The following is a 144,179-nucleotide window of genomic DNA, read 5'->3' as shown; positions in this document are numbered from 1 at the left end:
GAGACATCATCGGGGGCGGGGGGGGGGATTTTAATCCAACTCGCCGGGCAGGAAACCCCCAGGGTTGGGTGGAATGTCGGTTTTACACCTCGCCCAATATTAGTCTCTGTTGTGTATTTTGATCTCGCGATCTCTGTGGTGAGAAGTTTGTCTTTCTCGCCGCGCAAGTCAGATCAGTGGGGAATAGTGGGGAATCCCTAGCACAAGCTGCTGTGACATCAACAAGCTGTCGAAGCAGCCAATCACACTGCAGAATTCTCACAGACAGGGAGCCAGGAAGTGAAGTCGTTGCTTTTATCTCGACTTTTAAAAAATGTTACAGAGAGCAAAACAAAGATCGGGGCTCTCGCATGGGGGAAAAGGTAAACCGCGGATAAATATGAACAAACTTTTAATAAATCTCTCTTGCAAAATGGCTGCTAACTGAACTCTGTCTCCTGCGTACTCTTTTAATTGTTATACAAGAAAGGTTATTAAACTCTTGAGACAGAACAGTCTCCACTGACTTCAATGGGGAGTAAAATCAGGCTGAGTGTAAAAGCCGTGTTGCACCCGATCCCGCCAGTTTCCCAACAGGCAGATTAGGTTGAAACTGCTCCTGTTACCAACCAATGCATCAAACGACAAGTCTGTATGATTTTAACTTTGAAGCACTTCTCTGCCACTGGTCGTGGTTAAGGAAACCGAATGATCAGTATTTGTGCTTCGCTCTGTAACTGCTGACATTGATGCGCTCCAAATGTTTCAGTGCACTTGTTCCCAGCAGTACAAAGTCGTTTCTGGCCCGTCAGATACCAATGTTTAAATTGTGCTGTGACGATGGGTCTAGTGTAATGGGAGGTTACCAGTTGATGCTGAGAAACATGACCGGAAATGATTTGATATTAAAGTTCTCAGCAGTTGTCCTTCATCGGAAACTTTGAAGATGCTTTAATGATTGGCTTGACTTTGTGATCCAGGAAATTTTGGGGATTGGGGCGGTGCACGTTCGTAGTGTAGGTGCACTTGTGCCAATAGACGGGGGGCAGGCGCTACTGAATTTTGCAATGTAAAGTCCACCACTTTATTTGCCTATGGAATGTGTGCAGGGAGTCAGACCTGCAAAGTAACTGGCTGCCAGTCACAAGATCTGGCCTTGGCCTGCAAGTAGTATATGGCGAAGAACATGAGAGGAACTCTTAAGAGCATCTCAAACAGTACCTGTCTGACCATAACACCTCCCTCCCAAGGCCAACATTTTGTAAAGGAGAAAGCTTGCTCTTTATGGTGGGCTGGAGTTGAATTGAAGCAGAACTTGCAGATACTAAGTGGAAGGCGCTGCATTTCCCTACTGGGAATGCGTCCTGTGCCTTGTATTGCATACAAATGTGCTGTGGAAAGGGAAGGATGTACACTTCATCCTGTATCTCTTAGGGGGCAGAACATACCTTCCACGGAGAAAGAGGCAGCAAGTGTGGTGACATGAATCAGTCATTCATGAAAGAAAGACTTATGAAGTAATACTGAGCGGCCTGTGGGTGGCGCTGTCCAGGGAGAGTATAAATACTCGGGCACGGGCCTAGCTTGCGCAGGACATTCTTAACAGGAACTAGTGAAGGACACAACTAGACCTCCATGTTGTAAAACAGTTGATTAAAGCGTTGTTTAACGCTTAGACCAAGTGCCTAGTAGTTTTCTTACGTCATATGGCAAAGGAGATTCTGCTTACTTTGGCACTTCTGCCGATGCCTTGAAACTTCTTCCACATCTGTTCCCAGCTCCAGTGGACCTACGTCGACCTGCTTCACCACCTGCTTCCAAATGGCAGAGGACCACGTCAGCAGGGGCCCTGCAATCCTGAAGCAACTCACTCCACGCGTTGAGATAACTCTTGCTCTGTTTCCAAAGGAATAGTTGAATGCATTTGCAAGGCTAATCTGGAGCTGTGGTCCCTGACTTCATCCTCCCTTTGGAGCTACTCTTTCTAAGCAGCTGTATCATGGTGCGGACAAGTCTTTCACTTGCCCATCGAATCTGCTGTCAGCTTGGAGGGTGTGTCTGGCGGTGCCCCCAGATGGAGGGTGCCTGCCTGCCCATGCTGCTGGAAACCTTGGTGACTGGTAGCTAATGGATGGGGTGGAGGGTGCCCAGACACTCTCTGGAGATGCCACACAGTCCCCTCCCTCAGTCCCCTTACACATGGGGGGCCAATCCAAATTTTGAAAATCCAGGGGGAAAAATTCAGTTGTTTGTGCCTCCCGTTAGCGCCTTTAGAGGGCGCTAATGAGGCGCAAAGCAACTAGCGCCCGGGCACGGCGATGTTTGCGCCACTCGTGAAATTAACTAGACATTTTGTGGCAGCGCTGAACACTACCGCCACGATCTCCTGCGCCGGCAGATTGTTATGTCAGTCGAGTGCGCAACGCCCCGTTAGCGCCCCGGACCGGATATTGAGTGGCGCCCCCTGCCTTACCGCCTGCCGCTAGCAACGACAGGTTGAGGGGAGCGTTATGCTGTCAGAAAGGGACTGGGGGAGCGCTATTTAAAGGCGACCGCTTCCTGCCTTTTTTTGTCGGTGACATTTTTGCACCACGCAGTCTGAGAGAGAGAGAGAGAGAGAGAGAGGCTTCTGGAGAGATTCAACGCTGTGTAAAGTGGTTTTGGGTACTGAGCAGCACTTTGCAGGTTCATTTTGATTTGCCCTTCCTTGCTTCGCCAGCGCTCTGAGGTAGCGCCTCGCTCCTCGGCATTTGCACCTTAAGACAGGTGTGAAGCGCCTGATTTAGCGCTCCAATCACCTCCAGGGGTGATAAAAGCCAAGTTTGCCGTCAGAGGCGATAATTAGCGCCGGGCGCTAAACTTTGCGCACGACCGATAATGGCGCCCCAAATGGGGCGATACTGAATTTCTCCCCCCCAATCTTTACAGGTCCAGGTTACTTCCCTGGCCTGAATCTCTTGGTGAGGCCCAATTCTGGATGTCAGTATGTCGCATCTCACTGGCTGTAATGGCTTCCAAAGTTGTGCCAGCCCCTTTTATGGGTCAGTAAAGCAGGAACTCCGAGTGCAGGGTGTCCACATCCAAGCCCTGTGCCCTCCTCAGCACTGACAATGTAAGGGGTGGGCAGAGTGGAAAATCCCAATTTAGATCAGAAGCTGGCGTTTCCAGGTCCGAGCCATTTTTGGAGCCGTTCCTCCTGACGTCCACCGTATTTAAGATGGGAGTCTGGTGGGAATGGCTGAGGAAATTCAACCCCATTATTTTTAGATGTAGCCTAAAAACCAGAAAACTGCCTTTAACATAGAAACATAGAAGATAGGAGCAGGAGTAGGCCATTCGGCCCCTCGAGCCCGCTCCACCATTCAATGTGATCATGGCTGATCATCCAAATTCAGTACCCTGTCCCTGCTTTCTCCCCATATCCCTTGATCCCTTTAGCCTTAAGAAATATATCTAACTCCTTAAGGTTACTCCTTTAAGAAGCAGAACTCAGCAGGCCTTGCCTGCTCAGCACTCGTGCACCCAGCTCTGTATATGGACGAGACCAATGTTGAGGGCGGAACTTAACCTGAACTCATGAAATGTGACATGGGACCAAATTTGAATATGTTACTCTTTTTTCTAAACGAAGGCCACACATGCCAGGTACAGGAAACTTTCGATTAACCGGCACCTAAATAACCGGAAATGTAGGTTAACCGGCAAAATTCAGGAGTAGGTTCAGGTAACTTGTATTACTTGCCTTCTTCCATCTGTGCTGTGCAAGGGTGTGGCTGCAGCTGTTGCTAAGCTACAGAGACACTTGCAACTTGTGGCCATTGTTCTGAAGCACAGGGTTTGTTGCTTTATACGGAGCTCTCAGCTCCGTATCTTTTACTATAGCGTTCGGTTATCCGGAATTTTTGATGAACCGGCACCACGTTGGTCCCATTCGTGCCGGATAAAAAAAAGTTTCCTGTAAATGGCCTCTTTTCAAACCGCGACTCCAAAATCGCACATCAGAAAAACTGGACATGGCAAAAATCTCGGGTACAAGGTTGTACACCTAATTTTGCGATGCTTGCCCACTGCTGGTGATGCAGGGCTCACGGAACAGGCCCTGATATGTATGTCTCATATTAACTATAAGAGCAGAAAGTAGGTTCTGAACCAACCTCTTCTTTTCCTTATGACTGTATAATAAAAACAAGAAAGAGGGCAGCACGGTGGCATAGTGGTTAGCACTGTTGCCTCACAGCGCCAGGGACCTGGGTTCGAATCCGGCCTCGGGTGACTGTCTGTGTGGAGTTTGCACATTCTCCCCGTGTTTGCGTGGGTTTCCTCCGGGTGCTCCGGTTTTATCCCACAGTCCAAAGATGTGCGAGTTAGGTTGATTAGCTATGATAAATTGACCCTTAGTGTTAGGGGGATTAAATACGTGGGGTTACAGGGATAACGTGGGATATGTGTTGGTGTAGGGGTTACGGGGATCGGGTGGGATATGTGTCGGTGCAGGCTCGATGGGCCGAAATGGCCTCTATCTGCACTGTGGGGTTTCTGTGATTCTGTGTGAAATGTTTAGATGAAATGCAGCTGATGATCAATTTTTCTCTTGGAAAGCATATATCTGAAAAAGCTGTCCACTGTAGCGACTAAAGCCTTTGGGGGAATAATTCAGTATCGCCCCGTTTGGGGCGTCATTATCGGCCGTGCGCAAAGTTTAGCGCCTGGCGCTAATTATCGCCTCCGACAGCAAACTTGGCTTTTATCACCCCTGGAGGTGCTTGGAGCGCTAAATCAGGCGCGTCACACCTGTCTTAAGGCGCAAAGGCCGAGGAACGAGGTGCTACCTCAGAGCGCGGGCAAAGCAAGGAAGAGCAAATCAAAATTAACCTGCAAAGTGCTGCTCAGTACTCAAAACTCCTTCACACAGCGTTGAATCTCTCCAGAAGTCTCTCTCTCTCTCTCTGACTGCGTGGTGCAAAAATGTCACCAACAAAAAAAGGCAGGAAGCGGTCGCCTTTAAATAACGCTCCCCTAGTCCCATTCTGACTACAAAACGCTCCCCTCAACCTGTCATTGCTAGCGGCAGGCGGTAAGGCAGGGGGCGCCACTCAATATCCGGTCCAGGGCGCTACCAGGGTGTTGCACACACGACTGACGTCACGATCTTCCGGCGCAGGAGATCATGGCGGTAGTGTTTAGCGCCGCCGCAAAATGTCTAGTTAATTTCGCGAGCAGCGCAAACATCGCTGCGCCCGGGCGCTAGTTGCTTTGCGCCCCATTAGCGCCCTCTTAAGGCGCTAACGGGAGGCGCAAGCAACTGAATTTTTCCCCCCTTGCGTTTAATAACTTTTGTCCTGATTATACTTTACCACAGAATACACACAGTTCTGGATCTTGCTGTGTTGCTGTGGTAAGTACCTTGTTATCTATTCATCAAAAAGCATCACAGTAATATGCAAATGATTTGGTAGTCCTTTGAGAAATGTGGCAAGGTTGTTATGCTATGTACAAAAATAAAACAAAGTAGGAAATTGCCAAAGTTTACAATGAATATATATTTTCAATTTTAATGTAAATTGCATTTATGCTGGGTTTGCAACTACATCTTATTTTTCACTTCACTTTAATTGAATTGTCCTTATAAGCGCATTCATGGGAAGTCAGTAATGATGTTAGGTGTATTCTACCGGTGATCTTCCCCTCCAAACACTCGGTCACATTGGGCAGAAGCCTGGGCTTGCTGTATAAAATCTAATCGGCTCAAAATACTGAAGAATGGCTGAGGGCTGCTATTGTGTGCTTCTGAGCGGAGAACAAGGACATTAAGGAGATATCCTTTGCTGTAAGCTTATTGTCCCCAATTTCTCAGTTGTGTGTGGAATAATTCGATAAGATATTTCACGCTAAATGAGCTTACGTGGAACTGGCAGCAGACACCAATCTGTTATGTATACTTTCATTACTCGGGTAACGGCAGCCCTGGACAATCAGGACTTCCTGTGATATGTAGCAAGCAGATTGAATCTGCTTTTCACCAGCACTGATTTTCAAAAGGTTCCGAGGGTAATTGACAGAATACATTAGCAGTTTTTAGGTAAATTAACTCACTTCCTGCAGTGAGAGAGGTTCCAATCAATGAACATGTGGGTATATTTGTGATGCTACTACATTAGCACATGTATTGGGCTGATACTTGCCATGTCTCATATTCTATTTCAATCTTCCCCGTACAGGAGTTTTGAGATGATCTAGTTTTCAAATGGTTGAAAATGGGTATGGTCTAAAGCCTTGGCTGATTAACCCACTTTTAAATCCATTAATGCCTCTTAACATAATTGGAAAAACCGTCAAGCATTTTGAAGAAAGGGTCTCTAGATAGTACCCGGGTTCGAATCCGGCCTGGGGCGACTGTCTGTGTGGAGTTTGCACATTCTCCCCGTGTTTGCGTGGGTTTTCTCCGGGTGCTCCGGTTTCCTCCCACAGTCCAAAGATGTGCGGGTTAGGTTGATTGGCTATGATAAATTGACCCTTAGTGTTAGGGGGATTAAATACGTGGGGTTACAGGGATAGGGTGGGATATGTGTTGGTGTAGGGGTTACGGGGATCGGGTGGGATATGTGTCGGGCAGGCTCGATGGGCCGAAATGGCCTCTATCTGCACTGTGGGGTTTCTGTGATTTCTGTGAATACAGGAAACTCGATTTACTGGCACCTAAATAACCAGAAATCTCTGTTAACCGGCAAAATTCAGGAGTAGGTTCAGGTAAGTTTTATTTCACATTAGTGGCCGTTCCTGGATCTGTGGCCGTGTAACCGGGGTTCCTGCATCTGTTGCTATGCAACAGGGACGCCTGGATCTGTGGCCGGGTTCCTGCACCTGTTGCCATGCAACAGGGAAGCCTGGATCTGTTGCTGTGTACGGGGCTCTCGTACCTTTCACTATACCTCACTGTAATCCGGACTTTTTGATAATCCGGCACCATGCCGGTCCCGTCGGTGCCGGATAAAAAAAAGAGTTTCCTGTAGCAAAATACTGCGGATGCTGGAAATCTGAAATAACAACAGAAAATGCTGGAAACACTCAGCAGGCCAGGCAACATCTGCGGAGAGAGAAATAGAGTTAACGTTTCAGGTCAGGTTTCTGACTAAGGGTCACCGACCTGAAACATTGACTCTGTTTCTCTCTCCACGGATGCTGCCTGGCCTGCTGAGTGTTTCTAGCATTTTCTGTTGTTATCTCTAGATAGTAGGATTGATTTACTAATATGCTGTGGCGTAATGTAATTTTTGGATACTGCATAATCCACAATCTTGTTCTGCATTGTCGGATTCTGGTGAGTATTCCAGGCTGCATATTTGAGGTGTTTTCCCCAAAACATCATGGGGTAGAGTTTTTGCTTTGAGTGCAATTGGCAATCTGGACATAAATTGCACTCAAAACTGCACTGGTTTTCTGAATTGATTTAATGTTTCAAGTTTCCACTCCTACTCATTTGCATAATCACAAACATAAAGGGGGAAAAATGCAGTTGCTTTGCGCCTCCCGTTAGCGCCTTAAGAGGGCGCTAATGGGTCGCAAAGCAACTAGCGCCCGGGCGCGGCGATGTTTGTGGCGTTCGCAAAATTAACCAGACATTTTGCGGCGGCGCTAAACACTACCGCCACGATCGCCTACGCCGGCAGATCGTGACGTCAGTCGAGTGCGCAACGCCCCGGTTGCGCCCCGGACCGGATATTGAATGGCGCCCCCTGCCTTACCGCCTGCCGCTAGCAACGACAGGTTGAGGGGAGCGTTTTGCAGTCGGGAAGGGACTAGGGGAGCGCTATTTAAAGGCGACCGCTTCCTGCCTTTTTTTTTCAGCGACATTTTTGCAGCACGCATTCTGAGAGAGAGAGAGAGAGAGAGAGAGAGAGAGAGAGAGAGAGAGAGAGAGAGAGAGTGAGACTTCTGGAGAGATTCAACACCGTGTGAAGGAGTTTTGGGTACTGAGCAGCACTTTGCAGGTTGATTTTGATTTACCCTTCCTTGTATCAATTTAGAAGAGACTGTGGGGGCTGCACTCTGAGCTCTTTCCCTGGGCCTCTCCATTGTTCTTTCCAACAGATTTGATGTACAGGTCTCTCCAGGCCGAGATTCAAGGCTGCAATGAGCAGGATGTGGATGGAGAGCAAGATCGACCCTCCCCTTTAAGAACTGGCTGGCGCCAGTGTGCCTGTGTTCCATTGCTGACTGACATCACTTGAGCTTCGCCAGTGCTCCGAGGTAGCGCCTCGCTCCTTGGCATTAGCGCCTTAAGAGAGGTGTGTAGCGCCTGATTTAGCGCTCCAATCACCTCCAGGGGTGATAGAAGCCAAGTTTGCAGTCGGAGGCGATAATTAGCGCCAGGCGCTAAACTTTGCACCCGGCCGATAATTGCGCCCCAAACGGGGCGATACCGAATTTCTCCCCCAAAATCTTCCATGAACCAGCGGAATCAGGCCGCATTTTACAACGTAATTGATTTTTCCCCTTGCATTAAACATATTCCTTGATATATTTCAGAGTGGTAACCTGGTGCAGGTTTATTAATACAGCTGAAAATGGACATATCACAAAAACTAAGCATGAGTGTCTAGTCCACCGCCTGTCAGTAACCTGATTTTAAATCACTGAAAATGACTTTAGAAAAAACTATACAGAACCATTTACTACTTTCATTGATGCACTCTAGTCAGTTTCATATTAAAGTAGATATTTTCTAATATTTAAAAGCTTTTAAAAAGTTCCTGTTAGTGCCCTTGTGCCTACAAAAACCAGCGTAATTTTCCAGCTTAAATCCGCATGCCCAATACAAGGCTCACAAAACAAGCGCTCTACTCGGAGCTCCGACATGGCAAGAGAGCCCCAAGTGGGCAGAGGAAATGCTTCAAGGACACCCTCAAAGCCTCCTTGAAAAAGTGCAACATCCCCACCGACACCTGAGAATCCCTGGCCCAAGACCGCACAAAGTGAAGGAGAGGCATCCGGGAAGGCGCCGAACACCTCGAGTCTCTTCGCCGGGAGCAAGCGGAAGCCAAGTGCAGGCAGCGCACGTCAACCCAAGCACCCCACCCACCCGCCCCTTCAACCTCCGTCTGCCCCACCTGTGACAGAGACTGTAGGTCCCGCATTGGACTCATCAGTCACCTGAGAACTCATTTTTAATGTGGAAGCAAGTCACTCTCGGTTCTGAGGGACTGCCTAAGAAGAAAGAAGAATTTTAAGAGCCTCCTCGAAGGGCCACAAACGGACGCAAATAGCGGAAACTCGCCGTGCTGATTAATTCGATCGGGGGGGCAGGGCCAGTTTTGTGGGCAGGGCCGGTTTCCAGCACGCTGCTTTTCAAACCAGCGCAATAGATCGCAGAAAACTCCATCTGCGCTGGACAAAACTGGCGCTTGAAATTCCTCGGTCTATTTTGCGTTGATTTGGCCGATTTCAGGCTAGCAGAACCTCTACCCCCCATGTTGCTGCTGCTGAGTAAATGACAACAGATAGGAAGGAGCGAGTGTTTGTGCGCACTGATGTTGTTTAATCTGAAACATAATTGTCAGGGTATCTGCTATGTCGCCAAGTTGAGCATTGTAAGGGAGTACATTCAGAGAGATCTAGTCAAAGAAAGTAGGTAAGTAGAGATTGTGGGTGAATGTGAAGTGATTTAGACAGGAAACATTATGCATATTAAGATGAGAGGCTGCTAGTGAGACTGCTGCAGAACTGCCAACATTGGAAAGTATTAAGTATGAGATTTGTGATAGTGAAACAGATTGCAAACCTAATTAAACATATGGAATTGTCATTTTTAAATCAAAGTGATTAAGTCTCACTCCAAAAGAGTGATATCTTGACAAGTCTGCTGTTGTCAATAAGACTGATCGAATATACGCAGCAATGGGGGAAATTTTCCAAACACACCCCAATGATAAGCAATCTCGTCCACTGCCCGAATATATTGGAACATCATGGGCATTTGCCACCAGCATGTGCTAGGAATGTTCAGACTTAAAACGTTTTAACAGGTTAATTTAACCTTGGGAAAATCATTCATAAAGTTACACATTTGCAATAGTGTGAGCAGTTCCATGCATGTAACTTCAATAGGACATTGATGCATTGCCAAAGTGCCAAGAACAACTGGGATGATCCCAAGACTTAAAGCACTAATGTCCCATTTACAACTAATTCTGGATCTGGAATGAATCCAGGTATACCCACAGCAAGTTGTCTAATTACTATGGATGTATATCAATCTTGTTAGAATAGTATGAGTGTGGAGTTTAGTTTCAGCAGCAGTGATTGGGACCTAAGCACATGTATTTCCATGTATTTATTTTACTGAATTTTGAGCTTAATTTATTTAATTTTAGCTATTGTATTGTAGGAGCTCTTTAAACTTCTTTAATGGGTGTCTTAAATGTTGGCTACTTTGAGCTGTTAGTAGGTAATTAAATGAAAGACTTGCATTTAAATAGCACCATTCATCACCTCAATGTGCTTTACAACCAATGAAGTACTTTTGAATTGTAGTCATTGTAATGCAGGAAGTGTGGCAGCCAATTTCTGCAGAGAAAGGTCCCACAAACAGCAATGAAATAAATGACCAGATAATCTGTTTTAGTGATGTCGGGTGAGGGGTAAATGTTGGCCAGGACACCGGGGAGAACTTTCCCGCTCATCTTCGAGTAGTGCCATGCGATCTTTTACATCTACCCAAGATGGCAATCAGGGCCTCGGTTGATCTGGACGAGGGAATTGGATGTACAATCTCCAAATTTGCAGATGACACAAAGCTGGGTGGGAGGGTAAGCTGTGAGGAGGATGTCGTGAAACTCCAGTACGATTTGGACAGGTTGGGTGATAGTGCATTTGCCATGTTTCTGCCCAATGATGTGGATAAATGTGAGGTTATCCACTTTGGTGGCAAAAACAGGAAGGCTGATTATTATTTGAAAGGCAATAGATTGGGAGAAGGGGAAGTGCAAAGAGACCTGGGTGTTCTTGTGCACCAGTCGCTGAAGGTAAGCATGCAGGTGCAGCAGGCGGTTAAGAAGGCAAATGGTATGTTGGCCTTCGTAGCAAGAGGGTTCGAGTACAGGAACAAGGATGTCTTGCTACAGTTGTACAGGGCCTTGGTGAGACCGCACCTTGAGTATTGTGTGCAGTTTTGGTCACCTTACCTGAGGAAGGACGTTCTTGCCATGGAGGGAGTGCAGCGAAGATTCACCAGGCTGATACCTGGGATGGCAGGAATGACGTATGAGGAGAGATTGTGTCGATTGGGCTTATACTCACTGGAGTTTAGAAGATTGAGAGGGGATCTCATCGAAACCTATAAAATTCTGTCAGGTCTGGACAGACTAGATGCAGGAAGGATGTTTCTGATGGCCGGGGAGTCCAGAACCAGGGGTCATAGTCTAAGGATAAGGGGTAAGCCATTTAGGACTGAAATGAGGAGGAATTTCTTCACCCAGAGAGTGGTGAACCTGTGGAATTCTCTGCCACAGAGGGCGGTGGAGGCCAGTTCATTAAATATATTCAAGAAAGAGTTGGATATATTTCTTGAGGCTAAAGGGATCAAGGGATATGGGGAGAAGGCAGGGACAGGGTACTGAAATTGGATGATCAGCCATGATCTCATTGAATGGCGGAGCAGGCTCGAAGGGCCGAATGGCCTACTCCTGCTCCTATCTTCTATGTTTCTATGTTAACATCTCATATGAAAGCTTAGACAGTGCAGCGCTCCCTCAGTCCTGCACTGAAGTGTCAGCTTAGGTTGTGTGCTGAAGTATTTGAACCCACAACCTTTTGACTCAGAAGCGAGAGTGCGACCCACTGAGCCACAACTGACACTCATTGAAACTTATAAAATTCTAACAGGACTAGACAGACCAGATGCAGGAAGGCTGTTCCCGATGGCGGGGGAGTCCAGAACCAGGGGTCACAGTCTAAGGATAAGGGGTAAGCCATTTAGGACTGAGATGAGAAGGAATTTCTTCACCTGTGGAAATCTCTACCACAGAGACAGTTGAGGCCAATTCATTAAATATATTCAAGAAGGAGTTAGATATATTTCTTAAGGCTAAAGGGATCAAAGGATATGGGGAGAAAGCAGGGACAGGGTACTAAATTTGGATGATCAGCCATGATCGCATTGAATGGCGGAGCAGGCTCGAGGGGCCGAATGGCCTACTCCTGCTCCTATCTTCTATGTTTCTATGTTTAATTGATGAAAGAGGTGGTGTGATTAGCTTTCTTCTGATTGGTTGTTTATTTGCCCTGTGGCAATTGGACTATTGCGTAAGGGAAGGCAATATAAATTGGAGCTGTGTGGCGAGAGATCATTCTCTCCAGCATACAGGTCTGCTCAGCATTGCAAGTGGAGTCCATTCGGAGGTTGCGGCCTGGGTCACACTAGAAATGCTGGCCCAGTAGTCTTTTGGCCTCTTTTATAGGGCAGTTGTAAGAAATCCTTGCTGGCTGAGGCACTAGCATCTGGCCGGTATCACGTTTCCCCCGGCAGGTGCCATAGAGGTGCAGACACCCAATACTGCCACGTAAATTAAATGATCTTCCCCCTAACCACAGAAACTCTGGTGAGATCAGGAGTGGAGGCCGGGAGTGCCCATTCTGTCAAACTTCTGCTGACAGTTGGGGGGGGCCGAGGATTTCCAGTCCCCGAGATGCAGAGGGATCGAAGTGCCCAGGAACCCTTGTGCTGTGTGTGGAGTGTGATGCACGGGCCATCATGCAGCGTCAGTGTATCCAGGGGCAACACAACTGTGCTAACCATCGGAAAATGGAGTTTTTGAAGCAGAGGATCCCTGTGCTCAAGGAGGAATTGGACACGCTCCGCAGCATCAGAGAGGATTAGGGAATTCCCGGATCATTCTCTCCAGAATATGGGCCCCCCAAGTGGCAGTGCTGTAAAACAGAGGAGGATGGTCCTGAGCAACATTATGGCACCATGTGTCAAGGTGCAAGGGACTACCTAGGGGCGTGAGAGGCAGGTAGACTAGAAAGAAAGAAAGACTTGCATTTATATAGCGCCTTTCACGACCACCGACGTCTCAAATCGCTTTACAGCCAACAAAGTACTTTTGAAGTGTAGTCACTGTTGTAATGTGGGAAACGCAGCAGCCAATTTGCACACAGCAAGGTCCCACAAACAGCAATGTGATAATGACCAGATAATCTGTTTTTGTTACAAAAAGAAAATACTGCAGTTTCTGGAAATCTAAAATAAAAAGAGAAAATGCTGGAGATACTCAGCAGGTCAGGCAGCATCTGTGAAGAGAGAAACAGAGTTAACATTTCAGGTCGATGACCTTTCGTCAGACCTATCTGTTTTTGTTATGTTGGTTGAGGGATAAATATTGGCCAGGACACCGGGGATAACTCCCCTGGCTCCTCTTCGAAAATAGTGCTTTGGGATTTTTTACGTCCACCTGAGAGGGTAGATGGGGCCTCGGCTTAACGTCTCGTCCAAAAGACGGCACCTTCGATAGTGCAGTACTCCCTTAGCACTACACTGGAGTGTCAGCCTAGCCTTATGTGCTCAAAACCTTCTGACTCAGAGGCAAGTGTGCTACCCACTGAGCCACAGCTGCCACAAGATTAGGAGAGTGGTAGTAGCGGGAGGTCTATAGTAAGGGGAATAGACAGCCTTTTTTGCAGTCATAGCCAGGAGGCCCTAATGGTTTGTTGCCTCATTGCTGTCAGGATGAAGGACATCACAGAACAGATGGAAAAACTTCTGGGAAGGGAGGGTCGAGCAGCCAAATTTGTGGTCCATGTTGGAATCAATGACATAAATAGAAGTATGTTTGAGATCTTACAAAAGAAGTTTAATTGGTTAGGCCGTAGATTGAAAAACAAGACCCCAAGGGTGACAATATCTGGATTGCAACATGTCTCATGCGCTGGACATTTTAAGAGGAGGAAGATTAGGAATGTCCATCCATGGCTGCAGGGCTTGTGCAGGAGGGAAGGATTTGCATTCTTGGGGCATTGAAGAAACTTGAAGGAACCAGGGGAAGCTATACCGAAGCTGTGGCCATCACGTGAACTGAAATGACACTAGTGCCCTTGCGGAGAGCAGCAAGAGAGAATATAAATTAATATGATGGGGGAAGTTTAGGTTTGAGATTAGAGAGGGACAGCAGGAGAAATAAAACTATTGGAATAAAAGTAGAAGGCTAAGCTGAAATAAGTAATGAGAAAATATTATAAGAGAAGAGGTTATGAGGTAATGAAAGAGACAAACACTGCTGTAGAAGAGGTAAGGGATAATCAAAAAATGAAATGAGAAAACTAGGAAAAATATAAGTGCCAATGCTTCAAATATTTGGAGTCAAGATTTGGTCGTATGTATGTGAATTCACAAAGCATTGAAACAAAATTGGGGAGTTAGAACATAGGAACAGGAGTTGGCCATTTAGCCCCTCAAGCCTGTTCCACTATTCAATTACATGGTGGCTCTGTACCTCGGCTCCAGTTACCTGCCTTTGTTCCATATCCCTTGATACCCTTACTCAACAAGAATCTATCAATCTCAATCTTGATGCAGATTTCACAGCTTTCACAGAAATCACAGAAATCACAGAAACCCCACAGTGCAGATAGAGGCCATTTCGGCCCATCGAGCCTGCACCGACACATATCCCACCCGATCCCCGTAACCCCTACACCAACACATATCCCACCCTATCCCCGTAACCCCACGTATTTAATCCCCCTAACACTAAGGGTCAATTTATCATAGCCAATCAACCTAACCTGCACATCTTTGGACTGTGGGAGGAAACCGGAGCACCCGGAGGAAACCCACGCAAACACGGGGAGAATGTGCAAACTCCACACAGACAGTCACCCGAGGCCGGATTCGAACCCGGGGGAATGAGTTCCAGATTTCCACTGCCCTTTGGTGGGAAGCGTTTACTCACTTCACTCCTAATTGACCTAAGTCTAATTATAAGATTATGTCTTCTTGTTCGGGATAATTCCACCAGAGGAAATTGTTTATCTGTATATAGCCTATCAAATCTCTTTTAATTTAAGCCTTTTAGCCCCGGTATTACTCTGGTGAATCTGCGCTGCACTCCCTCCAAGACCAATACATCCTTCCTGAGGTGCAGTGTCCAAAACTGAACACAGTGTCCAGATAGGGTCTGACCAAGGCTCTGTACAATGGAAGCGTCACTTCCTGACTTTAGAATTCCAACCCCCTTGAGATAAGGCCAACCTAAGGAAGGCTATACTTGCCATAGAGGGAGTGCAACGAAGGTTCACGAGATTGATTCCTGGGATGGCGGGACTGTCGTATGAGAAGAGATTGAGTAAACTAGGCCTGTATTCTCTTGAATTCAGAAGAATGAGAGGGGATCTCATTGAAGCATACAAAATTATTACAGGGCTTGATAGGGTGGATGCTGGGAGAATGTTTCCCTTGGCTGGGGAGTCTAGAACCAGGGACCACAGCCTCAGGATAAAGGGCAGGCCATTCAGGACTGAGATGAGAAGAAATTTCTTCACACAGAGGGTGGTGAATCTTTGGAATTCTCTACCCCAGAGGGCTGTGGAGGCTCAGTCATTGGGTATATTCAAAACAGAAGTCGATAGATTTCTGACTAGTAAGGGCATCAAGGGATATGGCGATAGGGCCGGTGAATGGAGTTGAGGCAGAAGATCAGCCATGATCTCATTGAATGGCGGAGCAGGCTCGAAGGGCCGAATGGCCGACTCCTGCTCCTATTTCTTATGTTCTTATGTTCCATTACCCCTTTTTGTACCTGGGCACTAGTTTTCAGTGATTTCTGTACATACATGAACACGTCAATCTATTTTCTCCTCCACATGCTCCTAGTCTCTAACCATTAAAAAAATATTCCGATCTGTCTTTCTCGGATCCAAAGTGGATGAGCTCACACTTCCCCACATTGAACTCGGGGCGGCAGTGGGTGGGAAGATTTTTGTGGGGCCAGGAGGAGCATTCATGTACGAATGGATTTTCAGAGGTTGTTTGATAAGATGTGTCCGAGAAGTTTGTTGGCAAAACTCAGCTGTATGTTCTTAAAGTGGTTAGAAAGCTGGTCGACGGACAGGAAACAAAGAGCTAGGGTAAATGGGTGTTTCTCGGAAGCGGTGTTCCCCAGGGAGCAGTGTTGGGTCGAATTTTGGTTCTCGGTATATTTGGATTTTGGACTTGAGCATATGGGCGATGACACAAAAGTGAGGAGGACTGAAAATTACTTCAGAAAGACAGGTTAGTGGAATGGGCAGACAGGTGCAAGTTAATGTGATAAGTGTGAGATAATACATTTTGGGAGGACAAGCAAGGAATGGGAATTCACACTGAATTGAAAAAAAGCACTGGAGGGTGTGGATGAACAAAGAGACCCAAGGGTTCCAATGCATAATTCTTTGGAAGTGTGAACACGGGTAAATAAATCCACATAAAGACCAACAGTATTTTGGGTTTTTTGAACAGTGACATAGAGTACAAGACTAAAGAAGTAATGACATTTTTGTACAAACCTTGGTTAGGCCGCATTTAGAGTGCTGTGTGCACTTTTGGGCATTCTATTATAAAAAGGACATTAAAGCCACAGGACATTAAAGCCATAGAGATTATACAGCATTATATTCACCAGGACGGTGCCAGGGATTGGAAACTCTGGCCCAGAAATTGCAGTTGGTGTCACTGCGATAGAGTACGCTGCCGACCTGTGAAAAGAATACGAACCTACCTGATGGGGGCCCTCCTTCATGAACTTGCTCTCTGATGCTGCGTACTGGAGGGCAGCGTAATGGCCCAGGGATCCCAGGAGCGCAGCCTGTGCGGAAGCGTACCTGGGATCACGTGGGCCTGGTGCTCCAATCAGTACACCGAAGGGAAGGTGCCCACCTCCAATACTGGTAACTTTCTTTATATTGCATTTCACCTGATGTATTTTCAGAATAATTATAAAGACAAGGGGCTAGAAATTCACCTCCTTTGCGCCTCCCGTTAGTGCCTCTGAGGGGCGATAACGGGGCACTAACGACTTAGCTGTTGGTTTGCGGCGGCGGTAACCCCTAACGCCACGCTCTCCTGCGCCCGGAGATCGTGACGAAATTCAGTTCCGCCCCCTGCAGCATCGCTGGCCGATAACACCGACAGCTGCAGGAGGTATTGTTCGGGAGGCCGGGCGCTTCAGGAGCGCGAATTAAAGGCGAGGCCGCTGGTCTTCAGCAGAAATGTGTTTCCTTCCTTTAGGTTGCATTTTGAAAAATGTTAAATGCCGCGATTGATCAGCCCTGCGCTCTGTTAGAATGCTTGGGGTTGATCGTCGAGGATCCCGGCTGCTGTCGGCGACGATGGAGATCATTCCAATGCAGAGCCTGCAGCGACGGCCTTTCCCTTTAAGGGAGGGGAGGAGCCCTGGGATCCCGGCAGCGCTGCAGTGGTCATGGTGCAGCTCTGCACCTCTCCCGCCCCCCATGCTTGGTTTAGCGCTCCACTTCCTTCCTGGAGCGCCAACACTGAATTTACCGAAAGCTGAGAATGATTAGCGCCTGGCGCTAATTTTTCCAGCTTTCAAAATTTAGTGCCCCAAACAGGGCGATACCAAATTTCTCCCCCTAGGAGTTCTAAAATAACCCACTCTCTCTCTCTCTCTCTCATACACACACACAGACCCACCTAAATAATTATTTGGGAATTAATTCATAAATCTAACTTAGAAATTAGAGTTCTGATAAATCGATGATGCGCTGTGAAATTTCATATAAAATAACATGGGCAGGTGATACAAACATAAATACAACAGAGTCCAAACAAAGATGTGAAAAATCTCTCCAATAATCATTGGAGGTGTTTTGGACAGTTTTACAATTCATTACATCACATTCCAGAGCTAATAGAATGAGTAACTGTCTCTATCTCATCCCCTTACGCTGATGCAAACAGGCCCTGTACCTGTTTGCATCAACTGTAAAAATTTCAGATGTAATTGCTGGGAAGTTGGTGGGCAATTAGCCCAACTTTGTGCCAGCAATTGGGTTTTCAAGGCAGTGCGGATCATCTTTCAAGGCGTACCTTGACAGATCGCAAGTTCAGGATTTAGCACATGTGGAAATCCCAAACTTACAGTCAACATCAAAGGCGATATGACGACGTACTCCGAGTACGCCATCATACCCACCACAAAATTTGCCCCTCTATTTTTGAGGAGAGACTTGAGATACTAGGACCATTTATATTAGATCAGAGAAGGCTAAGAGGAGATTTAATAGAGATTTTTATAGCTATGAAAGCTTATGAATAGGAACAAACTATTTTCACTGGTTGAGGAGTCAGTGACAAAGTGTTATTAACTGAGTAGAAAAGCAAAATGCTGCGAATGCTGGAGATCTGAAATGAAAATGCTGGAAATAGCAGGTCAGGCGGCATCTGTGGAGAGACCTTTCGTCAGAACTAAAAAAAGTTAGAAATGTAACAGGTTTTAAGCAAGTACAGAGGCAGGGAAAAGGGGAAGGGAGGAAAGAACTATAGGGAAGGTCTGTGATAGGGTGGAAGGCAGCATAAATTAAATGACACAAATGACTGTTCCCTCCACGACACCTTGGTCCACCCCTCAATCGCCTCCAACATCCACTCCCCTTCCCACAGCACCTTCCCGTGCAAGTGCAGGAGTTGCAACACCTGCCCCTTTACCTCCTCCCTTCCCACCGTCCAGGGCCCCAAACACTCCTTCCAGGTGAAACAGCGATTTACTTGTACTTCTTTCAATCTAGTATACTGTATTCGCTGCTCACGATGCGGTCTCCTCTACATTGGGGAGACCATACACAGATTGGGTGATTGCTTTGCCGGACACCTCCGTCCAGTCTACAAGCGTGACCCCGAGCTTCCGGTCGCCTGTCACTGTAATTCTCCACCCCAGTCCCACTCTGACCTCGGCCTCCTACACTGTTCTAATGAAGCTCATCAGAAGTTCGAGGAACAGCACCTCATCTTTCGATTAGGCACCTTACAGCCCTCTGGACTCAACATCGAGTTCAACAATTTCAGATCATAACCTCTGGCCCTATTTTTTCACATGGCAGCTGTTGATCATTCTGCCATTCCCATTTACACCTCATCTAGACCCATCTTTTGTTTCTTTACTTGTCCCATTACCATCTCCTTTTGCCTCGCACCATCATCCCTTTTGTCATTTAATCTCTCCTGCCTTCCACCCTGTCACAGACCGCCCCTTTTGTTCTTTCCTCCCTCCCCCTTTTCCCTGCCTCTATACTTGCTTAAAATCTGTTACATCTCTAACTTTTTCCAGTTCTGACGAAAGGTCATCGACCAAAAACGTTAACTCTGTTTCTTGCTCCACAGACGCTGCCTGACCTGCTGAATATTTCCAGCATTTTTCTGTTTTTATTGTTATTAACTTAAAATGATCACTGAGTGTGAGGAGAGATGTTCAGAGAAATCTCTGCACAGAAAGTGCTGGAGCATGGAGTGCTTTGCCACAGACAATGGTTTGAGACAGAGACCATTGCATCTTGTATGGGAAAATTGGAGAAATATTTTAAACAGAAGGCGGCACAGGGCTACGGGAAGCGAGCAGGGCAGTGGGATTAAACATAGTAACATAGAAGATAGGAGCAGGAGCAGGCCATTCGGCCCCTCGAGCCTACTCCACCATTCAATGAGATCATGGCTGATCATCCAAATTCAGTACCCTGTCCGTGCCTTCTCCCCATACCCCTTGATCCCTTTAGCCTTAAGAAATATATCTAACTCCTTCTTGAATATATTTAATGAATTGGCCTCAACTGCCTTCTGTGGTAGAGAATTCCACAGGTTCACCACTCTCTGGGTGAAGAAATTCCTCCTCATCTCAGTCCTAAATGGCTTACCCCTTATCCTTAGACTGTGACCCCTGGTTCTGGACTCCCCCGCCATTGAGAACATCCTTCCTGCATCTAGTCTGTCCAGTCCTGTTAGTTTTAGATTAACTTGCAAAGGCACGCCACAGACAGGATGGGCTTTTTGGCTGTAAACGTCTATGATTCTACATAGAGTGGGTTTACTGGTACAAACCTGCACGACATGCGATGATTATATCAATACATCACAACTTTGACATTGTAGTATTCCAAAACAAAACTATGAGCAGTGGCAGTGCCTAATTGATTGATACTTAAACGTGAACCTCCAGCAATGTTTGGAGGGGGCGAAAGAGAGAAAACATGCTTTAATATGTAAAGAATTATGGGTCACAACCCAATGTGCAGAAAGTGACCAGCAATTTCACTGAATCCAGTTCCCCCATAACATGGGTATAGAACACTTCACGAACAAAGCCTGGAAGAACACCCATTTTGCTTTCTGTAATTTGGCAGCATATTTACTATCATTTGCAAACCAGATTGTACAGGCAATTTGGACCATTCCATCCTGCAATTTACAGCAGAAACAGGGCGTAAATTTGGAGGAGAGACGATACACAATCTGCTTTCAGTGGAGTGAAGAAAGTGAAGAAGGGACCCGAGTCAGGGTCTTAAAATGCTCATTAACAACCATATGTAACTGCACTACTTAAACTCTTAAACATGGTCTTTCATTTGCTGCCAGTTTCTCATATGTCGCATTGCAGACATCTTTAAACCTCTGGCACTCTCTTTTAGCCTATTCTTTTCTTGTTAGTAATTCACTCCTAAGCTTTTTGTTTTTCTGCTTAAAGTGGGAACATGTTGGAAATCACAGAATCACAGAAACCCCACAGTGCAGATAGAGGCCATTTCGGCCCATTGAGCCTGCACCGACACATATCCCACCCGATCCCCGTAACCCCTACACCAACACATGTCCCACTCTATCCCCGTAACCCCACGTATTTAATCCCCCTAACACTAAGGGTCAATTTATCATAGCCAATCAACCTAACCCGCACATCTTTGGACTGTGGGAGGAAACCGGAGCACCCGGAGAAAACCCACGCAAACACGGGGAGAATGTGCAAACTCCACACAGACAGTCACCCGAGGCCAGATTCGAACCCGGGTCCCTGGCGCTGTGAGGCAACAGTGCTAACCACTATGCCACCGTGCTGCCCTATGTCAGTGTTACTTCTGTTCTGCTGCACTTCATCAAGATTAACTTTAACGCTTGCCTCAGTCTCTCAGCACACCCTTCTACATTCTCCACTACTTTCCATGGGGGGCGGGGGGTGGGGGGGGGAGCAAATTACTTGGTCCCCATTTAGTTTGCAGTCTCAATAATAGCCAGCACAAAATGTATCAAACAGAATGGCCCAGATTTTGCTGAAAAAATTAACGGTGTCTCGACACACACCGTTATTAAGGTGCAGATCGGCCAGAACTTGTGGCGAGGAAGAGATACCCCGTGAATTGCGAATCACCACAAGTTGCTGGCTGATCTTCGCACTCCGCCATTCGCTTCGCGAACACGGCATCTCACACTTAACCTCCCCGCGAGTTTCATGAACTTCCTGCATTTGCACATTAATCGCCCATTAAACTCACCACAGAAAGTTAAGTCTAGTCATTATCAGCATTAGTACCCTTTTAACAACATGATAATTGTTAATGACTGCCAATCAACCTCTCTGGCCCAGAAAGTAAACAGTTATAAGTGTGGAGTCTCATGCATTCAGGTTGTGAATTGTTTTAGGAGATTTTTAAAAATGTCAAATTTTAAATTTGTTTTCCTACTTTTTCTTTCTGTCTCTTTTCTCTCTCTCTCGTAATCCAATCTTTCTTTCCCTCTCTTTATGTACCTGATTTGACATTGAATTCACCGGCTCTAATTCACCCACTTTCTCAATCCTTTCTCTGTTTATTTCTCACTCCTTAAATCCCATAAGTTAAGGAGATACACTGTTGGTCCGGTTGTTCACCAAGGTCCCAGATGCCCTGTTGCCCTCACTGTGCTGTTGCGAGCTTGTACGACCGACAACTCTGTGAGTACATTAAAAAAAAAATAAAGTCTAATTAACGAGGCACGCCGCCAGATGCCGCACTCCAGCAAACATCTGTCCCATTCTCTTCATAAAGGCATGCTCTCAGGTGAGGGCAGGTTTTATAGGCTAACTCTTGGTGTTCCAGGCTGTGGAATTACTTGGCACAAGTCATCAACACATAGGTGAACCGGACATAAATTGGATGGATTGAGGTGTATAATAATCAGGGAGTACTCGCTGGCTGTATCTGCAATGTTAAATACCAAGCCCAAATTCAACCCTCATACTCCATTTCAATCCGGTTGCTTCCTCACCTGGTCCACCAGCCTTTGTTGGACAACCTGTTAGTCACTGCTAGCGATGGAAAACACGCACTCACATTCACCCCGTTCATCTACTCCGGAAAAAGACTCAATCTTGAAAATTCGATTGTTGATGTTTGCACAAGACAGCACATGAGGACACTACAGTTTATCACATCATTAGATTATTGTTAAAATGAAAACAGCGGCGTGCAGTTAACGTTGGTTTACGAATCTGGTACAATCGGTGTTCATTCTGGGAACGGTTCCTTTAAAAAAAATTCCCCTCGCAGTTGAGGATTAAAAGTACGGTTTGGCGACTGAGAATTGCTGTAAGATTCGGTCCCCTTACCTTCTTCCAATACACGAGCACACACACACAAGTGAGCGAACAGTCACATAAGTTCTTGCTTGGGCTCTGGGCACCGTTATCTTCCGCCGTTCAGCACAACCACAGAATTCCCGAAACGCCCTGTGCCGTCACTTTAATTCAGCACCAAGGTGGCCCGAGAGCAGAAAGAGCGACCTGTGCCGGGCAGCGACCTGTGCTGGTTTAAACATGGCTCGACACTCTCTGACTGCAGCCCCTCTGTAGGATGCCGGCTGATGAAGCCTGATAGCAGTAAGCTGTGTGGGGACAGCTCTGTGTATGGGAGCACACTGCAGAGAGAGAGAGAGAGACACACTCACAAAGTAGGGAGAAATAATTACAAGTTATTATGATCTGAATCCACTGCCTGAAAGGGCTGGTGGCAGCACATTCAATGGTGACTTTCAAAAGGGAATTGGATAAGTACTTGATGGGAGAAAATTTCAGGGCCATGGTGAAAGAGCAGGAGAGCGCTGGCACAGGCACGATGGGCCGAATGGCCTCCTCCTGGTTCTATAGGGAGTTTAAAGGAGGGGTTCCTGCCATCAGGACCTCTTTTAAAAAAAAAAACAAATATTCACAAAGAATGGTGATGAACATTATAACGTATCTGCTGTGTCTATTTTTGTCAATTCTTTGATACTTTATCACTTGCGTGAGTTATATAGCAAATTATAAAGCAAATCTCTCCAAAATTCAGTTTAGACAGGAAAAAGATGAAACTTACTGAGGGGAAATGAGGCCAACTCTGGAAAGAAGAAGAAAGAAATTCCATTTCTATAGCGCCTTTCATGACCTCAGGATGTCCCACAGCGCTTTACACCTAATTATGTCACCAGCATGTACTTTCCAACAAAAGTAGTTAACACAACATTCTGCAGGTGAGTACCCAATTACTGTATACTGCACATTTCTTGATTTTTTAATTTTTCTTTGTTAAAAATAGCCTCGGTAGATAATCCTCTCCGTCATCCGGAATGTTTGATCAACCGGCAACACGCCGGTCCCGTCAGTGCCGGATACCAAAGAGTTTCCTGTAGAAACATAGGAAAATAGGAGCAGGAGTCGGCCATTCGGCCCTTCGAGCCTGCTCCGCCGTTCAATATGATCATGGCTGATCCTCTACCTCAATACCATATTCCCGCTCTCTCCCCATACCCCTTGATGCCTTTTGTGTCTAGAAATCTATCTATCTCCTTCTTAAATATATTCAGTGACTTGGCCTCCACAGCCTTCTGTGGTAGAGAATTCCACAGGTTCACCACCCTCTGAGTGAAGAAACTTCTCCTCATCTCAGTGCTAAATGTCCTACCCCGTATCCTGAGACTGTGACCCTTTGTTCTAGACCCCCAGCCAGGGGAAACATCCTCCCTGCATCTAGTCTGTCGAGCCCTGCCAGAATTTTATATGATCCCGGCTGGGCTCCCAGTGTCTCAGAGGAAGACAACACTCACAGAACCCAGTGTCACTCACTTCACCTGTTGCAAGCATCAGCACAAGTATAGAAACATAGAAGATAGGAGCAGGAGTCGGCCATTCGGCCCCTCGAGCCTGCTCCGCCATTCAATGCGATCATGGCTGATAATCCAAGTTCAGTACCCGGTCCCTGCTTTCTCCCCATACCCCTTGATCCCTTTAGACTTAAGAAATATATCCTTCTTGAATATATTTAATGAATTGGCCTCTACTGCCTTCTGTGGTAGAGAATTCCACAGGGTCACCACTCTCTGGGTGAAGAAATTCCTCCTCATTTCTGTCCTAAAAGGCCTACCCCTTATCCTTAGACTGTGACCCCTGGTTCTGGATTCCCCGACCATCGGGAACATCCTCCCCGCATCTAGTCTGTCCAGTCCTGCCAGAATTTTATAAGTTTCAATGAGATCCCCTCTCATTCTTCTAAACTCCAGCGAGTATAAGCCCAATCGACCCAATCTCTCCTCATACGTCATTCCTGCCATCCCAGGTATCAGCCTGGTGAATCTTCGCTGAACTCCTTCCATGGCAAGAACATCCTTCCTCAGATAAGGCGACCAAAACTACACACAATACTCAGGATGCGGTCTCACCAAGGCCCTGAACAACTGCAGCAAGACATCCTTGTTCCTGTACTCAAACCCTCTCGCTATGAAGGCCAACATACCATTTGCCTTCTTAACCGCCTGCTGCACCTGCATGCTTACCTTCAGCGACTGGTGCACAAGGACACCCAGGTCTCGTTGCACTTCCCCTTCTCCCAATCTATTGCCATTCAGATAATAATCTGCCTTCCTGCTTTTGACACCAAATAACCTCACATTTATCCACGTTATACTGCATCCACTCATGGGGATTTAAATAGCCAGTTTGAGGAGGGAGCAGAGAGTGAAATCGAGAGCATGAGTGAACAGCAGCATGTTGTTGTGGCAGTGGAGGAGTAGGAATCTGTTGGTTGGAGGAACAGCTCATGTCCTTCCTCAGCTGAAGAACTCTGGGATTCAGCCCTCATAGCCTACACATAAAAGATTGCTATCTGAGCGCAGATGTTATCTGCAGTCATGTGGGTGCGTCCAAAGCACCCTACAAAACTTACTGGCATCTTGTGAAACAGTCAACTACCAACATCTACATCGTTCTGCACAACAGCTTGTTAGGACTGCACAACTCCCAAGAGCGTCTGCAACAAATGTCCCCATGATCAAGGTGCGTTTCACAGCGGGATGCTTACTGTGCTGGTATGGCGGTCTTGGCCTCAAATACACAACAGGCTCTCTTGGCCGGCTTCAATACGCTCGGGGATTGGATGGAGAGAGCCATTATGTGGGGCTCCACAAATCTCATTGCTACCAGCGGTGTGCTGCTGTGCAATGGACCTGGCGAGGGAGCGTTCAGGAGCAGAGCTGAAATTGGGATGGTTTAGGCTTGAGCAAAAAGCAGATGAGGCAGCTGCCTCTTGAAACAATGCCATATCCAGCCTTCATTGTTTTTCTCTTCCTCCCCCCCCCCCCCCACCTCCAACTCCCTCCTTCCCCAAAATGACCAAAGAATTTTTAGAAAACAGTCAGGACTAACCGTCCACTTCAGCACTTGTGGTGGTACCCGTTGCAAGGTCATCTCATGACCCAGCACAAGGAAGTACACGGTTGTCTCAGTTCCAGCTGCTAGCCACCTCACCTATCTCTGCAACAGGGGCTGCACCTAGAAGGCTTCAACTGTATAAAACACTAGTTAGGCCTCAGCTAGAGTACTGCGTGCAGTTCTGGTCACCACATTACAGGAAAGATGTGCTTGCACTAGAGAGGGTACAGAGGAGATTTACAAGGATGTTGCTGGGAATAGAGAATCTTAGCCATGAGGAAAGATTGGATAGACTGGGTCTGTTTTCCTTGGAACAGAGGAGGCTGAGGGGAGACCTTATTGAGGTGTATAAAATTATGAGGGGGCCTAGATAAAGTGGATAGAAAGGACCTATTTCCCTTAGCAGAGGGGGTCAAAAACCAGGGGGCACAGATTTAAAGTAATTGGAAGGTTTAGAGGGGATTTGAGGGGAAATGTCTTCACCCAGAGGGTTGTGGGGGTCTGGAACTCACTGCCTGAAAGGGTGGTAGAGGCAGGAACCCTAACCACATTTAAAAAGTACTTGGGATGCTGTAACCTGCAGGGCTACGGACCAAGAGCTGGGAAGTGGGATTAGGCCGGATCGCTCTCTGTTGGCCGGCGCGGACATGATGGGCCGAAATGGCCTCCTTCCGTGCTGTAACTTTCTATGATTCTAAGGAGCACTAGGTTAAGTTCCGTAAGACGCACATCATACACAGAGGGAAGCACTCAGTTTGAATATACATAAGTAACTTTTACAGCATTAAACTTAATTGCACTTGATTTCAACTTTACCCCGAGGATTTTTTTCCTGATGATGCAGAATAAGGCAGAAAGAGATCAACGGACGGTAGTTATGTTTGTGCAGATAACCAATGTTGGTGAAGGAATATTGTCCCACTGCATTGCACACAACGGTTACTGCCAGTGGGTTGCCTTAAGCACTTAGCAAGTCCTGTCTATTGCAAAAAGTTTGGACGGAAGGTCATTGACCTGAAACATTAACTCTGTTTCTCTCTCCACAGCTGCTGCCTGGCCTGCTGAGTGTTTCCAGCATTTTCTGTTTTTATTTCAGATTTCCAGTACCCGCAATATTTTTGCTTTTGTTTTCCTGTCTATGATAGCCTGGCGTATGAATTGCTGTCTGCAATGACGTTTGAGATCTTGAGGGCCATTCAGTGTCCTGCTCTGGCTTGGATGGGGGTGAGCGCCATCCTCCATTTGCTGAATAGTTAAGCCTTTGGATGGAAAAGTTGCGTCGCATGCAGCAAATGATGATGATCAAATCAAATCAAATCAAATCAACTTTTATTGTCATTGTTAGTGCACAAGTGCAGTACAACGAAATGTAGGCTTGCAGCTCCCGAGAGTGTACATTTAGATTAAGACATTTAAACATTCAACATACATTTGGCTTGTAATACATTAACCTAAACATAACCATAATAAAGTGCATTGGCAGATGTGCAGGCTTTAGAGTTTATTTGTGGAGTTCAGTAGGGTGACAGCCCTGGGAAAGAAGCTGTTCCTAAATCTGGTCGTACGGGTGCGAATGCATCTGTAGCGTCTCCCAGATGGCAGGAGGGCGAACAGACTGTGGCTGGGGTGGGTAGGGTCTTTGATGATGGACCGTGACCTCCGTAAACAGCGTTTCTGGTATATGTGCTCTATGGTCGGTAGCCGGGTGAGGCCGTACTGTAATGCACCTCTTGATCTGCCCGGGGATTGGAAGCACTTCTTCATATTATAGGCATCCTGCTCAATGATGATCCTGGTCTGAACTGGCTGCACAGTATGTGTGCTCACCTGGTATTTCAGGCTATTGCAGGATGTTATGAACCAGAGCTGAAGAGGGTAGCTATTGTCTTCAGAATTCAAAAATTCCAGTCTGTCTTCAAGTAGCTCAGGCAGGCAATTACCTTAAAATGAAAAAGCCATGAGTGTTGCTTGCGAAGCAGATATTCAACAACAATAACTTGCATTTATATAGCGCCTTTAATGTAGTAAAACACTCCAAGACTTTTCAAAGGAATGTGTCATGAATCTTATCATGACTCATGAAGCAACACTGAATGGCCAGCTGGTGGCGCCGTCCAAGGGGTATAAATACTCGGGCGTGGGCCCCAGCTTGCTCAGGATGTTTCTGTAACCAGGAACGAGTGATGTAACTAGAATCTCATGGTTGTGAAACAGTTGATTAAAGCCTTGTTTTATACTCAAACCAAGCACTCGGTAGTCTTTTTACATCAGAATGATTATCAAACAAAATAAGACGGGCGATGTTCTGGAGGTGAAAGTAGGCAGTCTTGGTGATGGAGAGGATATGGGGTCAGAAGCTCGGCTCAGGGCCAGATGGGATGCCAGGGTTGTGAACAGTCTGGTTCAGCCTCAGGCAGTGGCCAGAGAGATAGATGGAGTCGGTGGCTGGGGAACGGAGTTTGTGCCGGGGACCGAAGACAATGGCTTCGGTCTTCCCAATATTTAATTGGAGGAAATTTCTGCTCATCCAATACTGGATGTCGGACAAGCAGGGTGACAAATCAGAGAGGCAGTTGAGGGGTCGAGAGAGGTAGTGGTGAGGTAGAGCTGGGTGTTGTCAGCGTACATGTGGAACCTGACAGTGTGTTTTCGGATGATGCCGCTGAGGGGCAGCGAGTAGATGAGAAATGGGAGGGGGCCAAAGATAGATCCTTGGGGGACACTAGAAGTAATGGTGTGGGAGCAGGAAGAGACGCCGTTGCAGGTGATTCTCTGGCTCAATTGGATAGATAGGAATAGAACCAGTCAAGGGCAGTCCCACACAGCTGGACCACGGAGGAGAGCATTGGAGGAAGATGATGTGGTCAACCATGTGAAAGGGTGCAGACAGGTCTAGAAAAATGAGGAGGGATAGTTTACCATGGTCACAGTCATAGAGGATGTAATTTGTAACTTTGATAAGAGCCATTTCAATGCTGTGGCTGGGGCAGAAACCTGATCGGAGGGATTCAAACACGGACTTCTGGGAAAGATGGGCACGGATTTGAGAGGCGACAACTCGTTCAAGGACTTTGGAGAGGAAAAGGGGGTTGGTGATGGGGCGGTAGTTTGCAAGGACAGAGGGGTCAAAGGTGGGTTTTTTTGATGCTGTTTTGCTAGTTACTGACCATCTGGACACGGATGGAGTGGAACCCCTTGTGGTTCACGAAGGCCATGGAATTGTATGAACGGCACAGATGGCTATATACGTGCCATCAATAATGCCCTGGACGTTGGGGAATCCGGCGATGTGGAAATATTGCAGAGCCCTTTCGTGCTGCTGCTGGCTTTTCCTGGGGAAAGTGCTCAAGGTGTTGGACCTGGTTAAAAACCATATCATTGGAATGAATTAAGCGGCAACCTCGACTGCCGTTGGCAGAACCATCCTTGAGGTGGACGATATCTGCAGATGTCAGCAGATGGCACAACTCAGTCACTGTCTCCCTTGTGAAGCAGAAACTATGAAGGCAGTTGCCTTTGCATATTTTCAGCTATGTTTACTGGCTCTGTAGACACCGCTGATTTTCATTCTTCCATCACCACAAACCCAATGGAGAGGAGAATCAATCTACTACCATTTTAAGAATTTAGGTTGCAGCAATGAAAAAACCGATTGCTTTAAGTACACAGTTCTTGAAAAACCCACAATTTACATTCCTTTCACAGCCCGTTTTGTATTGGCAGGCTGGAGCGCACATTCTCCGCGAGAGCATCGAGGAATTCTGAACATTGTAATTGCTACGCATTAAAATATTAACATGATGAAGCTTCCGCACAGAATGTGCGACAGCACTTTAGGTCAGCTGAACTGGCAGCTGGAAGATTCAGCGCTGTGTGATTCAGCTGGGAAGCCGTCAACATAAATTTGTACCTGAAATGTAACTCCAGGGAGCAGAGTGCAGTGCATGCATGTAGAAACAAGGTGCCATGAATCTTATCATGCATGAAGAAATGACTCATGAAATAACACTGGGCGGCCAGCTGGTGGCGCTGTCCAAGGAGTATAAACACTCGGCCGTGGGCCCAGCTTGCTCAGGACGTTTTTCTAACCAGGAACTAGTGATGTAACTAGAATCTCATGGTTGTGAATCAGTTGATTAAAGCCTTGTTTTATACTCACACCAAGTGCTTAGTAGTCTTTTTACATCACAAGGTTCCTCTGATTCCTTTTCTCTTTTTAGCTTCTTCCTTCTCAAACTCCTCGAACCAATCGCTGCTCCTGTGCATCACACCCTCCTTTTGCTTCACCGTTGCTGGTGGAGCCTTTGGCCTACACTGGATCTCCCTGCCTAAACCAGTCCACCCTGTTACGTCGTTCTGCTTTCAAAGCCCTCCCCAAAAACCCATCTTTTTGATCATACCTTTGATCATCTTTCCCCGAATCTGTTTATTGCTCACCATTCCATTCCTGCAGTGAAGCAGCTTGGGATGTTTTGCATCATGAAAGGTGCTAAATAAATGTTTGAACAAGTGACTGTCAGCTGTGATTGGATACTTTAGCTATTGTTGGAGATGTTTTAATTTTGAGACATTTTAACTACAGTATAAACACAGCATAAGACACAGGCGAGGTTGAAAGAAAGACTTGCATTAAGGGACTTGCATTAGGGGTCACAGTCTAAGGATAAGGGCTAAGCCATTTAGGACAGAGATGAGGAGGAATTTCTTCACCCAGAGAGTGGTGAACCTGTGGAACTCTCTACCACAGAAGGGAGTTGAGGCCAATTCATTAAATATATTCAAGAAGGAGTTAGATATATTTCTTACGGTTAAAGGGATCAAGGAATATGGGGAGAAAACAGGGACAGGGTACTGAATTTGGATGATCAGCCGTGATCTCATTAAATGGCGGAACAGGCTCGAGGGGCCGAATGGCCTACTCCTGCTCCTATGTATCTATGTATTTATATAGTGCCTTTCACCACTCAAAGCGCTTTACAGCCAAACAAAGTACTTTTGAAGTGTAGTCACTGTTGTAATGTGGGAAACGCGGCAGCCAATTTGCGCACAGCAAGGTCCCACAAACAGCAATGTGAGAATGACCAGATAATCTGTTTCTTGTTATGTTGGTTGAGGGATAAATATTGGCCAGGACACCAGGGAGAACTCCCCTGCTCTTCTTCGAAATAGTGCCGCGGGATCTTTTACGTCCACTTGAGAGAGCAGACGGGGCCTCGGTTTAACGTCTCATCCAAAAGACGGCACCTCCGACAGTGCGGCACTCCCTCAGCATGGCACTGGAGTGTCAGCCTAGCTTTATGTGCTCAAGTCCCTGGGGTGGGACTTGAACCCACAACCTTCTGACTCAGAGGCGAGGCTGCTACCCACTGAGCCACACTGAAGGGAGAAATTTAAGAATGCACCTCAACATCTCGCACTTATGTCACCGTTTCTGTGTAGTAAACATCCTAAAACACAAAATGTAGTGTAGGAATTACAGAAGGTGACGGATGTCAAGGTCGACATGGTAGGTTTGGAAGTGTCTTTTGGGCTTTTGACGGTGGCAGAGGCGTAGCTCGGCAGAAAGGTCTAGGAGAGTATCCAGAATCTTGTGACTAAGGTGTTTGGATTCAGTGTATTAGAGACACGGAGCTGGAGGCTGATGAGGACAAACATGACACAAAAGTAGGACTTGGTGCTGGTTAGGGATATTGATCGTAGAGTCTCGGACAAGTTAAGAGTTTATGTAAAAGCTTATGCACAAATAAACTGTCCTCAAAAGAAAACTCACAGGTGCTACAAAGTTGATCCACAAAAAGCTTTATATAAACACCATCGAAATAAATTAGAACCAAACAAATCATTTCCCAGAAGTCAAAACAGAAAATGCTGGAGATACTCAGCAGGTCAGGCAGCATCTGTGGAGAGGAACAGATTAACATTTCAGGTCAATGACCCTTCGTCAGAACCGGGTCATCGACCTGAAACGTTAACTCTGTTTCGATCTCCACAGATGCTGCCTGACCTGCTGAGTATTTCCAGCATTTTCTGTTTTTATTTCTGATTTCCAGCATCCGCCGTATTTTGCTTTTGTATTTGTCCCAGAAGTCAAATCCTGATGATTACATTTTGTACGTGTCGTTAATGACCAATTCTAGATTCTGTAGGTATTGTGAAGACTTCAGATATTTGTAACCATCCACGGGAAGGACTTCCTACTGCCATAGCTGCCACTTACTGATGGTTAGAGTGAATATGCAACTATCTGGTTTGTTTAAAACTGACGGAGGGTGAAATTGGATTGGGCCCGAAAACGGATGCGGGAAGTGCGAAGCGCGATCTGCCCGCACCCTGCTCATTATAATGATTGGAGCGCTGAGCTCAGCGCAAAATGCACTGCTGGTTGGCTCATTGCTCAAGAGGGGGGCCAATATCAGGTGCAGTCTATTGGCCAATAACATTTTGCCTAGGCTCTCTGCACTTCTTAAAGGTGAGGTGCTTTGTTGCAGAAGCATCTCATTGTCACTCTAGATGCAGGCATGTCGCAACAGGTAAGAGAAAGGACGAGGTGCTCCTCTGATGCAGCACTGGAGGCCTTGGTCCTTGGGGGTACACAGAAGACAAGTCCTCTACCCACAGGTGGGCAGGAGGCCTCCAGACAGGACACCAGAAGCTAGTGGGAGGAGATAGCACAAGGCGTCAGTGCCACATGTGTTGCCCCCAGGACTTGGATCCAGTTCCGCAAGAAGTTTAATGACCTCACACGAGTGGTCAAGGTGAGTGAATGCATCTTCGAATGCCATAGCCCACTGACTGCACCACTAGCCTCACACACTGCTCAATGCACCACATCCCCATCACTCACCTACCAGCAATCTCTAGCAATCATGACGCAATCATAGCTTCACCTCACCCTCACACACTTACCACTGCTGCAAGCCTCACATGCAGATCTCACACCTTGCACACAATGTCAGCTATTCAACCATGACAGGCACATCACCCAAACACATTGTACCACACTCACTGACACGCTTCCCTTTCTCTTGCAGGCCAAGGTGGCTCGCAATCACCGTGAGCAGCAGCAGACAGACAGGGGTGAAGCACGTCTTCAAAACCTTACTGCGCTGGAGGAGACAGTGCTGGAGATCATTGGAGGGGCCGTCACTGAGGCTGTGGTGAGCCGTGAGGTTAAAGCATTGATGATGAGGGTATGCTCATACCTAATCCTTCCTCTCACATCCCACATCCCCCTCATGGCACAATCTCTCCTCACTTACAAGCTGCTGATGGTGTAAGCATGCACATCTTGCTTCCCCCGTCACCTCACCACAACCCGACCCTTGTGCCTTTCTCCTTTCAAATATCCAAGAACTGTCACCAGCCCAGCCTGTCCCCGACCTAGCAGAGGAAGAGAGTGATGGAGAAGAAGAGGCACCGACACTCGATCTGACACTCCCAGGCACCAGCTCAGAAAATGGCACTGCGCGAACTTTAGAGGGTAGTATAGAGGCGGGATCTGCATGTGATGAGTCACTGGGCACGAGTGGGCTGCAGCCAGGCTAGGGGGTCAGCTCCCCAGAGGGCAAGTTTGCACATGAGTTCTGCTGCACAGGACTCAGATAATGACTTCGATGGGACAACCTTCAGAAGAAGGGTGATGGGCATGCCCACAGAAATTATGCAATGGCAGGCCTTCCAGAGAGCCTCTTGTCACTGTCAAGGAACATGGAGGAGTCTGGCTCCAACATTGCACGGGGCTTTGCGCTGAGCTTAGAGCCCATGATTTCCAGGACGGAAGTGATGGGCAACTCCATTAGCGCGTTTGTGGACCCAACCATGATGCTGGGTGTGACGGGTAATGTCGCAGCTTCCATTGCAGCACAAGCGGAAGCAACCCAACGTCTGAGTGCTGCACTGGAAGCTCAGACTCATGCAGGCTGAATTTGCTGCCACACAAGCTCAGACTGCTGCCATCATGGCTGGGTTTACGAGTGTGGAAAGGGACTTGCAGGGTGCTCCAACAGATGGCTAGGAATGCTGAGGCGCTGCCCCGTGGGAGTGGCAGGTGGCTCCGTGGAGCAAGAACCTGCTGTCCTCTCTCAGGATGACAGCATTCCTACTCCCACCACTGCCACTCCGCCAGTGCCCTTGTCGCTGCCAGTCAGCCAGCCAGCCCAGACTGCTGCCATCCATGCCAAGGTGGCGCAGTCTACAGCCGGGCCTCGTCAGCCCAGAGCTGCTCGAGGTCGTCCTGCAAGGCCATCTGAAGTCTCCCACATGGAACGTCAGCAGCCTTCAGCCAGCCATGCTACAGCCACTGGGGTAGCACAGCTTAGGAACACTAGAGTAGGTAAAGGAACACGAAAGACAGACACTAAGGGAATGGACAAGGGTGATTAGTTGACTTTGTTATGTAGTATTGGACTGATTCATTTATATAAATTATGTTTAGAACGTTTGTTTTGTGGTGGCTCTCATTTCAGCTTTGTGCCCAAGAGGACGCTGCGATGTTCCATGACAGAGGGATGGTAAGGTGGGGAAGTGGTGAGCAACAGGGATCTGGGGCTTCATTCATTGGAACCAGAGTCTGATGAAGCGTTCACGGACAGCCCGTCCAGAATGGGGATCTGCTGCCTGCCTCCTCCCATCCTCCTCCTCCTCCTCTTATCCCTCTTCCTCCTTCTGAGGTGGTCCCGGTGTGGCAAGGGCTGCACCTTCATGATGGCTGACATGAATCAACTGAGCAGCCTGCGGGTGGCGCTGTCCAGGGACAGTATAAATATTCGGGCATGGGCCCAGCTTGCGCAGGACATTCTTAACAGGAACTAGTGAAGGACACAACTAGACCTCCATGTTGTAAAACAGTTGATTAAGGCTTTGTTTAATGCTTAGACCAAGTGCCTTGTAGTTTTCTTATGTCAATGGCCAAGTTGTGGAGCATGCAGCAGACCACCACGAACTGGGACTCCCACTGCGGTGAGTACTGGAGGGCTCCTCCCGAGCGGTCAAGGCATCGGAACCATTGCTTCAGTACTCCGATGATCTGCTCGATGAGGTTCCTCCTGGCAGCATGGCTCTCAGTATATGATTGCTGGCCATGGTGGGGTTGCGGAGGGGAGTCATCAGCCAGGTGCAGAGCTGATAGCCCTTGTCTCTGAGCAGCCACCCTCGTGTTTGACGTGGTGGCTGGAAGATTGCTGGCACACCAGACTGGCGCAGGATGAAGGCATCATATTTGCTGCCAGGATAGCGGGCATTCACCATTATGATGTGCTGGGCGTGGTTGCACAACAACTGCACATTAAGTGAGTGGTAGCCTTTGCAGTTACGGAAAATCTCAGGATTGGTATGTAGCGCCCGCAAAGCCACATGCGCGCTCTGACATGAATCTTGTCATTCATGTGGAAATGACTTATGAAATAATACTGGGCGGCCTGCTGGTGGCGCTGTCCAGGGAGAGTATAAATACTCGGGCGAGGGCCCAGCTTGCTCAGAACATTCTTTAACGGGAACTAGTGAAGGACACAACTAGGCCTCCATGTTGAAAAACAGTTGATTAAAGCTTTGTTTAATACTCAGATCAAGTGCCTAGTAGTTTCTTACGTCACTGCTCTGTGCTCAGAGAAAAGAAAATGTAGCCCCTTCTCCTGGAGTACAAAGCCTCTGTGACCTCCCCGATGAAGCGATGGATGGTGAACTGGGAGATGTTAGCTACGTCTCTTGCTCCAGACTGGAAGGAACTGGTGGCGAAAAAATTGAGGGCCATGGTGACCTTGAGGGCCACTGGCAGCACCGTCGTCTGTCTGCTCTGAGGCTGCAGGTCTGGTTGCAGGAGGTGGCAGAGTTCTGTAACCACCTCCTTGGTGAAGCGGAGCCTCCAAATACACTGCTCCTGGCTTAAGTGCTGGTAGAAGTGCTTTTGGAAGATCTTAGGTGGGTAAGGCCTCCTACATAGAAACATAGAAGATAGGAGCAGGAGTAGGCCATTCGGCCCCTCGAGCCTGCTCCGCCATTCAATGAGATCATGGCTGATCATCCAAATTCAGTACCCTGTCCCTGCCTTCTCTCCATATCCCTTGATCCCTTTAGCCTTAAGAAATATATCTAACTCCTTCTTGAATATATTTAATGAATTGGCCTCAACTGCTTTTTGTGGTAGAGAATTTCATAGGTTCACCACTCTCTGGGTGAAGAAATTCCTCCTCATCTCTGTCCTAAATGGCTTACCCCTTATCCTTAGACTGTGACCCCTGGTTCTGGACTCCCCGGCCATCGGGAATATCCTTCCTGCATCTAGTCTGTCTAGTCCTGTTAGAATTTTATAAGTTTCAATGAGATCCCCTTTCATTCTTCTAAACTCCAGCGAGTACAAGCCCAATCGACCCAATCTCTCCTCATACGTCATTCCTGCCATCCCAGTTATCAGCCTGGTGAATCTTCGCTGCACTCCCTCCATGGCAAGAACATCCTTCCTCAGATAAGGCGACCAAAACTGCACACAATACTCAAGATGTGGTCTCACCAAGGCCCTGTACAACTGCTGGGAACCCTCCTCCTCCTCCCTCTGCGAGCATCTTGTCCATTTCTTCACTGCCTCTGCTCCATCTCCCTGTCATTCTGCAGCGCGAGGGGACTGCATGTAGAGCCCCATGACTGGGAGCAAGTGGTGTGAGCGGAACGCTTTAAATGAGAAGCAAGGCCTTCTCCACTTGCAGCAATATTCCCCGTCACCTCGCCAACTTTAAATAACTCTCAAACGCTCCAAATTGTTGCACAAATTTACACAGAGCCAGTAGAAATTAAAAAGCAAATCAGCTGCACATTGCTGATGATCCCTTTAAATGGCGCTGATGGGGGCTCCTTCCTGCTGCTGAACGCATGTACAGCTGTTCATGATTTGGAGAGGGCGTTAAAAGGAGCAGCGACGTCCAAAAAGGCTGAACTTGCGTCAAATCAGCGTTGCACACTCATTGACTTCACGAGCTGCCTCATTTCCATATCTGCAATGAGCACAGGCAGCGCTGCTGAACTGCCCAAAAATGGCGGCCGCCGCGGAACCCACCGGAAGCGAGGGGGGGGTGGCGAAGCGAGGCAGCCGCCATTTTTTCTTCCTTAGTGGCCGGCACAAACAGGTCCAATTTCCCGGCCAGACAGCCTTATTTGGAGAGGATCTGGTTGAAAATGGTATTATGTTGCCACCAAGTGGTCAAATAGTTCTTAAGGAACCCAGGAAAGAATAATCCAAATGTACAAAGCTTAATGCAAAGTTATAGCTGTATATTTGCATACACTTTTTTTCTAGTCACTTTATTGAACCTATCCCTTTCCACGCTATCAATCACTTATTGCTATTCCCAGGCATGTAAACATTTTTCTTTAGAGCAATGTCAGATGCTATGCAATACCATCTAAGGAGATCATTCAGAATAAAATTTATACTGGCACCATTTTTCCTATTCATGATTTTATTAAAAATATTAAAAACGTACTGAAGGTATATCTCTCACCAGCTTTTGAAGTGAGTTCGATTTTCACTTATAAATAGGAATGACCTTCATCCATAGGGTGTGTATTGGGTTATCACCCAGGTGGTGAAGTTGAAAATTCACCTCAATAATGCTTTGTGAGAGCAGGTAAACTGATCTCGCTGGAACCTACACTGATAACCTTGAGTGGTTATCCTGGAAGCAGAGTTTTGTTAATCCTTAAACAGTAAAATTACTGTTTTTTTGTTGCTGTTACTTTTAGATAGGTGAAGGGGAAATGTTCCCCATTACCTTATCTGACCATTCACAATAGTTTTACACTATTCCAATGTGCATCGTTTTAGGCCTTAGCCAGGCCCCATGATCAAATGACTCAATCGACCCAACCGACAACCCTATCACCTTGAGCGGTAGAATTGATTGATATTGTGATTGACAAATTGGTAAAGAATCTGTTTGGCCTTCTCCTTTGAAATTTGCCCTTTGGGGACCCAAACATTTATCAACGGTCTTTAGTTCCCCAGTTTGACGACCTATTTTCATATTGAAATGGTATAAGGAGTTCTGTGGATTCAAGGGCCCATGTAACATTCATCAGAGACTCAGTCAAAAGATTCTGAAAAGAACTGCTAAGATTTTGAACTCTATTATTTTTTAAATATCATGTACGTCAAATGTTATAATGCTGGTTACTCACTGTATTCTTTTGCGTCTGTATAATTCAGTAATAAGTTTAACTATTAGTTTTAAGCTGAACCCCGTGGTTTGACAGTGCAATGTTTTTCTGCCTTTCATGAATCATAGAATGATAAAGCACAGGAGGAGGCCATTCGGCCCATCGTGCCTGTGCCAACTCTTTGAAAGAGCTCTCCAATTAGTCCCACTCCCCTGCTCTTTCCCCGTAGCCCTGCAAATTTTCCCCTTCAAGTATTTCTCCAATTCCCTTTTGAAAGTTACCACTGAATCTGCTTCCACCGCCCTTTCAGGCAGCGCATTCCAGATCGCAACAACTCGCTGCGTAATTTTTTCCCCCTCATGTCGTCTCTGGTTCTTTTGCCAGTCACCTTGAATCTGTGTCCTCTGGTTACCGACCCTTCTACCACTGGAAACTTTACTCTATCAAAACCCTTCATAATTTGGAACACCTCCATTAAATCTCCCCTTAACCTTCCAGCTTCTCCAGTCTCTCCACATGACTGAAGTCCCTTATCCCCGGTACCATTCTGGTCAATCTCCTCTGCACCCTCTCCAAGGCCTTGACATCCTTCCTAAAGTCTGGTGCCCAGAATTGTCCACAATACTGCAGCTGGGGCCTAACCAATGTTTTACAAAGGTTTATCATAACTTCCTTGCTTTTGTACTCGGTGCCACTATTCATAAAGCCAAGGATCCTGTGTGCCCTTTTTAAGAGCCTCCGCAACTTCTCCTGTTACCTTCAAAGATTTGAGTAAGTACGCCGCCAGATCTCTGTTCCTGCACCCCCTGAAAGTGGGACAGAAAACCTTGTTGGCAGTCCACAAAATCCTCAATGCAAATTACTGAGGTTAAAGTGTAATTCCTAATCCTGCAGCATGCTTCTCATTCATCACACGCATATGGTTGCAAGTTTCAGTTCATAGAAGACTGCTTATGGAAACTACAGTAAAGTGCTGGGAGAAAGCTTGCATTGTAACAGGGATTCCTCCACATGTTGGCACAAGAAATTTCCACTACATCAGCAGAATGGGGTCTTAGATTCCCTAATGAGTCCTCTTATGTATGAGAGTTATGTCATCGACCTGAAATGTTAACTCTGTTTCTCTCTCCACAGATGGAGAGCCTGCTGAGTGTTTCCTGCATTTTCTGTTGAAATACTTTAGCATGGATTTATTGAAATCAAACAGGTGACGCCTTTAATCTTCACGCTGAGGACACCCCACATCGTGTTGTGTGGCACTACCACCGTGCTAAATGGGATAGATTCAGAACAGATCTAGCAGCTGAAAACTGGGTATCAATGAGGCGCTGTGGGCCATCAGCAGCAGCAGAATTGTATTCCACCGCAATCTGTAACCTCGTGGCCTGGCATATCCCTCACTCTACCATTACCATCAAGCCAGGAGACCAACCCTGGTTCAATAAGGAGTGTAGAAGAGCATGCCAGGAGCAGCACCAGGCGTACATAAAAATGAGGTGCCAACTTGGGGAAGGTGCAACACAGGACTACATGCATGCTAAAAAGCGGAAGCAGCATGCTATAGACAGGGCTAAGCGATCCCACAATCAACGGATCAGATCAAAGCTCTGTAGCCCTGCCACATCCAGTCGTGAATGGTGGTGGACCATTAAACAACTAACGGGGGGAGGTGGCTCCATGAATATCCCCATCCTCAATGATGGTAGAGCCCAGCACGTGAGTGCAAAAGACAAGGCTGAAGCATTTGCAGCCATCTTCAGCCAGAAGTGCAGAGTGGATGATCCATATCGGCCTACTCCTGAGGTCCCCACCATCACAGAAGCCAGTCTTCAGCCAATTTGATTCACTCCACGTGATATCAAGAAACGGCTGAGCACACTGGATACAGCAAAGGCTATGGGCCCCGACAACATCCCGGCTATCGTGCTGAAGACTTGTGCTCCAGAACTAGCCGCACCTCTAGCCAAGCTGTTCCAGTACAGCTACAACACTGGCATCTATCTGACAATGTGGAAAACTGCCCAGATATGTCCTGTCCACAAAAAGCAGAACAAATCCAACCCGGCCAATTACCACCCCATCTGTCTACTCTCAATCATCAGCAAAGTGATGGAAGGTGTCATCGATAGTGCTATCAAGCGGCACTTACTCACCAATAACCTGCTCACTGATGCCCAGTTAGGGTTCTGCCAAGACCACTCGGCTCCCGACCTCATTACAGCCTTGGTCCAAACATGGACAAAGGAGCTGAATTCCAGAGGTGAGGTGAGAGTGGCTGCTCTTGACAGCAAGGCAGCATTTGACCGAGTGTTGCATCAAGGAGCCCGAGTAAAACTGAAGTCAATGGGAATCGGGGAAAATGCTCCACTGGCTGGAGTCATACCGAGCACAAAGGAAGATGGTTGTGGTGGTTGAAGGTCAATCATCACAGCCCCAGGACATCGCTGCAGGAGTTCCTCAGGGCAGTGTCCTAGACCTAACCATCTTCAGCTGCTTCATCAATGACCTTCCCTCCAACATAAGATCAGAAATGGGGATGTTCGCTGATGACTGCACAGCGTTCAGTGCCATTCACAACTCCTCAGATAATGAAGCAGTCCATACCCGCATGCAACAAGACCTGGACGACGTTCAGGCTTGGGCTGATAAGTGGCAGGTAACATTGGCGCCACAGAAGTGCCAGGTAATGACTATCTCCAACAAGGGGGAGTCTAACCTCCTCCCCTTGACTTTCAACGGCATTACCATCACTGAATCCCCCACCATCAACATCCTGGGGGTCACCATTGACCAGAAACTTAACAGGACCAGCCACATAAAGACTGTGGCAACAAGAGCAGGTCAGAGGCTAGGTATTCTGCGGCGAGTGTCTCACCTCCTGACTCCCTAAAGCCTTTCCACCATCTACAAGGCACAAGTAAGGAGTGTGATGGAATATTCTCCACTTGCCTGGATGAGTGCAGCTCCAACAACACTCAAGAAGCTCGACACCATCCAGGACAAGCAGCCCGCTTGATTGGCATGCCATCCACCACCTTAAACATTCACTCCCTCCACCACCGGTGCACCGTGGCTGCAGTGTGTCCCATCTACAAGATGCACTGCAGCAACTCGCCAAGGCTTCTTCGGCAGCACCTCCCAAACCCGCGACTTCTTCCACCTAGAAGGACAAGGGCAGCAGGCGCATGGGAACACCACCACCTCCAAGTTCCCCTCCAAGTCACACACCATCCTGACTTAGAAGTATATCGCCGATCCTTCATCGTCGCTGGGTCAAAATCCTGGAACTCCCTCCCTAACAGCACTGTGGGAGCACCTTCACCACATGGACTGCAGCGGCTCAAGAAGGCAGCTCACCACCACCTTCTCAAGGGCAATTAGGGATGGGCAATAAATGCTGGCCTTGCCAGCGACGCCCACGTCCCACAAACAAATTTTAAAAAAATAATGTGGGAAAATGTGAGGTTATCCACTTTGGTAGGAAGAATAAAAAAGCAAAATATTATTTAAATGGAGAGAGACATTCAGAATGCTGCGGTACAGAGGGATCTGGGGGTCCTTGTACATGAAACACAAAAAGTTAGCATACAGGTACAGCAAGTAATTAGGAAGGCAAATGGAATATTGGCCTTTATTGCAAGGGGGTTGGAGTATAAAAGTAGGGAAGTCTTGCTACAACTGTACAGCGTATTGGTGAGACCACACCTAGAGTACTGCGTACAGTTTTGGTGTCCTTATTTAAGGAGGGATATACTTGCATTGGAGGCAGTTCAGAGAAGGTTCACGAGGTTGATTCCTGAGTTGAAGGGGTTGTCTTATGAGGAAAGGTTGCGCAGGTTGGGCCTATACTCACTGGAGTTTAGAAGAATGAGAGGTGATCTTATTGAAACATATAAGATCCTGAGGGGGCTCGACAGGGTAGATGCTGAGAGGATGTTTCCCCTCGTGGGGGAATCTAGAACTCGGGGGCATAGTTTCAGAATAAGGGGTCGCCCTTTTAAAACGGAGATGAGGAGGAACTTCTTCTCTCAGAGGGTCATGAATCTTTGGAATTCTCTTCCCCAGAGAGCCGTGGAGGCGGAGTCATTGAATATGTTCAAGGTGGAGATAGACAGATTTTTGAAAAACAGGGAAATCAAGGGTTACGGGGAGCGGGCAGGGAAGTGGAGTTGAGGCCAAGATCAGATCAGCCGTGATCTTATTGAATGGCGGAGCAGGCTCGAGGGGCCGAATGGCCGACTCCTGCTCCTATTTTTTCTGTTCTTATGTTCTTTAATAGGCCAAATCCTCCCGAGCAGCCTGAACTATCCTACCCAATGCATTCAGTCAGGTTCTCCCTATTCTTTTTAGCCAGCGGTTGTCTGAAAATGTGTTTGGTGTTTTACATACATGTTTATTGTATAATGATGGCTCTTAAAGTGCCTGTGCAACCTATTAGATTGATATGAAAACTTTATTCAAACAGGCTGCTCTGCCATTCTTTTCAAATAGCATTAAATATGCATTTTTGAAGTGATTGATTCAAATAAGGGATGAGGAATTATGCCAAGGGTTATTTATTTAAGAAACAAAAAGTAAAACAGAAGCTGAGCCTATCACATTATGCTCTACCTAGAACAGGAGTGCAGACAGTTGGCATGGATCTGGAGCTCTCAGCCGTGGGACACAATAGAATGGGAGTCACTGAAAGTCTCGGAAGAGATTCGGTTGATCAGCTGAAACACGGCATGAGAGGGGAGGAGGAGAGAGGGTGGAGGGAGAGCAGGTCCCTCTGCATCTCATAGAGAGTCATAGAGTCATAGGGCAGGAATTTAACTCAGGAGTCAGGTTGGAGGCGGGACAACAACTTTCTGTGCCGGTGAGATGAGGGACTCCCCGAACCTAAAGGAAGGAAGGCAGAAAAGGTAAGAAAATGTATGTAAAACTTATTTAATCACTTTAGACACACCAAACACACTTACCTTTGCACTCATGCACACATCACTCACCTGAACACCGACATCTCGACCCCTCCAAGTCCCACACTTCAACATCAAAAATAGGGATTAGGCTAAAAACTGCCTGTTAACTACCTGTTAACAGGCAGTTAATTGGCACTAATCCCTTCCCGCCTCGGGTAGGCGGGTCCCAGTGCGGGGCGGGTACCCGCCTCCTTTGAAACTGGCATGGAGGCGGGTTTGGGTGCGGGAAGGGGTCGGGACCCCTGATTTCGGGATTTTAACCCCCCGCACGCCTCCAATCCTGACTCCACAGCACAATGAAAATCCTGCCCATAGAGTTATACAGCACAGAAAGAGGCCCTTCGGCCCATCGTGTCCGCGCCGGCCATCAAGCCCTGTCTATTCTGATCCCATTTTCCAGCACTTGGTCCCTAGCCTTGTATGCTATGGCATTTCAAGTGCTCATCTAAATGCTTCTTGAATGTTGTGAGGGTTCCTGCCTCTACCACCCTTTCAGGCAGTGAGTTCCAGATTCCAACTACCCTCTGGGTGAAAAAGTTTTTCCTCAAATCCCCTCTAAACCTCCTGCCCCTTAGCTTGAAACTATGCCCCTGGTTATTGACCCCTCTACTAAGGGGAAAAGTTCCTTTCTATCTACCCTATCTATGCCCCTCATAATTTTGTACACCTTAATCAGGTCCCCTCTCAGCCTTCTCTGCTCTAAGGAAAACAACCCCAACCTGTCCAGTCTCTCTTCATAGCTGAAGCGCTCCAGCCCAGGTAACATCCTGGTGAATCTCCTCTGCACCCTCTCCAATGTAATCACATCCTTCCTATAGTGTGGCGACCAGAACTGCACACAGTAATCCAGCTGCGGCCTAACTAGCATTTTGAACAGCTCCATCATAACCTCCCTGCTCTTATATTCTATGCCTCGGCTAATGAAGGCAAGTATCCCATATGCCTTTTTAACCACCTTATCTACCTGTCCTGCTGCCTTCAGGGATCTATGTACATGCACACCAAGCTCCCTCTGATCCTCTGTCCTTCCTAGGGTCCTACCATTCATTGAGTATTCCCTTGCATCACCTCGCACTTTTCAGGGTTAAATTCCATTTGCCACTGTTCTGCCCATCTAACCAACCCGTCTATATCGTCCTATAGCCTGAGGCTTCCCTCCTCGCTATTTACCACTCCACCAATTTTCGTGTCATCTGCGAACTTACTGATCATACCTCCTACATTCATATCTAAATCAATAATGTAATCTGCAGAAAGACAGGGTTTGGGATGTCGAACCTATAAAGATGACACTTTAAATAAATAATCGTTTTATTTTCTTGGGCTAGGTCAGGGTTACCATCTGACCAGCTCCTCCGCCTGCTTTTAGTTTTAATTGCACAACTGAGACGAGTTTTCTTCTGCTTTGTGTTGCTATCATCAATTATTCCACATAAAGGTCACACAGACTATCATTTTTTTTGGCCGGTTATGCAGCATCTTAAGTTTAACTCTCCCAGGGCACTTCCTCCACAACGAATCAATTCATTTAATAGCATTCACTGCGTTTGTCGATGTTTATGTGCAATGTACATGATGGTCATCTGAGAAATCAGAAAAAAGAGACAATCTACTTTACGCCAGGCTACACTAGGATCAACCTGTTGTCACACCTCACTCAAAACAAATATCATTAAATAGGAAGCAGGAAGAGTGCTTAACAAGACATCAGAGCACGTCACCCAGCTTTATCGAAACCAGAAGTGGTTTTGAAATATCTCGGAAACAAATGTTGACAATATAAACAAAAAATGCCTGGAAATACTCAGCAGGCCAGGCAACATCTGTGGAGAGAGAAACAGAGTTAACGTTTCAGGTCTGTGACCTTTCGTCAGAACTGGAAAAAGTTAGAGATGTAACAGGTTTTAAGCAAGTACAGGGGCAGGGAAAGGGGGGGAGGGGAGGAAAGAACAAAAGGGCAGGTCTGTGTTAGGGCGGAAGGCAGGAGAGATTAAAAGACAAAAGGGATGATGGTGCAAGGCAAAAAGGGGTGGTGATGGGACAAGTAAAGAAACAAAAGACAGGTCTAGAGGAGGTGTAAATGGGAATAGCAGAATCATTACCAGCACCTGCTGTCTGAAAAAATGGGGGCAGAGGTTATGATCTGAAATTGTTGAACTCGATCTTGAGTCCGGAAGGCTGTAAAGTACCTAATTGTTTCCCAATGCTGAACATATTTGCTCCCTTTGGCAGTGATGCAAGTGCATGGGTTCCCCACTCCCCACCATAGACTGGTTTAATGTGTTACTGACGAGAGCCGGTGAGCTGACACCATTAACATCTTTGAAATGTGCTCTCAGTCCCTGAGACTGATTGAAATGCTTTCACGTCATGTTTTTTGATGGTCAATACAAATCGTTATGCAATAGCTGCTTTGTCCTTAATCCTATTAATGCATCAATATATGTAACAAAGCGTGTTGGACCTCAACCTAATCTAATGAGTTACAGGACTACCTTGGTGAGTGGTTCTGGTGAGTGGCAAGGTATTTAAGTTTGCTGCTGTGGCTCCCTCTTGTATAGATGTCCGCTGGAATTTTCTAACCGCTTTGAGACTTCCAACTGACTAGATTTTTGATACAGCATCCAAACAATCCTCCCATTTTGAAATTATATATGACTGTGCATTGAGATCCTGTATTAAGAGGTCTGGGAGCCCCTGGAATAACTCCTGGTGTGCTGGTTTCCAGTATGAGCTGTGTAATGTCTTTGTGGATCTGTGAATCACATTATGTGTCTTCAGCTGCCTAGGCCCTAAGTGCTGGAATTCCCTCCCTAAGCCTCTCCGCCTCTCTACCGCTCTCTCCTTCTTTAAGACGCTCTTTAAAACCTACCTTTTTGACCAAGCTTTTGGTCATCTGCCCTAATATCTCCTTATGTGGCTCGGTGTCAAATTATGTTTGATAACGCTCCTGTGAAACACCTTGGGACGTTTTACTACGTTAAAGGCGCTATGTAAATGCAAGTTGTTGTTGCTAGGACACGGGTCCCATCTCGGTTCAGGTGGAGCCTGTCCCATCGGTACAGCTCCTTCCTGTCCGAGAACTGGTGCCAGTGTCCAATGAAAAGGAACTCCTCTTTAGCCATGTGTTAATACTCCTGATTTGTCTGCTTCTATGCCAATTTGTACGTGGCTCGGGCAATAATCCAGAGATTATTACCCTCGAGGTCCTGCTTTTTAATTTAGCTCCTAACTCCTGATACTCTTTCAGCAGGACCTCCTCCCTGTTCCTATCTATGTCGTTTGTTCCAACATGGACCATGACAACTGGATTTACCCCCTCCCTTTCCAAGTTCCTCTCCAGGTAGGCAACACACCCTTCGGGATTCTCGTTCTTGGCTGCAGAGGACGCAATCTATCCCCCTAATTATAGAGTCCCCTATCACTACCACATTTCTATTCTGCTCTTCCCCCCCCCTTGGACAGCCTTGGTCTGCATTGTGGCTGTCCTCCCTGCAGTCTTTCTCCTTGTCCTCACAGGTAGCGAGTACTTCGTACCTGTTGGACAGAACCAGTGTCTGCGGGACCTCCTTCTCAACCTCTCCTAAATCCCCACTACCCACCTCCCTAGCAGTCACACCCTCCCCTTCCTGAACCTGTGCTTTCCTCTGGGGTGTGACTGCATGCTGGATAAAACTGTCCAGAAATTCCTCCCCCTCCCTTATGTGTCGAAGTATCTCCAACTCCTTCTACAGCTCAATGAATCTGAACCGGAGAGATTCGAGATGGAGACATCTCCTGCAGACATGTTCGCTCGGGACAGTCTCGCTGTCCACAAACTCCCACATACTGAACGTCCAGACCCACTGGGCTGGATTTTCATTGGACCGTGGAGTCGGAATTGGAGGTGTGTGGGGGGTTAAAATCCCGAAATCGGGGGTCCCGACCCCATCCCGCCGCCAACCCGCCTCCATGCCAGTTTCAAAGGAGGTGGGTACCCGTCCCGCACTGGGACCCGCCTCCCCGAGGCGGGAAGGGGATTAATGCCAATTAACTGCCTGTTAACAGGTAGTTAACAGGCAGTTTTTAGCCTAATCCCTAATTTTATTGTTGAAATGTGGGATTCCCGACGGCTCCAAACCACGCCAAGTTAGCGAGGCGGACCGTTGGGCTGAAGGGCTTGGAGGGGTCGAGATGTCCAGTGTTCAGGTGAGTGATGGGTGCATGAGTGCAGAGGTAAGTGTGTTTGGTGTGTGTAAAGTGTTTAAAGAAGTTTTACTTACCTTTACAGCCTTCCTTCCTTCAGGTCTCGGGAGTCCCTCACCTCACCGGCACAGAAAGCAGAATGGCCGCCAGCTGTCAAAATCTGCAGCATTCAGCTTTCGGTTCTGGAGAGATCTCTAAATCAGCCTGCGAGGAAGGAATTAACTTAGAGTACAGATTGTCAGTGTTTGACAGCTTCAAACAGCTGTCGAACGCTGATATTTCATCTGTCATAGAAACATAGAAACATAGAAGATAGGAGCAGGAGTAGGCCATTCGGCCCCTCGAGCCTGCTCCGCCATTCAATGCAATCATGGCTGATCATCCAAATTCAGTACCCGGTCCCTGCTTTCTCCCCATACCCCTTGATCCCTTTAGCCTTAAGAAATATATCCAACTCCTTCTTGAATATATTTAATGAACTGGCCTCCACCGCCTTCTGTGGTAGAGAGTTCCACAGGTTCACCACTCTCTGGGTGAAGAAATTCCTCCTCATTTCTGTCCTAAATGGCCTACCCTTTATCCTTAGACTGTGTCCCCTGGTTCTGGACTCCCCGACCATCGGGAACATCCTTCCTGCATCTAGTCTGTCTAGTCCTGTCAGAATTTTATAAGTTTCAATGAGATCACCTCTCATTCTTCTAAACTCCAGCGAGTGCAAGCCCAATCGACCCAATCTCTCCTCATACGTCATTCCGGCCATCCCAGGTATCAGCCTAGTGAATCTTCACTGAACTCCTTCCATGGCAAGAACATCCTTCCTCAGATAAGGCGACCAAAACTGCACACAGTACTCAAGATGTGGTCTCACCAAGGCCCTGTACAACTGCAGCAAGACATCCTTGTTCCTGTACTCAAACCCTCTTGCTACGAAGGCCAACATACCATTCGCCTTCTTAACTGCCTGCTGCACCTGCATGCTTACCTTCAGCGACTGGTGCACAAGGACACCCAGGTCTCATTGCACTTCCCCTTCTCCCAATCTATTGCCATTCAGATAATAATCTGCCTTCCTGTTTTTGCCACCAAAGTGGACAACCTCACATTTATCCACGTTATATTGCATCTGCCATGTTTCTGCCCAATCACCCAACATGTCCAAATCATCCTGGAGTTCTCGGCATCCTCCTCACAGCACACACGCCCACCCAGCTTTGTGTCGCCTGCAAATTTGGAGATATTACATCTAGTTCCCTTGTCTAGATCATTAATATATATTGTGAATAGCTGGGGTCCAAGGACCGATCCCTGCGGTACCCCACTAGTCACTGCCTGCCACTCGGAAAAGGACCCGTTTATCCCAACTCTTTGCTTTCTGTCTGCCAACCAGTTCTCTATCCAAGTCAATACCTTGCCCCCAATCCAATGTACCTTAACTTTACATGCTAATGTCTTATGCGGGACCTTATCGAAGGCCTTCTGAAAGTCCAGATACACCACATCCACTGGTTCTCCCTTATCTATTTTACCAGTTACATCCTCAAAAAATTCCAGTAGATTAGTCAAGCACGATTTACCTTTTGTGAATCTATGTTGACTTTGTCCGATCCTGTCACTGTTTTTCAAGTGCTCTGCTATTACATCTTTTATAATGGACTCTAGCATTTTCCCCACTACCGATGTCAGGCTTACCGTTTTCTCTCTACCACCTTTTTTGAATAGTGGGGTAACATTAGCTACCCTCCAATCCATGGGTACTGTTCCAGATTCCATCGAATGTTGGAAGATGATCAGCAATGCATCTACTATTTCTAGGGCCACTTCCTTAAGTACCCTAGGATGTAGATTATCAGGCCCTGGGGATTTATCGGCCTTCAAGCCTGTCAATTTCCCTAACACCATTTCTCTACAAATACTGATTTATTTCAGTTCCTCCCTTTCATCAGGCCCTATGTTCCCCGGCATCTCTGGGAGGTTATTTGTGTCCTCCTTTGTGAAGACAGAACCAAAATATGTATTTAGTTGGTCTGCCATTTCTTTGTTCCCCATTATAAATTCCCCTGATTCTGACTGCAATGGACCTACGCTTGACTTCACCAATCATTTTCTCTTCATATATCTATAAAAGCTTTTACAGTCAGTTTTTATGTTCCCTGCAAGCTTACTCTCATATTCTATTTTCCCTTTCTTAATTAATCCCTTTGTCCTCCTTTGTTGAATCCTAAATTGCTCCCAATCCTCAGGATTATTGCTTTTTCTGGCCAATTCATATGTTCTCTCCTTGGATCTTATGCTGTCCCTAATTTCCCTTGTTGGCCACGGTTGAGTCACCTTTTTTGTTTTATTTTTGTGCCAAACTGGGATGAACATTTTCTGTAGTTCAACCATGCAGTCTTTGAATGTTTGCCATTGCCTATCCACCGTCAACCCTTTGAGTGACATTCCCCAATCAATCCTACCCAACTCACGCCTCAGACCATCATAGTTTCCTTTATTTAAATTGAGGACCCTAGTCTCTGAGTCAACTACTTCATTCTCCATCTTAATGAAGAATTCGATCATATTATGATCGCTCCGACCCAAGGGGCCTCGTACAACAAGATTGCTAATTAATCCTTTCTCGTTACATAATACCCAGTCTAAGATGCTCTTGACAGATGAAATTTCAATCTGTGATGTCACCTGTTGCCGGGTGGCCCTTAATTCACCTGCTGAGCCTGCTGGGCGGGCTCAATAAGGTCAATCAAGTCAAAATCGCGTGGGTTGGTTAGAACTCGATGGAGGCGGGACTACAACCCCACAAGTTGTAGTCCCGTCTCCTACCCGACTCCTCAATGAAAATCCAGCCCACAGTCTGCCCTGCCATATCTTAGTCTAGCCTTATTTTATTTAGTTAATTAATTAAAGTCTTTATTCAATGATTATTTATAGTTATATTAATTTGTTTAACTAGTTAAGCTATAAATTTAAAACAGTACTCTGTAGTTTCTCGCACCTAGTTTAAACCACTGTCTTAGGTTAGAGAGAAAAGAGAGGAAAGAAAATCTTAATACACACCAACGAATCACCTACCTGCTGTCTTGTGATGTCACTCCTTGTTTATTTGGAAATTGTCGAAGGTTCGGCTGCCGCTGGTACCGCCTCCGATTAGATCCGCGCTGCCTGGTCAGACTGCTGCCACCCATGCAGAGTTCGTGCAGTCTGCAGCCGGGCCCAGCGCTGGTCAAGGGCGTCCTGCAAGGCCAACTGCAGTCTCTGGATCCGACATTCAGCAGCCTTCCGCCAGTCTTGCTGCAGCCACTGGGGTCCCATTACGGAGGAACAGTAGGGTGGGAAGGGGGGAAAGTGCGCAGGGGATGGAGATCACCCTCGAAGGGCGAAAAATAAAAAATATGTAATAAATGGGGGGAATGTTTGTGGGAAAGTTTGATGTTCATCTTAATATATTTGTTTACTGTTTTGACACTTATCTCGATGTGGTAAGTTTTGTTACTTTGTGAATTGTTGTGTTTGTTTCTAATTGTTTGTCCTGAATAAATAAGACAGAGTTTGTAATATAAATAAAAAATGTTACTGGAACTTTACAACTTTGCTGATTTGACTCATTTGAGATTTGCCCAGCAATAGGGGCTGCGGGATGCTTGCGATGATATGCTTCTTCATCCCAGAAGCCATCTTCACTATCATTCATCAGAAGCGGTGTCTTATCAGGCGTTCACAGACGGCCCTTGCAGAGGCAGCATTGAGCGCCTCCCTCCCACGTTGGTGCTGCTCATCCTCCTCTTCATCCTCCTCCTCCTCTCCCTCTTCCTCCTCCTGAGGTGGTGTACCAATCCCTGGTGGCAATGGCTGTGTCCTCATAACTGCAAGGTTGTGAAGCATGCAGCACACAATAATGAAAAGCGATACTCATTCTCGAGAGTACTGCAGGGCTCCTCCAGAGTGGTCAAGACACCGGAACCGTTGTTTCAAGACACCGATCGTCTGCTCTATGAGGTTCCTGGTGGCGCTATGGCTCTCATTGTATACGAGCTCAGCAGGAGTGTTGGGGTTATGGAGTGGTGTCATCAGCCAGGTGCAGAGTGGATAACCCTTGTCCCCGAGGAGCCAGCCACGAGGGTGATGCGGTGGTTGGAACAGATTTGGGACACCAGTCTGGCACAGGATAAAAGCATTGTGGCTGCTGCCAGGATAGCGGGCATTGACGGCGCGGATGCACTGTCTGTGGTCGCACACCAACTGGATGTTCAGAGAGTGGAAGCCCTTGCGGTTTCGGAATTCCTTTGCATTTTCATGAGGTGCCCACAATGCCACATGCGTGCAGTCAATGGCGCCCTGAACCCCGGAGAAGCCCGCTATCCTAGCGAAGCCACATGTGCGTTGATGCTGTTTGTCTCGGGTCATGGGGGAAGAGATGTACTCCCTGCAGGGGAGTTATCCCCGGTGTCCTGGCCATTGTTTATCCCTCAATCAACATAACAAAAACAGATTATCTGTTCATTATCACATTGTTGTTTGTGGGAGCTTGTTGTGCGCAAATTGGCTGCCGCGTTTCCCACATTGCAACAGTGACTACACTTCAAAAAAGTACTTCATTGGCTGTAAAGCGCTTTGAGACGTCTGGTGGTCGTGAAAGGTGCTATATAAATGCAAGTTTTTCTTTCTTTCATCTCCTTTTGTAGAAAGCATCTGTGACCTCCCGGATGCAGCAATGGACAGGAAACTGGGAGATATTCGCTATGTCCCCAGTTGAAGCCTGGAAGGAGGCCGCTGGCACAGAAATTCAGAGCCACCGTCACCTTCACTGCCACCGACAGAGACGTCCTGGTCCTCAGTTGAGGCTGCAGATCTGGTTGCAGGAGGTGGCAGAGCTCAGTGACCACCTCCTTGCTGAAGCGCAGCCTGTGCAAACACTGCTCCGCAGACAAATGAATGTAGGAGAATTGCTCCCGGAATACCCTGGGAGGGTAAGGTCTCCTGTTGGCCCTCCTCCCTCTGGCCACATTTGCCACCCTCGCTCTGCACCTCTGCTGTCTCCGATTGTGCAGCAGGAGGATGACGCCCCGAGTTAGTACAGCCTCCATTTAAAATCTTCTGAATGTGGTCAATGTGAAGCTGAGAGAAATAGGAACCTGAAAAGTGTTGCTCAGGACCAAAACTCCTTCGGACAGCGTTAAATCTCTCCAGATGTCTCTCTCCCTCTCAACCTGCGTATGCCAAAAATTTTGCCGACAAGAAAAAGCAGGAAGCGGCCGCCTTTAAATAGCACTCCCCCAATTCCTTCCCGACTTCAAAACGTCCCCCCTCTACCTGTCATTCCTAGCGGCAGGCGCTAAGGTAGGGGGCGAGAATCAATTTCCGGTCCGGGATGCTACCGGAGCGTTGCGCGCTTGACTGACGTCACGATCTGCGGGCGCAGGAGATCGTGGTGGTAGTGTTTAGCGCTACCGCAAAATGCCAGGTCAATTTTGCGAGTGGCGCTAAAGTCGCCGCGCTCGGGTGCTAAGTTGCTAGCGCCTAGTTAACGTCCCCCCCAAGGTGCTAACGGGAGGCGCTAACCAACTGAATTTCTCCCCCCTTATCTTTCTGTCCTCTGGAATCATTACGATCTTGAAAACAATATAGCGTGGAAAAGCCATTTAAGGTGAGTGAGCTGGTGAGGCAAAGAAATAAAAAACTCTAACTACTGATGGGTACTGAGTGTTGACAATGTGCATGATATTTTAAAAATATAATTTTAATATATTAAAATGTCCAAAAAGGGTTTAGTAAAATAAACATAAATTGTTAATGATACATTGGGCCAAACCGAGGGAACTACTGATCCGTGTTTTAATGGGAGATATTGGATTGGATGGTAGGGTTCCTCCAGGGCTCATGAATGAGACAGCAAGATTGATAGCAAGATTCCCGCACAGCCCAGGACCGGCTTTTGCAATGTTAAAGTTCGTGCATGAGCGAAACATTGAATGGGCCGCGCACCCAAAAAGAAATTACGGGGAACATTGCCGCCAATCTTTTGATACGCGAGATAGAATAGTGTTGTCACCTGGTGTCTCACAAGTCACAAGTGAACAAAAGCAGATGGTGGGAACAGGGACAGTGGAGAGTCCTCGCTGGAGGGAGCAGGAAATTCCCAGCTCTGCTCAACTGCATGCAGACGTTGAGTCTCGGGGGCCATCGAGAAAGAGGGTGATCTTGGAGGGGCAGCAAGAAATGCAGGAGGCTCTGGCAGGTTTTGCGAGTGCGATGTCTGCAAATGTGCAGAGAATGAAGGAGTCCATCTCCAACATGAGCACCACCATGTCGCAGACGATGGCGACTGTAGACTCCTCCATGGATAGGATGGCCACCTGCATGGAGCAACTAATGCGCCACTTACATGAGCACATGCTATCTATGAAGAACAGATGGCAGAGGCTCATAGACCTCCTCTATAGGAGGGATGTCAACGTAGACTTGGGTCCTCATGGCCCCACTGCTGTGCAGCAAGGTGCTCTCCAGCTCTTTGCTAGCAGGGAAGTGCGGGTGGCCCATGAGAGGGATGATGGTGAGAGGGGACATGGAAGTGGGGGCGCCTCTCAAAGCACTCACACTTCTCCCCCGTTGCCCCCCCCACCCCAGACAGAGCCCCAGATGCCCCCTCAGATCGCGACGGCCGAGTCTGCCCCTGCACAGTCGCAGGAGGAGCAGACTTTGGCCGGGCCCTCACAGGCTCCAAAACCCAGAGGACGTCCACCAAAAGTCTCTAACCAGTCACAGCAAAAGTGAGCAGGCTGCCTCTACCTTTGCCAAAGCCACAGGGGTTGCACCTTGTAGAAGCATGCATAAATGAAAAATGACACAGAAGTAAATGCACAAGGGTAAGCATGTGGGTGTTTAAAGAAGTGTTATTATTAAAGTTCTGTTAATGTTATGACACATATAAAACTATTTATTTTCACCACTTTCTGGTCATGCCCATTTTTGTATGCTACTTTGGAAGTGGCTTAGTGAGTTGGAGTGAATGGTGAGACCTAGCGTTACCTCCAGCAATGGGGGTCAGTGTGAAAGGAATGGCTTGGTCATTGTAAGGATGCTTTATGGTATTTTTGGGTGGGGGAACTTGACACAACATGTGGCAGCCGTATGGGTGTAATGTAGGAAGTTAAGTAAATCTGGCCATGATTAGGCCATCCCTGGCCTCCCAGGCAGCAATGTGCTCCGGTGCTGCTGGCATCTGGACCTCAGGTTACTCCTGCTCCTCCTCGTCTTCCAGCTGATGCTCTTCCTCCTCCTCCTCTGAAAAGGCTGTGCGCTCTGCGCCTTGCTCCTCATGCAGCGCTATGTTGTGCAGCGCGCAGCAGACCACGATGATTCTGGAGACGCTGGCTGGTGCATACTGAAGGGCTCCTCCAGATCTGTAAAGGCATCTGAAGCGCATCTTCAGTATGCCTATTGTTTGCTCTGTGACTTGTCTGGTAGACATGTGGCTCTCATTATAACGCTCCTCAGCCTCCGTACTTGGTCTCCTCAAGGCTGTCATGAGCCATGTCTTCAGTGGATAGCCCTTGTCTCCAAGCAGCCAGCTGGTAAGTGTTTTTGGTGTTGCAAAGAGCTGAGGGAGGGTGGACTGGCGCAGGACAAAAGAGTCATGACAGCTGCTAGGGAATTTGGCACACATGCATGATGATCTTTTTATGGTTGCAGATGAGCTGCACATTGAGGGAGTGGAAGCCCTTGTGGTTCACAAACACTCCTGGGTGATGATGGGGAGCCCTGATGGCCACATGTGTGCAATCGATGATGCCCTGCACCCGTGGGAAGCCAGCCAGAGTGGCAAAGCTGAGCACTGGCTTCATCAGTGGCAAAGTTGATATAATTGGCTGACTTTTCAAACATGGCATCGGTGACCTGTGCGATGCATCTGTGGGCGGCCGACTGCGAGATCCTGCAAATGTCTGCTGCAGATCCCTGGAAGGAGCCTGAGGCGAAGAAGTTGAGGGCACTGGTGACTTTGACAGCCACTGGTAAGGAGTGTCCACCAGGTCCGCTGCAAATGTCTGCGATGACCTGGTGCGATAGCCTGAGCCTCCTTTGGCACTATTGCTCAGTTACGTTGAAGAAGCTCATCCTCTGCCTCTATACCCTGTGTTGGGGGTATTGCCTCTGGCACGGTGCAGCCCTGCGCTGATGCCCCCTGTCCTGAGGAGCATCAGGTGGTTGAGAAGGCTGCTGTTGTTGCTGCTGGTATTGTGGCTCATCCTTCTCAGGAGAAGGTGAGACAGTATAAGCAGCACCCATGCTGATGTAATAGACGGCAGGTCAAGTAGAGATCAGAGAAGCAGTCTGTCAGATTGTAATAGTAAGTAGCAAGGAGGTGAGATTTGCTTCCGAAGTTGCAGGAAAGACTTGCAAGCTCTAGACACCCAAATCTGTGCTCAAAATCCGTGCTTCAGAAAGAATTCTGAAGGACAGGATAAATCTTTATTTAAAAAGACACGGATTAATCAAGGATAGTCAGCACGGATTTGTTAAGGGAAGGTTGTGTCTGACAAACTTGTGGTCATCCAGTGAAATCCAAAAGGTCTGCTTAAAACCACCATTAAGGGTCTCACTACAAGGATTTAATGAGCTGAATTAGGTCGCCCGCCTCTGCTGTTTGGGTCCGTGGTGCGCTGGAAAACATGCCCGAGTTAAAGGTGCGAGGAGACGGGATGACGGCGGGTTACCGACGGCTCCCATTTTCTGCAACTTTTTCTGCTGACCCACCTCCGAACCCACACGTACGGCATCTGGGAAAATTCTGGCCGGATTGCTTTGCCAACCTCCTTGCAGATGGATCCTTCACTACCTGTCGGGTTAGACACCGCCAACTTAGTATAGTGCTGTTTGAGGGACCTCAAGCATGCTTTCATGGGTTTGTTGAAGAGCACTGGACTTGTCAGTCATTGACAACCCTTTTGATCTCAATACAGGGTGAATGTCACCTCTCATCATTGGGAGGGAGGGAGGGAGGGGGAGACTACATAGGTCAGACTTTGTTGCAAGATCAGTATCCCAAACCATACTTGCATACAGAGCAGCAGTGATACCCGCCCTGCTGTATGCCTCAGAGACATGGACCATGTACAGCAGGCACCTCAAAGCACTGGAGAGGTACCACCAACGCTGCCTCCGCAAGATCCTGCAAATCCATTGGCAGGATAGGCGCACCAATGTCAGTGTTCTTGCTCAGGCCAACATCCCCAGCATCGAAGCTCTGACCGCGCTCGATTAGCTCCGATGGACGGGTCACATCGTCCACATGCCCGATACGAGACTCCCAAAACAAGCGCTCTACGCGGAGCTCCGACACGGCAAGAGAGCCCCAGGTGGGCAGAGGAAATGCTTCAAGGACACCCTCATAGCCTCCTTGAAAAAGTGTAACATCCCCACCGACACCTGGGAATCCCTGGCCCAAGATCGCACAAAGTGGAGGAGAAGCATCCGGGAAGGCGCCGAAAACCTCGAGTCTCTTCGCCGGGAGCAAGCGGAAGCCAAGCGCAGGCAGTGCAAGGAGCGCACGTCAACCCAAGCACCCCACCCACCCGCCCCTTCAACCACTGTCTGCCCCACCTGTGACAGAGACTGTAGGTCCCGCATTGGACTCATCAGTCACCTGAGAACTCATTTTTAGCGTGGAAGCAAGTCATCCTCGGTTCCGAGGGACTGCCTAAGAAGAGAAGAAACTTGCATAAAAAGCCCATGTTCATTTTGTACAATCAAGGGGTAAAATGACCCTTTATTTAAAAAAAAAATCTAATTACTGCATAAACCGGAATGGCCCCTAGGGAGCAACATTATAATTTAATTATCGTTTGAGTTTTATTCAGCAAACTGAAGTGTTAGTGTTGTAGCTGTGGTGCCCCGGTGTTAATGTTCTTTGTTTCCGTTCGGTGACACTGGGGCAACTCGGTGCCACCCCCTCGATGCAGCAAAATAAACCTCGAGTGGAGCAGTCTTGTCCTCACTGACACAGCCCAAGAAATAATGCATGTAGCGTTTTTTTTTCAGGGTTATACCTTTTATTTAGTAGTACTTGTTACAATACATCAACTTCATAATAAATCCATTACATTCATTAACCACAATAAGGCCAACCTTAACAAAAATCGGCTTTAAGATTAACAGTACAAATAGAATAATACATTTTTTCAGACAAATACAATGTGCATGTAGCGTTTTAGGGGAGGGAGTTAGACCCCCAAGTTAACCCTCCCCACCTCCCTCCCTCCAACTGAGCTCAGCAGCTCCGGCCTTAAGTGCTGGGGGGACTGCAGCAGCTCGGAGCCTGAGCCTCTCTCTCTCGGCAGCTTCGCTTCTGCTTCCGTCTGAGACCCAATTCCAGGAAACCCAGGCAGCGGCGGAGGCTCTGGGGCTGCTGGAAGTGAGCGCTTGGTTAGGTTGGATTGTCCAGCCTGGAGTCCTGCTTGGTGCTGGAGTCATTCGCTTCTGGTTCGGTTCGGCTTGGTGCTGGAGTCATTCGCTTCTGGTTCGGTTCGGCTCGGCGCTGGTCTGATACCCGGAGTAGCAGATGTAACACAGCGGCCCCAGCACCGAGAGAGAGAGGAGCCACCAGCCAGAGTGTTAGCCTGGTCCGCGGTGGGACGCTATTTGGACCTTTCTACCCCCAACCAACCAGCTCAGGTTCACCACTATTTTATTTCCCTGTGTTGTGTGTGTGAAAAAGACAATATGTTGCTGTGTTTCCCAGGAGAGTTAACACTGTATCATTTCGAGGTGGTTGTGTTTTTTTTGGGGGGGAGGGGGAGTTGAATTGATGTTTAGGTATCTCGAGTGTTTTTTTAAAAACATGTTTTAATAGTTGATGGAAGGACTGGAGAAAGTGGGCCAGCCGCATCTCTAGGCTGGGGAGAAGGTTAATTTGCTGCCGCAGACAGTGTCAGCACCCAGACGGTCGCCTGAGCAAAGCCTGGGCTTTAACCCAGCCGGTGCTTCCTTTCACCTGATGGAGGTTTGTCTGCCATTTGGTTGAGTTTGACGGATACTTGTTGCTGGGTTTAGATGGCACTCTCCGTGCTTGCTGGGACACACAGGAGGCCAGCGGATTTCAAAAACATGTCATTTGCTTTCAGTAGCAGGATTGTTGCTTTGTTAAAACGTAGGTGAGAATTTAACTTCCTGCCTGGGGGGGTGAACCGTGGCTGGCTCAAGGACGTCTTTTTCGGTGGCATTTTACTCACCCAAGCGTCAGCTGTGGCCGCCCTGGTGGTCGCACTCTCACCACCTTGAAATCCTGAAGGTTGTGGGTTGAAGTCCTGAAGGTTGTGCCCATATTCAGGCTGACACCTCAGTGCAGGATTGAGGGAGTGCTGTGCTGTTCAACGGAGGTGGGTGGGTGTAAGAGACCCCACGGCATTATTTTGAAGATCAGGGGACTCCTCCAGGAGAAGAGGAAGGAAGGGGGGTAACTTTATTTTTAGGTATATATTTGATTTCCTTTATTGTGTACAGACACCATGTACATATGGTTTGCAAATACATTGATATATTAAACTGAGTCATTTGTACAGCTGTGTACAATTATTGAGAGAGCTGTGTGTTCCAACCTAAGTTCCTCTGCTTCTCCGCCTCCTTCTCCTATTAAGTACATTTTTTGATGATTCCTCTTCTGTGCCTTGGGATGCTTTGCTACGTTCAAGGTGCTATATTAATGCAAGATTCTGTTGTAATTAGAAGGCAATTAAATGACTAACAGACACCCTGGACAGACAATGAGCAGAGGGGCTGTGGTCATGGAGTTTGTGTCGGGGAGCACTTGTGGTATTGGTACTAGTAGTTGGATAGGTATTCTCTCTTTCTCTTTCTCTTTTTCTCTTTCTCTTTCTCTTTCTCTCTGCCTCTGCTCTTGTTCCAGATTGGGTCGACTGGTTCTGGGTAAGTGCCCCTGGAGGAAATGGGCCTCAGGGAAATTTCTGGTCGTGGCCAGCAGGAAAGGAGCCGAGAGAACTTGGCACATACCTAGTTCCTGACTTGGTCTTTGTACTAATGGACAAATAGCCTAATTTTGAGTGCTTTTCTCTTACCCTAGTTTTGGCCTGGGAGCCGGCAGCTTTCGGGCACCTTGGACAAGTAAAAATGCTTTGCTTATGAACCCAAAAGATGAATGCTGGCCAACTATTTTATTTTGTGGAACATCATAACCAGGTCTTCTCCTGATGTGTCTGGATGCATGAAAACGCTGGAAATACTCAGCAGGCCAGGCAGCATCCGTGGAGAGAGAAACAGAGTTGACGTTTCAGGGCAAAGACCTTTCGTCAGAACTGGAAAAAAGGCAGAAATCCGGAAATTGCTGTCGGAGGTACCCCGCTCTGTCACAGGCTGCACCCCGACAGACCTGGCACTAAAATCAATGTAAGGGGTGTGCAGTTGCGGTAATTACCCACTAAACATGCCAGAAAAAGTTAGGGCTGATGCATTCTGGCACAGTTCCCTGTAATTTTTTTTGGGGGGGTCACGCGCCACCCCTTTAACGGGCTGCGCAGCCCATTCAAAATTCCGTGCCTGTGCGTTTTTTTTTCCCAATTTAAAAGCCGGCTCGCTGGCTGCGCGGGACCCCCGGGGCGCTGCGTGGCCGCACAGCTTAAAGGGAACATTGTTCAGGAGTACGTGAATTTTTAACGGCGTGATAAATGATAATTACTGCCAAACGACATCTCTGGCCCTGAAAATTAAATTTTACAAGTAGGGAGTCTCATTCCATCAGAACTTAATTAGTGTTGGAGATTTAAAAATAATTAAAAAAAAAAAAAAAAAACTCTCTCTCCCTCTCCCTCTCCCATCTTTCTTTCCCAATCTTTACTTAGCTTTCTGTACATGATTTAAATCTAATTTATACTTCCTGGTTTAGACTCTGCGAAGCTCTGTGACGATTCTTTAATTTGATTGGTTGAAGAGCCTCGCTGCTTTTTGACCTGCTCAGATGCCTGTTGAGGGTGCCGCACTGGATCAGACGCTTGACGAGAACAAGTCTCTGCCCAAAAGCCCGCGAAAACTCCGCAGGCAGCGTACTTAACGACGAGCGCCGTTCCTTCCCCGCCGACCGCAAAATCCAGGCCCACAGGTTTTCATCTAAAGTGCATGAGCGTATCCTAAGGGTCGCGAGGTCATGGTGAAATTCTGATTTTTTTTATCATGATGGCCTGTCATAAGGCACAGAACAGAAATGTTTGTGCTAAGGCTGGTTAATTCCATAAGGCTACTGGGGAGCAACTTCTGTGGTACGCACTACCCTAAAGTGACTGGCTCAAATTGTCTGCCTGCATCCCCCGCAACCCCCCCGCCCCCAAAGCGAGAGATTCACCAAGTGTGTGCCCCCTGAATGTTGCTGGGGAGATCAATCTCTGCTTGGGAGTGCAGTAGTAGATGTAAAATATAGTGGAGTTATTTGCACCTGGTTCCACACACACAATTACATAGACTCTGCAGCACAGAAACAGGCCATTCGGCCCAACTGGTCTATGCTGGTGTTTATGCTCCACACGAGCCTCCTCCCACCCTACTTCCTCTAACCCTATCAGCATTTCCTTCTATTCCTTTCTCCCTCATGTACTTATGCAGCTTCCCCTTAAATGCATCTATACTATTCGCCTCAACCACTTGTGGTAGTGAGTTCCACATTCTCAACACTCTGGGTAAAGGAAGTTTCATCTGAATTCCTTGGATTTATTAGTGATGTTCTTAAATTTATAACCCCCAGTTTTGGACTCTCCCACACAAGTGGAAACACTTTCTCTACGTCTACCCTATCAAACACGTTCATAATTTTAAAAGAGCTCTATTCGGTCACCCTCGGCCTTCTCTTTCTGGAGCCCGGCCTGTTCAATCTTTCCTCTCTCTAGTGCCTCTATATCCTTTTTGTAATATGGAGACCAGGACAACGCTTATCATTTGTTATCTGGAGTGAGCTGCTCCATTTAACCGGAGAGAATGTTTTAACTTGTGTAGGTACACTGATGCTCTTGAAAAATCTTGCAATTGTCCATCTTGCGCAGCTTGGTCAGGATAATCGTGTCAGGACTAGAAAAGCCAGAAATGCCTTGAACTGCGAGAGAAAAAGTAAGGACTGGAAGGAAGGGAATACCATGGTATCTAAAGATAAACTTTCAAATTGATGCCGGGCTAAATTAAGACTTCCCAGAGGACACTATTGTGGAATACACAAAGCTGCAAAAGTTTGGAAGGTGTCGTTCGATCCTCCCCTGAGCCAATTCAAAGTCTGATATAGAGCCTGCAACATTCTTCATGCAGGTTAAGTATGTTGAGCGTTAAGCCCTTGAATCATAGAATCTTACAGCACAGAAGGAGGCTATTCGGCCCGTCGTGCCTGTACTGGCTCTTTGAAACAGCTGTCCGATTTAGTCCCATACCCAGCTTTTTCACCTATAACCCTGAAAATTAATCTTCTTCAAGTACATGACTAACTTGACTTTTTTTGAGGAGGTAATAAGGAGGGTCGATGAGGGAAGCGCATTTGATGTAGTCTGCATGGATTTTAGCAAGGCTTTTGACAAGGTCCCACATGGCAGACTGATCAGAAAAGTAAAAGCCCACAGGATCCATGGGGAAGTGGCAAGTTGGATCCAAAATTGGCTCAGTGGCAGGAAGCAAAGGGTAATTGTTGACGGGTGTTTTTGTGACTGGAAGGCTGTTTCCAGTGGAGTTCCACAGGGCTCATTATGATGTCCCTTGCTTTTTGTGGTATACATCAATGATTTAGACTTCAATGTAGGAGGCATAATTAAGAAGTTTGCTGACGATACAAAAATTGGCCGTGTGGTTGATAGTGAGGAAGAAAGCTGTAGACTGCAGGAAGATATCAATGGACTAGTCAGGTGGGCAGATAAGTGGCAAATGGAATTCAATCCAGAGACGTGTGAGGCAATGCATTTGGGGAGGGCTAACAAGGCAAGGGACTACACAATAAATGGTAGGACACTGAGACGTGTAGAGGAACAGAGGGACCTTGGAGTGCATGTCCATAGATCCCTGAAGGTAGCAGGCTAGGTAGATAAGGTGGTTAAGAAGGCATAAGGGATACTTTCCTTTATTAGCCGAGGTATAGAATATAACAGCAGGGAGGTTATGCTTGAACTGTATAAAACACTAGTTAGGCCTCAGCTAGAATACTGCGTACAGTTCTGGTCACCACATTACAGGAATTATGTGATTGCACTCGAGAGGGCGCAGAGGCGATTTCCAAGGATGTTGCCAGGACTGGAAAATTTTAGCTATGAGGAAAGATTGGATAGGCTGGGGTTGTTTCCTTTGGAACGGAGGAGACTTAATTGAGGTGTATAAAATTATAAGGGACCTAGACAGAGTGGATAGGAAGGATCTATTTCCCCTTAGCAGAGAGGTCAATAACCAGGGGGCAGAGATTTAAAGTAATTGGGAGAAGGATTAGAGGGGAGTTGAGGAGAACTTTTTTCACCCAGAGGGTGGCGGGGGTCTGGACCTCCCTGCCTGGAAGGGTGGTAGAGGCAGAGACCCTCCCCACATTTAAAAAGTACTTGGATGTGCACTTGAAGTGCCGTAACCTACAGGGCTACGGACCAAGAGCTGGAAAGTGGGATTAGGCTGGATGGCTCTTTTTCACCTGGCACAGACATGATGGGCCGAATGGCCTCCTTCTGTGCCGTAAATTTCTCTGATTCTCTGATGTCTAATTGCCTTTTGAAAGTTCATATGGAATCTGATTCCACCACCCTTTCAGGTAGTCATTCTAGATCCCAACAACCCTCTGTGAAGAAATGTCTCCTCCTCTCCCCTCTAGTTCTTTTGCCAATTATTTTAATCTATGACCTCTGGTTACCGACCCACTAGCCAGAGGAAATAGTTTCTCCCTGCTTGCTCTATCAAAACCCCTCATAGTTTTGAATATCGCTATAGGGTCTCCCCTTAACCTTCCCTGCTCTAAAGAGAACATTCCCAGCTTCCCCAATCTCCCCACATGACTGAAGTCCCTCATCCTGGTGTCATCCAGGTTAACCTCCTCTGTAGCCCCTCCAGTGCCTTGACATCCTTCCTAAAGTGTGGTGCCCAGAATTGTACACAATACTCCAGCCGAGGCCTAACCAGTGATTTGTAAAGGCTTGGTATGACTTGCTTATCTTTATATTCAATGCCACTATTTACAAAACCAATCCAATACGCCTTATCAACATGCCCTGCCACCTTCAAAGATTTGTGAATTGTTCTTGCACCCTCGCAAAATAACACCATTTAGATTATACTGCCTTTGCATGTTGTTTCTCTCAAGGTGCATCACTTATCCGCATTAAATTGCCTCTGCCATGTGTCTGCTCATTTCACCAGTCTGTATGTCCTCCTGAAGTCTGCTACTGTCATGCTCGCTGTTTCTATGTTGCCAAGTTTGAGACTGACCATTCTGCTCCTCCCTTGGCATTCTAACCCTTTAGCGGCACCTGTTGCAGGCTCACTCACAGCAGCAAACCTAACTGTCTCGCCCTCCATTCCTGGTGCACCTTCCCACACGGCTCACCCCTCGGATTATTAACCCCTCAAACTTCCTCGCCATCCCTCTCGTCTCTTCCATTGTGTCTCTCTTTCTGGCCCACAACTTTGTCAGTGGATCACCATCAGTGCCCTGTTCCACCAGAATGTTTGTTCAATTATGAACAAGGCCCTTGCCATCCACAACTATCAATGAATCTATTGATATTCTGGTCCTGAGAGGGAAGCTGGCTTATGGGCGGCAACTCGTTTCTATCACTAAGGTTTGCCCGCCTATCAACACATTCCACTGCTCCCTCTGCAGCCCCAGCGCCCCCCCCCCCCCCCACCCCCCCAGAGTTATCAAATTCCACCTTGGCCCTTCCACCTACCCATTTGTCCTCTCTAACTAACACTCCATCTCTAATCTCCCTCCCTCTCTTCCGTCCTTGAAAGTGTTGTCGCCTCCCAGCCGCATGCTCCAAAATGTCCTATTCAAATCCATCAGTCTGACTTCCACCCCAACACTGCCCTGAGCTCACATCTGTTGGACTGCTTTCTTGTTCTTTTTCGTTTTGTTACTTTTAACGTCAGACTACACAAACACACTCACACTCAGTTGTAGTAATGCAGGATCAGGACTTTATTGAAACCTCATCCTATCCACAACCAGTATGAGTGCGCAAGTCCTTTCATACTACACAAAACCAGTATGAGAGCTGCTGAGACACCACACTTCACAACCAGTGTGAGCACCAGCTGCTTTTGAGACACACACTATCTGATTTCAATGTGAGCTGCAAAACAGTGTTCCTTACATTTCTTTACTAAATTTAACCTTTGATCACTACATTCCATGGAGTGGGCCTTTGGCGTAGCGGTAGCATCCCCGCCGCTGGGCCAGAAGGCGTAGGGTTTCGAACCCCGCTCCAGACAGTCCCGGCAAGTGGAGTTGGAGCTCCGGCTCTAAATTCTGGGTTGACATCCAGCGGGATACTTGCGTCCGTGGGTGTGGGTGGCACCCCCCCCTCGTATGGGCTGTGGGAGCCCGTAAAACCCTCCTGTCATAGGACTAACCACCCTAATGGCTGGTACGAAGATGGTTACGGTCACGGAAGGAGTGTTAATCGCGGCCAGAAATCCTTCCACCACTTCATACAGTTCCCCAAAGGGAACAGTGTGAAGACACGTACAACGACTACATTCCATGCATACGACCAATAAATCATGGCACCTCAAAGATATATACACGGGCCAAAAAATGACAACATAAACTAAACAACCAGGTACTCAACTCTTCAAATATTACAATGCTACAATAAAACTTTCCACTCCCTACACCGAGATATCAAGTCGACACATTCAGGTATGGCTGAATGACTCTTGCACATTCTACTATTGTCTTTTCCGTGAAGACAACCTTTCTTTAAAATCCTCTTGGCCGATTTACAACCCATGCTCAGCAGAAAGCTGCTTTAACTTTTAACCCCGCATGTGCCGGTCTCTCAGACTGCGCAGAAAGAATAGCGAGGTACTCCAGTCGGGTGAACCCCTTGTTCCCACAACATCCTCGGAGTCTGTGACCACAGTGCACTATCCCTACTTGTCCTCTTCAAACTCTCCACAACATTTGTCGTAGATTCTGTACAATACATAAAGTGCATCAAATAAGAAAGATTCCAAACTATCAGTAGCTTTTGACCGTCACTGAACTATTACAGATTCGACAGAGTCCCTCTTAGCTGCCTTCTAGTGGAATAGGCAATGTCAAGTGGGGAACAGGGAACACCTTGGCTGTTGCCCAGTTATAAATTTATCTTTGAAGTTGAAGCAGGCTAATTTGAAGATCAGTGGTCAAGCAATTAAGATATAACCAGTTTCTAACATTTTAAATAGATGTAGATCCCTAGTCATCTGGTGGCCTGCTTGCTTTTGACACCTGGCCACAATAATCAGATGGTCTGTCCATTTGAGATCAATGGAAATGAAAACCGGGTGGTTTCTATAATGGGCAGACGATTCAAAAACACTCGTTTTACGCCCGGGCAGCAAGTTGAAAATCTACTCCAATGAATTTGCCTGCTAACCCCAGCCTACAAGCTCCTGCACTAACAGCTGCCAAAGCCACTATCTGAGACGGATGCAATCAAATGCTGAATACACACAACCACATCAAGCAAAACATCTTGGATCCATTACTCCCATTAAAATGTGACTAGATCAGAGTTTTGGGTATTGGCTTACCTACCCTCTTTTAAAGACGCATCTAATCCAAAACCAATCTTTAATTCGTACTACTTTATCTAAAGTCATATTTCAAAAAGTTTCCTTTGTAACACATGATGAAGCTCTGCCTCTGTCACATGACCTCCTTGACTGCCCCCTGTCCCCTGAGAAGACTATATTACAGCAATGGCTACAGTTCAAACGTACTTAATTGACCATAAAGCGCTTTGGGATGTCCTGAGGTCGTGAAAGGTGCTATATAAATGCAAGTCTTTCTTTTGACTGTTACTCACTGGTGCTACTTGTGCAGCGCTAGTCGGTGAATGGGTGAACTATCCAGAGCCATGGCATTGATTTTTAGTACACTGTATGGGGCACATGGACCCTTCCCTCATAGATTAATTCTGCCTGTAACTATAGACTGCTCCACTTTATGCTTGTTGTGGTCTTGTACAAACCTGCCTCTTCTAGCCAGCTCTGCCTAGTGACGGTAGCTGGAAACTTTGAGAGAACTCCAGCCTTCTGTTGTCTGTGTGACAGCTGTTCAGCTAGAGAAACCTCCTCACCCAATCTGAGAGGCTAGGAGTGGAGGGGAATCTGAGTTGGTCCAGAAATAAGAAAGTAAAGTTACTAAAACTGAGCATATATAAATATCTATTGAGGAAAGGAATGTTCACAATCCTATCTACTGTACTGTGTACTTTTATTACGAATGTAATACAGTAGCCTATTGTTTGTTCCTTTTCACTGCTGTAATTGTATCCCTGAACTAGGCTGGATGTTTCCTGTGAAACAAATACAACATGACTATGTTGTGTGCAAGAGCTTCTTGTGAAGTGAATTGGCCAGTTTGTCAACAGTATATATATTATGACTCTCACAGGGGAGCACATACCCAAACTGGCCGTCCGGGGGGTCGATGCTGCTGGGGCAATGTGAAACCTCTGGTGGGGGTTAGCCGTGCCTAAATTGTGTCATTCTCGCATTGTGATGCAAGCTGCTCTGAGGTTTACGATACAACCCTCTTTAAAAATCTCTGTTCTCTTTCCTCAGACTGGCTTCATGTCAGCACTTAACTAGAAATTGTAAAAAAAAAAGAGAAAAATCAATGTAACTTAATTGTCGATTTAAGGATTGGTGACCAGCATACGGATGAAATGAGTACATAAACAAAAATGTGAACATCAATACACTTCCCTTCCTGTTAGCTAATTCTCTCAAAGCATGATCATTTCCTTTTCTTTTAAGTATCAAGTTATTTTATTTTTTTAGGGCATGTTGTTCATAAGATGTTCTGTTCTCTAAACACAGGTTATTTGGAACCTGGGGTTTTAAAATGTTAGTGACCGTGTTTACTCTTTTGATGGTAATGAAATATTTATTTGATAATTAAATGACTGCTTGACAGGCAAGGTTAAAAGGATTAAGTATTGATAAGGTGGAGAAGATAAGCAGTGGGTGCAATATCCTACCGAGCAATAGGGCACACAGTGCTGAGTTCCAATGCTCTCTTTATTAGAGTTTTCTGAGGATGTAACTAGCAGGGTAGGTAAAGGGGAACCAGTGGATGTAGTACATTTGGATTTCCAAAAGGCATTCGATAAGGTGCCACATAAAAGGTTATTACACAAGATTAGGGTTCATGGGGTTGGGGGTAATATAGTAGCATGGATAGAGGATTGGTTAATGGATAGAAAACAGAGAGTAGGGATCATTTTCAGGTTGACAGGCTGTAACTAGTGGGGTGCTGCAAGGATCAGTGTTGGGGCCTCAGCTATTCACAATCTACATTAATGACCTAGATGAAGGGATCGAGTGTAATGTATCCAAGTTTGCTGATGATACAAAGCTAGGCATGACCTACCTTTCACAAATCATTTGTGTACAAAATTATGAGGGGCATAGATAGGATGGATGCTGAGGAGCTTTTTCCCTTAGTAGAGGGGTCAATAACTAGGGGGCATAGATTCAAGGTAAAGGGCGGGAGGTTTAGAGGGGATTTGAGAAAGAACTTTTTCACCCAGAGGGTGGTTGGAGTCTGGAACTCACTGCCTGAAAGGGTTGTGGAGGCAGGAACCCTCACAACATTTAAGAAGCATTTGGATGAGCACTTGAAATGCCATAGCATACAAGGCTACGGGCCAAATGCTGGAATATGGGATTAGATTAGACAGGGCTTGATGGCTGGCGCGGACACGATGGGCCAAAGGGCCTCTATCCGTGCTGTATGACTCTAAATCCACGCTGGCTCTAGTTGGCTTAATGATTGAAGTGCTTCTGTTCTGTGATGTTGATCGGGTGGGTTGCAGAAAAGGGCTCGTTGGTGTAACTGAGGATTTGGAGTTGTCAGTCAGCCCAGCAAGCATGCGGACATCTCGTTTCTGGTGGTTGTGACTTTGTAAAGAATTTGCCCCCCAAGGGTTGTTGAGCAGCGTGTTCAAAGTAGCATTATAATTGGTTTAGGTATGCAGTGGAGCAGATTTAGCCTGTCAATATTTGTGAAGTGTTTTTTGTCGCCTGATGTGGAATCTAAAACACTTTTTTTCTCTCAAAGTATTGGGTGCAATATTGGCCCGGATTTTGCTGACCGCTACCCACAGACTTTTCGCGGGCTTCTGAGCGGAAACTTGCTATCATTGGGTGCCTGATCCAGGCGATCTGTGGCGTGTGTGAGCAGGGAAAGCAACAGCGGGTCGCTTCAACCAATCAGATTGAAGAATCTTGTGCACGGTTTAAACCTAATTTAGAGACATAGTCTAAACCAGGAAGTACAAATTAGATTTAAATCGTGTACAGAAAGCAAAAGAAAGATGGGATTAAGAGAGAGATAAAAGAGACAAAGAAAAAGTTAAAAAAAAAGATTGATTTTTAATAAATCTCTCAACACTAACTCCACACGTGTAAAATTAAATTTTCAGGGCCAGAGAGGTTATTTGGCAGCAATTATGATTATCACGCCATTAAACATTTACTTACACCTGAATACACCAGGACTAACTTTTTCTGGCGTGTTTAGTGGGTAAATACAGCAACTTCACACCCTTACTACAACAACAACAACTTATATATTTATATAGCGCCTATAACACAATCACCTGTCCGAAGGCGCATCACGGGAAAAAAATTTTTAAAATTGACGTTGAGCCGTATAAAGAGATGTTGGGGCACATGACCCAAATGCTTGGTCGAAGAGGTAGGTTCTAAGGAGAGTCTTAAAGGAGGAAAGAGAGGTGGAGAGATTTAGGGAGGGAATTCCAGAGCTTGGGACCTGGACAGCTGAAGGCACGGCCGCCAATGGTGGAGCGGTTTAAAATCTGGGATGTTTAAGAGGCATGGATTTAAATGCAGTCTGTCGGTGAGGTACTGTTATAGCACAGCCTGTGGAAGAGCAGCACAACTCTGACAGCAGCTTCCGGATGTCCGTGTTTCACTGCGCATGTGCGGGCTCTGGAAGTTGCTGTGCGATTTACTCCATTATAATGGTGAGTGCTGATAAGACTCGCTGTTATTAATGCAAAATTGGGGCCATTATTTTCGGCAAGAACCCAAAATTATTGTCCAAAACCTGCTTTAGGTCAAGAAGGGTTAAAGTTATTTTGTAGAAAATATTATCTGGGTTACTCCACAATGCAGAGAATGTGGAGAGCTACATAAATCAAGGCCCCGCTACTGTAACTTGTGCTTGACTTTTACCTGTTGCCTTTTTGCTTGCCGCAGGTGTGCTCTGTCTGCCTTCAGTAAGCTGTCAATTCCCTGTTGTTGAACCAAATGCCTTATTCCACAGCAGGGTTATATATTTTGTAGCTCTAAAATATAACTTGAAAAGCGTCTGTCAATGTTGCTCTTAATCTGTCCATTAGAAGGGGCATGAGAGTGACTTATTGCACCCTGTGTTTCCCAGTGGCGCAACTCAAAAGTGACCTGCATTTGATGGTATGAGAGAGGGTTCGGTAGTGCTGGATAAATATTGCATGTAAATCACAATTTGCAGACACCCGTCTATTTGCAGTCTGCTAATAATGGCGCCCCGCCCCACTTCCTTCAAGGTGCCGAAAGGGTACGGTCTCCTGTGACATGCAGGACAGGATAGAATTTCCAGTCCTTGAAACTGGGCATGGATGGGTAAATTCCCATTCACCAGCTCTCTTAAGCAGCACAGGCTGAATGGGCAGCGGTCTGCACACGCATGGGAATTTCTGCACATTGCTAAGGAGCACTGGCCTTACAAAGCGTATCATGGCTCTCACATGACACAAAGAGTAAGAATGTCCTGGCCAGCCTTTTCACCTGTAACTAGCAGGGCCTAAACATGAACTGGGCCTCCTTGTCGAAGCACCAAGCATCACAACAAGCTTGTAAGCAAATTACAATCGATTTGACACCAGCGCAAATGCAGTTTAGTGGGAGCACAGAACCACACCCTCTGCCTTTTTTTAAACTACAAAAGGACCGTTTCTTAGAGCTTCTAGCTGCTCCTCAAAAATGCTAATGGCACTGGGTGATGCAGTGGTGCGGGACGTACTTGAGCAACGATCAAGTGTTTAACTGAGCCTGCCATAATTTCCTGGGTCTTCGGAGCTGCTCCACCGAGACCCTCACCGAAAAGGTTGATTAGTTAATTATCATAGCTCTGCCCCCTGTTCAAATCAATGGCGAGTTTAGGGTGCTGAATTAATGGCACTGTGATCATCACAGCCACTTATAGAATGGCACTGGTGGGGTCAGAATTAAAAAAAAAAAAAAAAAAAAAAAAAAAAAAATTTTTTTTTTAATTATTTGTTTTTATGGGATGTGGGCGTTGCTGGCAAGGCCAGCATTTATTGCCCATCTCTAATTGCCCTTGAGGTGGTGGTGAGCCGCATTCTTGAACCGCTGCAGTCCGTGAGGTGAAGGTACTCCCACAGTGCTGTTAGGGAGGGAGTTCCAGGATTTTGACCCAGTGACTATGAAGGAACTGTGATATACTTCTAAGTCAGGATGGTGTGTAACCTGGGGAGGAACTTGGAGGTGGTGGTGTTCCCATGCACCTGCTGCCCTTGTCCTTCTCGGTGGAAGAGGTTGCAGGTTTGGGAGGTGCTGCCGAAGAAGCCCTGGCGAGTTGCTGCAGTGCAACTTGTAGATGGTACACACTGCAGCCACGGTACGCTGGTGGTGGAGGAGGGAGTGAATGTTTAAGGTGGTGGAGGGGGTGCCAATGAAGCGAGCTGCTTTGTCCTGGATGGTGTCGAGCTTCTTGAGTGTTGTTGGAGCTGCACTCATCCAGGCAAGTGGAAAGTATTCCATCACACTCCTTACTTGTGCCTTGTAGATGGTGGAAAGGCTTTGTGGAGTCAGGAGGTGAGACACTCGCTGCAAAATACCTAGCCTCTGACCTGCTTGTGTTGCCACAGTATTTATGTGGCTGGTCCAGTTAAGTTTCTGGTCAATGGTGACACCCAGGATGTTGATGGTGGGGGATTCAGCGATGGTAATTGTTAAGTCCGTGAATGATTGAGACACGGACCAGCAGGAGTGAAAACAAACAAGTCTTTACTGGTGGAAGTCAATAGCGAAACTAACAAACAGAGGCTCTCTAGCGCCTTTTATACAGGGGTGGTCACTGCCGGTACTGCAGTCTGAGACCAGTTATTCTCTTAAAGGTACATACACAACAATTCCTCCCCTTTTAGATAAACAGTACATAACATTCATTTAACAACTAAATGATAACTAATTACAATCACAATCACGGTTGCTAGATACATTGGTTAAGTTTAAGCAATTATAAGTTCAGTCTTTGAGGAGGCTTCCTGATTCTGTCTGGATAACGCCTCTTTGGGGTATCAGGTTCTTCTGGCAATGTTGAGTCGGGATCAATGTCGTTGTTTGGTTCATCTGCTTCCAATATTACCGGTTCTGCGGTAGCTGCAATTGGAACGTCGATTTCATTGCCAGGTGTATCAGATCGTGGTGTGGAGTTGACGTTTTCCATTGACTCTAGAATCTGGTCAGCATGGCGTCTTATAATGCTCTCTACAACGTCCACGGTATACATTAGAGGTCCTTGCCGTGTACAAATCGTTCCTGGCTGCCATTTCTCAGTGCGGTAGTCCCGGGCCAAAACTGGTTGACCTATCTTAAAACTCCTGGTCGGCCTTTCATTCATATTCTGAAACTGCCTGTTCTCCACATCTCTTCGGACGTTTGGCTTAACCAAATCCAAGCGACATCGTAGTCTTCGATTGAAGAACATCATGGCAGGGTTTTGGTTGGTAACCGCATATGTCGCATTCCGGTAGGCAAACAAGAAGCTGTCCACCTTGTGTTGTAGGGGTATATCTTCATTACACATTGCCTTGATAGCCTTCTTGAATGTTTGGACAAACCTCTCGGCCAATCCATTAGTGGCTGGATGATATGGGGCAGATGTGTAATGCTTAACACCATTGTTCTTTAAGAACCTCCGGAACTCTTCAGACACAAACTGTGGTCCATTGTCAGAGCAAATCTGTTCAGGCAGCCCATTCCTGGCGAATATGGTTCGCAAAACTGTGATAGTTTTTTCCGTGGTGGTTGAGGACATTTTTATTACCTCTGGCCACTTTGTGCATCCACCGCAATTAAAAACATCGAGTCCATGAAGGGACCAGCAAAATCAATGTGCACCTGTTGCCATGGAGATGAGGGCCACTCCCATGGATGCAAAGGAGCTTGTGGTGGGGCGTTTTGGACCTTCTGGCATCCTGCACAGCTCTTGGTCACCTCTTCGATTTCTCTATCGATTCCCGGCCACCACACAAACGCTCTGGCTAAGTTCTTCATTTTTACCCCACCCAGATGACCCTCATGAAGCTCATTGAGTACTCTATCCGTCAACTTAGGTGGAATTACTACTCTGGATCCACACATCAAGGTTCCTCTGCACACTGACAGCTGTTCTCTTCTCGGCGAGAATGCTGGCAGCAGTGGTTCGCCATGTGCTGGCCATCCCTTCACCGTTAAATCATAGACCCGTGATAGTGTCGGGTCATTCCGTGTTTCCTTTTCTATGTTTGCATTCGTCACAGGGAGACATTCGACTATGGTCGAGTGGAATAACTCCATTGGATCCACTGCAAGGTCTTCTTCCACTGTCGGCAACGGTAGGCGTGACAATCCATCAGCATTTCCATGCTGTTTAGTTCCTTTGTACTCGATGTCATATTGGTGTGCCCCTAGGAAAAGGGACCATCTCTGCAGCCGTTGTGCTGTCATTATCGGTACGCCCTTCTGAGGGTTGAAAATGGAGACAAGAGGTTGATGATCGGTTAGTAGAGTAAATTTTTGACTGTGCAGATAGTGATTGAACTTCTTCACCCCCCACACTAGGCTGAGGGCCTCTCTGTCAATCTGGGCGTAGTTACGCTCGGCAGAAGTTAACGAGCGTGACGCAAAAGCTATCGGCCTCTCTAAACCATCAAGGAATTTATGTGACAGTACCGCCCCAGTGCCGTAGGGAGAAGCATCGCACGCCAGTCTGATCGGCAGTGCTGGGTTGTAGTGAGCCAATACTTCCCTTGAAGTGATTAAGTCCTTACTCTTCTGAAAAGCACGCTTACAATCATCGCTCCATTTCCATGCTACCCCCGTTCGTAGCAGGGCGTTCAGTGGGTGCAAAATTGTCAACAAATTCGGCAAAAACTTATGATAGTAATTCACCAACCCGAGGAATGACCTCGGTTGCGACACATTTTCAGGCGCTGGGGCCTTAACAACCGCTTCAATTTTGTCAGGGGACTTATGTAACCCCTCTTCATCAATCACATGGCCACAATACGATATCTGTTCCTTAAAAAATTTGCACTTGGGGCGGTTGGCTCGCAGCCCATGTTCCCGTAGTCTAGTGAGCACCTGTTCTAGGTTGTTAAGGTGTTCACTGTCATCTTCACCTGTCACAAGGATGTCGTCCAAGTAACACTGAGTCCCCGGGATCCCTTGCAGGACTTGTTCCATCGCTCTTTGCCATATCGCCGGAGCCGATGCTACTCCAAATACCAATCGATGATACTGGTAAAGACCTTTGTGAGTGTTTATTGTGAGATACTTCCTAGAGGACTCTTCAACCTCCATCTGCAAATATGCTTGTGCTAGGTCAATTTTTGTAAAACGCTTCCCACCAGACAGTGAGGCGAAGATGTCTTCTATCCTTGGAAGAGGATATTGTACTGTGTGAAGGACAGGGTTCACCGTCACCTTGAAATCCCCACAGATGTGAATCTTCCTTGGCTCTCCGGGCTTATTGCTTAACGTTTTCTTCATGACCGGAACGATGGGTGTCGCCCACTCGCTCCAGTCGACCTTAGACAACACGCCCGCCTTCTCCAGATTCTCCAGCTCTGCCTCGACGGCTGGGCGAATTGCATATGGTACCGGTCTTGCTTTGAAAAACTTGGGAACTGCATTCTCTTCTATTTTTATCGAGGCGGTTACGCCTTTAAGCGTGCCCAGTTCTTGTTGAAATACCTCTTTGGCATTAGCTAAGATTGTTGACAATTGTCCAGGAGTGACGTCTTCATCTTTTTTACCGTCCACCGTCATTGCATGAATGGAATGCCAATCTAAGTTTATCTTCCTGATCCATTCCCGTCCCAGTAAGGGTGGTCCACCATTTGGCAGTATGTACAGATACAATTTCCGAATTTTCTTGCCATTGTATTCGACAGGCACCCTTATTTTTCCTCTGGGGTATACTTTTTGCCCCGTATACGTCGTCAAGACGATGGATGTCTCTCTCAAGGGTATGTGTGACAATAGCCGCTCGTAGTCTCGTCGATTCATGACGGTTAGCGCTGATCCTGTATCCAATTCCATTTTAACTTGGGACCCTGCTATCGTGAGGGTGACCCAAATGGTTCGGTGATCCTCTTTTGCGATTACATTGTGAAGTTTGAGACAGCTTAGTCTCCTGTTTCCGGATTCGCTATCGCTCATCTGATCTTCGGAACTACTGTCCGTCATCTTTTGTACTTTCTTGTACGGTTCCTTAGTAGCCTTTTTGTTGTCGCTGGTCTTCTTCCCAGGCCTGCAAACTCGTGCAATGTGTCCAATCTTCCCGCATTGTCTGCATATTTTGTCTTTGGACCAGCAGTCCTTCTGGTCATGGTTAGTTCTGCTGCAGCGATAACATTTTTCAAATCCCTGTGTCATTTCGTGGGTGCTGTATTCCTGTGGTTTTTGTTGAATTTCTGCAGCTCCCCTGGCTGCTGCTTCATACGATACTGCCACGCTGAAAGCCTTATCTAACGTCAGCTCTTTTTCTGAGAGTAACTTCTTCAGTGTTCCTTCACTCAGGAGTCCACAGACAAATTTGTCCCGTAGGGTATCTGCCAGTCCTGCTCCGAACTGGCAGTGCTTTGATAGCTTGCGTAGTTCCGTAAGATACTCCGCATTGCTCTCATCTTTGTGCTGAGTTCTCCTGTGGAATTTAAATCTTTCTGCTATCAACAGCGGTGCAGGGTTTAAGTGTTCCTGTAGGACAGCAACAATTTCATTAAAACTCTTCACCTTCGGTTTGGCTGGAGTAATCAGGTCCCGCAATAGGCCGTACATTCTAGCGCCCATTAAGTTTAGCAATATCGATGCCTTTTTCCCCTCCGCTATTTCGTTTGCCTCGAAATATACCTCGACTCTTTCCACATACGTGGTCCAGTCCTCTAATGTATTATCAAAAGCAGTGATACAGCCAGTCTTCGGCATCTTACAAATCTAAAATGGCGCCTCCCGCGCTTTGCCACCTTCCCCGCTGTTGTTAGCGCTGCTTTCCACGGTTTCTTGCGCGTTTAAATATTGATTCTTTTTCTTTTATTATTTTCCCGTCGTGGAGCGGACCCTCTGGGACACTTCCCTCCCTCTTCTTAGGTCCGAACACTGCCCGGCTTCGAAGCACCGGCCGCGCCCTGTGTGCTCCACCCTCTCTCTCCTTTTTTGCTTCCCGACTCACTGCCCGGCCCCGTTGAAAAGCCACCCGATCGAGCTTCAGCCCGCCGCAGCCCAGGAAGGATCAGAGCACTACCTGCCACCAGCCCGATTAGCTGGGAAACCACAGACCGAGGAACCCAGCCTGGCTCTCGACAGTCTCTCCTGCAAGTTTTCAAACCGATGATTGACGGTCGACGCCCGTTTCCCGAGTTTCTTTGGACTCTCTTTTTTCTTTCTTCTGGCTCCGACCTTCAACAACGTCGTCTGAGGTGCTGCCGAGTTGCAGGTAAGTTCGTTTCTTATTCGTTGCCAGTGTTAAGTCCGTGAATGATTGAGACACTGACCAGCAGGAGTGAAAACAAACAAGTCTTTACTGGTGGAAGTCAATAGCGAAACTAACAAACAGAGGCTCTCTGGCGCCTTTTATACAGGGGTGGTCACTGCCGGTACTGCAGTCTGAGACCAGTTATTCTCTTAAAGGTACATACACAACAGTAATGCTGTTGAATGTCAAGGGGCCGTGGTTAGACTCTCGCTTGTTGGAGATAGTCATTGCCTGGCACTTCTGTGGCGCCAATGTTACCTGCCACTTATCAGCCCAAGCCTGAACGTCGTCCAGGCCTTGTTGCATGCGGGCATGGACTGCTTCATTATCTGTGGAGTTGTGAATGGCGCTGAACACTGAAGTCATCAGCAAACATCCCCATTTCTGATCTTATGTTGGAGGGAAGGTCATTGATGAAGCAGCTGAAGATGGTTGGGCCTAGGACACTGCCTTGAGGAACTCCTGCAGTGATGTCCTGAGGCTGTGATGATTAACCTTCAACCACCACAACCATCTTCCTTTGTGCTAGGTATCTGGGCATCAGTGAGCAGGTTATTACTGAGTAAGTGCCGCTTGATAGCACTGTCGATGACACCTTCCATTACTTTGCTGATGATTGAGAGTAGACTGATGGGGTGGTAATTGGCTGGGTTGGATTTGTCCTGCTTTTTGTGGACAGGACATACCTGGGTAGTTTTCCACATTGTGACACAGATGCCAGTGTTGTATTGGAACAGCTTGGCTAGTGGCGCGGCTAGTTCTGGAGCACAAGTCTTCAGCACGATAGCCGAGATGTTGTCAGGTCCCATAGCCTTTGCTGTATCCAGTGCGCTCAGCCGTTTCTTGATATCACGTGGAGTGAATCGAATTGGCTGAAGAATGGCTTCTGTGATGGTGGGGACCTCGGGAGTAGGCCGATATGGATCATCCACTCGGCACTTCTGGCTGAAGATGGTTGCAAACCCTTCAGTCTTATCTTTTGCACTCACGTGCTGGGCTCCACCATCATTGAGGATGTGGATATTCATGGAGCCTCCTCCTCCCATTAGTTGTTTAATGTTCCATCGCCATTCACGACTGGATGTGGCAGGACTGCAGAGATTTGATCTGATCCGTTGATTGTGGGATCGCTTAGCCCTGTCTATAGCATGCTGCTTCTGTTTTTTAGCATGCATGTAGTCCTGTGTTGCAGCTTCCCCAGGTTGGCACCTCATTTTTAGGTATACGTGGTACTACTCTGGCATGTTCTTCTACACTCGTTATTAAACCAGGGTTGGTCCCCTGGCTTGATGGTAATGGTAGAGTGAAGGATATGCCAGGCCATGAGGTTACAGATTGTGGTGGAATTCAATTCTGCTGCTGCTGATGGCCCACAGCGCCTCATGGATGCCCAGTTTTGAGCTGCTAGATCTGTTCTGAATCTATCCCATTTAGCACGGTGGTAGTGCCACACAACACGACGGAGGGTGTCCTCAGTGTGAAGACGAGACTTCGTCTCCACAATGACTGTCCGGTGGTCACTGCTACCAATACTGTCATGGACAGATGCATCTGCGACAGGTAGATTGGTGAGGACAAGGTCAAGTAGGTTTTTCCTTTGTGTTGGTTCTCTCACCACCTGTCGCAGGCTCAGACTGGCAGCTATGTCCTTCAGGACTCAGTCAGTAGTGGTGCTACTGAGCCACACTTGATGGACTTTGACGTTCCCCCACCCAGAGTACATTCTGTGCCCTTGCTACCCACAGTGCTTCTTCCAAGTGGTGATCAACATGGAGGAGTACTGATTGATCAGCTGAAGGAGGGTGCTAGGTGGTAATCAGCAGGAAGTTTCCTTGCCCGTGCTTGACCTGAAGCCATGAGACTTCATGGGGTCCGGAGTCAATGTTGAGGACTCCCAGGGCCACTCCTTCCCGACTGTATACCACTGTGCCACCACCCCAGGTGGGTCTGTCCTGCCGGTGGGACAGGACATACCCAGGGATGGTGATGGAGGAGTTCGGGACATTGGCCGAGAGGTATGCTTCTATGAGTATGACTATGTTAGGCTGCTGCTTGACTAGTCTGTGGGACAGCCCTCCCAATTTTGGGATAAGTCCCCAGATGTTGGTGAGGAGAACTTTGCAGGGTCGACTGGGTTGGGTGTGCCGTTGCCATGTCTGTAGCCGGTGGTGAGGTCGATGCCGGGTGATCTGTCTCGTTTCATTCTTATTAATGTGTTTCGTAGCGGTTTGTTACAACTGAATGGCTTGCTGGGCCATTTCAGAGGGCAGTTAAGAGTCAACCATATTGCTGTGGGTCTGGAGCCACATATAGGCCAGACTGGGTAAGGACAGTAGATTTCCTTCCCTAAAGGACATTAGTGAACCAGATAGGTTTTTACGACAATCCGATAGTTTCATGGTCACTATTACTGATACTAGCTTTTTATTCCAGATTTATTTAATTAACTGAATTTAAATTCCCCAGCTGCCGTGGTGGGAATCTGCAAAGTATTCAGTCGCTCAGCAGGTTGCCTTAGAGTAACATCTTTATTGACTTATTCTAGGAACTTGAAAATCTGAAAACTCAGAGATTTGGGACGTTCTGTGGTCACGAGAGGTGCCAGTGTATAAATGCAGCTCCTTAAGTTCTTTCCTATTTCTGCCTTTCCTGTGGTAGCTTGCAGGGAGCTGATAACGGGCAGAGTGGGGTACTTCTGTGCACCGCTTAGCTGGGTCCCTGGGCCTGTTCAAAAGTCTAGGGTCAGGGTCATTTATATGATTTTGGGGCCGGCGGGGGCGGTGGTGGTGGAGTGGGGAGAGCAGGAGACGCCTACACTTTTATTTGGTGTAACTGGGATGGCCACCTTTAGAGCGGGGCTGGGGTGCGGGGGAGAGAACTGCAGCTCCTCGCTGTAGCATAAGTGGGGCCAGTGTGGCGGCAGAGCGAGGTTTTCAAAAGTCTAATTTTAAATTTGCTGTTTCCTGATCAATCATAGGGAAACCAGCCTTCAAAAGAAAAACGGGCCCTGTTTCTACTGAGATCGATAGGTCGTTACATTTACGAAAGGTTTTGATAGAATCGAAAGAGAGAGTGTGTGTTTCCACTGTGGGGAAGAGCAAAACTAGAGGTCATCAATATAAGATAATCACCAAGAAATTCAATAGGGAATTCAGGAAAACTTCTTTACCCAGAGAGTGGTGAGAATGTGGAACTTACTATCACAGGGAGTGGTTGAAGTGAAAAGCATAGATGCATTTGAGGGGAAGCTAGATGATCATATGAGGGAGAAGGGAATAGAGGGTTATGCTAATAGAGTTAGATGAGGAAGAATGAGAGGAGGCTCGAGTGGAGCATAAACTCTGGCCTGGACTAGTTGGGCTGTATCTGTACTGTGTACTCTGTAATTCTATGTATTCATGGCCTTGACAGAAACTTGGCTGACGGGTGATGACACCTACCCCCTTAATGAAGCCTCCCCGCCTGGCTATACCTTCCACCGCTCGCATCACCCCGACTGTCACGGTGATAGAAACATAGAAGGTAGGAGCAGGAGTAGGCCATTCAGCCCCTCGAGCCTGCTCCGCCATTTAATGAGATCATGGCTGATCGGCCAAATTCAGTACCCTGTCCCTGCTTTCTCCCCATATCCCTTGATCCCTTTAGCCTTAAGAAATATATCGAACTCTTTCTTGAATATATTTAATGAATTGGCCTCAACTGCCTTCTGTGGTAGAGAATTCCACAGGTTCACCACTCTCTGGGTGAAGAAATTCCTCCTCATTTCAGTCCTAAATGGCTTACCCCTTATCCTTAGACTGTGACCCCTGGTTCTGGACTCGCCCGCCATCGGGAACATCCTTCCTGCATCTAGTCTGTCTAGTCCTGTTAGAATTTTATAAGTTTCAATGAGATCCCCTCTCATTCTTCTAAACTCCAGCGAATATAAGCCCAATCGACCCAATCTCTCCTCATACGTCATTCCTGCCATCCCAGGTATCGGTCTGGTGAATCTTCGCTGCACTCCCTCCATGGCAAGAACATCCTTCCTCAGATAAGGCGACCAAAACTGCACACAGTGATGGTGTGGCCCTTATCACCAAATCACACCTGGCCTGTCCTCTTAATGCTCTGCCACCTTCTTTGAGTATATCACCTTGTTCCACCCCCTCCCACCTCCTTTTAAAATCCTCGTTCTCTACCGCCCACCCAAATACCATGCCAAGTTTCTCACCGAGGTATCTTCACTGTTGTCCTCCCTCAACCTCTGCACCAAGCGACTTCTCGTCCTTGGTGATTTCAGCCTCCATCTCAACTCCTCATGCTGTCCAGTACCCTCCTTTAACTCCCCCTCAATATAAACTCCCCAACCCATATTCACGGCCCCCCCCCCCCCCCCTCGAACTTGCCATCTCACATGGTCTCTACTTACATTGTGTCAATCACAGATAAGACCATCTCTGATCACTTCCTTGTATCCCTCTCCCCCCTTGTATTCCCCCTCCCAACCCCACTTCCTTCCGTGCCTGCCTCTGGAGAATAAACTCCCTTAAGTCACTTACAGCGGCACTTTCAAGTTCCCAACTGTCTAGCCTTTGGACCTTCATTCACCACAACATTTCTGCAGCTACCGTTCTTCTCATCAGACCCTCACATCCACCTTTGATCCCCATTAAAACCATTACTCTCTCACACCCTGGCCATTCCCCCTGGTACGGCCCTCATCTCCGCTCCCTTAAGTCCAAGGGATGCAGATTTGGAACACTAATGACAGACAACTGATTTAGCCATTCATTGCCGGATCTGGCTGGGCCACAGAAAGCACCATCGGGTCCTGCTCTCCTCGGCCCAAACTGCTCACTGTTCCAGGATCATCCTGAATTGCAAAGATAACTCCCGGCTTCTCCGCTACGAGCTATCTTCTTAAACCCCTCTCTCCTGCCTCCTCCACCCTCGCCTCCAACAACAAATGCGAGGAGCACGTGGACTTCCTTGTCTCTAAGATTGAGACCATCCGTTCAGCTGCCTCTGCTGCTTTCCTCCCTTTCCCTAGCCCACTGGGCCAAACTTTCCCTATGGTTCCTCCCTGCCCTATCTCTGAACTCGCATCTTTCTCTCGTATCTCCCCTCATGCCTGCCCTGAGCTCATCTTTTCCATGAGACCCACCTCCTGCTCCCCCAACCTTAGTCCCACCAAACTACTGACCACCCAACTTCCCTTCCTGGCCCCTATGTTGGCTGATATTAACAGTTCCCTCTCCTTGGGTATTTCCCCCTCCCCATCAAATCTGCTGTTATCATCCTCCTCCTCCTCCCTAAAACCCACCTTGATCCCTCTGCCCTTGCAAATTATCGCTCCATCTCCAACCTCCCCCCTCCCAAGTGCTTGAACGTGTTGTCGCCTCCCAAATCCGTGCCCATCTTGTCCACAACTCCATGTTTGAGCCCCTCCAATCAAGTTTCCACCCCTGCCAGGGCCCTGCAACGGCCCTTATCAAAGTCACAAATGACATCCACACAAGTGACTGTTAAACTATCCCTCCTCGTCCTTCTCGATCTGTCTCTAGCCTTTGACACGGCTGGCAATGCCAACCTCCTCCACCGCTGCTTCACTGTCATCCAGCTGGGTGGGACTCCCCTTGCTTAGTTCCATTATTATCTATTCAGTCCTAGCCAGAGAATTGCCTGCAGTGGTTTCTCTTCCTGCTCCCGCACCGTTGTCTATGGAGATCCCTGAGGATCTATCCTTGGCCCTCCTCCTATTTCTCATTGATGTGCTGCCCCTCAGTGACATCATCTGAAAACACGTCAGTTTCCACATATACACTGACGACCCCCAGCTCTACCTCCCCCGACCCCTCCACTGCCTCTGATTTGTCACGCAGCTTGCCCAACATCCAGTATTGGATGAGCAGAAATTTCTCCAACTAAATATTGGAAAGACCGAAGCCATCGTCCATTCCAACGCTTTCCTGGTTGGCCTTCCGTCTTCTGCACCCTCTGTAAACTTGAGCTCACCCAAAACTCTGTTGCCTGTATCCTAACTCGCACCAAGTCCCGTTCACCGACCACTCCTGACCTACGTTGGCTCCCGGTCCGACAATGCTTAGATTTTAAAATTCTCATCCTTGTTTTCAAATCCCTCCATGGCCTCGCCCCTCCCTAACTTTGTAACCTCCTCCAGCCCCGCAGCCCTCTTGCACATCCCTGATTTTCATTGCTTCACCATTGGTGGCCGTGCCTTCAGCTGCCTCGACCCTAAGCTCCGGAAGACCCCCGAGGGTCTATCCTTGGCCCCCCTCCTATTTCTCATAGAGTTGCTGCCCCTCAGTAACATCATCTGAAAAACATCAGTTTCCACATATACACTGACGACACCCACCTCTACCTCCCCACCACCCTTCCCGACCCCTCCACTGCCTCTGATTTGTCCCTAAATCTCTGCCTCTCTACCTCTTTTTCTCCTTTTAAGGTGCTCCTTAAAACCTACCTGTTTGACCAAGCTTTTGGCAACCTGTCCTAATATCAGCTTATGGAGCTCGGTGCCAAAATTTGTTTCCTAATGCTCCGGTGAAGCGCCTTGAGACATCTCACTACCTTAAGGGCACTATTTAATACCAGTTGGTGTTGTCGGCGGCAGTGGAGCCGAGCACTATGGAATTGCCTGCGAACAACAGCATTCCTGACCTTATGTTGGAGCGAAGGTTATTGATAAAGCAGCTGAACATGGCCGGGCTAAGGAAGCTTTCCTAAGCAACTCTGCAGCAATGATCTGGCGCTGGAATGAACTTTTTGGTTCTGGTACTGGGGAGGGAGTAGCATTGAATGTCACAAAATACAAGCTGGTGTAAGCCATGGGTCTGCTCCGATCAGAACTATGTAGTCATTATTTAGATCCTTGAGCGATGTGGAATATTCGGGCTTGTAATGTGACTAGGAGATTTATGATTTTGGGGCCTATTTTCATACAGCTTGTGGATTCAAAATTTACAAGTCTCCTGGGACAATGTCGAATTTTCTGTAGTGTATGCTCAGCTGCTGGCTAATAATAATCCATCGCTCTGTGACCCCTCCATGAAATGAGGGATGACATGTTCTGGATTAACATTGCATTTAAATAAAACAACTGGCTGTAAATCAAAATCGTAATGGGATCTAGAAGTAGGAGAGTGTGGAGTCAGAGGGTACCTGGCGGCAGCAGCAGCAACAACTTGGATTTCCCATTGCGTGCGCGTGTGTCCGTCCATCCATTTTGGTTCATACTTGTAATCTCTCATAGAAACACAGATAGGAGCAGGAGTAGGCCATTCGGCCCCTCGAGCCTGCTCTGCCATTTAATGAGATCATGGCTGATCATCCAAACTCAGTACCCTGTCCCTGCTTTCTCCCCATATCCCTTTATCCCTTTAGACTTAAGAAATATACCTAACTCCTTCTTGAATATATTTAATGAATTGGCCTCAACTGCCCTGTGTGGCAGAGAATTCCACAGGTTCACCACTCTCTGGATGAAGAAATTCCTCCTCATCTCTGTCCTAAATGGTTTACCCCTTATCCTTAGACTGTGACCCCTGGTTCTGGGCTCCCCTGCCATCGGGAACATCCTTCCTGCATGTAGTCTGTCTAGTCCTGTTAGAATTTTATAAGTTTCAATGAGATCCCCTCTCATTCTTCTAAACTCCAGCGAATATAAGCCCAATCGACCCAATCTCTCCTGATACGTCATTCCTGCCATCCCAGGTATCAGTCTGGTGAATCTTCGCTGCACTCTCTCCATGGCAAGAACATCCTTCGTCAGATAAGGCGACCAAAACTGCACACAATACTCAAGGTGTGATCTCACCAAGGCCCTGTACAACTGCAGCAAGACTTCCTTGCTCCTGTACTCAAATCCTCTCGCTATCAAGGACAACATACCATTTGCCTTCTTAACCGCCTGCTGCACCTGCATGCTTACCTTCAGCGACTGGTGCACAAGGACACCCAGGTCTTGTTGCACTTCCCCTTTTTCCCATCTATTGCCGTTCAGATAATAACCTGCCTTCCTGTTTTTGCCACCGAAGTGGATAACCTCACATTTATCCACATTGGGCAAATGCATGGCAATTGCAGTATAATCACCCAGCCTGTCCAAATCATACTGGAGTTTCTCTGCATCCTCCTCACAGCACACACGCCCAGCCAGCTTTGTGTCGTCTGCAAACTTGGAGATATTACATCTAGTTCCCTCGTCTAGATCATTTATTTATTTATATATATATATATGTATGTATGTATGTGAATAGCTGGGGTCCTAGCACCGATCCCTGCGGTACCCCACTAGTCACTGCCTGCCACTCGGAAAAAGACCCGTTTATTCCAACTCTTTGCTTTCTGTCTGCCAACCAGTTCTCTATCCAAGTCAGTACCTTACCCCCAATCCCACGTGCTTTAACGTTACACGCTAATCGCTTATGCGGGACCTTATCGAAAGCCTTCTGAAAGTCCAAATACACCACATCCACTGGTTCTCCCTTATCTATTCTACCAGTTACATCCTCAAAAAATTCCAGTAGTTTAGTCAAGCATGATTTACCTTTTGTAAATCCATGTTGACTTTGTCCGATCCTGTCATTGTTTTCCAAGTGCGCTGCTATTACATCTTTTATAATGGACTCTAGCATTTTCCTCACTACCTATGTCAGTCTTACCGGTCTATAATTCCCCGTTTTCACTCTACCACCCTTCTTAAATAGTGGGGTTACATTAGCTACCCTACAATCCATGGGAACTGTTCCAGAGTCTATCGAATTTTGGAAGATGACCAGCAATGCATCTACTATTTCTAGGGCCACTTCCTTAAGTACCCTAGGATGTAGATTATCAGGTCCTGGGGATTTATCGGCCTTCAATCTCGTCAATTTCCCTAACACCATTTCCTTAAAAATACTGATTTCATTCAGTTCCTCCCTTTCATTAGACCCTATGTTTCCCGACATCTCTGGGAGGTTATTTGTGTCCTCCTTTGTGCAGACAGAACCAAAGTATGTATTTAATTGGTCTGCCATTTCTTTGTTCCCCATTATAAATTCCCCTGATTCTGACTGCAAGGGACCTACGCTTGACTTCACCAATCTTTTTCTCTTCACATATCTATAGACTCTCCTGCTAATCTGTGTCTAACTTCTGCTACCAAGTTTGGCCATCCTGTTTTAATCTGTTGAGTCTGTCAGGTTTTGAGTCTGTCTGAACTGGACATGAGACGTAAAAGTACAATGTAGTTCAGTCTCTCTCTCTCAGGCAGTCCCTCGGAACCGAGGATGACTTGCTTCCACATTAAAAATGAGTTCGCAGGTGACTGATGAGTCTAATGCGGGACCGACAGTCTCTGTCACAGGTGGGGCAGACGGTGGTTGAAGGGGCGGGTGGGTGGGGTGCTTGGGTTGACATGCGCTCCTTGCGCTGTTTGCGCTTGGCTTCCGCTTGCTCCCGGTGAAGAGACCCGAGGTGTTCGGCGCCTTCCCGGATGCTTCTCCTCCACTTTGTGCGGCCTTGGGCCAGGGATTCCCAGGTGTCGGTGGGGATGTTGCACTTTTTCAAGGATGCTTTGAGGGTGTCCCTGAAGCATTTCCTCTGCCCACCTGGGGCTCTCCTGCCATGTCGGAGCTCCGAGTAGAGCGCTTGTTTTGGGCGTCTCTTATTGGGCAAGCGGACGATGTGACCCGTCCATCGGAGCTGATCGAGCGTGGTCAAAGCTTCAATGCTGGGGATGTTGGCCTGAGCAAGAATTAGATCAGTAATGGTTGTGATGTAAAGTAGTGTGAAGGAGTACACCCGAGAAGCACTGGAATGCTACGTATAAGTGCTGGACCTGAAATTGCAGTCGGAGGCTTCTTGCGGGTGAATGCCTCCGAACCGCAAGAAAAATCATCCCTACCTGGTGTCTCCGAATCTTCGGACTCGCTCGCTCCTGGGCGGGCAGGCGTACGTCTGCGTAAAGGCCCACGTATCCCAGGGGCGGACGCGGCTCGCCATCATCCCTGGGATCACGTGGGCCAGCCCAACCAATCAAAAAAGGGGGATTCCCGTTACAGTATATTATGGGGATTCCATATACGTGGGGATTCCCCATAAGCATAATCGGAATCACAAAAAAAATACTTTCACACAACCTAGATAAAAAAATAAGTCAGCACATGTTTAAAAATGAATAAAAATACAATTTAATTCAACATTTAAAACAAAAATTTAAATTTTTGAAATATAAATGTAAACATTTTTTAAAGGGGCCAAAAATAGCAAACTTTTTAAAGATTTTTAAATTAAAAAAAAAAAAAAATGTATTTTAATATTTATTTTGACCCATACGCTGGTAAAAGAAGGGCGTACGCCTGCATTTACCGGGCATGAGGGTTTCGTGGACATTCGCTGGGCAGGAGTCGGGCGACCCTGTGCCAGCGAATGTCTGTCTCCCGGGGACGTGGGGGATCTGTCGAGCTGCACCTTGACAGATCGCAAGTTCTGGGTTTTCATGCCTGCGCAGCGCATGTGGAATCCCCAAACTTGTGGGGGGACACGTCATCGGTCCCCACCTGAGATTTCTGTGCACGTCAGTGGCAGAACCGTTGTTGGCACGGTGCCTGTATTGGGTTAGCGAGGAATCAGGTGGGAAATGATGGTGCCGCGGAATTGGTCGCAGACCAACAGGTGGTGGAGGAGATTGGAATGGCCGCACCACAGACTCCAGAACGTGGAGGGATAGAAAGTGCCACAGGGCTGCAATCACCCAAGATATCTTTGGCGACTTTGATCAGGGCAGTCTTGGCACTGTCTACACTACAGAAGCTGGACTAAAGGAATTTGAACTGGAGTGGTGGCATATTTAAGGAGATTAAGAGGAAGTCAAAAGATGTGTAGTAGAGGGAGGGATTGAGGTTGGCTTTTTTTTTAAGGAGGAGATGACATTTTTAAAATTGAGGTGGGGAGCAGTGTTTGTGGGGGGGGGGGGGTTTGAGTTTGGGGGGGTTGAGTTATCGGGGGCAGTGTTTGGGGGGGTTGAGTTATCGGGGGCAGTGTTTGGGGGGGTTGAGTTCTCTGGACTAGATTGAGGTTCAGTTCGTGAATCTCTTGGCAACCTTGCAGTTTTTGTTGACAGACTCCAGGTTTTGAGGCTGTCGAGGTTAATAACACGGAAGAATTCATCAGTTTGAATTCACCAGGTTGCTTATTTGTTCTGCAGTATGAAAGGGATGCCATGGTTTTGGGGGTTGAATGCAGTTTTCAACCCCACAATCCTCTCTGTGCTCTTGCTCCACGATTATAGAGCTGTGACTAGTCCTGTTTCTACTTCGTGATTCACACAGTTCGCTGATGATTTGCTGAGAGTCGTAAAACCTATTACAAAAGGCCATAATAGCCTATTTCATTCAACATATGGGTCACAGCAGGAGAGCTAGAAACAGGAAAACATACCTGCACGTATGGAGTGCTTGTTTACTTGCCACGCCATCATTGATTTCGGGAAAAGATGAAAGCAAGAAGCAGCTCGGTGGAGCAGCCTCTGCCACCGCCCTATCATGTCTCTCCATTCTGTTCTGTCCCCAGCACTGAGGAGGGGACAATGTTTCATTGTTCTACAGTGACGGAGCTATCATTTTGCTGGATCTGGGGGTGCCAGTTCCCATTGGGGTGATTTCCAATTCCCAACTCCCAGTGAGGCCCTCAAATTCAGCAGCTTTCTGGAGTAGTCAAATGATTGAGTCTATAGTAAGAAAGAGCAAACATGCACTTGTACAGTATCTTGTACATCTTCAGGTCGTCCTAAAGTGCTTCTCAGCCAATGAATTACTTTTTTAAAAAGTTTTTAGCAATTTTTAGAGGCAAATGCCGCAGTCAGTGGGCACAGTGCTAGGTCCTACAAAAAGCATGGTGGCTGGGGTTATTGGAGGTGAAGAAATATCTGTTCTTGCTTAGGAAGATTTTTCGGTCATCTTTGAATTGAGCCAGTATTTCTTCTCTCATCCTCTTCGCTTTCCCATTTTGCCTGCAGTTGGAAGCAATAGTTTTGTTTCTGATTCGTACTGATTTTGTTTGTTCTTCAGGACAATCAAACTTTTTTATTACAAAATTCCAGCTTAACTTATAGAGTCATAGAATGGTTACAGCACGGAAGAAGGCCAGTCGGCTCGTCAAGCCCGTGCCGACTCTCGGCTAGTCCCACTCCCCCACCCTTTCCCCTTAGCCCTGCAGATTTCTTTCCTTCAGTTACTTATCCAACTCCCTTTTGAAAGCCGTGATTGAGTCTGCCTCCACCACCCTTTCAGGAAGTGCATTCCAGATCTTAACCACTCACTGTGTAAAAAGGTTTTCCTCCTTTGGCTCTTCTGCCAATCACCTTAAATCTGTGTCCTCTGGTTCTCGATCCTTCTGCCAATGGGAACAGTTTCTCTCTATCTACTCTGTCCAGACCTCTCATGATTTTGAACACCTCTATCAAATATCCTCTCACTCTTTGCTCTAAGGAGAACAACCCCAGCTTCTCCAGTCTATCCACATAACTGAAGTCCCTCATCCCTGGAATCATTCTCGTAAATCTTTTCTGCACCCTCTCGAAGGCCTTCACATCCTTCCTAAAGTGCGGTGCCCAGAATTGGACACAATACTCCAGTTGAGGCCGAACCAGTGTTTTATACAGGTTCATCATCATTTCCACACTTTTTTGTACTCTATACCTCTATTCATGAAGCCCAGGATCCTGTAAGCCTTTTTAACTGCTTTCTCAACCTGCCCTGCCACCTTCAACGATTTGTGCACATATACCCCCAGGTCTCTCTGTTCATGCACCCCCTTTAGGATTGTACCCTTTAGTTTATATTGCCTCTCCTCATTCTTGCTTCCAAAATGTATCACTTCACACTTTTCTGCGTTAAATTTCATCTGCCACGTGTCCGCCCATTCCACCAGCCTGTCTATGTCCTCTTGAAGTCTATCACTATCCTCCTCACTGTTCACTATACTTCCAAGTTTTGTATCATCTGCACATTTTGAAATTGTGCCCTGTACACCCACATCCAAATCATTAATAAATATCAAGAAAAGCAGTGGTCCTAGAACCAACCCCTGGGGAACACCACTGTATACCTTCCTCCAGTCCGAAAAACAACCGTTCACCACGACTCTCTGTTCCCTGTCACTTAGCCAATTTCGTATCCATGCAGCCACTGTCCCTTTAATTCCATGGGCTTCAACTTTGCTGGCAAGCCTATTATGTGGCACTTTGTCAATCGCCTTTTGGAAATCCATGTACACCATGTCAACCGCATTGCCCTCATCAACCCTCTCTGTTACCTCATCAAAAAACTGGATCAAGTTAGTTGAGCACGATTTGCCTTTGACAAATCTGTGCTGGCTTTCCTTAATTAATCCACACCTATCCAAGTGACTGTTAATTTTGTCCCTGATTATTGTTTCTAAAAGCTTCCCCACTATCGAGGTTAAACTGACTGGCCTGTAGTTGCTGGGTTTATCTTCACATCCTTTTTGAACAAGGGTGTAACATTTGCAATTCTCCAGTCCTCTGGCACCACCCCCCATATCCAAGGAGGATTGGAAGATTATGACCAGTACCTCCGCAATTTCTTCCATCACTTCCCTCAGCATCCTAGGATGTATCCCATCCGGTCCTGGTGACTTATCTATTTGAAGTACAGCCAGCCTTTCTCGTACCTCGTCTTTATCAATTTTTATCCCATCCAGTGTCTCCTCTACCTCCTCTTTCACTATGTCTATGGCAGCATCTTTTTCCTCGGTGAAGACAGATGCAAAGTACTCGTTTAGTACCTCATCCATACCCTCTGCCTCCATGCGTACATCTCCTTTTTGGTCCCTAATCGGCCCCACCCCTCCTCTTACTACCCGTTTACTATTTGTATGCCTATAGAGGACTTTTGGATTACCCTTTGTTAGCTGCCATTCTATTCTCATACCCTCTCTTTGCCCCTCTTATTTCCTTTTTTTACCTCCCCTCTGAACTTTCTATATTCAGCCTGGTTCTCACTTGTATTCTCGACCTGACATCTGTCATATGCGCTCTTTTTCTGCTTCATCTTACTCTCTATCTCTTTCGTCATCCAGGAAGCTCATGACTTTAGTTGCCCTGCCTTTCCCCCCCAGTGGGAATGTACCTCGAATGTACCTGAACTATTTCCTCTTTAAAGGCAGCCCATTGTTCCATTACGGTTTTCCCTGTCAATCTTTGATTCCAGTTTACCCAGACCAGATCCGTTCTCAAACCACTGAAATTGGCCTTCCTCCAATTAAGTATTTTTACTTTAGATTGCTCCCTGTCCTTTTCCATAGCGCATCAAATATAAGGTTTAGATTAGCTGAGAATTAGAAGAGTAACTAAAGGCTTTTATTAACAACAGAATGGAGGTCTGCCTCGAGTGGTCGACCGGTCCAGGATACCAAGGGCTGGGGAGCAGTCACCTTTATACTAGGACCTGTGGGAGGAGTCAGCCGAGGCATGTCCAGGCATGTACACAGTGGAATACAAACAGGACAAACAGGAATACAAACAGTGGTTTACCACATTCACCCCTTGTTTAAAATTGAGTCCGGCGGGGTGAAGTGTATTAAAAGTTAGTGTATTGGAGTCTCTCCGGAGGTCTTGTCTGCCGCTGTGATCGGCGTGGCGACGGCAGGGGTAGTGAAGCTTCCGGCGTCGAGTCCAGCGTAGGCTGTGGCACAGGCGTGTCGTCCTCGTAGATGTCGAGCGGGTCGCGGGGCCCAGGCCTGCCGTCTGCTGGGGCTGGATATCGGATCGTGGGGGGGGGTGGTAGTGGGTAGTGGGTTACTGTGGTCCCCGAGGGTGCAAGGTCTCTTATGGAGACTGTGTCCTCCCGCCCGTCCGGGTATGCGATGTAAGCATACTGGGGGTTGGCGTGGAGGAGGTCGACCCTCTCGACCAGGGGGTCCGTTTTATGGGTCCTCACGTGTCTTCTCAGTAGGACCGGCCCTGGGGACGTCAGCCATGGCGGTAGCGATGTCCCTGATGTGGACTTCCTTGGGAAGACAAACATTTTCTCATGAGGGGTGGCGTTAGTGGCAGTGCAGAGCAGTGACCGGATAGAGTGGAGCGCATCGGGGAGCACATCCTGCCAGCGGGAGGTTGGAAGGCCCCTAGACTTTAAGGCTAGCAGGACGGCCTTCCAAACTGTCGCATTTTCTCTTTCCACCTGTCCGTTCCCCCGGGGGTTGTAACTGGTGGTCCTGCTTGTGGCAATACCCCTAGTTAGCAGGTACTGACGGAGTTCGTCGCTCATAAACGATGAGCCCCGGTCGCTATGGATATAGCTGGGGAAGCCGAACAGGGTGAAGAGGTTGTTCAGACATTTAATGACCGTGGCACTGGTCATGTCCGGGCAGGGGAAGGCGAACGGGAAACGGGAGTACTCATCAATAATATTGAGGAAGTACACATTGCGGTCGGAGGAGGGGAGAGGCCCTTTAAAATCAACGCTCAGGCGCTCGAAGGGGCGAGTGGCTTTTATCAGGTGGGCCCTGTCTGGTCTATAAAAGTGTGGTTTGCACTCAGCGCAGACTTGGCAGTTCCTGGTCATGGTCCTGACCTCCTCAATAGAGTAAGGCAGGTTGCGGGCCTTGATGAGGTGGAAGAACCTGGTGACCCCCGGGTGGCAGAGGTCATTGTGGAGGACCCGTAGTCTATCGATCTGCGCGCTGGCGCAGGTGCCACGCGATAGCGCATCCGGGGGTTCATTTAGCTTCCCTGGCCGGTACAAGATCTCGTAGTTGTAGGTGGAAAGTTCGATTCTCCACCTCAAGATCTTGTCATTTTTGATTTTGCCCCTCTGCTTGTTGTTAAACATAAAAGCAACTGAACGCTGGTCAGTGAGCAGGGTAAATCGTTTTCCGGCCAGGTAGTGCCTCCAATGACGCACAGCCTCCACAATCGCCTGGGCCTCCTTCTCAACAGCGGAGTGTCTGGTCTCCGGGCCTTGGAGGGTTCGTGAAAAGAAGGCCACGGGTCTCCCCGCCTGATTGAGGGTAGCGGCCAGGGCAAAGTCGGACGCGTCGCTTTCCACCTGGAAGGGGATGGATTCGTCCACTGCGTGCATGGTGGCTTTGGCAATGTCCTCCTTGATACGGTGGAAGGCTAAGCGGGCCTCTGCCGTCAAGGGAAAAGAGGTGGACTTGATCAGCGGACGGGCCTTGTCCGCATAGTAGGGGACCCACTGGGCGTAATAGGAGAAAAACCCTAGGCACCTCTTCAGGGCAGTGGGGCAGTGGAAGTTCCATAAGGGGACGCATCCGGTCAGGGTCGGGGCCGATGACTCCGTGTTCCACAACACAGCCAAGGATGGCGAGGCGGTTTGTGCGGAATATGCACTTCTCCTTGTTATATGTCAGGTTTAGGAGTTGGGCGGTGCGGAGGAATTTTTCGAGGTTTGCGTCATGGTCCTGCAAGTCACGGCCGCAGATGGTCACATTGTCCAGATATGGGAAAGTGGCCTGCAACGCATTTTGATCTACCATCCGGTCCATCTCCCTTTGGAAGATGGAGACCCCGTTGGTGACGCCAAAGGGAACCCTAAGGAAGTGATAGAGGCGGCCGTTTGCCTCAAAGGCAGTGTACTGGCGGTCCTCAGGGCGGATGGGGAGCTGGTGGTACGCTGATTTCAGGTCAATGGTCGAGAAGACGCGGTACTGCGCGATCTGGTTGACCATATCAGCTATACGGGGGAGTGGGTAGGCGTCCAGCAGGGTGTAGCGATTTATTGTCTGGCTGTAGTCGATGACCAGGCGCTGCTTCTCGCTGGTCTTAACGACCACAACCTGGGCTCGCCAGGGGCTGGTGCTGCCCTCAATAATCCCGTCTTTCAGGAGCCGCTCCACTTCGGTTTTAATGAAAACCCTGTCCCCGGCACTGTATCGCCTGCTCTTTGTGGCGATGGGCTTACAGTCGGGGGTGAGGTTAGCAAACAGTGGTGGGGGGGTGACTCTGAGTGTGGAGAGGTTGCACCTGGTGCGCGGCGGGCAATTTGGAAGCTGCTGGCTGCGGACTGTGAGTGGGGGTAGGGGTCCACCGTACGCCATCGTAACACTTTTAAGGTGGCACTGAAAATCTAACCCCAGCAGGACGGCAGCGCAGAGGTCAGGCAGGACCAGAAGTTTAAAATGATCGTACACGGTCCCGTCTACTACGAGTGTCACCACGCAGTAGCCGCCGATGTCCGCCGACCGGGACTCGGAGGCCATAGAAATCCGCTGTTGCGCAGGCAGGACTGGGAGAGAGCAACGCCGCACCGTGTCGGGGTGGATGAAGCTCTCCGTGCTCCCAGAGTCAAAAAGGCAGATTGTATCGTGACCATTTACCTTAATGTCCATTGTGGAACTGGCCAGTTGGTGCGGTCTCGCTTGGTCCAGTGTAACGGATGCCAGCGTAGGGGTCGGTGTGTCGCTGCGGGTATCAGATGAGGCGGTGTCGGGGGCCTGCTGCGTCCCGGCTGTCGTCCAAGATGGCGGCGTCCATGATCCCCATGTGGCTGGAGGCGTCCAAAATGGCTGCTGTACCGGTGATTCGCACACGGCCGGGGAGGTCCAAAATGGCGGCCCGCATGGCCCACACGCGGCGCTGCTGGGGTTCGGGGTGGCTTTGGCCCTGCAGACGCTAGCGTAGTGTCCCTTCTTCCCGCAGCCCGAGCAGATCGCGTTTTTCGCCGGGCAGCGCGCTCTGGGGTGTTTTGCCTGGCCACAGAAGTAGCATTTCTGGCCTTGGGGCACTGCTGTCTGGCCTTGGGACACTGCTGCGGTAGTTGGGCCGTTGTTGGGGTGTGGCTGGGGTGGCACGGCGCTATGAGGCGGTCCTACCGTGTCCCAGGCTGTCATTCCCCGCGGCGTCCACGGTGCAGAGGAGTAGGCATCCATGCCCTGGTAGGCTGCATCCAACGATAGTGCGAGTTCAGAGGCCTTGTTGAGGTCGAGGTTACTCTGCTCCAACAGTCGCTGTCGTGTGTAATTGGATCTGTGGCCCGCTACAAAAGCGTCCCGGATAAGTTCCTCTGTGTACACGGCGGCCTTTACATCCTTACAACCACAGGCCCGGCCAAGCACAGACAGTGCCTGAAGGTATTCCACGGTCGATTCCCCAGGTTGTTGTTTACGACTCCCCAGGAGGTGCCTGGCGTACACTTCGTTCACTGGGCGCGTGTACTGGTCCTTGAGCTTGATAGCATCCGCGTACGAGGTCGCGTCTTGGATGACCGAGTACACTCGGTGGTTCACTTTGGAGGTCAGGACATCCAGTTTGTCCTCGTCCGATTTGATTGCTTCGGAGGCGGTCAGGAATTTTTCGAAACACTTAAGCCAGTGAGTAAACTTGGTGGATGAGTCCGCCTCCCGATGATCTAAGTCCAGGCATGCTGGTGTGAGGATCTTCTCCATTATAAAAATGTTGTTAATAAAATTGATGCGCTATCAATTACTCATAAAAGACTGAGAATTAGAAGAGTAACTAAAGGCTTTTATTAACAACAGAATGGAGGTCTGCCTCGAGTGGTCGACCGGTCCAGGATACCAAGGGCTGGGGAGCAGTCACCTTTATACTAGGACCTGTGGGAGGAGTCAGCCGAGGCATGTCCAGGCATGTACACAGTGGAATACAAACAGGACAAACAGGAATACAAACAGTGGTTTACCACAATATTTAAATTACAAAAGTTGCTGCTGCTGTTGAGAGAGTATATATGGTTCTGTAAATTACCAAACATTTTGAAAGAGATTTTACTTTTTGATGTAAAGTTTTCTTTTGCAAATATGTGAGCTGTCCCAGTTGATCACTGCCTTAATTGTTTTGTCTTACTTTGTACTTCTAGGTATTCACCCTGTATGCCGCAGGCAAGAAAACACATAGGTGGAGAGGATTGTTAGAGAATCCACGATATTCCTCTGCCCAAATTCAGTATAACGCTGGTCTATGAGCCGTTGCCTTTATTGATCTTTGATATTTATACTATGGCTTGCAAATTGGCAACTTTCAGTTTGCCGCAAAGATTGAAATTTCTGTTAATTATTGTTGTTCTTGGCTCTATTGTTACTTGGATTGTAACTCATAATATCCAGGAGCTAGTACGGGAAGTTAATCCCCAGCCCCTGGCACAAAGATTATGGAAAATGCAAAGATGGGCTGAAGATCAAATGGTGCCAACAGGTCCACGCTGCCCACCACAGGTGTCCCCAACTCCAACAAGAGTTCCATTGTGTCCTTTTCTATCACCATACCTACGTAAGTATAGGGAAATTTTTATTTAACATGTACAATCTAGGGGAGGGAGGAAGGATTTGCACCCATGGCAGGGTTACCACTGTGAATTGGTTTAGAAGCTTGTAGGCTTTAAAGTAAAAGGTTCACTCATTTATAGAGATGGGTATTGGGTAATATTCTCAATGCAAACTAAAAAGGATAGTTACCAAAGCAAACTTCACTTTTCTCCTCGAGGTAAGGCTGAAGTATTAAGTTCATTTAGCCAGAAATGGTTCATAATTGGGGCATATAGATTGCCATTATTAAAAAAGAAACACTTGCATTTATATAGTGCTTTTTCACTACCTCAGGACATCCCAAAGCGCTTTAGAGCCAATGAAGTACTTTTGAAGTGTAGTCGCTGTTGTAAACGTAGGAAGCATGGCTGCTAATTTGTACACAGCAAGCTCCCACAAACAGCAATGTGATTATGACCAGATCATCTGTTTTAGTGATGTTGGTTGAGGGATAAATATTGGCCAGGACACGGGTGAACTCCCCTGCTCTTTTTCGAAATAGTGCCATGGGATCTTTTATGTACACCTGAGAGGGTATCGGAGGTTTAACGGCACCTCCGACAGTGCAGCACTCCCCCTCAGTACTGCACTGGAGTATCGGCCTGGATTTTGTGCTCAAGTCTCTGGAGCGGGACATGAACCCACAACCTTCTGACTCAGAGGTGAGCGTGCTACCCACTGAGCCACGGCTGACGCTACGAAAGTTGAGGTGGTTCGAAGTGAGGTGTTTTAAAAAAATAAAAAAAATAAAAGGATTCGGTCAAGCTATTTCCTCTGGTGGGTGAATCCAGAACAAGGGGGCACAATCTTAAAATTTTAGCCAGGTCAATCAGGAGTAAAATCAAGAAGCACTTTTTCACACAAAAGGTAGTGTGAATCTGGAATTCCCTCCCCTCCCCCCGCCCAAAAAAAGGCTGTGGATGCTGGGTCAATTGACATTTTCAAGACCAAGATCGACAGATTTTTATTAGGCAAGGGTATCGAGGTATATGGATCAAAAGCGGGTAAAGTGGAGTTGAGGTACAAATTGGCCATGATCTGATTGAATGGCGGAAGAGGCTTGAGGAGGCTGAATGGTCTACTCCTGTTCCTTGTAAATTCCTGTCTGTTCTGATGACACAAAAACCAGCTTCAGGTAAACTAACTGCCTACAGGAATTCCTAGTCCTAGCATTGAGGAAAAATACATTGAATTTATTTCATTAAGTTTAAGAGGCTAGCCATTTGATCTTTCCAGAGTATGTAACATAGAAACATAGAAGATAGGAGCAGGAGTAGGCCATTTGGCCCCTCGAGCCTGCTCCACCATTCAATGAGATCATGGCTGATCATCCAAATTCAGTACCCTGTCCCTGCCTTCTCCCCATATCCCTTGATCCCTTTAGCCTTAATGTGATTATTCCCCTGGATTATTATGGGATATATGTTGCATAGGTGCAATTTTTTTTAAAGCAAAATTGAGAACCATCGCTGTGGTTTATTATGTTAACTAAGAGCAGAGATTGTTACTAACAAATAATGGCGTAAACAAAATTATTTCTTTTCCTGCCATCCACCCAATCTCGATTCTTTTAGGTGGTGCGACCGCGTTAAAATTTGATGCACAACTCACCTTGGAACAGGTTCAGACAAAGAACCCAAACGTACGAGAAGGGATGTTTAGGCCCCAAGAGTGCCAACCTCTTCAACGTGTTGCTATACTGATTCCATACAGGAACCGGGAAAGACACCTCCTATATCTACTTGAGCATCTACATCCGTTTCTACAACGGCAGCTTCTGGATTATGGGATATACGTCATTAATCAGGTATTTGATTATTAAGAGTACAGCGAAAGCAGGACTTTGACGATCCTCTTCGATTTGTACATTAATTTAACCTATGTAATTTCCTACAATAAGAATTTTACCCTGGCTGGACACTGGTGGGGTTATTGGCCCGGAATTTGCGGTTGTAACGACGGCAAAACTGTCGGCGTTCACTGTCATTACTGTGTAAAACTGACGGCAACTTCTGGAGAACGCACACGCGGAAATCGTGAAGTTGCTGTCACTGATTCCCTGCTCCTCCACGGGGTGCGCTGTTGCAGTCCTCGCAGGTGGAAATCAATTAAAATCACTGAATTGACATGAACTACCACCTTTTTATGATCTATTCTCGCTGTAAAAACACTTGGAAAAAGTTAAGCCTGGTTGAAGGAGGTGTAACTGGGGTTTTTAACGGCGTACTATGTCCGAATTACCGCTGAACAACTTCTCTGGCCGTGAATAACTAATGTTATATTCATGGAATGTCAAATTTCTCCATTCCATGATATAAATTCCATAGAGTATTTTTTTTAATTTTAGCTTCTACCTTAATCCCATGTGTATTTCACCTTCTGTAAAATTATAAAAAGTGAATGATAAAACCTGCTCGTTACTTCTTGGTTTGCTGTCTGTGAGAATTCTTCAATGTGATTGGCTGCTTAGCCCGCTTGATGACATCACTGTTGCTGGGCGCCAGGCATCCCCTATAGATGGTGCCAGAATGAAATTAACGTTGGGAAAAGTGAAATCAGTGGCGAGCGTTGTCAGTTCGCTGCTGGCTGCAAAATCCAGGTCATTGTTTTCATTGGTGCTAAATTAGTTTCTAACTAAAACTGAGTTTTCCTTGCTAGAAAATTTTAAAAAAAAGAAAAAAAAAATCTGAACTTTCTAGTTTTGCTTTTTTTTTCTTAGTTGCTTTCCCTTTCCTTTTCTCTTGTGTGTCTGTTGTCTTTGTGTTCTTGGAAATGAGTTGCATCTGCGTGTGTGCTCCTTCCCATCTCTGTCTCTTGTATGTCTCTGTCCTTTGTTTTTTTGTCTCTGCGCTACTCTGCTTCCCGTTCATGTTGTTTTTGTCTCTCAATCTTCCTTTGCTTCTCTCTCCTCTTCCATTTCTCACGTGTGATTCTCCTTTCTGTCTTTTCACACACAAGATCTCGTCATCGTCGTCGCCATCACTTTCTTGTCGTCGCCATCTCCTTTCTCCTCCTTTGCTCTCGCAGGCCCCCCTCCCTCGCCTTCAGGAAGATCAGCTGGTACCATATCTCTGGAGCTTGGCATACCATCCTGCCAATGTATTCTAATTGTTCTCCAAAGTTGCCACTTATAAAGTTCCATTGTGACCAACAAAGATTCTGAGGACGAGTCCTTGATGAGAACTTTGTTGCTGGCCCTCCTTATAGCTCTATAATGATGGGTTCATTGTACATAATTGAAGATGGTGCAAAATTGCAGCCATTTCTAAGTAAAGTGTATAATGCAGTGTTTTGAGCTGTATTATCTCACTTCTCAAACTCACCTTTTATATAAATCATTAATGCAGATCATAAACCTCAGTGGGTAGTGTTGTTTAGGTGCAAAACAAAGTTTGGCATCAATCTAGGAAAATTGAGTGAAGGTAAGAATCATGCTGGTCACTCTGGGGGAAAATCGGAAGCTTTTCAACATTTGATTTAATTTTTCTGGTGACCCTGCCATAGGTGACACATGCTGACTGAAGCCTTTTATTCTGTCAGGCTGGTAATGGTGTGTTTAATCGAGCCAAACTGTTGAACGTGGGCTTCCTGGAAGCACTGAAGGAACGCAATTGGGACTGCTTCATTTTCCATGATGTTGACCTTGTTCCAGAGAATGACTTCAATGTGTACCTCTGTGATCATGAGCCAAAACACCTTGTTGTGGGCCGGAATGCTACTGGATACAAGTAGGTGCTATTGTTGGGTCTGATTTTTGACACAGGATGAAGGTTTAAGGGGCAATTAAGCAGGAATGACGTATGAGGAGAGATTGGGTCGATTAGGCTTATATTTGCTAGAGTTTAGAAGAATGAGAGGGGATCTCATTGAAACTTACAAAATTCTAACTGCACTAGACAGACTAGATGCAGGAAGGATGTGCCCGATGGCGGGGGAGTCCAGAACCAGGGATCACAGTCTGAGGATAAGGGGTAAGCCATTTAGGACTGAGATGAGGAGGAATTTCTTCACCCAGAGAGTGGTGAACCTGTGGAATTCTCTACCACAGAAGGCAGTTGAGGCCAACTCAGTAAATATATTCAAGAAGGAGTTAGATATATTTCTTAAGGCTAAAGGGATCAAGGGATATGGGGAGAAGGCAGGGACAGGGTACTGAATTTGGATGATCAGCCATGATCTCATTAAATGGCGGAGCAGGCTCGAGGGGCCGAATGGCCTACTCCTGCTCCTATCTTTTATGTTTCTATGTTTAAATAAGAAATCATTGTTATATTGTATAATAATCCCAATTGGCTGCAGTGTGCTGACTTGGAGAAACCCAGATAAAGGCCGAGGCCCATTTTGCAGGACCACACTGAGGTTGACCCGAGAGTATGACTTATCAAACAAGATAATGAAGTTGTAAATAGTCGGATGACTGAAAATTGACTCTGGTAATGCCCTCCGCTGTTAGTGTGATGCCATACACAAATAAACCAGTGAAAAAGCACACAATATTTTCAGAATTTCCTTGGAGCTGCTCACGTTCTTTGCGCCCCCCCCCCCCCCCCCGGGTCTAACTTCACCAGAAGTGCGGTGGAAACCTTGTTTAGCTGCATAAACAGTGGTTTCACCGCACTTCCGGCAAAGTTACGGCAGCGGAGTGGGAGCTGCTCCGAGGAAATTCTAGATCATTAACTTTTCATATTCAATAGCAAATCGCTAATCTTGGCTAGGCCATCAAGTTTACTGGAGCGTGTTGGAGGAAAGAAAGGAAAATTGGAAACGGATCAACCAGGAGGAGCAATAACGGCATCCTTGGATCCAAGCCAGACAATTCTGGTAGAGGATGAGAGTTGGAGGAAGGTTGAAGGACAGACTAAAGCTCCGATTTTAGTGCTGGGCGTGTTCGGGGTGGGAGGAATCCCTCATGGACTCCTTGGCGTGAGGCCCGGGCCGTATTAACTCCGTGGTCTCATTTGAATAAGAATGGCGGGCTGCTCTCAAGATGCAGATGCAAATCGGCCAGCTTCCCAAACTCGCACGGCTGGCCCAGTGTCTGAAGAGTATTTAAAGCGGGGCTGTCCCGCTGTGGACAGCAGCCTTCCACTGGCATTGCTCAGTCCACTAGGGGTGCACCTCGTCTGAGTAATAGAGTTAGAAAACTTTTCTTTTAAGATGAGCATTATGGGTTGAGCACTTGGGTGAGAAATTAATTCACGGCATTTGATATTAAATTAATCACCTTTATTACATTTGACACTTTGGCCTACAGTTAGGGTTGCCAACTCAGATTGGATGTATTCTTGCAGGTTTGACCATGTGACATGTAACATGTGGTCATGTGATATATGATCATGTGACATTAAAAAAAAACATTCATCACTGGAACTTCCAAACTTTAACACAATATTTTCAATGGGGAAGAGTGGAACTGAAGTGCCCTGATGGCGACATGTATGCATCAATCACGCCCTAGACGTGGCAAAAGCCAGCGACTGCTGCAAATCTCCACGCTCTCTCCTGTTGAGGTCATTGGGGAAGGTTGAGGTCACTGCTGAGCCCTGGTGAACAGGGCGGTGGTGACCTGCTTAATACGGCTGTGTACCGCATGCTGGGAGATGTGGGCAATGTCCCCAGTAGCAGACTGGAAGGAGACAATGGCGAAGAAGGTAAAGGCTGGAGTGACTTTGAGAGCCACTGGCAAAGTGTGGTCCCCTGGTGCGGCAGGTGGCCGCAGAGGACTACGACAGCCTGCCTGGAGAACCTCAGCCTCCTGAAGCACTGCTCTTCAGATAGATTCAAGAGACTGACTCTTGGCCAATACACCCTGTGTGCTGGGTATGGCCTCCTACGAGTGGCCCCCCCTCACCTGGTATCTTCAAGCTAGCAATCAGTAGTTCATGCTGCTCTGAATTCAATGATAAATTGGGTGTAGTCTTACTAAGAATTGTTTTCACAACACCCCCTAGTTCAGTAAACCAGCAGGTTCTGTACTAAGGTGTGGATAAAATAAATATGAGGGTTTTCATTTCAATAAATGTTCCTATTACAAGGGTATCCAGTAAGTGGTGTGCACTTGAGAAATAGCAGTATCCAGCAGACCATCTTCACCAACTGATCCAAAAGTAGATGGGATATTTAATGTGTGTTGGAAGTTAGGTACTGCAAGATCTGTCACTGGGTTTGGAAGAAATAAGCTAAAGAACAATCTATTTTGTCCTACTCTTCTGAATGTTGTTTTAGTTACTCGCTTTAACAGCTATGATTGCACATGTGTGTTTTGTGCAAAGAATGGCTTGCATATGGATTTGGCCATGGACACCACTTCATCCATCAGCACTGCTGTCTGTATTACAGTTTATTTACTTTGCAGGGGGGTCATTTTCAGTTCATTTTTGAGTGATTAACAGTTGCTATGACTGGTCTCCAGAAACTAGGTAACAAATTTAGTTAATGGCAACTAGTATGATTTATTCAGAGCAAGTGATATTATGGTGCTGACATTTTTTGCACTTGGGAATGCCAAGCACCAAATTGCAATGCAAGCATGTCATGTTGCTGTGATAAATGTAATTTGACCTGTCTCACTGCTACACTAGGGCGATACTTCAATTTCCCATACATTATCCTTAAATTGCTAAATTAATAACAAGATCAGTAACAGTTTTCTGTTCTGGTTCATGGCTCCCTGGTAACTGCATTGAAAATGCTCTAATTCATTTTATTTAAGAGCCTTCTGGTTTCATCAAGGAAGCTTTCATATTTTCTGTTGGTGAAGATATCTAAGGAGGAAGGCGATTGCTCTAATACCTTGGGCAGCTGTGTTTCTTATAGAACTTGAAATTGTAAGTAAAGGAAACTCTTTTTAATCTGGGACCGGCATCTGGGACCGGCTTATCAAAGTCCGGATTACAGAGAGGTATAGTTAAAAGGTACCAGAGCCCCGTACACAGCAACAGATCCAGGCTTCCCTGTTGCTTAGCAACAGGTGCAGGAATGGCCACAAGATCCAGGCGTCCCTGTTGCTTAGCAACAGGTGCAGGAACCCGGCCACAAGACCCAGGCGTCCCTGTTGCTTGGCAACAAATGCAGGAACCCCGGTTACACAGCCACGGATCCAGGAACAGCCACTAATATGAAGTAAAACTTACCTGAACCTTCTCCTGAATTTTGCCGGTTAAGAGATTTCCGGTTATTTAGGTGCCGGTAAATCGAGAGTTTCCTGTAAATGGAAAAATGTATTTTTATTGCCTACAAACAATTGCTGCATCTCTGCACATTAACCAAAAGCGTGCAGCTTTTCAGCACGCTGAACACGTGGAGATTTAAATCTGCTGCACAAGTTGTTAACTGTACTGCAAGACTTGCCCTGCATTTTCAGATGAGAGGTTTAAAAGTTGTCGCGGAGGTTGTAGTGAACTTTCAGATGGGCCCTCATTGCACTTGTAACTGCCCGGGACAAGCATGCTGCAGATCACCGGGCAATAGCTTTCAACATTCAGCTGATAGTTGGGGTTTGTAAAGGGGGGCAGCCAGTTAGGTCCATGTCATTTCACTACTCGGACTACAGATTCCTCTAATATGCAGTCCAGCTGAGTTAGCTCTTCGCAGAAAAAAAAAATTGGAGGTAAAACAGCATTTTACAAATGTATACTTTTTCCAAACACAAGGTTGCGCTACAAAGGCTACTTCGGCGGAGCAACAGCAATGACCAAGAAGCAGTTCACCCGAGTCAATGGGTTTTCTAACCGTTATTGGGGTTGGGGTGGTGAGGATGACGATCTTCGCATAAGGTAAGTCAGTGCAGCTGTACACCTGGTGCGAGTACGACAACTGTTCAAATATTTGGGTAATTGCCTACGTCGGATTATTCTCAGTAGCTTGATTGTTCCGCTATCTTGCATGTAAAAGTACACTCGAGTATGTACACAGCCAAAAACAAATTCCGAGCCTGATTGTGTTAACTGCTCTCTACCGACCATAATCTGATCTCAAAGTATCTAAAATGACGGTTACATTGAGGTAGGCTCGGTAATGTGCAGCACAGGCTGGGCTTTGATATTTTGAAGTCTTTCCCACCTGTTGTAATAAATATTTTCATTGCAGTCATACAATGCAAAATGATTGAAATGAGATTGTTCTAAACAAAATACATATCAAATTAATCTATGCTGCCAGATCAAGAGACTTCTCCACTCTCCCGTTCCTGTATCGTTTCATTTTATGCAGTCGAGTGAGAGTGCACTGATCAGTGAAATTAACATTTTCCATCTCTGATATTGTAGGGAAAACACTGGAGCCTGTTGTTAAATGTTCTGGCTTTATTTTCTAAGTGAAAATAAGAATTCTGAGCCAAACCAATTTACTGGAGTTTTTTTAGGAAGCAACACAATTGTTAGATGATGCATTCCTTTTTTAAAAAAAAAAACAAACATTTAAGGTGCCTCGCATGAGACTTATTGACTTGGAAGTTTTTGGACTACAAGGGGATACATGAATTGGATAATAAATTTGGTTAATAGGTTAGTGATCCGTACTATTAATTTGTATTGGATTGCCCTGACCAGTGCACTATCCTAGTTTTCAATCCTAGGACTGCAATTGTTCAGAATATCTACTATTTATACAGCACCTTTCATGACCTCGGGACATCCTAAAGCATTTTACATGCAGTTGTGTGTATGTATGTTTGTGTATAACTTCTGGGATTTATTATCAGGATTTTTCCAGCACAACTCATCTAGTCATGACATTACATACAGGAATTCATCAAAGAAAAAAATTGCATTTATATTACACTTCCCTCTTCTCTCTTAGGGAGTCCCTCGGAACCGAGGGTGTCCTTGAAGCGTTTCCTCTGCCCACCTGGGACTCTCTTGCCGTGCCGGAGTTCTGAGTAGAGCGCTTGTTTTGGGAGTCTCATATCGGGCATGCGGACGATGTGGCCCGTCCATCGGAGCTGATCGAGCATGGTCAGAGCTTCGATGCTGGGGATGTTGGCCTGAGCGAGAACACTGATGTTGGTGTGCCTATCCTGCCAATAGATTTGCAGGATCTTGCAGAGGTGCCTGCTGTACAGGGTCCATGTCTCTGAAGCATACAGGAGGGCGGGAAGCACTACTGCTCTGTAGACCATGAGCTTGGTGCCGGGTTTGAGGTCCTGGTCTTCAAACACTCTCTCTTCCTCGGGCACTTCCCACATCCACAGCACACCCCAAAATCATTCAGTCAATGGTTTACATTTGTAAGCAAATGCAGCAGACAATTCCAAGAAACAGCAAATGAGATAAGTGACCAGATAACCTATTTTAGTGGGTGCTGAGAGAGAATTTAAAAAAAAATTCATTCACGGGATATTCATAGAAGATAGGAGCAGGAGTAGGCCATTCGGCCCCTCAAGCCTGCTCCGCCATTTACTGAGATCCTAGTTGATCATCCAATCTCAGTGCCCTGTCCCTGCTTTCTCCCCATATCCCTTGATCCCTTTAGCCTTAAGAAATATATCTAACTCCTTCTTGAATATATTTAATGAATTGGCCTCAACTGCCTTCTGTGGTAGAGAATTCCACAGGTTCACCACTCTCTGGGTGAAGAAATTCCTTCTCATCTCTGTCCTAAATGGCTTACCCCTTATCCTTAGACTGTGACCCCTGGTTCTGGACTCCCCCGCCATCAGGAACATCCTTCCTGCATCTAGTCTGTCCAGTCCTGTTAGAATTTTATAAGTTTCAATGAGATCCCCTCTCATATGGGCGTTGTCGACAAGACCAGCATTTATTGCTCTTGAGAATTGGTGGTGAGCCACCTTCTTGAATACAGCTGAGAGGCTGTGGGTCTGGAGCCACATGTAGGCCAGACCAGGTAAGGACGGCAGATTTTCTTCCCTAAAGGACATTGGTGAACCAGGTGGGTTTTTACGACAATCATGCTCACCATTACTGATGCTAGCTTTTTATTTCAGATTTATTTAATTGAATTTAAATTCCCATGGTGGGATTTGAACTAGTTAGTCCAGGCCTCTGGATTATTAATCCAGTAACATAACCACTGTGCTACCGTACCCCATGTTGGTGAGGACACTGCTTCTCTTGAAATATGCCATGGGGACCTTTTTTATGTCCTGCGGAACAGGTGGGTGGGGCCTCAGTTTCATGCTTCATCTGAAAGGCAGCACCTTCAACGATGAAATTCTAAGAGATACTAATGTGTCCCAATAATTTGGAGGCCAGAAGAGCGAGCTCTTTCCATTCTGATGTAAAGGCCTCACTGGCAGCAGTGCTGCGGATAGATAATAATTGCAGAGAAGGGTATGAAAGACAGTAGGAGGACCAACCAATGATTTGAATTCCTCCCTGTTCCCAAAGACAGTTACTTGGGTTGTGTTTTATATAATTAGCTATAAATCTGAACACCACACCAACCTGCAAGATGGTGCATTTTATTTAATGCCCCATCTTCAACCAGAAAATATTAATTTATTGAAAGTGTTCCCAGGTAAGTTATTACTATTGAAAATACTCCCTTTTTTTGAACCTGCTACTGAAGAACTAACTTTGAGTTGCTAAATTTAGAGTTGGTTTCAGGGCAATGGCCATTGCGTACTGCAAAGCACTGGAGGCAGCCATCTCTCCCAAGCAGGTGCTCCAACGTGGTGGTATAGGGTGTATTTACATATACAGTTGAGGTGGTGATTTATTACTCTATTAAATCACACGATGCCAGGCTGTAGGTCAGGGGAAAAGAAAAACTGGTTGAATCCGTGTGGAATAAAATGTCGATTAAAATGGTTAACACGAGTACCACAATGCGTTGCCACATATTGGCCCTGAAATTAGGTTTGGGGGCTTGCCGCGCGTGCAAGCCCCCGATGTGCACTTACCCGGCGCACTGACATTTCAATCCTGGCCCGCATTGCATTTCCTGTCACTGGCCCGCTTCAGGTCCTGCCGCGCTGTGCGTGCGTGGCCCAGCAGCGTATTTAGTGCGATGAGCCGGCTGGGATCACGTGAGCACTGGGCAACCAATGGGAGGTTGCAAAAGTTCATTCATGAGTTTGATAGTAAGAACTGTCAAACTCATGAAAACTCCTGGCCCCAAAACACTACTTAAACTGGAAAGAAAATTTAAAAAAAACATCGCACTACTTAAATGAACTATAAATAACTGTAAAAAAACTATTTTAAACAATAATTTTAAATTTTGAAAAAAATTATTATATAAAAAATTGGGGTTAAAATACACTTACCTTACTGTAAAGTCTTCAAAAATAATGAACCTGTGGAAAAATTTTCTAATTTTACTTAATAGACCACTTACCTGTTAAAAGTAAGTACTTACGGCTGCTTTGTTCACGTGTAAAAACCGGAGTCTTTTCCCCACGGGCAACTCTTCAAAAAAAAAAAGGAAGTTCAGCGCGCACGCGCTACCTGAAACCTCTCACGCGTTCCGCCTCTTAACCCCTTGGGTCAGAGGACAGGAAATGCCGGTTTTCCCCGCATGCGCTGTGCATGCTGAAAACTGGCAATTCCTCCGGGCCCACGCGTGAGTACCCCGTCCGTACTCGCGCGTTGGGACAGGAATTACTGGCCCATTAACTCGGGGAAGTAAATAACCACTTTTTTTCCTTCAGAAAAGTGTCTCTTTTTATTTGTCACGCGTTAAGTGCTTTGTACCAATAACCAGTTTTATTTATCTCAGAGTTCAGCTGCAAAAACTGAAAATTGTGCGCCCCGCTCTTGAAGTAGCCAGATACACAATGATTTTCCACACAAGGGATCATGGAAATGAAGTCAACCATGAAAGGTGGGTTGGGATGGGAACTGGTCATCCCTATGTTTGTAGCTATGCATGTTTGTGTATTTGCTTTAGTATGTATAAAAGCCTAATTTGGTGTCTTGGATCTGAGATGCACGCTGGTCACTGTGCCCCTGTTACAAAACAACCTGTGGTGTTTTAGGTCTGGGACTAAATTTGTTCTTTGTCCTTAATGCAAATACCCTGGTGAGTTGCACAGATACTTGTATTATCATTTTGGTAGGTTGGCTACAATTTTTGTAAACATCAGCTTTTTTGTTTTTTGATGTCCTTTATCAAGGCTGTATAATTGTGACTGCATAGTTTTGTTCTGCTTCAAATCCTGACATGCTAATCTTTTTGAATACATGGGTCCACAACAGTCCCAGTTAAATCAAAATGTCTTGTGATCAAGTTGTCTGCACTGGAATGATGGAGTTTGGGGGAAAATAAATATGCCCCAAGTGTAATTCTGCCCCAAAACTGATCGTTTACCTGAAGGAAAGACATAGAAAGTGCCAACTGACATAAGAAAACTACTAGGCACTTGGTCCAAGCATTAAACAAAGCTTTAATCAACTGTTTTACAACATGGAGGTCCTTCACTAGTTCCTGTTAAGAATGTCCTGCACAAGCTGGGCCCGTGCCCGAGTATTTATACTCTCCCTGGACAACGCCACCCGCAGGCCGCTCAGTATTATTTCATAAGTCTTTCTTTCATGAATGACTGATTCATGTTACCAACCATTTTAAATAAAGTTTAAAAATCTAGGAGACTATTGCAGTAGTAAAGTAACAGCTTTAGTCTCGCTCAAAATTTATTAATCCTTTTTTTTTAAAGTTTGCATTTGATTAGTGGTAAATGGGAGCTTAAAAAGATCAAGTATAATTTTTGTACATTTGTTGCGTTAAACATCATCACCTGTGACTAACTCCATTTTGTCTCCTGCCTTCATGGATTTTTGGATCCATGCATTCTGATTCCTAAGTAGTTTTCATTGCCAAAGTCTTTAGAGTTTCTGCTGATAGGAAGTGTGAGGACCACAATGATGGGATGAACTGACTGTTGTAAATAGTCGGAGTGGCGGCACACGCCGCTGACCTCTAAGAAAGCTGCCCACAAAGATCTAGTGATCTCTGTGGCGTTGATTTTCATTTTTCCCGATGTTAACTTGATTCTGGCGCTAAGTCTAGGGGATCTCCAGCGTCCAGCAACAGTGATGTCAACAAGCAGATTAAGCAGCCAATCACATTGAAGAATTTTCACAGATAGCAAACCAAGAAGTAAAATGCATTGATTATCCTTCACTTCTAATAAATTTTATACAGAGCGAAATAAAGATTGGGACATACATGTAGGATTCGGGTAGAAGCTGAAATATCATAAACTTTAAAACAAAATTATATTAAAATATGGATTTTTTATCATACTGGAAAGATTTGACATTCCACAAATATAAAATTAGTTTTTCAGGGACAAGAGGTTGTTCAGTAATTATGACTTAGTATGCCTTTTAAAACCCAGTCACACCTCATTGAACAAGGCTTAATTTTCTCAGGGGTTTTAACAGCGATATTAGAGTGTAAAAGCAGTTCTCATCAGTTTAGTGATTTCAAAAAGATTGCCATCTGCGTGGTCTTCAACAGCGCAACATGTAGAGGAGCAGGGAATCACCGACCGCAACGTCTGGATTTTCGCATTTAACTGCGCATGTGCGGTCACTTTTACAGCATAACGATGGCGAGTGCTGACTGTTTCGCCATCATTACAACCGCAGAATCCGGGCCAATAAAAATGCAGGGCAAATTCTTCTGATTGGAGGATTATTTTATCCAAGTTTGAGTCAGTCGCCCAGCTTGTGTGCAGTTTTGGTCGCCTTATCTGAGGAAGGATGTTCTTGCCATGGAGGGAGTGCAGCGAAGATTCAACAGGCTGATACCTGGGATGGCAGGAATGACGTATGAGGAGAGATTGGGTCGATTGGGCTTATACGCGCTAGAGTTTAGAAGAATGAGAGGGGATCTCATTGAAACTTATAAAATTCTAACAGGACTAGACAGACTAGAAGCAGGAAGGATGTTCCTGACGGCGGGGGGGGGGGGGGGGGGGGGGGGGGAGTCCAGAACCGGGGGTCACAGTCTAAAGATAAGGGGTAAGCCATTTAGGACAGGGATGAGGAGGAATTTCTTCACCCAGAGAGTGGTGAACCTGTGGAATTCTCTACCACAGAAGGCAGTTGAGGCCAATTCATTAAATATATTCAAGAAGGAGTTAGATATATTTCTTAAGGCTAAAGGGATCAAGGGATATGGGGAGAAAGCAGGGACAGGGTACTAAACATAAACATAGAAACATAGAAGATAGGAGCAGGAGTAGGCCATTCGGCCCCTCGAGCCTGCTCCGCCATTCAATGAGATCATGGTTGATCATCCAAATTCAGTACCCTGTCCCCGCTCTCTCCCCATATCCCTTGATCCCTTTAGCCTTAAGAAATATATTTAACTCCTTCTTGAATATATTTAATGAACTGGCCTCCACCGCCCTCTGTGGCAGAGAATTCCACAGGTTCACCACTCTCTGGGTGAAGAAATTCCTCCTCATTTCAGCCCTAAATGGCTTACCCCTTAGACTATGACCCTTGGTTCTGGACTCCCCAGCCATCAGAAACATCCTTCCTGCATCTAGTCTGTCCAGGCCTGACAGAATTTTATAGGTTTCGATGAGATCCCCTCTCAATCTTCTAAACTCCAGTGAGTATAAGCCCAATCGACACAATCACTCCTCATACATCATTCCTGCCATCCCAGGTATCAGCCTGGTGAATCTTCGCTGCACTCCTTCCATGGCAAGAACGTCCTTCCTCAGGTAAGGGGACCAAAACTGCACACAATACTCAAGATGTGGTCTCACCAAGGCCCTGTACAACTGTAGCAAGACATCCTTGTTCCTGTACTCGAACCCTCTTGCTACGAAGGCCAACATACCATTTGCCGCCTTAACCGCCTGCTGCACCTGCATGCTTACCTTCAGCGACTGGTGCACAAGAACACCCAGGTCTCTCTGCACTTCCCCTTCTCCCAATCTATTGCCATTCAAATAATAATCTGCCTTCCTGTTTTTGCCACCAAAGTGGATAACCTCACATTTATCCACATTGGGCAGAAACATAGCAAATGCACTACAATCACCCAACCTGTCCAAATCGTACTGGAGTTTCACGACATCCTCCTCACAGCATACCCTCCCACCCAGCTTTGTGTCGTCTGCAAATTTGGAGATATTACATCCAATTCCCTCGTCCAGATCATTAATATATATTGTGAACAGCTGGGGGCCTAGGACCGATCCTTGCGGTGCCCCACTAGTCACTGCCACTCGGAAAACGACCCGTTTATTCCAACTCTTTGCTTTCTGTCCGCCAACCAGTTCTCTATCCAAGTCAATACCTTGCCCCCAATCCCATGTGCCTTAATTTTGCACGCTAATCTCTTATGTGGGACCTTATCGAAAGCCTTCTGAAAGTCCAAATACACCACATCCACTGGTTCTCCCTTATCTATTTTACCAGTTACATCCTCAAAAAATTCCAGTAGATTAGTCAAGCATGATTTACCTTTTGTAAATCCATGTTGACTTTGTCCAATCCTGTCGCTGCTTTCCAAGTGCTCTGCTATCACATCTTTTATAATGGACTCTCCTACCGATGTCAGGCTTACCGGTCTATAATTCCCCGCTTCTTCTCTACCACCTTTTTTGAATAGTGGGGTAACATTAGCTACCCTCCAATCCATGGGTACTGTTCCAGAGTCTATCGAGTTCTGGAAGATGACCAGCAATGCATCTACTATTTCCAGGGCCACTTCCTTAAGTACCCTGGGATGTAGATTATCAGGCCCTGGGGATTTATCGGCCTTCAGTCCCATCAGTGGGGTACCTCAGGGATCGGTGCTGGGTCCCTTGCTGTTTGTGATCTACATAAATGATTTGGATGAGAATGTAAAAGGTATGATCAGTAAGTTCGCAGATGACACAAAAATTGGTGGGGTGGTAAATTGCGAGGAGGAAAGCCTCAGGCTACAGGACGATATAAACGGATTGGTCAGATGGGCGGAAAAGTGGCAAATGGAATTTAACCCTGAAAAGTGCGAGGTGATGCATTTTGGACGGACAAATAAGGCAAGGGAATACACAATGAGTGGTAGGGCCCTAGGAAGCACAGAGGGTCAGAGGGACCTTGGTGTACATGTACATAGATCCCTGAAGGCAGCGGATCAGGTAGATAAGGTGGTTAAAAAGGCATATGGGATACTTGCCTTCATTCGCCGAGGCATAGAATATAAGAGCAGGGAGGTTATGATGGAGCTGTACAAAATGCTGGTAAGGCCACAGCTGGAGTACTGTGTGCAGTTCTGGTCGCCTCACTATAGGAAGGATGTGATTGCTTTGGAGAGGGTGCAGAGAAGATTCACCAGGATGTTACCTGGGATGGAGTGCCTCAGCTATGAAGAAAGACTAAACCGGCTGGGGTTGTTTTCCTTGGAGCAAAGAAGGCTGAGGGGGGACCTGATTGAGGTGTACAAAATGATGAGGGGCATAGATAGGGTAGATAAAGAGGAACTTTTCCCCTTAGTAGGGGGGTCAATAACAAGGGGGCATAGATTCAAGGTAAGGGGCAGGAGGTTTAGAGGGGATTTGAGGAGGAACTTTTTCACCCAGAGGGTGGTTGGAGTCTGGAACTCACTGCCTGAAAGGGTGGTAGAGGCAGGAACCCTCACAACATTCAAGAAACATTTGGATGAGCACTTGAAATGCCATTGCATACAAGGCTATGGACCAAATGCTGGAAAATGGGATTAGATTGGACAGGGCTTGATGGACGGCGCAGACATGATGGGCCGAAGGGCCTCTTTCTGTGCTGTATAACTCTATGACTCTATTTTCCCTTTCTTAATTAATCCCTTTGTCCTCCTTTGTTGAATCCTAAACTGCTCCCAATCCTCAGGATTATTGCTTTTTCTGGCCAATTTATATGTCCTCTCCTTGGATCTTATGCTATCTCTAATTTCCCTTGTTAGCCACGGTTGAGTCACCTTTTTTGTTTTATTTTTATGCCAAACTGGGATGAACAAATTCTGCAGCTCATCCATTCGGTCTTTGAATGTTTGCCATTGCCTATCCACCGTCAACCCTTTGAGTGCCATTCCCCAATCAATCCTACCCAACTCGCTCCTCAGACCATCATAGTTTCCTTTTATTTAAATTGAGGACCCTAGTCTCTGATTCAACTACTTCATTCTCCATCTTAATGAAGAATTCGATCATATTATGATCGCTTCGACCCAAGGGGCCTCGTACAACAAGATTGCTAATTAATCCTTTCTCGTTACATAATACCCAGTCTAAGATGGCCTGATCTCTGGTTGGTTCCTCGACATATTGGTCCAGGAAACCATCCCGTAAACACTCCAGGAATTCCTCCTCCACAGTATTGCTACTAATTTGGTTGGCCCAATCTATATGTAGATTAAAGTCACCCATGATGACTGCTGTGCCCTTATTGCACGCTTCTTTAATTTCCCTTTTAATGCCATCCCCAACCTTCGCCTTACTGTTTGGAGGTCTATATACCACTCCCACTAACGTTTTTTTCCCCTTGGTATTCCTCAATTCTACCCATACAGATTCCGCATCATCAGAGCTAATATCCTTCATTACAATTATGTTAATCCCTTCTTTAACCAGTAATGCTACCCCACCTCCCTTTCCTTTTTGCCTATCTTTCCTGAATATCGAATACCCCTGAATGTTGAGTTCCCAGTCTTGGCCATCCTTGAGCCACGTTTCAGTAATCCCAACCAAATCATATTCATTTACCTCTATTCGCGCAGCCAATTCATCCACCTGAGTTTGGATGATCAGCCATGATCTCATTAAATGACGGAGCAGGCTCGAGGGGCCGAATGGCCTACTCCTGCTCCTATCTTCTATGTTTCTATGTTTAATAGAACTTTGCTGGAACTAGATTGAAACATGTTGAGCGTGTAAGAAAAGCCAAGGCTCATCTCTCTAATGCTCTAATTATTCCAGTTTAGCAGCTTTCTAATTATAGCACCAACTGCATTCCTAGTATCTTTGTCTCCAATACATTTATCACACTTTCAATAAGGAAGCTCTCCCTGATATGTGCTTTAAATTTATTTTTGTGGTTTGATTTAACTTTTTTTCTCCCCTATGAGAGACCCTTGTTGTAAATACATTTTATGTTCTAGTACTCGTACTTGCTCAGAAAATAAATCGATTTATGAGGTTTTTTTTGATTGATCGTAGCACTTCTCACACTTCTGTTCACCTTCACAGGATGATGCTACTAAAGAAAGTTCCACAAGTCTGGAGCAAAGATGGTTTGAACTCCTGCTCCTACAATTTGCTAACACAAGAGCATAAACCCTTGTACATTAACATCACCGTGGACATAGGTGATCCTCATCACAATCCAGAAGTTGCTGCCTAAATGCAGTATTCCTGCTTGCACTAATGAGTCACGGGTGCTTGACTGCTGTTCAGCTGGTGTACCGATTCTCCTTTTTTGATCAATGAATAGATCTGCAACCTGCAGTAACTCTATATAAGTGACATTTTATATGCTGCCTGGAAATCAACAGGAATGAGCCGTGGGCAATGAAACTTGAACCATTTTTTGAAAATGAACCGAACCCTGTTAGTTGATACTAGATTTAGGTGAATGAAGCAAATAGAAATTGCTCAAACATTATATACCTTTAAAATTTAATCTGGGTGTTGTGAATTTCTGGGTCAAAATGCTGCAACTCCCTACCTAACCGCACAGCACGATGGGAGTACCATCACCATACGGACTGCAGTGGTTCAAGATAGCAGCTCACTAATACCTTCTTCTCAAGGGCAACTAGGGATGGGCAATAAATGCCAGCCTTGCTAGTGACACCCACATCCCAGGAATGAATAATACTTTTTCTTTAGGATGTTAGACAACTGTATCGAGGTTTTGGATTTGGTGAAGGCTTTATTTTATTCCCTTTTGAAGACTCCAGTCAGTGCTTTGCTGCACCATCAGTGATCTTCGAGGTGGTAATCCAACAAGTACTATTAACAACTGCTAATAGTTGAGGACACACATGGTGGACCAGCTGTGATGCCTGTCTCCCTGGACTCCCAAGTTCTGACTACAGACGCGATGTGAGAAATTCCCATTCTGTAATCACCGGACAATATTTTGTTGGGCTAAGCTTTGTATCACAGAAGTGTTTTTCTGAAGTAAAAAGTAAAAACAACTTTCTTACGAATGGCAAAAAAAAAACACACTGACCCACTGGCATTAAAAGGGGACCAAACCCTGGGTGCAAGTAATTACTTTCAGTCTCTTACTTGGGCTTCTCTTCGTATAACGAAAATCATTAATGATTTTTGTTATGTTACTCTTCTGGTCAGACCACTCTATGCTCACTTATTTGGCTGTTATGGGTTACCGTCATTTCCTGCTTGCTGAGTATGTAGGATGTCATCATTGTGGACACTCCATTCCTGTGTCAAGTTCACTTCTTCTGATAATCATTAAACTACTAAAGAGCTTTCAACAGGAATCCGAAGCCTCCAGTTGAGTGTAGTTTGTATGACTGGACGCCCTAGAAATTGTTATTGTGGAAATACCATCATGTGTTAATGAGTGACTATACAGGCGGAGACCACCGGAGGTCCTCCACCACTGAAACATAACACCAGTTCCAGAGTGCAGCCTCGTGATACTTATTCATGGTCACAGCATTTCTCTTTTATGATGGATGGCTTGAGCTGCACCCATAACTTGACACAAGAGTGTAGCCATTGTACATGAACATCACATTGGGCACAGACGATCCTCATCACAATCCTCCAGTTTACTATCCAAAGCTGGAGCCCTGCAACTATCAGTAACAGCCCACTGATATTTAGTTAAATGAGTCATGAAGTGGGCTTGTAGAACTGGCCTTGTATTTTAGTGGTGAAGGAGCTTACGCCGCCGGTATCATTTCTTTAGTTGCCCATTGAAATTGTGATGCTCCCACATGACACTCAGTAATAGAAAGCCCGCCAGTAACACAAATTGCATCCTGCTAGAGGTTTATTGTCCCATTAAATGCTGTCTCCTGGTTTATATTTTGCCTACACAATATTGAGAGTAAATGTAGTCACCAGTAATTTCCTTCTGATTGGCTGCCGTGACCTAACCCCAAACCATGTTTATGCATTCATTTGGCATTTTTCACTGATCTTCCACCAAAGCTATGGTGGCTAATTGGGAACTTCTGCGACTGTCTCCAGTGTCCTTTCGCACATGGCTAAATTACAGGTAGGCGAGCTAGAAAAATATTCTTCACTTGCTTTGAAAAGACTGACAAATACAATTAATTTGCTATGTTATCCTTGCATACTATGATCCTTAAATTGGGCTGTTGTATACAAGTGCGCAACCTTTTCCATAACCCCAGTCCTGTTGCTCCTCCAACAGCGAATCCACCCTTAATATCTGTCCTGTCGAATAAAATCTCGAGAACTCTGCCAGCTTCCATAATGAGAGCCTGAGCTGAGCACTGCAGGGCAGGTTTTCTGGCTCATTAAGGAGGTTAGGAATCTGGGAGCGAGGAGGGTGGTGAGTGGGTTGGGCATTGACATTCATCGCTCAGATTTGGATCTGAATCCATTCCAGACTGATCGGATTAAAGTCTCTCTGCCTGCTGTAAGGATCCTATAGACATGAAAGGCATTAAGGGGGCATGGGGAGAGAGCGGGAATATGGTATTGAGGTAGAGGATCAGCCATGATCATATTGAATGGCGGAGCAGGCTCGAAGGGCCGAATGGCCTACTCTTTTTCTGTGTTTCTATAGGCCTACAGCAGAAAGGCACTAATTGATATTCTCATTCAAGCCACAAATGACTGATGTGGGAAATGTGGGGCGGGGGAATGGCCCACTGATGCAGTGTTCTTTTGATATTGGGGCTAAGACCCATTGTTGGGACGGAGTAAAGTAAGCTTTTACTCTGCATCTAACTGTGTTATACCTGACCTGGGAGTGCTTGATACTGGCCCTGGATGCCTGAAATTACAAGTTTTTCATTCCACAGCGCTAACACCTTCATCTTGATGAGCACAAAGGGGAACAAATATGTATTCCTACTCCTACAGTGCTCACCTTGGGGTAAATTCAGAAATTGCATGCTTCGAGCAGCGTGGGTGCTTGAAGGGAGTATAGGTTGGAGTGTCGGTGTATCGTAGTACTGTCTTTAGACTGTGCTCCCTTCACGTGCAGCTCAATGCTAGGAGCGTGAGATTGCTAAATTTGCCCTCCTGTTTCATCATGGAAGTTAGCAGCTGTTGTACACTGCCTGCATTATATTCAGTGATTTCAAGAGGATTGGCCAATTCAGGGAGCAGATGAGGAAGCAGGGTTATGGAATCTAGCCAATATTAACTTTTAACCAATACCTATCGAGCAGTAAGTTGTGCATGTACAAGGTATGCAAAATAGACTGCAAGTGAAAAATTAGTCCATTTTATAGATATGTTTTTTTCGCTGTGATGACTATAAAATGGAATCGCAGCAGTTTTTCATTGTCTTTTAATGGGGTTTTAGAAATACATAGATGGGAAAATTCTAAAATCTGGTGGTACAATAAAATAAACCACAGATTGGCGTTCAGTGGTCAATATACATAGCTTCGGTCCTGAGAGGTAGATAAATTGATGAAACAGCTGTACTTCTGCATAAATCATGTTGAAGTGGTTATATAACTATATCTTGAGTAGAAATTGGTATGCTTTGCGCCTGAAAAATGGGTGGAAAGCAGACCATTTGGCAGCGGGATGCGATGTGCCCAGTCTGCCCAGGTGTTAGTCCCACTGCCAAATTTGTGGGGCCCATCTTGATGGTAACCCAAGCGGATGCCTTTAACAGGCAATAGGCCCTCGGGAATGGACCCCTTTTGACAAATTGGTCACTGATGAGAAGGGCAGACGTTGGGCCTGTCCGGCTCGGGATTCGTCAGTGCCCACCCCCCCCCCCCCCCCACGACCACCAAGCAAGTATAAGCTTTACTAAAAACACACCACCTTATGGATCCAGGAGGAAGAGGAATTGTGCTCTTTTTCCCCCCCCCCCCCCCCCCCCCCCCAACGATTCCACAGATGTCATGACCGAGACCCCCATTACCCCGGGACTCACCAGAGGACTGCTACCAGCGAGGCAGGTGACCTAACATTGATGTGTTCCCGTCGGGTCAAGCTGCCTGTGGAGGTACAACCAGCATTGGCAGCTCGCCCCAACTATTCAGCTGACGCCCGAGACCCCATTTCTATCGATCCTCAGGCCTCTTGGTTCGGGTGAACGCTGCCTTCGTAGCCCAGATTAATTTTTACTCCTTGAGCTCCATAATGCAATTACCGCATTACTGGGGGTGGAGGAGGGGTGAGAAAATACAGTACTTTAACTGTGAGTTTAATATGCTGTATGAATATCTTCTGTATTGTACCTCATGTCTCCCCACAATTTTTATTAGCCTATTCCAGTCTTAATTAGGATTTTAGAAAAATAACGTAGAAATATTTTTATAAATCCATTCATCAGCTGTTAATCTTTTATGAAATAAATAGTTTGATGTAGGCTATAAGGTGATTTGATATAAGGATACGTGTAATTGTTACCAAGCTGCCATGTATGGTGTAAATTGAGATCTGCATACAATGAGAGGAAGGAGTCTTGTATTTTAATAAAATGTTAGATTATTGCTAGCGCTGTTACTGCAGATGTGTGTGGGTAGCTGAGATCAAGGTTGTTAATGTTAACCAAACGCAGATTGGGTGACCGCTTTGCTGAACACCTCCGTTCAGTCCGTAAGGGTAACCCCGAGCTTCCGGTCACCTGTCACTTTAATTCACCGCCCCATTCCCACTCGGACCTCACCGTCCTTGGCCTCTTGCGTTGTTCCACGGAAGCTCAGTGTGAGCTCGAGGAACAGCACCTCATCTTCCGATTAGGCACTTTACAGCTTTCCGGACTCAATATCGAGTTCAACAATTTCAGATCATAACCTCGGCCCCCATTACATTTTTACTTATTTTTTATCCACACCTTTGTTTTGGTTTCCCCCCCCCCCCTTTTTCTCTCTCCCACATGGCAGCTGGCTCCCATTCTGCCAGCGCATTTTACACCTAATCGAGAGCCATCTTTTGTCTCCACTAGTCCTATCACCATCTCGTCTCGCTTTGAATACCTCTTAATGTCTCTTCTCTTTTGTTCTCTCCCAGCCTGGCCTCTTAATCTATTTCATTCCCTGTGCCTCTTTAGTCTTGACAAAGGGGTTTTCACCCGAAACGTTGACTTTATTTTCTCTCCACGGATGTTGCCTGGCCTGCTGAGTTTTTCCAGCATTTTCTGTTAATGTTCTGTTTGGTAAAAAGCTTGACTTGTTTTTAGCATGTTGCTCACTGAAAGTATTGCATCACTCCCCTGCCATAGTGCTGTAAATATTTCCATTGAAGAGGGAAATACCTGGGCCAATTTCTAGGCCATTTAAATGTCAACATCCAATGATGTGCCTGCTTTAGATTATCCACATGGCTCACCTGTACTCATGGTAAACTTTCACCTTTTTATCTTCAGTCAAACACTGTGCCAATTCTATTTTCTGAAAGCTGTTAACAGTGCAGCAAAGGGGGCGGTTTCAGCAGGTCGGCTGCCTGTTCCCACTGCTCGCTTATCCTATCTGTTCAAGTCAATCAAAAGGAACATGGAGTGGGGTGAACAGCCGATTCGCTGCTTGCTGCCTGTTTCCAATCTGACGGGGGAACCGTTAAAATTGACCCTAAAGGCAAAAAAATATATACAGCGAGGGAACTTGCCTGATTTAGTTTCTTTTTATTCTTAGAAATGATCTTCTCTTCAGTTAATTACATTATAAGCGGCCTGCTGTAGTATGTTATGTCTGTCATGTCTTAACATGTAATGAGAAAGTAGACTAGTTCAAAAACTATTAGATGTAGGCTAAGTGTTTCATTGTGCAGTGATTCATTACGCAGGTTGGCTCAAACAGATCTTTTCACCTGCCTTTTTTGAGATATTTTTTTAAGCAAAATTGTGGCGCTGAGGTAGCGAGGATTTCCTCATCGCTTCTCCCTCCCTCTCTCACTCGGAAGCACGGTGGCATAGTGGTTAGCACTGTTGCCTCACAGCGCCAGGGACCCGGGTTCAAATCCGGCCTCGGGCGACTGTCTGTGTGGAGTTTGCACATTCTCCCTGTGTTTGCGTGGGTTTCCTCCGGGTGCTCCGGTTTCCTCCCACAGTCCAAAGATGTGTGAGTTAGGTTGATTGGCTATGATAAATTGACCCTTAGTGTTAGGGGGATTAAATACGTGGGGTTACGGGGATAGGGTGGGATTGGTGTAGGGGTTACGGGGATCGGGTGGGATATGTGTCGGTGCAGGCTCGATGGGCCGAAATGGCCTCATCTGCACTGTGGGGTTTCTATGATTCTATGAAACCCCGTTTACTCGCCCTTTTACAGAAACTAGAAATTCCCACCGTCTTCCTGACCATTGTTGTGAAAATCCTGATTGTAGCGTTTGTCAGGACCGGTGGGGGAAGAAGTGTGGCCCAACCAAGTTTTTCATCCCTCCTTGGAATGCTGTTGAAAATGTCCAGCTCCCTGAAAGTTTGTTGTGAACAGTATCAGTGAATGTTCCCCAGTGATGGCGGTGAGGTTTTACCATTAGCTGCCACTCACTGGGGAAACCCCTTCCCTTCCATTACTTCCCACGCTGGTTTTAAAATGTCTTCTCTGTGCGAATGAGCTGTGGACTGTGAGCATAGACACTTACACCAGCCCATGAAAAGTGATTTAAAGCTGTACTTGACACCAGGGGCAAATGTACTCCCCCCCCCCCCCCCCGTCAATCTCCGCGCTGGGCTTTTGATCGACCCTCAGCCATTGCAGCTTTTTGTTTGTTAGTTAATTGAAACTTAATTTCACTACATTACAAGCAACATAAAACAAATCGTTTGATTTTTATTGCCTGACCAGGACTGTTTTGCGATGAGCCTTCTGTTATGCATTACGTAGTTTATCAATCATAACATTTAAGTTTAGTGATCAGTTGGGGTGCGGTGAGTCTGGTAAGTGTTCCGAAATTATACATTTTATTAGAACTTTGTTTTCTAATTACGGGATTGGGTGATTTACTTGGCAACAGAACTGCTGTAATTGAGTATTTTGTAACTATTTTGAGAAAAAATATATTTTATTGAATTTTCATTGCACAAATGACCCATAGAGGTGTGCAAATTGGGCAAGTACCTTGTACGATAATCTTTTTACAGACACAGTGAAACACAGACAGCCACAATGTTTTATTAAAGTCTTCCTTTCCACTTGTATCTGTTTGTTTGTATCTCTCTCTCAGACTCAGATGAAGAAACTGTCCTCTTCACCAGATTTCTTTTATGCACTTTATAGCAAATACATGGTTTTAAAAAAACAACTCGTCTTTAAAATAAAGTTCCTCCACCCATGCTATAAAAACGCATGTCCTGTTTCTACCACATTGTTTAGAGATATATTTTTAAAATGGCATTGTTTGTCCATGTAAATAAAATTTAAGTATATAAAAACCTATTCGTGTGTCTCTTTTTTCTCAGCCGGTGTAAAGGCTCGCAACTATATTCAGGCTGAAATGTTGCTGCATTGAATTTGGAGTCCTGATAATTTGCACACGTTTAGTTTCTGACAGCGAGAGTAAATGTCAGTCACCACGGATTTAAGTTGATCTACAGAAATGAACATTCAAGGTAGTAGAAATGCAGGGGGAAGTAGGGGAGAAGAGATCTGAGCAAAAGGGAACCCTACTTTGTGACCTAGCGCGACAATAGGCATTTCTTTTTTTACATAAAAAAGATGTTCTTCTTCGGCGAGCATCCTCTCTTCCTGCCCTGCCTGTTTTTTCTCCACTTGTCAGTCCACATAGGTCATAGAAACATAGAAGATAGGAGTAGGCCATTCGGCCCCTCGAGCCTGCTCCGCCATTCAATGAGATCACGGCTGATCATCCAAATTCAGTACCCGGTCCCTGCCTTCTCCCCATACCCCTTGATCCCTTTAGGTCATAGGAGGGGGAGCCAAGAGGGGAGGGCGGGCGCTATCCTCTCATCTCGTTTTGAATACCTCTTAATGTCTCTTCACTTCTCTTTTGTTCTCTCCCAGCCCCAAAACTGGCCTTTTAATTTGTTTCATTTCCTGTGCTTCTTCAGTCTTGACAAAGGGTTTTGACCCGAAACGTTGACTCTATTTCTCTCTCCACGGATGTTGCCGGGCCTGCTGAGTTTTTCCAGCATCTTCTGTTGTTATTTTGCCTATCACTCATTACTGCCAGTACCGCTTTTAACGAAATCTCCTTCAATAGGTGGCCGCAGGTGGATTAACTGCTCCGATCTCCTCTGTTGTTGAAGTTCCATGGTCAGAAACTTGGAAGTCACGACGAGGTGAAAGTAACGAGACGCGCACATTTGCCGCCGTTGCTCTAAAAATCTGTCCCGCGATGTAATCACTGAAGTCAGAACAAATACAGCTTCCAGTGGGCCCAGCTTGTGCAACATAAACAGAAGTTATCCAAAGCTCACTTCTCACTCTCTTAACTGCAGTCTGTCAGTATTGAGTGGGATGTTTGACATTGTACAACTGGAACGTTTTCTTTCTCCTCCACATCTATGCCACCCGTTAGTGTTGTTTCGGGCTTTCTCCGCTTGTCAGCATTTGGTGACAAACATAAACACAGGATTAAATTTGGTGGCCTGGAGTTTCCTCCACATTTGCGCCCAGATACACCCATAACCTGGGCACAAGCAAAATTACATGACTTAAAAGATTGTGGAACTGTGGATGCCAGTAAGTCCTGTGCCTAACTACACTTCGCCCAAGTCTCCTCGATCTTTTACGTCAGTCACTCAAACCCAATAGATTGGGAGAAGGGGAAGTGCAACGAGACCTGGGTGTCCTTGTGCACCAGTCGCTGAAGGTAAGCATGCAGGTGCAGCAGGCGGTTAAGAAGGCAAATGTTATGTTGGCTTTCGTAGCGAGAGGGTTTGAGTACAGGAACAAGGATGTCTTGCTGCAGTTGTACAGGGCCTTGGTGAGATCACACCTTGAGTATTGTGTGCAGTTTTGGTCGCCTTATCTGAGGAAGGATGTTCTTGCCATGGAGGGAGTGCAATGAAGATTCACCAGGCTGATACCTGGGATGGCAGGAATGACGTATGAGGTGAGATTGGGCTTATGCTCGCTGGAGTTTAGAAGAATCATTGCAACTTATAAAATTCTTACAGGACTGGACAAACTAGATGCAGAAAGGATGTTCCCGATGGTCGGGGAGTCCAGAACCAGGGGTCACAGTCTAAAGATAAGGGGTAAGCCATTTAGGACTGAGATGAGGAATTTCTTCACCCAGAGAGTGGTGAACCTGTGGAATTCTCTACCACAGAAGGCAGTAGAGGCCAATTCTTTAAATATATTCAAGAAGGAGTTGGACATATTTCTTAAGGCTAAAGGGATCAAGGGATATGGGGAGAAAGCAGGGACAGGGTACTGAATTTGGATGATCAGCCATGATCGCATTGAATGGCGGAGCAGGCTCAAGGGGCCGAATGGCCTACTCCTGTTCCTATCTTCTATGTTTCTATGTTTCAAACCCACCGCCCACAAAACTGGTCACGTCCCCAACTCTCAAATGTAAGTGACCTCCAATTGCGCTTGTTCAGAGAGTCTATATTCACATTGCAACCGGATTTTCAGGTGCAGCAGGAAACAATCATTTTTCTGGTCTTTTAATTGCAATTTATTGTGTTTTAAAAAAATTATCCTCACTATTTTTAATCCATTTTTAGGACATAAGTATAAGTCACGTTAAAAATTGAAAAGTTTCCCTGACTGGAGGTTTTTAAACATGTTGGCGGGCTAGAAATTGGGCTCCTTTGTGTCTCCTGCTAAATTCGGAGGAAGTTTTGCGGCAGCAGTAAGGTGTTGCGCCCCAATCTCCTGCACCCGGAGATCATGACGTCATGGCCGTGCGCAGCGCCCCGGATGAAAAATTCCCGCTCACCCCCAGCGTATGTGCCTTGCCGTTAACGACAGGTAGAGGAGGTGGCTTTCAGTCGGATGTCCCCTTGGAGAAGGAGGCGCTACTTAAAGGCGTCCAGATCTGCTTTAGTTTTCGGCGGCCAACAATGCTGCGTTATTAGTTTCACATCGGCAAAGAGGCCTTTTGACCAATTTGCGCGTTTTGCATTTTAACAACACCCAAAAGATTCTTCAGTTTCATTGACGGGGGGAGATTTGAAAGTGCAATGTTTGGATCCTTTCATGGTGGCTGTGCTGGCATAGATACATAGAAACATGTTACAGTCTGCCAACCCGAAAATGACCCATTTATTCCTACTCTCTGTTTTCTGTCCGTTAACCAATCCTCAATCCATGCTAGTATATTACCCCCAATCCCATGAGCCCTAATTTTGTTTAGTAACCTCTTGTGTGGCACCTTATCGAATGCCTTCTGAAAATGCAAATACACCACATCCACTGGTTCCTCCATATCTATTCTGCTAGTTACAACCTCAAAAAACAGATTCGTCAAACACAATTCCCCTTTCATAAATCTGTGTTGACGCTGCCCAATCCTATTATTATTTTCTAAGTGCCCTGTTACCACGTCCTCAATAATAGATTCTAGCATTTTTCCTACTACAGATGTCAGGCTAACTGGTCTGTAGTTCCCTGTTTTCTCTCTCCCTCCTTTCTTAAATAGTGGGGTTACATTTGCTACCTTCCAATCCGTGGGAACTGTTCTAGAATCTATGGAATTTTGGAAGATGAGTACCAATGTATCCATTATCTCTATAGCCACCTCTTTCAAAACCCTAGGATGTAGGCCATCAGGTCCAGGGGATTTATTAGCTTTCATTAACATTATTTTCTCCAGTACTATTTTTTTACTAATACTAATTTCTTTCAGTTCCTCATTCTCATTAGACCCTTGGTTCTCCATTATTTCCGGGAAGTTTTTTGTGTCTTCTTCTGTGAAGACAGACACAAAGGGGTCAATTTTCTGGCCGCCGTTGGGCGGCTTTTCAGGCGGCCGGGGGCCGAAAATCACCGAAAAAGCGGGTCGGGACCACCCCCCCACCTGATTCCCCGCCCCGTCCGACTTTCGGACCGCCGTTTCCCCACAACCCGCTTCAGTCCCGGCCGCCACTGGCGGGACTGGTCACCGGCACACTAATTACCAATTATTACCTTGTTGAAGTGGATTTTCCGGGGCCAATGCGACTTTGGGGCTTTCCCTACCTGAAGCACGCCTGCGGGGAACCCCGCTGCTGAGACCTGGCATGAAGCTTGCCGGCTTGCTTGCTGTCAGCTGCAGGTCAATCGGAGAAGCTGCGATTTAAAGGGACAGCACTTGTATGTTGAAGGTGTAGTGTATGTGCCTTTAAGAGCCCCCTGTGTACTGTAATGCCGGTAATGGCCACTCGGGCTATATAAGGCTGTATATTGTGTTGTATCAGTTAGTTGGCCTCCAGACTTTGTTCAGTAAACACCTGTGAAACCAACTCCTGCCTTCAGTGTCTCTATTAACACACGGATACAATAGTGGCGACGAATTGGAAACGGACTTACCTGCAATTCGGCAGCACCTCAAGGACATCGATTCCTCAGACGTCCAAAGTCGAAGAAAAGCAAGAAAAAAAAAACTGCGGTTTCACCAGCTAGCCGAGCTGGTGGCAGGTACGGCAATAGTCCTTCCTGGGCGGCGGGCTGGGGCTCCATCGGCTGGCTCTGCAGCGAGGCCGAGCAGCGAAGGCGGAGGCAAACAGAAACAGAGGGGGGGAGCACTCGGGAGACGGCCGGCACTGCAAAGCAGGTCGGCGTTCGGACCAAGCAGAGGGGGGGGGAAAAGTCCCAGAGAGCCTGGCGGGAATGAGTCTCCACCTGTAAATAAAAAAAACGCGGAAAACAGCGTTGTCAGCAGCAGCAGCGGTGGGAAAGCGCGGGAAGCGCCATTTTTTTCTGCAGGGAAGAAAGGAAAGCGTGGGAATCGGCATTTTTTTTCCAGGATGCCTAAGGCTGGCAATATTGATGCTTTTGATAATGATATAGAGGATTGGACCACATATGTGGAAAGAGTGGAGGTATATTGCACAGCAAATGGAATAGAAAATGATAAAAAGGCGTCAGTACTTCTAAATCTAATGGGCGCAAAGACATACGGGCTGTTACGAAACTTAATCACTCCAGCCAAACCAAAGGACAAGAATTTTAAGGAGATTGTTGATGCCCTACAGGAGCACTTAAACCCAACACCGCTGCTGATAGCGGAACGATTCAAATTTTTCAAGAGGAATCAGCACAAGAATGAAAGTAACGCTGATTACCTCACCGAATTAAGAAAGCTATCAAAGCACTGCCAATTCGGGGCAGGGCTGGCAGATTCTCTTCGAGACAAATTCGTCTGCGGTCTCCTAAGTGAAGGAACACAGAAAAGGCTGCTTTCTGAGAAAGATTTGACACTGGACAAGGCTTTCAGTATGGCTGTATCATACGAAGCAGCCGCAAGAGGAGCTGCAGAGATACAGCAAAAGCCACAGGAATACGGCACCCATGAAATGACACGGGGATTTGAAAGATGTTATCGCTGCGGCAGAACAACCCATGACCAGAAGGACTGCTGGTTCAAGGACAAAGCATGCAGGCAATGCGGAAAGATTGGACACATTGCACGTGTATGCCGATCTGGACAAAAAAAAATACACGGACAAAAATTTACCTTGTTGACTGACCATCAACCCCTCGTCTCCATATTCAACCCTAAAAAGGGTGTTCCCATTATGACAGCACAAAGGCTACAGAGGTGGTCCCTTTTTCTAGGGGCACACCAATATGACATAGAATACAAAGGATCAAAACAGCATGGGAATCCTGACGGTTTATCGCGCCTACCGTTGCCAACGGTAGAAGAGGCACCTACAGTAGACCCAGTGGAGATGTTCCACTCTACCATAGTGGGATGTCTACCAGTAACAAATTCTGCCATTGAAAAGGAAACGAGAAATGACCCAACTCCCTCTCAAGTCTACGATTTAACAGTGAAGGGATGGCCAGCACATGGCGAACCACTGTTGCCAGCATTCTCGCAAAGAAGAGAACAGCTGTTAGTGTGCCGAGGAACCTTGATGTGTGGATCCAGAGTGGTGATTCCACCCAAACTCCAGGATAAAGTGCTAAAGGAGCTTCACGAGGGGCATCTGGGTGGAGTGAAAATGAAGAACCTAGCCAGGGCGTTTGTATGGTGGCCAGGTATCGATGGAGACATCGAAGAAATGACCAAGAGCTGCCTAGGATGCCAGAAGGTCCAAAACGCTCCACCACAAGCCCCTCTACATCCATGGGAATGGCCCTCATCTCCATGGCAAAGGGTACACATCGACTTTGCTGGTCCATTTATGGACTCAATGTTCTTAATCGCGGTTGATGCACACTCCAAGTGGCCGGAGGTAATAAAGATGTCCTCCACCACCACGGAAAAAACCATCACAGTATTAAGGACCATATTTGCCAGGAATGGGCTGCCTGAACAGATCTGTTCTGATAATGGACCGCAATTTGTGTCCGAAGAATTCAGGAAGCTCTTAAAAAACAATGGGGTTAAGCACTACACGTCCGCCCCATACCATCCCGCCACCAATGGATTGGCTGAAAGGTTTGTCCAGACCTTCAAGAAGGCCATAAAGGCCATGGGTAATGAAGACATAAATCTACAGCATAAGGTAGATAACTTCTTGTTTGCATACAGGAATGCAACACATATGGTTACAAACCAAACTCCCGCCATGATGTTCTTCAATAGAAGCCTAAGATGCCGGCTGGATTTGATCAAGCCAAACATCAGAAGGGACGTGGAGAACCGGCAATTTCAAGGCATGAATGAAAGGCCAACTAGAACCTTCCAGACAGGTCAAGTTTTGGCCCGGGACTACCGTACCGAGAAATGGCAGCCTGGAACTATCTGCACACGACTAGGACCACTGATGTATACCGTGGACATTGGAGAAAGCATAATAAGGCGCCATGCTGACCAGATCATAGGGTCATCCGAAAAGGGACAACCTACACCACAACTCTATACGCCTAATGATGAAGTAGAGATACCCATAGTATCTACCTCCGATCCGGTGATACTGGAACCAGATGAACCCGACACTGGCATTCAAGCCGAATCAGCCTTGCCAAAAGAACCTACTACACCACCAGAAACTACTACACCACCGAGGCGTTATCCGGACCGAGTCAGGAAGCCTCCAGAGAGACTGACTTATAATTGATTAACTGCAGCAATGTGTAGATTATTGTTCTTGTAACATGTAATTATTGATTACATAAAATATTATGTACTGGTTGGCTAAAAGGGGAGTAATTGTAGTGTATATGCCTTTAAGAGCCCCCTGTGTACTGTAATGCCGGTAATGGCCACTCGGGCTATATAAGCCTGTATATTGTGTTGTATCAGTTAGTTGACCTCCAGACTTTGTTGAGTAAACACCTGTGAAACCAACTCCTGCCTTCAGTGTCTCTATTAACACACGGATACAACAGAAGGACCTTGTTGTTGCAGGTTTGGGGCTACTTCTTCAAAGCTTAGGCACAGCTGTGGAAGGTTGGAGCCTCACACACTTCTCCAATGCGATCTCCTGGGAAGTCCCTCTCGCCACCCTCGCTCAGCGCTTCCTCAGCGGAGGCATCTACGAGAAGCATGGTGCTGTGTATGTACCTTTAAGAGAAGAACTGATTTTATACTGCAGTACCGGCAGTGATCACACCTGTATATAAAGCCATAGCAGGCTTCTGTACTTCAGTCTTAGGTATTTACTGAACAGAGGGTAACTTGTTATTATTGTTCTCCTGCAGTCCGTGTATTATTGATACTCGGACACTACACTGGCGATGAACAGGTTCGAACCCACCTGCAGTACTGCATCACCTCACGGGGACCTTTCCCTGAGAAGAAGCTTCTTGGAGGTCGAAGTCAGAGCAACGGGTGTCGACCCCGGGCAACCGCCCAAGGATCCATCGGAGTTCGGAGAATTGTTGGGGAGGCTGTGGAGAGCTGGGCTTGGCTCCCCAGTCAAGGTGTTCCAGCAAATCGTGCTGGTAGCAGGTAGTGCGCTGACCCTTCCGGACTGCGGCGGGCTCGAACTCGATCAAGCGGCTCTGCAAAGGGGCCATGCAGCGTCGTCGGGAGGAAAGAGAGAGAGGGTGGAGCGCACAGGGTGCAGTCGGTGCTCAAGAACCGGGCAGCGTAGAAAAAAAATAAAACATGGGGAAGGAAAAGTGAGACGCGCCGAAGCCACGGGTCACCGCCATTACCCTGTAGAACGCTAGGAGCAGCGTGGCAGCAAGGGGAAGAAGGAAAAGCGCGGGAGGCGCCATTTTATTCCATTGGGGAAGAAGGAAAAGCACGGGAGGCGCCATTTTAATCCATTGGGGAAGAAGAAAAAGCGCGGGAGGCGCCATTTTAAATCACCCAAGATGCCGAAGAGTGGCAGTATCACTGCTTTCGACAACAAGGTAGAAGACTGGACCACGTATGTGGAAAGAATTGAAGTGTACTGCAAGGCAAATGAGGTGGCCGATGGAAAGAAGGCGTCGGTATTATTAAATTTGATGGGCGCGAGAACGTATGGCCTATTGCGGAATTTAATTACCCCAGCTAAACCAATGGAGAAAAGTTTTGAAGAGATTGTTAATATCTTACAGGAACACCTAAACTCTACACCGCTGCTGATAGCAGAAAGATTCAAGTTCCATAAAAGAAACCAGCACAAAGATGAGAGCAATGCTGACTTTCTTACGGAACTACGCAAGTTATCGAAGCACTGCCAGTTCGGAGCAGGACTGGCAGACACTTTACGGGATAAGTTTGTCTGCGGGCTCCAGAGTGAAGGAACCCAGAAACGACCACTTTCGGAAAAGGCCCTGACGCTAGAACAGGCTTTCAGCGTGGCAGTATCCTACAAAGCAGCAGCACGGGGAGCTGCGGAAATACAACAGAAACCACAAGAATACAGCGCTAACGAAATGGCGTATGGAGCAGAAAAGTGCTATCGCTGCAGCAGAACAACCCATGATCAGAAGGACTGCTGGTTTAAGGACAAAGTATGCAGGCAATGTGGGAAAATGGGACACATAGCAAGAGTCTGCAGGTCGGGAAAGAAAACCAACACTACAAGAACTACAAAAGAAAAGTACAAGAAAGTAAAGAAATTGACAGACAGTAGTTCGGAAGATCAGGAGAGTGATAATGACTCCGGGAGCAGGAGACTAAGTTGTCTAAAGTTACACAACGTGATCGCAAAGGAGGATCACTGAAACATTTGAGTCACCCTCATGATAGCAGGGTCCCCAGTAAAGATGGAATTGGACACAGGATCAGCCCTAACTGTCATGAATCGACGAGATTATGAGCGGCTATTCTCACACATACCCTTGAAGGACACGTCCATTGTATTGAAGACATACACGGGGCAAAAAGTCTACCCCAGAGGAAAAATAAGGGTGCCAGTTAAATACAACGGCAAGGAAACACAGAAACTGTATCTATATATACTACAAGATGGAGGACCACCATTATTGGGACGTGAATGGATCCGAAAAATACAATTGGATTGGCATTCCATTCAGGCGCTAACTGTGACTGACAAAAAGGATGATGACGTCACACCTGGACGACTGTCAAAAATTCTAACTGACGCAAAAGAGGTGTTCCAACAAGGACTTGGGACTCTAAAAGGAGTAACGGCAACGATAAAAATCGAAGATAACGCAAACCCAAAAAATTTTAAGGCCACGCCGGTACCGTACGTGATCCGCCCAGCCATTGAAGCAGAGCTGGAGAGTCTGGAGCATTCGGGTGTGCTGTCCAAGGTGGACTGGAGCGAGTGGGCCACACCCATCGTTCCTGTAATGAAGAAATCATTGAGCAGCACACCTGGGGAGCCGAAGAAGGTTCGCATCTGTGGGGACTTCAAGGTAACTGTGAACCCAGTCCTGCACACAGTACAATATCCACTTCCACGGATAGAAGATATTTTCGACTCACTATCTGGAGGGAAACGCTTTACAAAGATTGATCTGGCCCAAGCGTATCTACAAATGGAGGTGGAAGAAGCATCTAGGAAATACCTCACAATAAACACTCACAAAGGCCTTTACCAGTACAATCGACTGGTATTCGGGATGGCATCAGCCCCGGCTATTTGGCAGAGGGCGATGGAACAAGACCTGCAAGGGGTCCCGGGGACCCAGTGTTATTTGGACGACATCCTGGTTACGGGCGAAAATGACAGTGAACACCTTGCCAACCTGGAGCAGGTGCTCACTAGATTGCAGGAATATAGGCTACAAGCCAACCGCCCCAAATGCGAGTTCTTCAGGAGACAAATCTCGTATTGTGGCCACATGATTGATGAGGAAGGGTTGCATAAGTCGCCAGACAAGATTGAGGCTGTAGTCAAGGCTCCAGCACCGGAAAATGTGTCGCAACTGAGGTCGTTTCTTGGGTTGGTGAACTACTACCATAAGTTCTTGACGAATTTATCTACAATTCTGCACCCACTGAACGCCCTGCTGCAAACTGGAGTAACATGGAAATGGAGTGATGAGTGTAAGCGTGCCTTTCAGAAATGTAAATGCCTAATCACTTCAAAAGAAGTATTGGCCCACTACAATCCAACACTACCGATTCGGTTGGCATGTGATGTGTCTCCCTACGGCATCGGAGCGGTGCTGTCACACAAATTCCTTGACGGTTCAGAGAGGCCAATAGCCTTTGCGTCGCGCTCGTTAACCTCAGCCAAGCGTAACTACGCCCAGATTGACAGGGAGGCCCTCAGCCTGGTGTGGGGGGTGAAGAAGTTCAATCACTATCTGCACGGGCAGAAATTCACCCTACTGACTGATCATCAGCCCCTGGTCTCCATTTTTAACCCAAAGAAGGGCGTTCCGGTGATGACGGCGCAACGGCTGCAAATATGGCCACTTTTTCTAGGGGCACATCAGTACGACATAGAGTACAAGGGTACGAAACAGCATGGAAACGCTGATGGGCTGTCGCGCCTACCGTTGCCTACGGTAGAGGAAGTACCTGCAGTGGACCCTGTTGAGATATTCCATGCGACCATAGTCGAATGTCCACCTGTTACAAACTCAAGTATAGAGAAGGAAACCCGAAATGACCCGACACTCTCTCGGGTCTATGATTTGACAGTGAAGGGATGGCCAGCACATGGCGACTCACTGTTGCCAGCATTCTCGCCAAGGAGAGAACAGCTGTCAGTGTGCCGGGGTACCTTGATGTGTGGATCCCGAGTGGTAATTCCACACAAGTTGAGAGATAGAGTGCTCAATGAGCTTCATGAGGGTCATCTGGGAGGGGTAAAAATGAAGAGCCTAGCCAGGGCGTTTGTGTGGTGGCCGGGAATTGATAAAGAAATCGAGGATATGACCAAGAGATGCACAGGATGCCAGAAGGTCCAAAACGCTCCACCACAGGCCCCGCTACATCTATGGGAGTGGCCCTCATCTCCATGGCAATGGGTACACATTGATTTTGCTGGTCCATTTATGGACTCAATGTTTCTAATCGCCATGGACGCCCATTCAAAATGGCCAGAGGTCATCAAAAATGTCCTCCACCACCACGGAGAAAACTATTGCAGTCCTACGGACCATCTTCACCAGGAATGGCTTGCCAGAACAGATTTGCTCCGACAATGGGCCACAGTTTGTGTCCGAGGATTTCCAGAGGTTTCTGAGGAGTAATGGGGTGAAACATTACACATCTGCCCCATATCATCCAGCCAAAAATGGATTGGCTGAGAGGTTTGTTCAGACCTTTAAAAAGGCAATAAAGGCGATGTATAATGACGACATACCACTACAACACAAGGTGGATAATTTCTTGTTTGCTTACCGGAATGCGACACATGCAGTCACCAACCAAGCTCCAGCCATAATGTTCTTCAACCGAAGGCTAAGATGTCGCCTGGATTTGCTCAAACCAAACATAAGACGAGATGTTGAGGATAAGCAATTCCAGCACATCAATGAGAAGCCAACCAGGAGCTTCAAGGTAGGGCAACCAGTCTTGGCCCACGACTACCGAACAGAAAAATGGCAGCCAGGAACGATATGCACACAGCAGGGACCACTAATGTACACAGTGGACGTTGGAGAGAGCATCGTGAGACACCATGCTGACCAGATTCTAGAGTCACAGGAACAAGCCAAAACCATACCACGAGCATATGCACCTGGTAATAAACCCGAAGTACAGATTGCGTCTACCTCAGAAGCAGTGGTATTGGAAGCTGACGAACCAACCAATGACAATGAGCCAGAATCAACTCCGCTGCAAGAACAGGATACTCGAGAAAGGCGCTATCCAGTCAGGATCAGGAAGCCTCCTCAAAGACTGAACTTATAAATGATTATTTCAGTTGATGTATATAGTACAGAGAAAATTGTAATTGTAATTAGTTATTATTTAGTTGTTAAATGAATGTTATGTACTGTTTATCTAAAAGGGGAGGAATTGTTGTGTATGTACCTTTTAAGAGAAGAACTGATTTTATACTGCAGTACTGGCAGTGACCACACCTGTATATAAAGCCATAGCAGGCTTCTGTACTTCAGTCTTAAGTTACCCTCTGTTCAGTAAATACCTGTTATTATTGTTCTCCTGCAGTCCATGTATTATTGAGACTCGGACACTACACATGGGACGCCTTTTTTTCCTTCCTTTCTTGTCATTAGAGGATCTCCAGCAGCAGAGGCAGCAGCAGCAGAACCAGGAACAGCAGGATGATTACCAGGAGCACCAGGCTGCTGCTCACTCACCTGAAGCTGCACAGACCAGAAGGGGCCAGCGCTTGGAAGTGGCTTGAGAGCACCTTGCTGTGCTTTAGGGGGCCATGGGGACCCGTTTCTGCACTGGCAGTCCTACTCAGAAGGACTTCCATGAAGATCTGGTTTCTCTGTTCAACAGATGGCCAACGCTCCTCAGGAGATGTCATTCTCTTATGAGCACTCACCATGTTTTCCGTACCCTGGCGAGTTATCTCCTCCATGGAGGTTGCCAACCTTTCCATGGTGATGCGTTCATGCGCCAATGACTCCACAAAGGCTCTGCTCATGGTCGCTATGGACTCCTCCATTCGCTCCACACTTGCAGCGACCCTGGAGACAAAACCTGCCAGAGACTTCTGCATCTGTGCATGGAGATCCATCACCTCTTCTCTTGCGGATGGACCCAGAGGCAGAGGGTCAACATACAGCGCAGCTGAGCTGAGCTGGCAGAGTCCTGCACCCTTCGACGAGGACTCTCCACTGCTGTCCCTGTCTCTAGAATCTGCTGAGGCTCACTTGTGAGCTGTGAAACACCAGGTGACAACACTACTCTATGTCCCGAAGGTCCCCCCGAGGTGTGAGTGTCTGCGCTGGTGCTAGGTGCGCTTACTTCTGCTGACACTGTGCCCTCAGAGGTTGGAGCTTCCTCTGAGAGGAGTCTGGCTGCACAGCCTCTTCCTCCTCCACAGTGAGGACGGGGGCTCTGGATGGTACTGTGGGGGAGTTAAGGAAGGAGTTAGAGATGTAATGCCAAGGTTCTTCTGGTGACTCCCAGCGAGTTGGCATCTGCTGACACCTGCATCCATGCAGCATTGGTCTCAGTGGGAGGCCTCTTCCTCCCTGTCCTAGGGATGAGGACCTCCCTGTGGGCCCTAACCCCATCCAATAATGCCTGCAGTGAAGCCTTGTCGAATTTGAAGGCAGCTCGGGGTCTGGCACTGGCCACAGCTGCTGCAGGCTCCTCTGCCATCCTGTATGGTTCGTTTGGAAGCCTTCAGAGGATGCAATGCTTGCTATGGGCCTTGAAAGCACCACAAATGATGACATCATACTGTGGGGATTTCTGACTCGAATTGGACAATTAGCAAGGCTTCCCACATGCTGGGAATTAATTGGCCAATTGAGGGAAAATTGCATGGAGCTGGCTGACACTTTTTTATGTGTGTCAGAAACCCCACATTTGGGGAAACCCGACCATTTCCCACACAAGCCGAAAATCGGGGCCAAAGTATTTGTTTAATTTCTCTGCCATTTCCTTATTCTCCATTATAATTTCTCCTGTCTCAGCCTGTAAGGGACCCATATTTACTTTCGCTAATCTTTTCCTTTTTACATACCTCTAGAAGCTTTTACAGTCTGTTTTGATGACTCTCGCTAGTTTACTCTCATTCTATTTTCCCTTTCTTTATCAATGTCTTGTTCCTCCTTTGCTGAATTCTAAAATCTTCCCAATCCTCAGGCTTGTAATGTATGTACCTTTAAGGGGGGAACTACTTTCTGCAGCTCATGTATACTGTAGTACCGGCAGTGACCACACCTGTATATAACGCTGAGTAGTAATCTGTTGTTTCAGTTGAAGTTTGAACCACGTTGAGTAAACATCTGTTGTACCGTTCTCTGCAGTCCTTTTCTTATTATTACACAGACGTAACAGTGGCGATGAGCAAGTTTGAACCTACCTGCAACACTGCATCACCTCCCAGGGATTCGCTCCTGGAGAACAGTGGAAGAAGGTCGAGTCCAGAAGCACGGGCGTCGACCACGGGCAACCGCCCAGTCATCCAGCGGAAATTTGAGCATCGCAGGGGAGACTGTCAAGAGCCAGGCTTGGCTTTCCAGTCACGGGGGTCCAGCAAAACAGGCTGGTAACAGGTACTGCGCAGACCCTTCCCGGACAGCGACAGGCTAGAGCCCGACCGAGCGGCACAGAAAAAGGCCGAGCAGCGTCAACGGGGGAGAGAGAGAGAGCAGAGCACAGCCGGTGGTCAAGGGCCGAGCAGCGTCAATGGGGGAGAGAGGCGCGCAGGAAAACGCGAGGCGTTGCCATTGCCACGAGGACCGCAGAGAGCGGCATTGGCAGCAGCGCAGGAGCAGCGCACAAAACCCACAGGGCGTCGCCATTTGCCACGAGGACTGCCGAGAGCGGCGTTGGCAGCAGCACGGGAGACGCCATTTTAAGCCGCAGCGGGGAAGAAAGGAAAGCGCAGGAGACGCCATTTTAAGCCAGTCTAACCACACCCAAAAATGCTGAAGAGTGGCAGTATCACAGCGTTCGACAAGGAAGTCGAAGATTGGACAACATATGTCGAACGCATAGAAGTATACTGCAAGGCGAATGAAGTGCCAGATGACAAGAAAGCGCTGGTATTGTTGAATTCAATGGGTGCAAAAACGTATGGCTTACTACGAAACCTAGTAACCCCAGAGAAGCCAGTAGAAAAGGATTTTGAAAACATAGTGTCAATCCTACAGGACCACTTAAACCCCACACCACTGCTGATAGCAGAAAGATTTAAGTTTCACAAAAGGAACCAGCATAAAGATGAAAGTAATGCTGAGTATTTAACGGAACTGCGCAAGCTATCGAAACACTGCCAGTTTGGAACGGGACTAGCAGATACTTTAAGGGACAAGTTTGTGTGTGGGCTTCAAAGTGAAGGAACCCAGAAACGGCTTCTATCAGAAAAGGATCTTACGCTGGACAAGGCTTTCAGCATTGCAGTATCACACGAAGCAGCAGCACGGGGCGCTGCAGAGATACAACGGAGACCGCAAGAATATGGCTCAAATGAAATGTCATACGGAACAGTGAAGTGCTATCGCTGCGGCAGAACAACACACGACCATAATGATTGCTGGTTCAAGGACAAAGTGTGCAGACAGTGTGGAAAAGTAGGACACATAGCAAGAGTCTGCAGGTCGGGAAAGAAAACCAGCAGCAAGAAATCTCCACAGGAGAAGTACAAGAAGGTACATAAGGTGATGGAGAGTAGTTCAGACGAACAGAAGAGTGATACAGACTCCAGAAGCAAGGAGCTGGGTTGTCTGAAACTACATAATGTGATCAAAATGGAGGATCACCAAACTATCTGGGTCACGCTCAAGATAGCAGGAGTCCAAGTGAAAATGGAATTGGACACAGGATCAGCCCTAACAGTCATAAACCGAAGGGACTACAAGTGGCTATTCTCACATATACCCTTGAGAGATACAAAGATTGTCTTGAAGACGTACACGGGGCAAAAAGTCTACCCCAAAGGAAAAATAAGGGTGAATGTTATATATAACAGCAAGGAAACACCAAAAATGGACCTATATGTATTGCCAGATGGAGGACCACCACTACTAGGCTGTGAATGGATCCGGAAGATACAGCTAGATTGGCATTCCATACAAGCACTGACTGTAGATGCCAAAAACGATGATGACGTCACACCTGGACGACTGTCAAAAATGCTAACTGACGCACAAGAAGTGTTCCAGCAGGGACTCGGAACACTAAAAGGCATAACGGCGACGATCAAAATAGAGGAAAATGCGAGCCCAAAGTTTTTTAAGGCCAGACCAGTACCTTATGCGATCCGCCCAGCCGTCGAAGCAGAGCTGGAAGGTTAGGAACATTCAGGAGTACTGTCCAAAGTGGACTGGAGTGAGTGGGCTACACCCATCGTTCCTATAATGAAGAGGTCGTTGAGTAATACGCCTGGGGAACCAAAGAAGGTTCGCATCTGTGGGGACTTTAAGGTGACAGTGAACCCAGTCCTTCACACTGTACAATATCCGCTTCCGCGGATTGAAGATATTTTCGCCTCGCTATCTGGAGGGAAACGCTTCACTAAGATTGATCTGGCCCAGGCGTACCTGCAAATGGAGGTAGAAGAAGCCTCGAAACAGTACCTCACGATCAACACTCATAAAGGTCTCTACCAATACAACCGGCTGGTGTTCGGGGTAGCATCAGCTCCGGCTATTTGGCAAAGGGCAATGGAACAAGTCCTGCAAGGGATTCCAGGGACCCAGTGTTATTTGGATGACATCCTGGTCACGGGCGAAAATGACAGTGATCACCTCGCCAACCTGGAGCAGGTGCTCACTAGATTGAAGGACTATGGGCTCCGAGCTAATCGCCACAAATGCGAGTTTTTCCAGAAGCAGATCTCGTATTGTGGCCACGTTATTGTTAAAGAGGGGTTACATAAGTCCCCTGAAAAGATTGAGGCAGTAGTCAAGGCTCCAGCACCGGAAAATGTGTCACAACTGAGGTCGTTCCTCGGGCTGGTGAACTACTACCATAAGTTCTTGCCGAATTTGTCTACCATACTACACCCACTGAACACCCTACTGCAAACGGGGGTACCATGGAAGTTGGTGTGACGAATATAAATGAGCTTTCCAGAAGAGCAAAGCATTGATCACATCAAAAGAGGTGTTGGCTCATTTCAACCCAGCACTACCAATTCGGTTGGCGTGTGATGCATCACACTATGGCATTGGAGCGGTGCTGTAGCACAAATTCCCAGACGGCTCGGAGAGGCCAGTAGCCTTTGCGTCTCGGTCACTAACCTCAGCCGAGCGTAACTACGCCCAGATTGACAGGGAGGCCCACAGCCTCGTGTGGGGAGTGAAAAAGTTCAATCACTATCTGCACGGGTAGAAGTTCACCTTGCTGACTGACCACCAACCACTTGTCTCTATCTTTAATCCAAAGAAGGGCATTCCGGTGATGACTGCGCAATGGCTACAAAGATGGTCCCTTTTTCTAGGGGCGCACCAATATGAAATCGAGTATAAGGGCACGAAACAGCATGGAAACGCTGATGGGCTATCACGCCTGCCACTGCCTACTGCGGAGGAAGAACCAGCAGTGGATCCTGTCGAAATATTTCATTCGACTATAATTGAATGCTTGCCAGTAACTAACGTTGGTATAGAGAAGGAGACCCGAAATGACCCGACACTGTCTCGGGTATATGATTTGACGGTGAAGGGATGGCCAGCACATGGCGACTCACTGTTGCCAGCATTCTCATCCAGAAGAGAACAGCTGTCAGTATGCCAGGGGACCTTGATGTGTGGATCCCGAGTGGTAATTCCACCCAAGTTAAGGGAGAGAGTGCTCAATGAGCTTCACAAAGGTCATCTGGGAGGGGTGAAAATGAAAAGCCTTGCTAGGGCTTATGTGTGGTGGCCGGGGATCGATCAGCAAATCGAGGACCTGACAAAGAGCTGCTCAGGATGCCAGAAGGTCCAAAATGCACCACCACATGCCCCTCTACACCCATGGGAGTGGCCCTCATTTCCATGGCAACGGGTGCATATTGATTTTGCTGGTCCATTCATGGACTCAATGTTTTTAATAGCCGTGGATGCGCACTCGAAATGGCCTGAGGTGATCAAAATGTCCTCCACCACCACGGAGAAAACTATTGCAGTCCTACAGACCATTTTTGCGAGAGCAGATTTGTTCTGATAATGGACCACAGTTTGTGTCCGAAGAGTTTCGAAGATTTATGCCCCATATCATCCAGCCACAAATGGATTGGCTGAGAGGTTCGTACAAACCTTTAAAAAAGCAGTAAAGGCCATGTGCGTTGATGACATTCCACTGCAGCATAAGGTGGACAATTTCCTGTTAGCCTACAGAAATGCGACACATGCAGTCACCAACCAGGCCCCGGCCATGATGTTCTTTAACCGAAGGTTGAGATCTCGTCTGGATTTGCTCAGACCAAATGTACGAAGAGATGTTGAGAGTAAGCAATTCCAGCACATCAATGAGAAGCCAACAAGGAGCTTCAATGTAAGGCAACCAGTCTTGACCCGCGACTACCGAACAGAGAAATGGCAACCAGGAACGATATGCACACGGCAGTGGCCACTAATGTACACAGTGGACGTTGGGGAGAGCATTGTGAGACGCCATGCTGACCAGATCCTAGAGTCACAGGAACGAGTTAACCCCATGCCTCGCCCATATGTACCTGGTGATGAACCCGACGTACAGGTAGCATCTACCCCAGAAACAGTAGCATTGGAAGCTGATGAACCAACCGACGACAGGGGGCCAAAATCGCCTCCGCACCAAGAGCAAGACACTCGGGAAAGGCGCTATCCAGAAAGGATCAGGAAGCCTCCCCAAAGACTGAATTTATAAATAGACTATTTTCAGCTAATGTTGCATGTTAAAAGTGTTAATTGTAATTAGTTTGATATTTAATTGTTAAATGAGTGTTATGGTACTGTTAATCTAAAAGGGGAGGAATTGTAATGTATGTACCTTTAAGGGGGGAACTACTTTCTGCAGCTCATGTATACTGTAGTATCGGCAGTGACCACACGTGTATATAACGCTGAGTAGTAATCTGTTGTTTCAGTTGCAGTTTGAACCACGTTGAGTAAACATCTGTTGTACCGTTCTCTGCAGTCCTTTTCTTATTATTACACGGACGTAACAAGGCTTACTACTCTTTTTGGCAACATTATAAGCCTCTTCCTTTGATCTAATACTATCTTTAACTGCTCTTGTTAGCCACGGTTGGACCACTTTTCCTGTGGGGTGTTTGTGCCTTAAAGGAATGTATATTTGTTGTAAATTATGTATTAATTCTTTAAATGCGAGCCATTGCTTGTCTACCGTCATACCTTTTAATGTAGTTTCCCAATCTACTTTAGCCAACTCGCCTCTCTTACCTACATAGTTTGTTTGTTTAGATTTAAGACCCTAGTTTCGGATTTAACTAAATCACTTTCATACTTAATATAAAATTCCATCATATTTTGGTCACTCTTCCCTAAAGGCCCCTTTACTACAAGGTTATTAATTAACCCTTTCTCATTGCACAATACTAGATCTAAAATAGCCTGTTCCCTAGTTGGTTCCTCAGCATACTGATCTAGAAAACTATCTTGTATACATTCCATGAACTCGTCTTTCACACTATTACTGCAAATTTGGTTTGCCCAGTCTATATGTAGATTAAAGCCCCCCATGATTACTGTATTACCCTTGTTATATGTGCCTGATGAGCCAAGAGTTTAAACTTTCGTTCTTGGTTCTGATTTCCCATGGTATCTATGTGAACCCATGTTGCCATGGAGCCATTGGCTGCATTCAGGCCACCCTCTCATTCTTAAATTGGTTGTCCTGAATTTGGCATCTGAATAGGTAACTGAAGATGCAGTGATAGCACAGTCTGCTTCTTAGTTGGTTTGGAATCTTGCCTTGTTACTCGTGAGACTTCTCTATTAACTGAGAAACTGAAAGTCAAACCTTTGACGTTTTGAAATGCAGAATACGACGTAACTCATGAACCTAATCAAGTGGTTTTCTGCCACCCTTTGTAAACTTTAGGAGTGAATGAACAATTTTGGGCTGTGATAAGGATAAGCCTCACAAGATGTTTGACAGCTCAAACAGCTCAGACCAACATTAAAGGAACATTTCACTCTCTCTGAATGATTGATTTACTGAAAAACGCAAGGAAAGCTGTATAAAACCCAGTGACTAAAGAATATCAACACTGCAGTCAGGGGAGGGGGGGGGGGAGGGAGGGGAGGAGGGGGGGAGGAGGGGGGGGAGGGGAGGAGGGGGGGAGGGGAGGAGGGGGGGGAGGGAGGGGGGTGAAGGAAGGGGGGAAGGGAGGGGGGAGGGAGGGGAGAGGGGAAGGAAGGGGGGGAGGAAGGGGGAAGGAAGGGGAAGGGGAGAGGGGAGGAAGGGGGGAAGGAAGGGGAAGGGGAGAGGGGAAGAAGGGGGGGAGGAGGGGGGGAGGAAGGGAGGGCTTGAGGCTGAGAGACGGCCACGGCCCCGCCCGGTTGCCGGGGTAACCCTGCCGCGCCGCCCCGCCCCGCACTCGAAGCCGCAGCCGCCCCGCACTCCCGAGAGCCCCGCTCTTCGAGCCCGCCCCGCACTCCCGAGAGCCCCGCTCTTCGAGCCCGCCCCGCACTTCCGAGAGCCCCGCTCTCCAAGCCCCAGCCGGCCCGCACCCCCGTTGCCGGGGTAACCCTTCCCGCTCACCAAGGCCGAGATCCGCACTCTCGAGAGCCCCGCCCGAGCCGAGCGCGGAACAGAGTCTCACCTCCTACTGCGCGCGCACCCTGACCCTCGTGGCTGACGCCGTTGCCCCGGGTAACGTGACACCAGGGGGGGGGGGTGAGGAGCTTAGCAGCAGCCCAGTTACCTAGCTCGGGCCTGGCTGGGCAAGAAAGGCCCAGGCTTTCAGGCCTAAGAAAAAAACAGGCAAAGGTAGGAAAAAGAATGTTCAGGTTAGATAAAATATTTACAAATGAGTGATTTATTTTAAAAGAATTTAATAAATTGAATTTTATTTTGCTGGAAATGTATATTTGAAAAGACGCAGAAAGCAGGAAAAAGAATGGAAGCAAGATGGCGGCTACTCACCTTGGTTCAGAACGATAAGGCCCGCCCACACACGCACCGATTGGTCGACCGTCAGGTCACCAAAGCGTAGGATTGGTCAATCGTCCCGTCACTCGACCGTAGGAGGGCCCGGCCGCACGCGGCAGCAAGCCGGCGTACGATTGGTCGAGCTCGAGGTCACTCTGTCGCTAATGAGCGGATAATGAGATGCTAATGAGCGGAATGTTAAGGTTTTTTGGATACCGCGGGCGCGATTTTAGCCCGGCCGAAACGTAAATACGCTTAAAACCGTTTTGGAAAGGTAAGCTTTCTTTCGACGTAACGCACGCGTAGGTACGCCCTGTAACTTTCGAGCGCATAGCCGCCCAGACGCACACGTGCAGACAGACAGAAGGACAGACAGACAGAAGGACAGACAGATCGACCGATTTATATATATAGATTTAAAAAATGTGATTAAAAAAATGTATTTGACGATTTAGTGATGTTTTGGGGCCCGTAGTATTTATAAGTTTTGACAGCTCTTCCTGTCAATCTTATGAATGAAGCATTCCCTGCTCCGATTGGCTCCCCATGGCCCACGTGATCCCAGGGGATGCATTGAACTAACTGCGCCCCTGGGATACGCAAGCACTGCGCGCCGGCAGTTGGAGCAGGCCCACGATCGGAATCCCACGGGGGGCCCACAGCTCAACAGCCGGCGCGCTAGGTAAGTGCAGGTCGGAGGCTTACACCCGCGGGAAGCCCCCGACCCGAATTTCTGGGCCTTTATTTTTTACAAAAAATTAAATTTTTGTTTAAAATATTGAATTTATTGTAATCTCAACTCATTTTAAAAAGGTGATGGTTTTTAAAAAAAATTTAAAAACAGGTCTATCTGTCAAGTGTATGAAGGGAGATTCCCTTCTCCTATTGGCTCCCCATGGCCCAGGGTGATCCCAGGGACGCTTGCGAACCGCCTGTGCCTCTGGGATGCATGGGCCCTGCGCACTTGGAGTTTGGAGAGGCCCAGGAGCGGAAGTGTCCGGACCTCGGGAGCCCTTGGGTAAGGGTGTAGATTTTTTTCCAGATCGGAGGCCTCCGCACGCGGGAAGCCTCTGATCGGAAAATACGGCCCGTTGTGTGCCTGGTGCACCTTCCAGTGGAAATGCTGGCCATTCTGTGGGGTAGCTGGTGGAATGACCCACTTTACTTCCCTGCTTGCCCAGGTGTCCTCTGACAGGAATTTGGGGCTCTTATTTCTATGTCTTGAACAGCAGTCACCGTCTGAACTTCAACAATGCACAACTGTAATTTGAGCAGACCAATTTTTTTTACTCTGCTATCCTGACAAACATTTATCATTCTCTGAGTAAAGTTCTTCCTGCTATCTATTATTAATTTATTTTTCACTAATTTAAATTTGTCGCTTGGTCCTGCTTCTTTTGGTTTACTTTAAGTACTAGTCTGTGTTGATCTTGTCCACACCATTTAATATATTTCCTGCACTTTGATAGAGTTCCTCTTCAACTGCCTATTCTTACACTGTGAAGTTTAAGTTCCCCTGATAGCTCATCCCCATTGCACTTGGCATCATTGTTTTCGACCCTGCCTGCTCCTGGTTGACATTTTACGTGGAATGCTTCATTCAAGTTTCCATTCATTGCACTAGGTGGCAGTCTTCTCTATGTCAACAATTCTTAACGTGAAGTTGTTATTCCTTCAAGTTAAGTTGAGCTCAAGGTTCCTTTAACTTATACGCTTGCCCTCGAGTTCTCTTTCCATCTATTGTAACAGTTTCCTACATGATCGTAAATCATGATCTCTCCGTGGCATCTTTGTTCGATGGTAACAGATTGAGGTTCTCTAGCTTCTTTGCAGCTCAGTGATAACATATGTTCAAATATGTTAACACCTGGTACAGGAAACTCTCGTTTAAACAGCACCTAAATATCTGGAATTCTCTATTAACCGGCAAAATTCTCACTCCGAAAATAACACCTCAATAACCGGCAATGTTGCCAAGTCCGAGTCTCCCGCGGTGGCCAAGTTAGTCAGTGGGGATAGTTCTCCAAACTGCCATTACTTGGCTTCTTGGCGCTGTCGGAAGTCGGAACGCCTCAATAACAGGAGTCTGACTCTCCCGCGCTGCTGGTAGTCTCTTCTGATCCGCCATTTTACAGGGGTACTGTGTGTCTCCCACGCTGCTGGTAGTCATTGCATTGCATTACCCTCAACTGGCAGTACTGTACTTAATCAAGCATCTTCCACCATCCATTTAACACAACATTCTGTAGGTGAGTACCCAATTACTGTATACTGCATATTTATTTATTTTTTTAATTTTACTTTGTTAAAAATAGCCTCGGTAGATAACCCTCTCCGTCATCCAGAATTTTTGATCAACCGGCAACACGCCGGTCCCGTCGGTGCCGGATACCAAAGAGTTTCCTGTAGCATGTTTTTGTGTTGGGACTCCTTTGCAATGCAACATGACCTAAACGGGACACAGTTCTCCAGCTGAACTCACCAGTGGTTTAGAAAATGTGAACTTACTTTCACTATTTGATGATTAGGGCAGTTGAATGTTTTTCCCTGTGCACTTTAATTATCAAAATATCTGGTATTGCATAATCACATTATTTTTGGCACAGCTGTGTATCACCTGTTATTTCTATTATTAAGTACCATTTTCCATTCGTATCCACAGATGTGAAATGAGCATAAATCTTTTTCGCATGATACCCCTGCTCTCAGTCTCTTGTTTTTTTTCCATGTGTCATCCACAAGCTGAAACATTC

The 144,179-nt window shown here is 46.9% G+C and overlaps 1 protein-coding gene across 2 annotated transcripts; it reads left to right on the top strand.

The window, feature by feature from the left end:
- Nucleotides 1-57,181: 57,181 nt before the first annotated feature.
- b4galt4 (UDP-Gal:betaGlcNAc beta 1,4- galactosyltransferase, polypeptide 4) lies at nt 57,182-115,134 on the top strand. Of its 2 annotated transcripts, none has more exons than XM_086006232.1 (7): nt 57,182-57,622; nt 94,790-95,199; nt 96,809-97,041; nt 98,775-98,962; nt 102,887-103,009; nt 106,914-107,018; nt 113,368-115,134. In XM_086006232.1, exons 2-7 carry the CDS (start codon nt 94,929-94,931, stop codon nt 113,519-113,521), a joined length of 1,074 nt encoding a protein of 357 aa, XP_085862358.1. In that variant the 5' UTR covers nt 57,182-57,622; nt 94,790-94,928; the 3' UTR covers nt 113,522-115,134. The 2 variants fall into 2 exon arrangements, with proteins under 2 accessions (XP_085862358.1, XP_085862359.1); XM_086006233.1 differs by lacking the exon at nt 57,182-57,622 and adding an exon at nt 59,046-59,350.
- The last annotated feature ends 29,045 nt before the right edge of the window (nt 115,135-144,179 follow it).

This window comes from Somniosus microcephalus, chromosome 14 (assembly GCF_052327205.1).
Source record: "Somniosus microcephalus isolate GS21.2 chromosome 14, FLI_Smic_1.0, whole genome shotgun sequence".
NCBI lineage: Eukaryota > Metazoa > Chordata > Chondrichthyes > Squaliformes > Somniosidae > Somniosus > Somniosus microcephalus.
The sequence above is the reverse complement of the archived record's forward strand: the minus strand, read 5'-3'. Positions and strand labels throughout refer to the sequence as shown.

Bases quoted from the DNA above. Each gene is read 5' to 3' on its own strand.
- b4galt4 (XM_086006232.1), top strand. From the start codon at position 94,929: ATGGCTTGCAAATTGGCAACTTTCAGTTTGCCGCAAAGATTGAAATTT. The intron at 95,200-96,808 runs GTAAGTATAGGG...CGATTCTTTTAG, and splicing joins TTTTCTATCACCATACCTAC to GTGGTGCGACCGCGTTAAAA. The intron at 97,042-98,774 runs GTATTTGATTAT...TTATTCTGTCAG, and splicing joins GGATATACGTCATTAATCAG to GCTGGTAATGGTGTGTTTAA.